General features: G+C 45.3%; 1 protein-coding gene across 1 annotated transcript; it reads left to right on the forward strand.

Annotated features, from left to right (window-relative positions):
- Nucleotides 1-16211: 16211 nt before the first annotated feature.
- LOC136587366 (deoxynucleoside triphosphate triphosphohydrolase SAMHD1-like) lies at nucleotides 16212-120524 on the forward strand. Its single transcript, XM_066585936.1, has 16 exons — nucleotides 16212-16219; nucleotides 16324-16402; nucleotides 16612-16680; nucleotides 21987-22147; nucleotides 36645-36760; nucleotides 44799-44869; nucleotides 56598-56765; nucleotides 57570-57670; nucleotides 75412-75520; nucleotides 82580-82671; nucleotides 85157-85272; nucleotides 94340-94470; nucleotides 99802-99870; nucleotides 105805-105909; nucleotides 118697-118835; nucleotides 119377-120524. Exons 1-16 carry the CDS (start codon nucleotides 16212-16214, stop codon nucleotides 119391-119393), a joined length of 1551 nt encoding a protein of 516 aa, XP_066442033.1. The 3' UTR covers nucleotides 119394-120524.
- The last annotated feature ends 3702 nt before the right edge of the window (nucleotides 120525-124226 follow it).

Genomic DNA, 124226 nt, shown 5'->3' on the forward strand with positions numbered 1-124226 from the left:
TGGATCTCTCCCGCGATCTGTTTACACCCAGGACCACGACGGTAACAAGAGGACAGCCGCTACGATTAGAGGAAAGTAGGTTTCCTCACCAACATAGAAGGGGATTCTTTACTGTAAGAGCAGTGAGACTATGGAACTCTCTACCGGAGGAAGTGGTGATGGCAAAATCCACAGAGGCGTTTAAAAGGGGACTTGAGGACTTTCTGGAGAAGAAGGATATTACAGGATATAAATATTAGGTGAAGTGTCAATCCGGGTATATAGGCAGGAAGGAACTATTAGGGGTTGATCCAGGGAACAGTCTGATTGCCATTAGGGAGTCGGGAAGGTATTTTTCCCCCAAAAGGGCTAATTGGTTTCTGGCCTTGGTTTTTTTTGCCTTCCTCTGGATCAACAAAGTAGGATAGACAGGCTGGACTAGATGGACAATGTCTTCATTCAGCCTTACATACTATGTTACTATGTTATGTTACCGGAGTCCAGTAGAGCCTCCATAGAATGGTGGTTTACACTTATGCGACACAGTTGTGGCTCAGTCTCTAGTCTCTGTGAGGCATTGCAACTAGGCCTTGCGAACAAGGACCGGTGCCAAGCACCGTCACACTCCATAGGCTCATTGGTCATAGGGCACTGAGCCAACACATGCCCGAGCCCCTGGCATCTCCAGCACCTCAAAGGCCCTGGTTTCCTTGGCATAGAAGACTGGTTGGGGCTATCAGCACCTTTTAACTCAAACGGTGCCCCTTCCGGTGGCCAGACCTCCTTCCCGCCATGCAACAGGTTTCCCCTGGTATCTAGTAGTCTCTTACCCCGTGCAGGCCTGGAACTTGTAGCGGGGGTCTTGACGGAATGGACGTCCCGGAGGTAGTTCTCAGTCGCAGTGTAGCTGTCGACCAGATCTACCAGCTGGTTAGCATCCTTGGGTCCTCCATGGCTGACCCAGCATTGCAGATCTGCTGGCAGGGCACAGATATACCGATCCACCACGACCCGATCGACCATCTGGGCGGGTGTGCACACGTCCGGTTCCAGCCATTTCTTTACAATATGGTACAGGTCAAACATCTGCGACCTGGCTGATTGGTCGGACCTGTAGCTCCAATTATACACTTAGAGCCTGGACTGCCGCCATAACACCCAGACGGGCCAGATCTCTGCTTTTAACCTGGCGTAGTTGGTTACCTCGTGAGCACGGAGGTCGTGGTATGCCTTCTGTGGTTCCGCAGTGAGGAACGGTGCCAGAACCTCGACCCACTCAGCCTTGGGGAGTTTCTCTCATTCGGCGGTTCTCTCAAACACCGTCAGATAGGCCTCAACATTGTCATCAGGCGTCATCTTTTGCAAAAATTTTTACACAGTCTCTCTGGGCCTGGCTGTAGTCGGAGCTCCGTCCTTCCTCAAGGCAGGATGTTTTAGGAGGACACCAGTCAGCCGGTCTATCCGCGCCAACAGCTCCTCCATAGCTGTAAAAACTTACTTCAGTCTTTATTTTAACGTACGCTTCCAGGCAACAAAACAGAAACACAAAAGTCCATGCAATATAACATATGCAATGCTGCACCAAGCAGGGTGCGCTGAGGTTTCTCCAGGTCCTGCTGTAAAGTGGTATTCCCACCTCAGGCTGTCAGACACTGACTACTTGGGAGCTGCAGCCTTTTATGCCTCAGTAACGGGGTCAGTGCCTACAGCTGAGCTTCCTAAGGACTAGTGTGAAGTTGTGGACTGGACCACCACCCTGTCCAGACTAAGGGAGATATACTCCATCCACAACTTCACCCTTCAACTGCCTACACTATGTAAATATGCTCGCTGGTAGTGATATTTGGGTTGATTTTTCCATTTGAAGCAAAATGATTAAGTGCTACAACTTGGGCTGTTGCTGCCAAAATATTCTAGTCTTGGCTAACACAATCTGACTGAGAATTTTGTGTATGTAAAATATCAGTACACATCAGTATCTAGTTTATGAACCTTTGCGGAGTTTACATGATATTTCTCATAGGTGGATGCTTATAATAGGTAGCACACGTTTGTCAATTATATTGTTTTGAAGGAACAACATGTTTTAACTTGATTTCCCTAAGGAGCAGCTGAACCTTCCAGCCCATAGTCACAAGATCGCACTGCCTGGCGTTGTCAGATGTAAATCATCTGATAAGACAATAGACTATTTCTTTAAAGGGCCACTCCAGTGATTTCCTTGTTAATTCATTATGTAGCTATCCTTCCAGTATGTCAGCTAGTTATTTCTTTCTTTCTCACAGTCTCTTTTTCCTTATGGGTTCATTTTCTAGCAAACCTTCTCAGTTTGTGTAATGCTGTTACATAGATCTGCTACATAAATGTTGCAGAGGGGGGCCCAGACACTCCTATGAGAGTTACTGATAATGATCACACAGCTGCTGTCACACAGGTATAACAGAGGAGATAATAGCTCATCCTCCTGACTGTATACTTATGGTTTGCAGCTTAATTGGTTGAACATGGAAGGTAATGATAAACTGTCTTCCCCCTACAGGCAAAAATGGTACAGCCTTAACTTAAAGGGGTTGTCCCGCGCCAAAACGGTTTTTTTTTTTTTTCAACCCCCCCCCCCCGTTCGGCGCGAGACAACCCCGATGCAGGGACGTACAGAAAGCTTACCGGAGCGCTTACCTTAATCCCCGCGCTCTGGTGACTTCTATACTTACCTGTGAAGATGGCCGCCGGAATCCTCTTCCTCCGTGGACCACAGCTCTTCTGTGCGGTCCATTGCCGATTCCAGCCTCCTGATTGGCTGGAATCGGCACGTGACGGGGCGGAGCTACATGGAGCCTGCATTCTGCACGAGCGGCTCCATTGAAGAGAGCAGAAGACCAGGACTGCGCAAGCGCGGCTAATTTGGCCATCGGAGGGCGAAAATTAGTCGGCACCATGGAGACGAGGACGCCAGCAACGGAGCAGGTAAGTAAAAAACTTTTTATAACTTCTGTATGGCTCATAATTAATGCACAATGTATATTACAAAGTGCATTATTATGGCCATACAGAAGTGTATAGACCCACTTGCTGCCACGGGACAACCCCTTTAATCTAGGCTGATACATTGTGGGATTGATTGAAAGTAAAAGAAAAAAAAATCACCATTATGATGCTATCCAATAAGGATCAGACAAGGGGCTGCATTGCATGGAAGTGGATGCAATTCACAGAAGAGACCTCCAGAGTGTGACAGGCAATGAGGTGAGGGGGCCATGTATGGCAACATGTGTAGACCTTTGACTGAAATTTGTTGGCTACTGGATTATCAATCTTTATAATTATCATTGTCTATAAAAAATACGGAAACTCTAAGAAATATGAAGATTTATGTGCGCAAATTTGAAAAAAAATCCAGTTTCCTAATTGTCACCTCAAATAAAACCTGACTTTGGCTATCACAGGAAGAGGGTATCCAATACAGATAAAAATCAATCCTTAGGCTGCCTGTCCACGGACGATGTTGCACCGCTTTACTTGCGGCGATAATCCGTCCGGGGGTAACACAGTACATGCTTTCCATAGAAAGCGTAGCCCTCTGTCCTCTATCAGATAGGCTCACCTCGGAGAGCTGACAGTTCTCCCGCCTCCTCCCCTGCTGCGGAATATCGCTAGCTATATTCTGCCACGGCTGTGGACAGGGGGCCTTACAGAGGTTTTCTCGCTATATTCAGGATAGGTCATCAATAACAGATGAGTGGGGATCAGCTGATTCTCCGGCCTGCTGTCACTGCAGTAAGGCCAAACGTCTACCATTGGTGGTCAGACCTGGAAGTATAATGGAAGGAAATGCTTCCATTGATTTAAATGGGAGTGAAGCTGTCTATCATACTTGTGGCCCTGATCACTGATTCAGATGTCCAGCCCTGCTGCACTTAGAGGGCTGGAGGATCAGCTGATCGGCAGGGATCCTTATCCAACTTCTTATGTGCGACCACCGCTCTATTCAATCTGATGTCACTGCAGGTGGGTACAGTTAGCTTGCAGTGAGGATAAGACAGGATCATGGAGCACCCATTCTCTGGATCAGTGGGGATGTCAGGAGTGAGACCTCTACCATTCAGACTTTTATCACCTATCCTGTGAATAGATTAGAAAAGGTTATTCTTGTACAACTCCATTAAGGGATTAATTGCCTGATTTTGTCAGGGGACACTGCAGGAATGGGGGATCAGATAAGTATGAAAAGAGTCTCCCCGGACTCCACCTCACCTAAAGTATAAGAACTATAACTAGGGTTATGCTGCTTATGTAGTCAATGACAGGTTCCCTTAAAGTCACTATGCCCACCTATCCAGTCTTCTGCTGCGACTTTCTCTGGACTTACTGCATACGTTTTCTGCCAATGGATGGACATACTGTAAAGCCCCTTTCACACGGGACGAGTGTTGGGCGCTGAAGTGTCCCACTGCTGTCTCAGTGATGATCGCTCCTCTGATTTTGCACAGGAGGATTATTGCTTAGTAAATGGAGGAGCAGCCCTGGGATCTTTCCGGACCACCTGCCTTCATTTCCAGTAAACAGGACGTTGTTCGTAGATGAAAGACGACCTGTTTAAATTGAGCGATGCAGCAGCAGACCAACGATGATTTTATGGCTTACATGAAAGATCTGACCGGTCTTTCCCTGCTTGCATACCGCTCAATCTAACGGGCGATTTGCATGATAATTGTACCATGTAAAAGGAGCTTAAAGGGGTTGTCTCGAGGCAACAGTGATTTTTTTTTCATTGCCCAGTCCCCCTTCTTAAGCATACATTACTATGCAGCAGTGTAAACGGCTTTTAAAGTCGGTTTCTATTCACAGTTCTGGTGTTTCATCAACTTATAAAACGGTTCCCAAAGATGGCCGCCGGTTCTTTTCCCAAGGTGCACCGCGGTTTTCTCCCATGGTGCACCACGCTTGCTGTAGCCCGATGTGCGCGCTCCCGAGACGCTACCAGCTGTGTCTCCCTGACAACCAGACGCCCCGCAGCCGCCGACCGGACCCACCGCGGCCGCCGACCAGACCCCACACCCACCGACCGGGCCTCGGGATTGAACGCGGCCGACCACGGGCCACAGTCACCCACCGCCAGGCAGCAGGTAACCGGCGCTAGGCCCCGGCTCCCCCGCGCTAGGCCCCTGGTCCCAGCGGCAGTCCCCTTACAACAGACGAAGGCCCCGGGGCCACAGCGGTAGGCTCCGGGGCAACAGCGGTAGGCTTCAAGGCCACAGCGGTAGGCTCCGGGGCCACAGCGGTAGGCTCCGGGGCCACAGCGGTACAGTCCCCCCTGCGCACACATCACCCCCGACCCCTCACTTACATGGGCGGCTGGGCGGCTTCACGGCAGGGCTGCTGGGCTGCTCAAGTTTCTGCACCCCTCTCTGAGAGGATGGTAGCAGAATGGCCGCTCCAGCGCGCTCCCGAGAAGCTACAGCTCGTCTGCGCATGCGCAGAAGAGCTGTAGTGGCGAGCACGCTGAAGCGGCTCGTGCTCAGAGCAGAAGACCGGACTGCGCAAGCGCGTCTAAAAAAGCAAGAAGCCAGCGAAATTAGACGGAGCCATGGAGACGAGGACGCTAGCAACGGAGCAGGTAAGTGAATAACTTCTGTATGGCTCATATTTAATGCACGATGTATATTACAAAGTGCATTGATATGGCCATACAGAAGTGTATAACCCCACTTGGTTTCGCGAGACCACCCCTTTAAGGCAGAGTTCACATACTGCAGATCTGTTGTAGAAGTTTTGAATAGGACTTGCAGAAATCCATGCACAGCTTGCAGAAACAACCCTATTGATAGGTAAGTAACCTTTTTTACAGTTGTACAAATCCCTACAACAGACCTGCGGTGAGTTCACTTCGCTGTAGTTTTTCAACTAATTGGTTAGGTAATTGTTCTTGAAAAATGCCTCTGTGCGGTGATGTCACCATGACAAAGTTCTGTTTGATCGCTGCCAAGTCAAGCAACAATAACTACCAGCTGTGTTTGTAACCAGCATATGCAAAAAGCTAGCTCCACCAAGAATAAACATTGCTTGTATACCTGTACTGCTGCTTTATGCTGGATGTCCAAACAATATTTTCACAGCACTGAAAAGCCGCGGGAGAGCCGCAGCTTCAAAACCCGCAGCATTTCACCGCAGGTTTTGGAGTGGTTCAACCACTGGTATTCCGTTGCAGCTTTCTCTCCCCATAGAGAGGAGTGAGGCTGCAGTTGTCAATTCCGCACCGCATCACCAGTTCCACCCAGCTTTGCCGTGACAGATTAGCCGCCCCGCGTGGATGAGATTTTTGCAAAATCTCGTCCACATGGCTGGCTAATCCTGGGTTCAGGAGCCGCAGCCGGATTTGCTGCACGGAATTTCCGCGGCAAATCCATCCCGTGTCAACCTAGCTTTAATTTCTGCAGAAAAATTAATTCTGCAAAACTTTACGCAGAGCACAGTCTGCAGTTAGAAATACAACAAAATTTACATGCCTTTACAAAAACCACAACTGCTTTGTATTGCAGAACAATTCTATCCCGTGTGAAAGGTTCCTTCTAGGGGCTTATTTGGAGGAAAAAATGGTCCGAAACAGAAAAAAAAACATGAAATTCTTGGCTTTAAAAAAAGCTAGAAAAACTTGCCTTAAAGGGCGTGGCTTGGAGAGTGACCGAGACGGCCGTGTCTGCATAGACTCCGCTCGGTAGCGACCTTCAGCGACTAACAAAAGCGACGGAGGGCTTTCTTGCCTTACCACACTGACAGGGGAAGCTTCACAGCACATGGCGGCATCCAGGAGGAGGACTTCCAAAGCCATCCCGGCGCGTTTGGAGGAGTTTTTCGCTCCGCGCGCTCCTCTCCCTGTAATGGCGGCGGACGAAGCAGCAGCGCCTGAAGCCGGCGGTCCGGTAAGGAGTCCCCGCAAATCCCCTGTCCCGCTCCCTGGGTGTAGCGCGGAGGAAGGCAGCGTGCGGGAAGAGGCAGGAGGATCGGGCCAAGGGGAAAGAGAGACAGAGGGAGAGGGCAAGAAGAAATCAGGTGCCCCCCCCTGGCCGCAGTATAAAAAACAAAATGGCGGCGGCCACGCTGCAGAGTGACCAGCCAGCTTCTGCCTCTAATAGCCCAGCCAAACAACGGCAGAAAATGTCTGTAGTAACAGAGGGCGATAATCCCGAGGAGAATGTCCCCAGTGAGACTAAAGAAAGAGAAATAGATAACTTAGTAGCCACAGAAAGACCAGCTTCCGAACTTTATATCAAAGAGGCCATAATGGCCTTAAGAAATACGATCCAGGCAGATCTGAAAAGCATAACACAACATGTGGACACCTCTGTCCTAGAGGTTAATAATAGACTGAACAGCACAGAAAACAAAATGGAGGAGCTTGTAAAATCTCATAACAAGCTTATAGATGCGCACTATGATTTGGAGAATACTGTTACCAAGCTGCAGAATAAAATAGCGGACCTTGAGGATAGAAATAGGCACAATAATATTAAAATAAGAGGCGTTCCTGAGAAGATTACCAACACAGAAATTCACGACTAGGTTATTCGCCTAATTCAGAAAATCCTTCCTAACATTCCTGAACATGAGCTCAAAATAGATAGAGCGCACAGGCTACCTCTACCAAAATTTTTGAAAGAAAATAGTCCAAGAGACATTATAGTGTGTATACATTATTATAGCACAAAAGAGGCTCTTATGAACGCCGCACGGAAATTGAAAGTTTTGCCGAGCCCCTATTCGGAGATACGTTTGTTTATCGATCTGTCTCAAGCCACCATGGAGGCGAGACGCAACTTTGCGGACATTACATTAGCCTTGAGAGAGGCGAAGATCCCATACAGGTGGGGTTTTCCCACAAAAATTATTGCTACAAGGGAGAACTCCTTACACATCTTCCATGACCCAGCCTCAGCTAAAGCTACTATGAAAGTGTGGGGCATCAAGATAAACGACTCTTCATCCACTCGAGCAGAAGGCCGCCCTGGAAGAACCCGGGAGAGAGACTCTTAACCGTCCTATTCCACGCGAACATTCAGGATTTATACACTTCCCCATGAAGCCGTTCCATATTATGGTCCCGCAGGTGTGAAGGTCGCACACGCACACACTCCTGCGAACTTTTATCCCCCTAAATGAGTCAGCAAGCAGTCGCTTGCCCAGCCTATTCCAGTATGTTTTGCTGTTTTCATTCCACATGCAGCGTGTTCTTGCATCTCAAATGCTCTCTTCTCAGCTGCATGTGTTTATGCATAACCAAAATTTGCTTTTTCTGTTTTGTTTGTAGTTTTGTTTCAACAGGCATTGCTTACTACTTGGATTTCCCTGCTCCTAGCTCCGCCATGCCGTTTCAATGGAAATGGCGTTGAAAATACTATCGCTGAATGCCAATGGGGTGAACTCCCAACACAAGAGAAGCTCCGTATGGAAGGAGGCCCTCCGATGCAGCGCAGATGTCGTATGTATCCAAGAGACACACCTACTCGACACAGATTGTTCACGCATGACACATAAGTGTTTCCCCCATGTTGCATACGCGTGCGCCCAAAAAAACCAGGCGGGCGTTTTGGTTGCAGTCAGGGAGTCCATTACGTTCAACGTTGAGAAACAATTATGCGATTCCAAGGGTCGTTATATAGTTCTGGTGGGCTCTCTGAATGGAACACAGATTACATTAATTAATGTTTATGTCCCGAACGCAAAACAAATACACTTCCTGAACAGGCTCCTGAAGAAGATTTCTAAAATAGCAAAAGGTCCGTTGATCTTTTGCGGGGACTTTAATTTGATACCAGAGGGTAGCATAGACACCACCCACCAACCCATGAGGAGGGCCGCTTCTCTGGGCCATTGGCTCTGGAGAAATGCTCTCCTGGATTCGTTCCGCTGTCTTAACGCATTGTCAAGGGAGTATACATTTTACTCACCACGACACAAAACGTTCTCGCGTATTGATTTGTGCTTAGTCGACAAACAACTAATTACCGCGGTGACAAAAGCGGAAATCGGTACGGCCACATGGTCGGACCATGCCCCGATAATGACAACATTTGCCCTGGGTAACCCCCGCCAATCCGCCAAATCGTGGAAAAACAACACATACCTAATGAAAATCCCAGAATATAAGAAAGAAATAAAGGACAACCTGGAAGAATTCTTTGCGCTAAATGACACTCCAGGCATGGACCCAAGTGTTCTATGGAACGCCCACAAGGCTTTTATGCGTGGAGTCCTTATAAAATTGGGCGCCAGGTATAAACGAAAGAAACTCAAAAAAACAGCTCTTAGTGGCTAATATCCAATTCTTAGAGAATGAAATGCAGACAACACCGTCTACGCTCACTCACGATAAACTAATTAAAGCACGACTTGATCTACGGAATATCTTACAGAGTGATTTCGATAAAGAAATCACTGCACGGAGGGCTAATATTTATTCCTCGCTAAACAAACCATCAAAGTGGATGGCCAACCTAGTAAAAAAAAGAATAATTAGAGCTAACATTCCCTTCGTGTGGAACTGCAAAAAGAAAGAGTTTAAAATATCCCACCCCAAACAAATTGCAGAAAAATTTCGGTTGTACTATAGTGACTTGTACAATTTGAAGGACGACCCCTCCACAGTCCATCCAAGAAGCGCCGTGATAGAGGAATTTTTAAGCAAACTAAACTTACCAAAAATTTCCTCCTCCCAAGCGGAAGAACTTCATAAGGAGATGTCGGAGGCGGAGGTCGCAGATACAATTCTAGCTATGAAAAATCAAAAAGCTCCGGGCCCCGACGGTTTTTCGGCCGAATATTATAAATAGAGATGAGCGAACGTACTCGTAATGAGTACTTACGCACCCGAGTACCGCCATTTTCGAGTACTTCAGTACTCACGCGTAAAGATTCTGGGGGCGCCGGGGAGAGGCGCGGCGGTGCGGGCGGTAGCAGCGGGGAACAGGGGGGAGCCCTCTCTCTCTCCCTCTCCCCCCCACTCCCCGCTGCAACCCCCCGCGCCGCCACGGCGCCCCCCGAATTTTTTCGCCCGAGTATGGAAGTACTCGAAAATCGCGGTATTCGGGCGAAAAAGGGGCGGGGCCGAGCACGTTCGCTCATCTCTAATTATAAATTATTCCAGAGCCCACTAGCCCCACACTTAGTAAAGAACTTCAATATAGCTATGCGACGCGGCTCATTTCCGGTGGAATCCCTTCAACTATAGTAGTTTTACCTAAACAAGGCAAATCTCCTGACGATCCCTCAAATTTTAGACCCATATCATTATTAAATACTGACGTTAAGATATACTCCAAAACCCTTGCAGGAAGACTCTTGAAAATCCTCCCAGAAATCATCCACTCCGACCAGGTCGGCTTCGTGAAGGGGAGACAGGCCTCAGACGGCACGCGTAGGATAATAAACCTCCTGCACTCCCTGAAGTCCTCCCGCTCCCGCGGTGATGCTCGCACTTGACGCCGAAAAGGCATTTGATCGTGTCCATTGGGAATATGCATTTAAGACCTTGGAGAAATTTGGCATGGGGGAGGGGCTGGTGCGGGCAGTTCGTGCTCTGTATTCTGCCCCATCTGCCAGGACGCTGGTAGATGGAATTTTATCAGAACCCTTTGTAATAACGAATGGCACTAGGCAGGGCTGCCCGTTGTCCCCTATCCTGTATGTCCTCACGATCGAGCCGCTGGCAGAATTAATTAGATTATTGTCCGAAGTTAGAGGGATCCCATTAAACTCTCGCCAGCACAAAATCGGTCTCTTCGCGGATGACGTAATTCTTGCCTTGTCACATCCGCTAAGTTCACTGAGAGCCGCCCAGCAAATCCTACAAGACTTTAGTGAGGTTTCACAATACAAACTAAACATTAGCAAATCCATGATCTTGGGAGTGAATGTGCCAAAGGATTTGAGAGAAGCGATTAAAAAAGAGTTCCCATTTGAGTGGAGAAAAAACAATCTCCCATATCTAGGTATTCACCTATCTCCCAATACGAATGATCTAGAAAAAATTAACTTCCCTCCACTGATAGACTCCATACAAAAAGAGAGAGAGCGTCTGGCTAAGCTCAACTTAACATGGTACGGCAGAATTATGACATACAAAATGAAACTCCTTCCCAAAATTTTATACTTATTTAGAGTCCTGCCGATCATTGTCTCGGGAGCTACGCTACTGAAAATTCAAAAACAAATGTCAGGCTACGTGTGGGGGGGGAAGAAGTCTCGCTTGGCATTGTCTATTTTGGCGATGAGGCGGTCTGGGGGTGGAGCGGATATTCCGGACATAACAAAATACTTTAAGGCTTCTCTCCTGAACCAAACTAGGAACTGGCTCCTACAGGAGGAGAAGATGGGTTGGGTGGGTATGGAGCGTAGCATAGCGAGGCTTGATTCTTGCAGGCCAATCCTCTTGGCGGCGTCTTTGGAGGCCATGTCGGGTCCCCCAGACTCAAAATCAAAACTGACAGTGGACACAAGTGACCTTTCACTCACCATGATTGCTTCTTTCGAGATGTGGAGGGAACTAAGAAAGTAGCATTATATGATACGCTGCAAATCCCTCAAATTCCCCTAGAGACTATATGTATGTTCTTACAGGATTTGGATCTGAGAGAATGGAAAAGAAAAGGTGTACTAAACGTGACTGACTTAATGTCAGGAATCACGGCAAAAACTTTTAACGACTTCCGGTCTTTTTATAATTTGCGACAAGGAGACGTATACAAATTCTCGAGGATACAACATTTCCTGTCTAAAACTCAACTACACACAATAAAAATACCTCGGGATATTATGAATAGGATCTCTTCCTTACCTAAGGTGGAGAAATCCGAAACGAGGGTCTACTACGACATATTGACAGGTAATAACATCCCGACCAAAAAAGTGCATATGTTAAATTGGGAAAAAGAGTTAGAAACAGATATCACGATCGAGTACTGGACAAATGCCTTTAAATTAGCTGGAAAAGCCACTAAAGGGATGGGAATACTAGAAGTGCAAGTAAAAATCAATATGAGGTGGTACTACACTCCAGCGCTTCTTTGCAACAGGTTTCAGAGAGGAGATGGTGGGTGCTGGAGGGAATGCGGAAGAAGGGGCACTCTCTCCCATATCTTTTGGTCCTGCCCTAAACTGTACGCCTATTGGAACAATATTCTAAACCTATTAGACAGAGTCCTACAGATTCACGTACAAAGAAACGCAAAACAGGTCTTGTTGTTGGTGGGCCTGGAGGGTCTCCCCCCCCCCCCCCCCCAACTAGGTTTTTGGTAGGGCATGCCTTGATGTCTGCAAAGACCTTGATTGCAAGACACTGGAGAGACTCAGCCCCCCCATTATTCCAAGAATTTACAACCCTAATGGCGGAGCAGAGAGTATACGAGAGATGGTTGGCATTCAGGGAAAATACTATGCCTAAACACGAGGAGATGTGGAGCTTGTGGAGGGAATCTACATAAATTGTTTGCATTTGAATGCCTAGTGTTGCCTTGGTTCTCGTTTTGTTTTGTATAATGTCTCTTTTATTCTAGTACTTTTATGTTATGCTCTGGTTTGGATCTATATGACTAACCTTTGTGAGTAACCGGTAGCTCGTTACAAAATAACAAAGAGAGTGTTTACAAAGTTTTCTAAATCAGCACACTTTGTTGATCGTGTATCACATGTAATATCCGGTTGTATATCATTTTCTTTTCCTCAATAAAAAAAACCGAATGTTTAAAAAAAAACAAAAAACTTGCCTTAAAAACTGTGTGAAGAAAGCCTTGTTTTTAGGGTGACTACCCACTGGCGTTTTTTTTTCACTGCGAAATTCGCGTTTTTTTTTTCTGCAGGGGGTCTATGGGACTTGTAATGTTAAAATCACGATCGCGCAAAATTGCGATTTACCGCGAAATCGCGATTTTGCGCTATCGCGATTTTCGCTTTACAAGTCCCATAGCCCAAAGACCACTGCAGAAAACAAACCCGCGAATTCCGCAGTAAAAAAACGTTAGTGGGTAGTCACCCTTATACTGAAGGATGTTCTGGGAGTTATCATTTTTGGTTGATGCTGCATACTATGCCAAAGAAAACAAATTCCAGAAATAAGCTAAATGCTTTTAATTTTTTTTATTTTTTTCAGAAAACTATGTCTTTTCTTAATAAATGCTGTTATACCTCAGGAGGGATGAAAGTGTTACAGCCAGATAGAGTTGCAGAAAATTTATGAAACTTGGATCAAAATCTCTCGATATGAAGGGTACTGGATAATTACAAATTGGCCGAAGTGCGTATATTGGTATGCAAACTACGGACTTTGTTACACAAAATGCTACATTGCTTTAGTTTCCAAGCCATAAAGTGTGTCATGTAACAAGGTCCATTTGTGTCCACAGATTTTCGCTGATCAGGTATGACAAATTGTGGAATTTGATTTCGGTACACACAATTGTCTGAGAGAGATCAGAGGTTTCAGCAATCTCAAAGAAAAGGAAAAAATGGTGAAAGGTGAACAACCTGTGAGGGAGGATGGTACGGGCAATTTTCTGTAAGCACGTGGCTTGGTGCGCAGTTTCTGTGAGATTACGTATTAGGAATAACAGCTGGTTGGCACTTATTAACCCAATAATGCTAAAAGACATAAGTTTATGTCCTGGCGGGGTGCTATACAATGCAACAGAATGTAAACTTGTGTGAGTGAGGGCTCTCACTGCAGCAGTGGGGATCGATAAGAACAGTGATCCCCGCTGTTAATCCACTATATGCCGCGATCTATGTAGATGGCGAGATGTAAAGGTTTCACAAATGTAATCGTGGATGGCCGATGGATTGCCATGGGAATTGAACACCAGATACTGGTGTCCCGTCTTGCCATTGCCTATGATCTCTACTGTAAGTGATAACGCATTGCAGTATAGAAGTCAGGGATATTAACCCCTTAACGACCGGGCCATAGTGTTTTTACGTCCTGCAGCTGCAGGACGTGTATGGAGGGAGGTAGCGCCGCTATCTTCCTCCATACAGCGCGGGCATCAGCTGTTTATTACAGCTGACACCCGCGGGCAATAGCCGCGCTCGGCCGTTCGCGGCTATTAACCCTTTAAATGCCGCTGTCAATTCTGACAGCGGCATTTAAATCCCCCGAACGCTGTTTGGGGGTCCCGCACGGCCACCCCCCCCGCGGTGAGATCGGGGGATCCGTGCAGGTGTAATGGCAGCAGGGGGCCTAATGAATGGCCCCAGGGCTGCCTTAGCAGACTGCCTATCAAGCCATCCACACAGGGTGGCTTGAAAGACTGCCTGTAAAAAAGCAGTATGACGTAATGCTATAGCATTACGTCATACTGCAGGAGCGATCAAAGCATCGCATGTTAAAGTCCCCCAGGGGTACTTCAAAGTAAAGATAAAAAAAAGATCAATAAAGTTTTTTAAATTGTAAAAAAAAAAAAAAGTTATAAAAGTTTAAATCACCCCCCTTTTGCCAAATCTATTATTAAAAAATCTAAATCCTAAAATAAAAATATGTATTTGATATCACCGCGTCCGTAAAAGTCCGATCTATCAAAGTAGTGCATTATTTTTTCTGCACGGTGAACGTCGCCCGAAAAAAAAAAAAAAAGAACGCCAGAAATACATTTTTTTAGTTACCCTGTCTCCCAGAAAAAACGCAATAAAAAGCAATCAAAAAGTCGTATGTATTCCAAATTGATACTATCGGAAACTACAGGACAGCCCGCAAAAAATGAGCCCTTGCTCAACTACATCGACGTAAAAATAAAAAAGTTATTGCGCGCACAAAATGACGGCAGAAAATAATTGAAAAAAATTAAATATCTTAAAAAAAATACAAGTACTACAGCAAAAACAATACTATATAAGTTTGGTATCGTAGTGATCGTACTGACCCATAGAATAAAAATATCAGGTCGTTTTTCTTGCAGTCTGTGCGTCGTAGAAACAGGACGCACGGAAAGATGGTGGAATGTCGTTTTTTTTCCATTTCTCTCCGCTAAGAATTTTTAAAAAGTTTTTCAGTAAATTATATGGTACAATAAATAGCACCATTGAAAAATACAACTCGTCCCGCAAAAAACAAGCCCTCATACAGCGACGTTGATGGATAAATAAAGGAGCTACGATTTTTTAAAAGAGAGTAGGAAAAAACAAAAATGGAAAAAAGCAAAAAAGCCCGGTCACTAAGGGGTTAAATGGTGGTTAAAAAAAAAAAAGCCTTTGCACACTTTCCCCATTTATATGGAAAAAAGTGGGTTTTTTTGTTTGTTTTTTTTTAATCCTACATATTCGGTATTCTATCCTTAATGACCTGTACAATAAATTGAACACACTATTTATGCTGCACGGCAAAAAACGTAAAAACTTCCCCCGTAAAAAACAGGGGCAAAAATGCTTATTTTGTTTACTTTGCCTCCCAAAGAAATGCAATAAATTATCAAAGCCCTGCGCACCCCAAAATGGTACCAACGAAAATAAGCCCTCACAGACCTCTGCCTATGGAAAAATAAAAAGGTTATGGGAGTTTGAATGCAACAATGCAGAAAAAAAGGGTTTTATTGTGCAAAAGTGAAACAACCTAAAAAAAAAATATTTAATTTTGGTATCGTAATTGTACCGACCTGCAGAAAAAAATGTATTGTGTCATTTAGGCCTCGTTCAGACGAGCGTGTATTTGTGCGCACATAACCATGCGTCTATGAGAACCATTGTTTTCCTATGGTATGTGTTCACATGTCTGTGTTTTAGAGGCGTGCAAATTCGCGCACCTGCAAAAGATAGGAAATCCGCATGTCGGGAAGATCCGTGCTGCGTGTACAAGACGCTCCTTTCAAGGTGTCACCACCATGGATTAGCCCGCATGGTCCTAGATTTATCCCCAGCAGAGCATGTCTGGGACGCCATACATAAATTATTTGTATAAATCATGGAGGATGGAGAGACATACCCCAACAAGATAGCTGAATACGTATTGATTCAATGCCTACAAGGATCCAAGAGTGTAGAGGTGCTCATGGTGGGCACACGTCTTACTGACTCCTCTACCGATAATAATCATTCCAATTTGCTGTCATTTATTTTGGGTATGACTCTGTACATATCTACCATGTATCATGAAATCCCCCCCCCCCCCCCCTTCCCGCTGGGAGTAACACTTTCAATTTCCACCAGTGTGTAATTAAACAGGTTGATACCAGAAGCAAGTAAACTAACGTTCTCGGAACATGGCTTGGTACTTTAACCTGTGCTTTGCAAAATAAAAGTTAAGAACAAGGGTGGAGTTGAAAATCTTTGTTTATTGACAAACATTACGTCATACTGGTTATATATATTCAGCTCTCGGCAGAATAATATTCATAGAGCTTCTATTGCCGCTACACAAACATTTCCTCGTTTCAGTATCTTGTTTACACTGGTAAGTATCAAGGCAACTCTCATAAAGGGAGCAGTACGGGACTAATATCAACAAGATTCACAGGTATGTGCTATGTAGTCTGACTATGGGCCCCCTGCAACTTTAGCATCTATTGGTTGATTATAAGAACACCATAAGAACTGATCAATACAGAAGGGTTTGTTAGTGCAATCCTGTTCTTAATTAAATATATATATTTTCTCATTCAGTTTTGTAGCATCAGCTTTGGAATCCCTCTACAGATACAAATGGCAGGCGGAGATCCCCCAATGTCCAAGGTATGTCTCATTACTACCCCTTCTTGATATGCTGCTGTCCTCCAATTTACGACATGTGTGCAGAGCAGGTGATAGATTTTGCTCCGCTTCATTTTTGCCACCTTTTCATGTCCAGTCAACCACTTCATTACTGATGGGGTTTATTCCCCCTTCCTTACTAAGCCTAGTTGTTTTTCCATCTTTTTTGTGATTGAGTTTGAGAGCACTGTACATCTTCTATTTTTCAGCGGACGCAGCTGTATGAGGGCTTGTTTTTTCTCCAGAATGAACTGTATTTTTCAATGGCTCCATTTCGGGGTAGATATAACCAATTATTAACTGTTTTTTATAGGGGAATGGAAAAAACCAAACTGGTCACTTTTGGAGTTTTTCATTTACAGTGTACATATGGCATCGAAAATGTTAGCTTGATTCTATGAGTCGGTATGAATATGGTAATATCGTGTGTAAAATAGGTAAAGAGGTTTTTTTATGTTTGGATTTTGGTTGAACATTTTTGAAAATTGTGCAGAAATAACTTTGGGATCCACCATAACGACATCCGTGGAAAGGGAACGCAAGAAGAGGGTAGGGAGAGATGTCACAACTATAACAACCGTGAAGATTCATCAAAAACAAAAGTTCCCATGGCTACCAGGAAATACATGCATGTATACTGTGCCAACAGTAACTAAAGAATGTAATAAGTACAAAGTACCAATGCAGGAGTGACAGGAGAATGCAGATTATGTAGCAATATCACTTTCATGTGACTAAAAGAAAAACACCAGTGACATGTTATTTAGCTACACCCTACCGTGTGCCCCATGAACGGGGGGAGGCACAAGAGATGGAATATGGCAATAAATCTTCAATCCGACAGTTCTACCGGGAATTTTCTTTCTTTTCTTTTCTTTCTTTCTTGAAGATTTCCAGGATCTGGCCATTAAAAGTCAGCAAGGATTAATATGGTTTATGGAAATATGTAGAGTGGATAGAATATCTGATAGCCCAATGAAGCCTAACGCAAAGGCTGGGGAAGGAGATAAATTGAAATTAGAGATGGTATGAATTAGGGATAATGTAGCTTTCCAGAAGTTATACACGAGGGCACAGTTCCCCCATGCGTGCAGGTAGTTACCGACCGAGTTGAACCCTCTTCAACAGAGGTGAGAAGGCAGGGTTAATTTTTTTTCAGTCTGGAAAGGGTTTTTATTAGAGAAGAGCGAGCAGACTCGCTAAGGGCAATTACTTGATCGAGCATTGCTCTTAGCGAGTACCTGTCCGCTCGGAAGAAAAGGTTCGGCTGCCGGCGGTGGGCGGGGAGCGGCGGGGGAGAGCGGGGAGGAACAGAGGGGAGATCTCTCTCTCCCTCTTTTCCCCCCGCTCCCCCCTGCTCACTGCCGCAACTCACCTCTCACCTGCGCCGGCAGCCGAAACTTTTCTTCCGAGCGGGCAGGTACTCGCTAAGGACAATGCTCGATCGAGTAATTGTTCTTAGCGAGTATGCTCGCTCAGCTCTAGTTTTTAAGTTTTGATACATTTGCATAATAATAGCGTGTTTTATAGGCAAAAATAACTTTTAAGTTGTCACATGCCAATGGCTACAACGTCATTTTTCCATTGATGTAGCTGAATGTTATTGCAGGGGAACCATATTTTTAATAGAACCACATTGAGTACATAGAAATTATAGATTTAACTTTTATTATTTTTGCCAGAAAGGAGAATAGGAAAAAAGGAATTCGGCCTTCATTTTTCTTATTTACAGAATTCAAATAATAGTTAAATCTCCTAACAGTCACATTTAAATTGGGAAAACCTTCCTGAAAATGTAAATTTTTTAATTGTAGTTTTTGAGCTTATGTCTCGCGCAAATATATTAGGCAGACACTGCCGTTATCTTAAAGGGGTTGTCCCGCGAAACAAAGTGGGGTTATACACTTCTGTAGGGCCATATTAATGCACTTTGTAATGTACATTGTGCATTAATTATGAGCCATACAGAAGTTATTCACTTACCTGTTCCGTTGCTAGCGTCCTCGTCTCCATGGTGCCGTCTAATTTTCAGCGTCTAATCGCCCGATTAGACGCGCTTGCGCAGTCCGGTCTTCTTTCTTCTGAATGGGGCCGCTCGTGCCGGAGAGCGGCTCCTCGTAGCTCCGCCCCGTCACGTGTGCCGATTCCAGCCAATCAGGAGGCTGGAATCGGCAATGGACCGCACAGAAGACCTGCGGTCCACCGAGGGTGAAGATCCCGGCGGCCATCTTCGCAAGGTAAGTAAGAAGTCACCGGAGCGCGGGGATTCGGGTAAGTACTATCCATTTTTTTTTTTTAAACCCCTGCATCGGGTTTGTCTCGCGCCGAACGGGGGGGCTATTGAAAAAAAAACAACCCGTTTCGGCGCGGGACAACCCCTTTAAATCCATTTTAAGCCTTTAGTGACATAACTAATTTTAGTCTTAGGAACCAGTAAATTGTTTCCATTTTACACTCCAGTGGTTATAACTGTTTTTATTTTTTTTGTCACTGTGGTTATATGAAACCTTGTATTTTGCAGAATGAGTTCTACTTTTAACCAGAACCAGTTGTAGGTACAGTTAATGTTTTGAATAACTTAACTTTTTTTTTTCAAACTTCCAAAAAATAATACATTTCATTTATTTTGGGGATTTAAAGGGGTTGTCCCGCGCCGAAACGGTTTTTGTTTTTTTTTCAACCCCCCCCACCCGTTCGGCGCGAGACAACCCCGATGCAGGGACTTAAAAAAAAAACTGCACACCACTTACCTGAATCCCCGCGCTCCGGTGACTTCTTACTTACCTGATGAAGATGGCCGCGGGGATCTTCTCACTCGGTGGACCGCAGGGCTTCTGTGCGGTCCATTGCCGATTCCAGCCTCCTGATTGGCTGGAATCGGCACGTGACGGGGCGGAGCTATACGGAGCCGGCATCCAGCACGAGCAGCCCCATTGAAAAAAGAAGAAGACCGGGACTGCGCAAGCGCGGCTAATTTGGCCATTAGACGGCGAAAATTAGTCGGCTCCATGGAAACGAGGACGCTAGCAACGGAGCAGGTAAGTGAAAAACTTTTTATAACTTCTGTATGGCTCATAATTAATGCACAATGTACATTACAAAGTGCATTAATATGGCCATACAGAAGTGTATAGACCCACTTGCTGCCGCGGGACAACCCCTTTAATTTTACAACATTCTTCATGTGTTCTAAATATCAACACTGTTTTACGGATCATTATGATTATGACATCAGCAAATTTATATAAGATTTGTTATGTTTTACGATTTTTGCACAATATAAAACACTTTTATTTAAAAAAAAAAAAAAAAAGACTTGTGGCACCACATTTCAAGACCATTGACATTTTTGTTTTTCTATTGACAAAGCTGTATGAGGGATTGTTTTTTGCAGGATGACTTTTTTTGGTACCATTTTGAGGTGCATGCTACTTTTTGAATCATTTTTATTAATTGTAGCAGACTTCACTATTTCTTCCTGTCTTTTTTTTTTTTAAAAAAAGGAAACCTAATGGAAGAAAGGCAAACTGAAAGCTTTTTTTTCGAAAACCCATTGAAATCATTGGGAAATGCTTCTCAGGTCCCAAAACGCAACAGAGATCGAAATATGACTGAAAGTCATGATGCAGGTGTGAACCTACCTTTTGAATTTTCCCCATGGGCCATAATTGTGGCAAAACAATGTGTATCCTTTAACACTTTTTTACAAGATAATCTACCCTTTTTTCATAAACTTTAGGAAATTATTTCTTGTAGTCACACTAGGAAACTTCATTGTGATGTCTTGAAGCCTTGATTATACAATGAGCTTTTGGAACTCTGCTGATTTATGTGTTGTGCTATTTAGTTAATAAGCAAATCAATGTAGCGATTAAAGAGCTTATGGGCTCAAATTAGCTGACCTGCTGAGTCCGGGGTTGTATATTTTATACTTGCCTTCCTAGCCCGTGTAAGTGCTAAAACTGGACATTGCAGTACATTATGTAGCGCTCTAAGTAGTTCTCACTTTCTAAACTTGGCAAATATACAAATAGGTTTATAATATGAAGAGCATGAGATAACACTTACAAAGTGTCAGTGTATATAAAGATTGTGCAACCAATAAACAATATGACATCCAAGGCATAGTACAAAATCCACTTCTAAAAAAGCAGAATGGCATGTATGGAATAGACATGGCTACCAGATGGACCACATGTAGAATCCAAAACATGAGAGGGAGCGAGCAATGTGCAGGGTACAAAACAATGCCATGTATGTTGCTACCTAAGTAGCTTAATCAAGGGAAAAAAAAGAGGAATTCTGTATGCGGCACAAGATCCCCACTATTATATACCAATCCTTAAGTGGACACAAATGTTTCACACAATTAGGCTGATCTAACAGCCTGTGTGTACCATCACACTTGTATTATGCTTGCATTTAAATTGTTTTGTTTCACCACTGAAAATCAAGTTTGCATTGTCAGCCACTAGGTGTCTCCCCTTCAAGCAATCCACTGACTGTCATTAGGCATTTGGCTTCTCTAGTAACAGGGACAAGGGGTCATTGCTAGTTACTACATGCAACAGAGGAGCGGGCATTCAGAGGCTGCCTTGCAGCTGACTGGAGCAGGGCTAGGTAAGGCAGCATGGGAAGTACGGGAGAGGAAGTCCCAACCAGTACAGTAATGCTAGAATGGCTGCTTAGGACACCCCCACCTGTAGGTGGCATGCAAGCAGCAGGGCAGCAGAAAAATAGGACAATCTACACGGACAACTGAACTGATGAGCTCAAACTGGGTGCAAACTGCAACCTGTGAAGACTTGGGTTGCTTTTGAAAATTTTCTGAAAACTCAGGTATGTAATGGCAGTGGGAGTCCATTATAGTTACCTGACATCAGAAGCCAGAGGGAGGATACACATAACTGCGCAGGTATCAAGAATGAAATTGAGTCTTGAAAGGCATATACAATAGTGCATGTGGATAGTGATAAGTGCATATCAACCAGAGGTGACGAGGATCTAACTATATTACGGAATGCATTATAAGAGCTGTCAAACCGATCCATCCTTAAGAGCCACAAGAAAGGCAGTGGCTACAAATAGCTGTGATAAATGACATACACACAAATGCTTCATAGCCATACATTCTGAACTGGTTGCACTAGGCAAATGCATGGCTCACCGAGAGGATAAGATGGAAGAATTTACTGATGCACTACAGTCTCATTGATGCCCACAATGAAGCCGAGGATGATATTGTCTGTTGGGAATTCTGACTTTGTATCTTTTTGTTTTCACATTAGATCTTCAATGATCCAGTACACGGCCATATTGAATTACACCCCTTGTTAGTCTCCATTATTGACACTCCTCAGTTCCAGCGCCTGCGAAATATTAAACAGCTAAGTGCCAAGTATTATGTTTTTCCAGGAGCTTCCCACAACAGATTTGAGCACTCCATTGGGTACGTGAATATTTCAGTTTCTTCATTTTATATTTTCTATAGTACTGTATGCCACTATAAAACTAACTCCTACATTCAACTACATAACTATTCAAGTAATTGCTTTATTTCCAGGCATCATTAAAACAATTTTTTATAACATACCAATACGTAATCCTATCTTCCTAATCCCTGCCAACCCACAACCCACCACTGCTCTGGATTTAAATAAAAGAATATATATACTGTAAAATTAAAATAAATCATTTTAGGGTAAGATCTTGAGTCAATATCCCTCTCTTATGAAAAATAAGTTTTACCACATCTGCTAAAGCTTTCAGTTGGGGCCACCAGATTCTATGTGGCAGCATATTTTCTTGATAGAACATTTAATATTAATATTAATGATTCTTTCCCATTTGGAGAGGGAGCCTTTTTTGACAATTTCATTAAAATTATAATGTCTATTTATGCACATTAAATCGAGTTCTCAGAACCGCTATCCTAGAATCTTTACTTTTTGATATTTTGGACATGTCATCTAGGATACATAAAGTCAAATGAAAAGGAATATTCAGATGGATAAACTTAAAGGTTTTTTTTAACTATTTAAAATGGCTTCACAAGCACTATGTACTTCCTGGTTGCTGCTGATCAGGACCTGTGACTGCTGCAGCCAATCATCAGCCACAGTAGTGGCCTGATATGGCCAGTAATTGGATGCAGTAGTTACATGTTCTGGTCAGCAGCAACCAGGAAGGACAGAGTGCTTGTGAAACAATTTTAAGCTGTGATAAAGTGGGAAAACTTCTTTAATGTAACCAGTTAGTCACCCAATAGTACTTTAATTGTGGAGATCTCCGAAATAGATGTATTAAGCTCCCTTTGTGAATCTTGCATTTTTTACATAATTTTGTCATTTCATTAAAAAAAAACACGATGGATTATAATTAGAGATGAGCGAGCACCAAAATGCTCGAGTGCTCGTTACTCGAGTCGAACTTTCAGTGATGCTCGAGAGTTCGTTTCGAGTAACGAACCCCATTGAAGTCAATGGGCGACTCGAGCATTTTTGTATATGACTGGTGCTCCGCTAAGGTTTTCATTTGTGAAAATCTTAGCAAATCACCAAAGTCATGTAAAAAACACAGAAATGGATAGGGCAGGCGAGGAGCAACATGCAGGGCTGCATTTCGGGCTCCGAGCTCTCACTATTAAGCCACAATAGTGCCGAGAGTGAGACCCCGCCCCCCCACTGTCAGCATAACGATCGTTCTCCTCTGCCACAGCTGTAACAGCTGTGGCAGAGAAGGACGATGTTAGCCCATTGAATTCAATGGAGCCGGCAATACAGCCGGCCCCATTGAAAGCAATGGGCTGCCGGCGAGCGCGGGATGAATTTTCGGGAAGGGCTTAAAAAAATTAAGCCCTTACCTGAAAAAGAAAGATTTTAGTGCAAAAAAGAATAAAAATGCAGGCATTCTCTTCAATGGAGCCGCTGCTGCTACCGGCGACTCCATTGAAGACAATGGTCCACTGGCACACCTAAATTCTTTTTCAGGGAAGGGCTTTACATATAAGCCATTCCCTGGAAATGAATTAAAAGTCATTTAAAAAACAAAAAAAAATAGATACTCACCTCCCTTCAGCTGCCGGGGCACAGCCGCGTCTTCTCCTGCTGTCCCGTGCACTGTGGTGCTGAACTGCTGTCATTCAGTTGAGAGCTGCGCTGAGCCAATCAGAGGCAGTATTCACTCACCCATTCATGAATTCATGAATGGGTGTGGGTGAGATCTGCCTCTGATTGGTCAGGCTGTGACCAATCAGAGGCAGCTCATTCAGCAGGCGGGGATTTTAAATCCCCAGCTGCTGAATACTACAGAGAGCAGTTCAGGAGAACTGCCAGCTGGCCGCAGCTGAACTCCGTCTGCCGGGAGCAGGTGAGTATATATATTTTTTTTATTTTTACACATTTCTGGATGAATTGCAGGGAAGGGCTTATATATTTAAGCCCTTCCCGAAAATTCATTGTGCGATCGCCGGCAGCCCATTGCTTTCAATGGAGCCGGCTGTATTGCCGGCTCCATTGAATTCAATGGGCTAAAATTGTTCTGCCGGGACAAGGTGAGTATATGTATTTTTTTTATTTTCACACATTTCTGGATGAATTGCAGGGAAGGGCTGTTATATTTAAGCCCTTCCCGACAATTCATGCCGCGCTCGCCGGCATCGCATTGCTTTCAATGGAGCCGGCTGTATTGCCGGCTCCATTGAATTCAATGGGCTAACATCGTTCTGCCGGGACAAGGTGAGTATATATATTTTTTTTTTTACTTTTTACACATTTTAGGATGATTTTCAGGTAAGGGCTTATATTTTTAAGCCCTTCCCGAAAATTCATCCCGCGCTAGCCGGCAGCCCATTGCTTTCAATGGAGCCGGCTGTATTGCCGGCTCCATTGAATTCAATGGTCAGTGCTCGTTTAATCGAGACGAGCACCGCGTGGTACTCGTCTCAAGTAACGAGCATCTCGAGCACCCTAATACTCGAACGAGCATCAAGCTCGGACGAGTATGCTCGCTCATCTCTACTTATAATATAGTCTATTTAAATGAAAGAATAGTTATATGATGAGCTACAAACATTTTCCCATTGAATTGGATACAATTCCAACAGCCTCATTACTTTTAAATTCAGACTTGACTACATTGTTTCAGAAGTGATGAATACAGTTTAGAAATGATACCTTTTTTCCTTCGCACTCACATAAAATATTAAAAATATCCGTGTCTCTTCCTTCAGTGTGATTTTTTTTCTTTTTATGTGCATACTTAAATTGATGATAGAGATGCAAACATTCTTCTTTTAACCAATATGTGTATTGAAGAAATTTAAATTCATAAAGATGACATCTGTCAATCACAGGTATAATTAATCACCCAACTTTCCTCCCCCCCAAAATCTATGGACTAACTTAAAGAGGTCGTCTGAGACCAAAGCCAAGCTTCAAAATACTCAGAAATCACCACACAATACTACAGTAATTCCATCCATTAGTTTTCCTCTTGATTTTCTGCTCTTCATTCTGAGGAAGCCACTGTACATCATTTACATCCTGCTCACAGATTTCCTGTCTGCTGCTTCTACTACATTTCCCATAATCCAGTAGGCTGCATCTCAGACTGTACATATTCTCCCACATCTCATGGCTACTAAACTCCGATGCTACTCAGATGATCAGCCTGCTGTCCACTCTGATTCCACTGTAGTATGATAGTGCTGACAGCTGCAGTCCTGTTAGTAGGATTGTTCTATGCTGCAAAGACAAACTCCCAGTGTGAAATACATGTGGCACTCTTCCAGCCCTGGCTGTGATTGGCCTTGGATTAACCAATCAGTGCAATCTCTTGCCTGAGGCGGGGTCTTCAAACCCTGTCACTAGCAAAAGATCCTCTGACAAGTGCCTGGAGCTCCGGAAAGCAGCGCCAGTACAGCGTGAGCATTGGTGAGTATAACTTTTCTTTCTTTGGTAGTGCAGCTAGCAGTGCCTGAAATGCAGCACCAAGTTGTGCCACATTTTCAGCAGCACTGCTAACATTGCCCATTCATTCGAAAAGGGCGACGCAAAGCTGAAAACGGCCAAAGATAGGACATGTATCGCTGTTGAGGATGCTGTGTTTTAACGCTTGTGTGAACAGCCCTATTGAAATGAGTGGGACCCTTGTACATCGTTGAGCGCTGTGCTGAAAAGGAAGCACTAAACTCTGTAAAAACATCTGTGTGAGGGAGGCCTGAGGATGCAACGATTTTTGGGGGATTTTCATTTCCACTTTTCAAGAGCCATAACTTTTTTTATTTCTCCGTCGACACGGCCGTATGAGGGCTTGTTTTTTGTGTGGTGAACGTTTAGTGATACAATTTTTGGGTGCAAGCAATCTATTGTAAAATTTTTATTTTATTTTTTTTGAGAGCAGGGAGAGAAAACCATCAATTCTGCCATTGTGTTTTAGGGTTATTTAATTTATTTTTTTAACTAATTTAATTTAAAGTTTAATTCTCAAAAAGAGCAGTGCTTATTTACAGAAAAATACAAAAATGATGTTGCAGGATAATCGGCAAGAGACATACATATGATATTACAGACAGTAAAATAACAGGCATTAAAGTAAGAGTGTTACCATTCTTTTGTGTGGAGTCTCGCACAGACAAATCGGACAGTCCTCACGTATGTGACCTCCAAGAGGCTTACCCTGTCATTGTTTTTTAATTTTTTTTTCTACAGTGTCAATTCAACAGCATAAATGACACAATACATTTTTTCTGCAGGTCAGTACGATTACGATTCCAAAATACGTTATAATTTTTTTTAGGTTTTTCCACTTTTGCACAATAAACCCCCTTTTTTTTGGAAATCATAATTATATTTGCATCGTTGCATTCAAAGTCGCATAACTGTTTTATTTTTCTATGAATGGAGCTCTGTTAGTCTTTGGGTTTTTTTTGCGTCACAAGCTGTAGTTTTTATTTGTACCATTTTGGGGTACATATGGCTTTTTTGATCGCTTTTATTCCGCTTTTTGGGAGGTAAAATTAAAATAAGCATTTTGCCTCTGTTTTTTTCCAGTTTTTGCTGCGCAGGATAATTAGTGCCCTCAAATTATAGTACAGGTTGTTACAGACACAATGATTACACATATGTGGGGTTTTTCTTAAATGTTTAATATTTTCCTATAAATAGGGGGAAATGAGTAAACGAGTTTTTTTTTTTTTTTTGTGCTTTACAGTATTTCTTTTGTATTTTTACACTGTATATGTCTCTGAAGGGGACCTTAACCATATCAGCTATGATTGCTATAGTAAGGCATTGCAGGACATCCGTCCTGCAATGCCTTATTTCTGGTTATAACGATCATAGGCAATGGCAAAGCAAGATGCCTGTATCTGACGTCCTGTTGCCATAGCAACCCGTTGGCCCTCCGCAATTGCATTGCAGGGGTCTGATGACGTCAGAGGGAGCGCCCTGCCCCTGTGAACCCTCTACACATCGCAATCTACATAGATTGCGGTATGTAAGAGGTTAACAGAGGTGGTTGCTGTCCTCATGCACCCCCGCTGTTGCAGCGGGAGAGCGGGAGTCCGGCTATCTGTGACTACCAGATGCCGCGGGATCTTTTCTGATCTTGCAGCATCCCCATGACCTAAGGTTGCATTATTTTGCACTAAGTCCCCCGCTGACATGACGTAACCTTACGTCATTTTGCAGGAAGGGGTTAATCAATCATATATTTCTACAAAGTGTTTTTTTTTTTAGTAAATCTCTCAATAACCTGAATTGTACATGTGCCTTCACACTATTAGGCCTGCTTTGCAGACTTGCCTGCCTCCTGTTATTTCCAGCAGATGTAGGTGTCATCCTGTTTTCACAGGTAACCTGAATTGTTGTATACTTCTTTCCAGCAATGCGGGGGTTACTCCTTTCAGTGTTCCAGTTCAGCTGCAAGGCATCAGTAATTGCCTTCCTATTTAGCTGAGCTGGGAGCTCAGTCTCATTGTCTTAGTGCTGATGTATGTTGCTTCAGCCTGGTTCTTGTTTCCACGTTCCTACTTGCTCTACGTCTTCTCCTGTGTGCATTTTCCTTGGTTCCTTCCTGTCTTTGTATTGCCTTCATCTCTGTGGCAAGTCTCTACTGTTTGTGTTTATTGTACTCTGTGGTGTTTCTGGTTTTTAGTTCATTTTTTCTGTGTCCTGTGAGGGATAGACAGACCCCAGGTGAAGACAGCGGGGTCGTTCTTGTCAGAACGATCGCCCTGCTTCTGTTTAGTTTAGGGTGAGATCTCCATTTCACATTGCCTTTTAGAGGACATCTCATAATCCAAAATAAAAGTTGATCCAGCAGCACAAACAATACCACCAAATATGGGGAGCCTTGTTGGGTGCATGCTCACAAGTTGATCTGGACTTCTCAGACCATCAGACTTGTATACTAAAAGAGAAGAATGGAGCAGCACAGGGTAGTTTTCAATATAAAATCTCCAGCATCAGATGATGCTTCCTTAATTGCATCTCCAACAACAGAAAAAGTGACGTTTCGGCCATATCCTGGCCTTTGTCAAGCTTGACAAAGGCCAGAATATGGCCAAAATGTCATTTTTTTTTATGCTGTACTCCCAGATGTTGAATGCTTCATTGAACAGATGTCATCCAGGAGATACACTATTGAGATTTCCTTTTCATTCTCCAATGGCATTCAGACAGATTTTTTCTAATTACTTCTAAGTTTTCACAGATCAAAGATGTTAATGAATTTTCCAGGTACAATAGATCATTCATTATCCATTAATGAATGTAACTTGAAACCCTCCTCTAATCTTCTCTAATCCAACCAAAAGTTCAGTCCTAAAGATAAAAAACAAGGGTGAAACGGGACAACCTGTCTCATCCCTCTGTTAAGACTATAGTAAATCTGTACAGTAAATACACCATTAACATCGACTCAAGCTATACGATTTTAGGGATTTCATCCAACTTATAAATAAATGACCAAAAACAAGTCTAAATAGTGTTTCCAAAAGGAATGACCATGCCGTGCAACTGAACGCTTTATCTGCATGCAATCCAAGAACTGCCCTATTGCCTGCTTAACTCCTTGCTAAATACATATTTTTGTGTAGGCTTCTAATGTTAAATCAGGGCCGTCATGAATCCAGATGGACAATTATTCATAATTGGTTTGATCACTTTATTCAATTTCGTGGTTAGCACTTTTGCCAAAATTTTAATTTCAAAGGTCAAAAGAGAAATTTGATGATATGAATCCAAAATATTTGGATCTTTTTTTCTATTTTAACATTAGAATGACTATCATCTTGTTCATAGATGCTGCTAGTTGTGTATTCTCCAAATAAACTTTAAAGACTGTAAGCATTTGATTAAGTAAGTTGACAGATAATTTTTTGCATAGTTGAAAGAGTATAATTTTGGCCCCTGAAGGCTTGCCAGTAGAAAAAGGAAAAAGGCCTCTTCTAAAGTGGTGGTCTGCCCTTTTTTCCTCTGGATTTTCCTCTGGATAGGATATGTGTATTTGATGAACGGGGGTCCGCTGCTTGCGACCCATGTCCATCAGCTGATCGTCCCGCCCACTGTCCAGTGCCGCGGGCTGGATGTTGTCATGAACGGACAACAGCACTTGTTGCTTCTTGGCTCGTCAGGAGTGGATGTGATATCCTGACCAGCAGAGGAGGAGGAAGTGCTGCGGCAGAGCAGCTCTCAAATTGACATCAAAGCTTTGCTCGTCAGTAGAGATGAGCAAACGTACTCGTCCGAGCTTGATACTCGTTCGAGTATTAGCGTGTTCGAGATGCTCGTTACTCGTAACGAGTACCACGCGATGTTCGGGTTACTTTCACTTTCATCTCTGAGACGTTAGCGCGCTTTTCTGGCCAATAGAAAGACAGGGAAGGCATTACAACTTCCCCCTGCGACGTTCAAGCCCTATACCACCCCCCTGCAGTGAGTGGCTGGCGAGATCAGGTGTCACCCGAGTATAAAAATCGGCCCCTCCCGCGGCTCACCACAGATGCGTTCTGACATAATTTAGGGAAAGTGCTATCTTGGTGGAGCTGCTATAGGGAGAGTGTTAGGAGTATTTTAGGCTTCAAGAACCCCAACGGTCCTTCTTAGGGCCACATCTAACCGTGTGCAGTACTGTGGAGGCTGCTTTTTGCAGTGTTGCACATTTTTTTGGGGGGGTATATCGGCCGTGCAGAGCATTGCGCCCTGCAGTAATACTCCAGGGCCAGAAGCGCTTAGGCAGGGACAGAAGACATATTGATTGAATATAGGCAGTGGGCCTTTGCAAAAACATTTGGGGAAAAAAATCTATTTGGGCTGCCTGTGAGTGTCCTCAGTGTTCTGGGTCTCTGCTGGGTGTAGTAGTTCTCCAAATTCATACGCAGCCAGCTAAGTGTTACAGCAGGCTTGTGCAAAATTATTTCCTGGCTCTGTCTGGGCTGTTAAATCACCGCTGTATTGCAGTCCACAGTGCAACACTCTGCAGTTCTTTGACAAACTCCAGGGCCAGAAGCGCTTAGGCAGGGACAGAAGACATATTGATTGAATATAGGCAGTGGGCCTTTTGCAAAAACATTTGGGGAAAAAAATCTATTTGGGCTGCCTGTGAGTGTCCTCAGTGTTCTCGGTCTCTGCTGGGTGTAGTAGTTCTCCAAATTCATACGCAGCCAGCTAAGTGTTACAGCAGGCTTGCGCAAAATTATTTCCTGGCGTTCCGTAAGCGAAGTCAGCCTCCAACCACAGGCCAATAAGCGGCACATTTAATTACAGCGTTCTGTTTTTGCATTACTGGTAATACAGCATGCTGAGGGGTAGGGGTAGGCCTAGAGGACGTGGACGCGGCCGAGGACGCGGAGGCCCAAGTCAGGGTGTGGGCACAGGCCGAGCTCCTGATCCAGGTGTATCGCAGCCAACTGCTGCAGGATTAGGAGAGAGGCACGTTTCTGGCGTCCCCACATTCATTGCACAATTAATGGGTCCACGCGGTAGACCTTTATTAGAAAATGAGCAGTGTGAGCAGGTCCTGTCGTGGATGGCAGAAAGTGCATCCAGCAATCTATCGTCCACCCACAGTTCTGCGCCGTCCACTGCTGCAACTCAGAATCCTCTGGCTGCTGCTCCTCCTTCCTCCCAGCCTCCTCACTCCATTACAATGACACATTCTGAGGAGCGGGCAGACTCCCAGGAACTGTTCTCGGGCCCCTGCTCAGATTGGGCAGCAGTGGTTCCTCTCCCACCAGAGGAGTTTATCGTGACTGATGCCCAACCATTGGAAAGTTCCCGGGGTCCGGGGGATGAGGCTGGGGACTTCCGCCAACTGTCTCAAGACCTTTCAGTGGGTGAGGAGGACGATGACGATGAGACACAGTTGTCTATCAGTGAGGTAGTAGTAAGGGCAGTAAGTCCGAGGGAGGAGCGCACAGAGGATTCGGAGGAAGAGCAGCAGGACAATGAGGTGACTGACCCCACCTGGTTTGCTACGCCTACTGAGGACAGGTCTTCAGAGGGGGAGGCAAGGGCAGCAGCAGGGCAGGTTGCAAGAGGCAGTGCGGTGTCCAGGGGTAGAGGCAGGGCCAGACTGAATAATCCACCAACTGTTTCCCAAAGCGCCCCCTCGCGCCATGCCACCCTGCAGGACCGACGTGCTCAAAGGTCTGGCAGTTTTTCACTGAGAGTGCAGACGACCGACGAACAGTGGTGTGCAACCTTTGTCGCGCCAAGATCAGCCAGGGAGCCACCACCACCAGCCTCACCACCACCAGCATGCGCAGACATATGATGGCCAAGCACGCCACAAGGTGGGACGAAGGCCGTTCACCGCCTCCGGTTTGCACCACTGCCTCTCCCCCTGTGCCCCAACCTGCCACTAAAATCCAACCCCCCCTCTGAGGACACAGGCACTACCGTCTCCTGACCTGCACCCACACCCTCACCTCCGCTGTCCTCGGCCCCATCCACCAATGTCTGTCAGCACACCGTCCAGCCGTCGCTAGCACAAGTGTTGAAGCGCAAGCGCAAGTACGCCGCCACGCACCCGCACGCTCAAGCGTTAAACGTGCACATTGCCAAATTTATCAGCCTGGAGATGCTGCCGTATAGGGTTGTGGAAACGGAGTCTTTCAAAAATATGATGGCGGCGGCGGCCCTGCGCTACTCAGTTCCCAGTCGCCACTACTTTTCCTGATGTGCCGTCCCAGCCCTGCACGACCACGTCTCCCGCAACATTGTACGCGCCCTCACCCACGCGGTTACTGCCAAGGTCCACTTAACAACGGACACGTGGACAAGCACAGGCGGGCAGGGCCACTATATCTCCCTGACGGCACATTGGGTGAATTTAGTGGAGGCTGGGACCGAGTCAGAGCCTGGGACCGCTCACGTCCTACCCACCCCCAGAATTGCGGGCCCCAGCTCGGTGGTGGTATCTGCGGCGGTGTATGCTTCCTCCACTAAACCACCCTCCTCCTCCTCCAACACAACCTCTGTCTCGCAATCAAGATGTGTCAGCAGCAGCAGCACGTCGCCAGCAGTCGGTGTCGCGTGGCGTGGCATCACAGCGGTGGGCAAGCGTCAGCAGGCCGTGCTGAAACTACTCAGCTTAGGAGATAAGAGGCACACGGCCCACGAACTGCTGCAGGGTCTGACAGAGCAGACCGACCGCTGGCTTGCGCCGCTGAGCCTCCAACCGGGCATGGTCGTGTGTGACAACAGCCGTAACCTGGTGGTGGCTCTGCAGCTCGGCAGCCTCACGCACGTGCCATGCCTGGCCCACGTCTTTAATTTGGTGGTTCAGCGCTTTCTGAAAAGCTACCCACGCTTCGCAGACCTGCTCGGAAAGGTGCGCCGGCTCTGCGCACATTTCCGCAAGTCCCACACGGACGCTGCCACCCTGCGCACCCTGCAACACCGGTTTAATCTGCCAGTGCACCGACTGCTGTGCGACGTGCCCACACGGTGGAACTCTACGCTCCACATGTTGGCCAGGCTCTATGAGCAGCATAGAGCTATAGTGGAATACCAACTCCAACATGGGCGGCGCAGTAGGAGTCGGCCTCCTCAATTCTTTTCAGAAGAGTGGGCCTGGTTGGCAGACATCTGCCAGGTCCTTGGAAACTTTGAGGAGTCTACCCAGGTGGTGAGCGGCGATGCTGCAATCATTAGCGTCACCATTCCTCTGCTATGCCTCTTGAGAAGTTCCCTGCAAAGCATAAAGGCAGACGCTTTGCGCTCGGAAACAGAGCCGGGGGAAGACAGTATGTCGCTGGATAGTCAGAGCACCCTCCTGTCTATATTTCAGCGCGGTGAGGAGGAGGAGGAGGAGGAGCATGAGGAGGAGGGGGAAGAGACAGCTTGGCCCACTGCTGAGGGTACACATGCTGCTTGCCTGTTATCCTTTCAGCGTGTATGGCCTGAGGAGGAGGATCCTGAAAGTGATCTTCCTAGTGAGGACAGCCATGTGTTGCGTACAGGTACCCTGGCACACATGGCTGACTTCATGTTAGGATGCCTTTCTCGTGACCCTCGCGTTACACGCATTCTGGCCACTACGGATTACTGGGTGTACACACTGCTTGACCCACGGTATAAGGAGAACCTTTCCACTCTCATTCCCGAAGAGGAAAGGGGTTCGAGAGTGATGCTATACCACAGGACCCTGGCGGACAAACTGATGGTAAAATTCCCATCCGACAGCTAGTGGCCGAAGGCGCAGTTCCGAGGGCCAGGTAGCAGGGGAGGCGCGGAGATCAGGCAGCATGTACAGCACAGGCAGGGGAACACTCTCTAAGGCCCTGGACAGCTTTATGGCTCCCCAGCAAGACTGTGTCACCGCTCACCAGTCAAGGCTGAGTCGGCGGGAGCACTGTAAAAGGATGGTGAGGGAGTACGTAGCCGATCGCACGACCGTCCTCCAAGACGCCTCTGCCCCCTACAACTACTGGGTGTCGAAGCTGGACACGTGGCCTGAACTCGCGCTGTATGCCCTGGAGGTGCTTGCTTGTCCTGCGGCTAGCGTCTTGTCAGAGAGGGTGTTTAGTGCGGCTGGGGGAATCATCACGGATAAGCGTACCCGCCTGTCAACCGACAGTGCCGACAGGCTTACACTCATCAAGATGAAAAAAGCCTGGATTTCCCCAGACTTCTCTTCTCCACCAGCGGACAGCAGCGATACCTAAGCAATACGTAGGCTGCACCCGCGGATGGAAGCATCGTTCTCTATCCCCATCAAAAACGGGGACCTTTTTGCTTCATCAATCTGTGTATAATATTCCTCCTCCTCCTCCTGCTCCTCCTCCTGAAACCTCACATAATCACGCCGAACGGGCAATTTTTCTTAGGCCCACAAGGCTCAGTCATATAATTTTTCTAAACAATTTTTATACGTTTCAATGCTCATTAAAGCGTTGAAACTTTCACCTCAACCAATTTTTATTTTAACTGGGCTGCCTCCAGGCCTAGTTACCAATTAAGCCAAATTAACCAAAGCGATTAATGGATTTCACCTGCCCTCTTGGTTGGGCATGGGCAATTTTTCTCAGGTACATTAGTACTGTTGGTACACCAATTTTTGGGGGCCCTCGCCTACAATGTAATCAAATGAATTTTTAGCCCACCTGCATTACAGCTGACGTTACATCAGCTGTGTTGGGCACTGCAATGGGATATATTTATGTACCGCTGGTGGCTTCCTGGCACCCACCCATGCTGTCGGTCCACAGGGAGTTGTAACTGCATGTGTCCACTTCTAAAGAACCCCAGTCTGACTGGGGCATGCAGTGTGGGCCGAAGCCCACCTGCATTAAGCACGACATTACCTCAGCTGTGATGGGCAATGCAATGGGATACATTTATGTACAGCCGGTGGGTTCCAGGGAGCCACCCATGCCGTGGGTCCACAGGGAGTTGTAACTGCATGTGTCCACTTCTAAAGAACCCCAGTCTGACTGGGGCATGCAGTGTGGGCCGAAGCCCACCTGCATTTAATCGGACGTTACCTCAGCTGTGATGGGCACTGCAATGGGATACATTTATGTACAGCCGGTGGGTTCCAGGGAGCCACCCATGCTGTGGGTGCACACGGAATTCCCATTGCGGGGTTGTACCTGCCTGTGACTATTTATAAAAAACCGCGGTCTGATTGGGGCATGCAGACACCTTGACAGAATGAATAGTGTGTGGCACATAGGTTCCCCATTGCTATGCCCACGTGTGCAGCTCCTGATGGAGGTGGCACAGGATTGGATTTCTCATTGCTTCTGTACAGCATTGTGGGCTATTGCCCCGCCCCTTTTAAAGAGGGTCGCTGCCTAGCCGTGCCAACCCTCTGCAGTGTGTGCCTGCGGTTCCTCCTCATGGCAGACGCACTTATAAATAGACATGAGGGTGGCGTGGCATGAGTGCAGCTGAAGGCTGGGCAGGGACAGTTTGGTGTGCGCTGTGGACACTAGGTCGTGGGGGTGGGCAGCATGTAACCCAGGAGAAGTGGCAGCAGAGTGTCATGCAGGCAGTGATTGTGCTTGGTTGGAGGTAGTGTGGTGCTTAGCTAAGGTATGCATTGCTAATGAGGGCTTTTCAGAAGTAAAAGTTGTTGGGAGGGGGGGGGGGCACTCTTGCCGCTATTGTGGCTTAATAGTGGGACCTGGGAACTTGAGATGCAGCCCAACATGTAGCCCCTCGCCTGCCCTATCCGTTGCTGTGTCGTTCCCATCACTTTCTTGAATTGCCCAGATTTTCACAAATGAAAACCTTAGCGAGCATCGGCGATATACAAAAATGCTCGGGTCGCCCATTGACTTCAACGAACAACATTGAATTAACGAACCCTTAAGCATCTCGAAAAGTTCGTCCCGAGTAACGAGCACCCGAACATTTTGGTGCTTGCTCATCTCTACTCGTCAGTCTAAAACATTGGTTCTGCTGGATTTTAAAAAGAAAGTTGCTTTTTGGTGTACAATTTTTTCCAGCATATTCAGCATATTGTAAGACAAATTATTGTAGTCTTTTTTTTTCTTTTCTTTTAACATCCTGCAATTTAAGACTTTTCAACTGAATCTCTGCTAAAACATCCTTAAATTTCATAAAATTGCTGCCACTATATGAAACATTAGTGAATGTCCTAGATTTCTTCAAAATAGTATCTCTATCCTCAAAAGGGGTGTACCAGAAATACAAGTTACCCCCTACCACAGGGTAGGGAATAACTTGCTGATAGGTGGGTGTTTCACTGCCGAGACCCCTACAGATCCTGAGAATGGTGGTCCTCTGTCCACATTTTCTCATCATGTTGGTGATGCTTCTTCCACCCCCAGTGATGCTGCATTAAATGTATCACTGTCTGAGCACGCAGCTGGCAATCCATTCATGTCAATTTAGCTGACGGAAATACTCAAGCACTTGCTACACAGCTATCTCTAGAAGTTCCACTGAAAGCGAATAGAATGGCAACTTACTTGCACAACCAGCACTTCAGTCAATCTCCTCCTCACTGCTTGAGGGTGCAGTAAGCCCAAAGTCAAGAGGATGGAGGCCATAGATCACTCGTTATTGTGATAAGTAGGGTCTTAGTAGTGAAACCCCCATCAATCAGCAAGCACTTCTTCTCCTTACAACTCCAACTATGGATGTTCATAGTGGTCAATAGTAGAAAATCATAGACTCCAACGTGTTATTGTAAAGTGGGGTTGCTCCTATCAGGGCAGCGACTCCTCAGGTAGGAGATTAAAAGTAGGGCAGTATAGGGCCAGATAGGCTCAGCCCTCCGTTACTGAGTGAAAAAAGTGTTGGTTAATCATTTTAGATATTTATTAAGGTTAAATTTTATGGGAAGATTATTTTGCAGTGACTTACAGTTTTCATGTGGCAAGCTTTATTACAGTAATTATTATTGATTTGCAAAAAAACTCTTCTAAAGAGGCCATGTATTTTAACCATTTGATTTCAATTTCATAGTGTGGCTTACCTGGCAGGATGCCTTGTAAAGGAGTTACAGAAGAGGCAAAGAGACCTGAATATAGATGAACGGGATGTTTTGTGTGTCCAGATTGCAGGCCTGTGCCATGACATGGGTATGTATGATATTATATAGTGAATATAGGAATGTATATACACACAAAGTTATCAATTTGCTAATAGCAACAAAGCCCTAATTACCCACAGCCACCATTAGGACTCAAAGTGGTTTTATGGGCTATTTTTATTGATAATCTTTATTTATACAGTATAGCGTCAACGTATTCCACAGCGTTTGTAAGACAGGGGAAATAAAAACAAGACCACGGTTACGTGAAGTGATCAACAGTAGGGGTGAGGGTCCTGCTCCAACGAGCTTACATACTACAGATAGTGGGGGGATACAGAAGGTAAAGGGGCTGGAGATGATGTGCACGGTATGGTGAGGTGAAGATTGAGGGATGCTATACACATAGACAATGGTCAGGCCGTATAGTGGCTGAATCAGTATGACTGAAGGTGCCGGTTGATTATGGCTATCAGGAACTGCAGTCGGTAGGACAAGGAGCATGTTACCAGGTGGAGTACAGGGGGGTTTGGTTTAGAAGATGTGGTATGCCTCCCTGAAGAGGTGCATTTTTAGAACTTGCCAGAAGTTTTGTGTGTCAGGGATTGCCCGGATAGCTTTTTATAGCGCATTCCAGAGGACTGGTGCTGCTCTAGCAAAGTCTTGGTGGCGGCAATGAGAGGTTCAAATTAAAGGAGCACTTCGTCTGATTTCATTACCTGTGCCAGTGCAGTGACTTGCACAGGGCAGAGGCATCCGAAAAGCGGTTAGGCAGGAAGATGAGCCTGGCTGCCGCATTTAGTATGGATTGGAGAGGGGAGAGTCTAGCGCAGGGGAGGCCTATCAGCAGCGAGTTGCAATAACCAGAATGGATTAGGGCAACAGTAAGCGTTTTTAGATGAATTTTCCTCAGGATATGACATCAATACATGATTGGCTGGGGTACCGAGTGGCAGAACCCAGATAATCAACTATTGATGATCTATCTTGATCAGCTGTTCGGGCGCCCGCTGTCAGTGTCAAAACAAAGCATACGGAGTGGAAGCAAATATCTCCAACCCATGTAATAGCCGTGGCTGGTAAATGCAGGTGTAGCTCTCATAAAAATTAGCTATTACTTCTCAGTTGACTAATGGTTCTTTTAGGCCTCATGTCCACGGGGAAAATCAGGCCCGCTCCGGATTCTCCATGTAGAATCTGCAGCGGGTCCCTCCTGCCCCGCGGACATGAGCGCTTAAAATAGGAATAAATCAGAATTAACTTACCTCTCACACACTCCGGATACTTCCTTCGCTGCGGCGTCATCTTCTCTCGTTGCGGCCGGATCTTCTTTCTTCGGCTCGGCGGATGTGCATGATGACGTCGGTGACGTGCCCCGCGCATGCGCCGGGCCGAAGCAAAATGATCCGGCCACGACTGAGAGAAGATGGCGCCGCGGCGAAGAGAAGAACCGGAGCGTGTGAGTAAAATCTGATTTTTGTGTCCCGCGGATCCGGACGGCTTCAATAGAAGCCCGCGGGAGACCCGCATGAAAATGGAGCATGGTCCAGATTTTTTCATGCTCCATTTTTTTTAAAATCACTTTTATTGACGATCCGCGGGTATTTATCTACCCCGCGGGTGGTCAATGCATCCCTATGGGATGCGGATCCGCGGGCGGGAGAAGAGTTAAAATCCGCTGCGGATTTTAATTCTTATTTTGCCCGTGGACATGAGCCCTTAGATGGGATGAGCTGTCGGGCAAACTATGCCCGACAGCTCGTCCCAGTGATGCTTACTCCTGTGCTGTTACACATGAACGAATATCGTCGGCATCGCTCACAGTGCTGTCGGAATGGAGGTGGAGCGTTCTTCCCCCACCCCCCCTCCATTCACAGTAAGCAGACAGTTATTCAGAAGTGAACAACTGCTGTTTACACTGAATGGCAAGTTGTACAGTATTCTGCATGCAGAAACTGAACGACTGAACAATTCTCATTGAGTCGCTCATGAATTTACATGGGACGATTATCGTTTAAACTCCCTGAAAAATTCTGAGCGATAATTATCCCATGTGAAAGGACAATTAGCTGTATGAGGGCTTGTTTTCTGAGGGACAAGTTGTATTTTGTAATGGTACCATTTAATCTACCATATAATATACTGAAAAAGTTGTAAAAAATTTTAACAAGGGTGAAATGGAAAAAAATTTGCGCGATCATTCTTTGAGTTTCATTTTTGCAGAATTGCAGAGGTGAGAGAAAAAATGTTTAAAGACATAACTTACAGAAAATGCACCTTCTGATAAACTGCAGGGCATGTTCAATCACCATAGACCCTTGTACTATGGAGAGAGCCAGATTGCAATATGAGTGAGCTAAATATTCAGTGCAAACTAATAAGCAGGCACCCAACTCAACCCAGCCCAGATTGGGGCTGGGTTTTAATAAGCAGCATTCATGGTGCATGAAAAATAACTGGTTAACAAGCGCCATTACAGCAATACCAAATTTATATAGTATGTAGAGATGAGCGAGTATACTCGCTAAGGCACATTACTCGAGCGAGTAGTGCCTTAGCCGAGTATCTCCCCGCTCGTCTCTAAAGATTCAGGGGCCAGTGCCGGTGACAGGTGAGTTGCTGCGGGGAGCGGGGGGAAGAGAGGGAGAGAGAGATCTCCCCTCCGTTCCTCCCCGCTCTCCTCCGCCGCCCCCGAATCTTTAGAGACGAGCGGGGAGATACTTGGCTAAGGCACTACTCGCTCCAGTAATGTGCCTTAGCGAGTATACTCGCTCATGTCTAATAGTATGTTTTAATATTTTTAAGAAATAAAAAAAAAAATTGAGACAAAATTGTTTTCTGTTGATATATTCTGAGCCCCATAACTTAAATTTTCGGTCGATGCGGTTGTGTAAGTACTTATTCTTTATGTGGCTAGCTATAATTTATATTGGTACTGTTATGGGGTCCCTGCAACTTTTTGATCACTTTTATTCAATTTTTTTTTTGGAGAGGCAGTGTGAAAGTAACAGCAATTCTGGCATTGTATATTTTTTTATTTTTATACCATTCACTGTCTGGGATTAATAATTAAAGATTTTAATGTTTCAAAGTCTTATGTGTGTGGTGATGCCAACAGTGACTTGTTTTATTCCTTAGATTTTTTTAATATTTAAAAAAAATGTCATTAAACTTATTTCTACTATTATAGGGCAATTGAACTTGCTGTACTTTGATTGCTTCTGTATTGCAGTATATTGTACTTTTAACGTTTGCCTATCAAGTCCTGCTACAGAATGGGCTTAAAGGGGTTCTGACATGAATAATTTTTTTATGCTTTAGCAGCCATTGACCCCTGGTGTGCCTAATGGACCCAGGGAACCCATGGGTTAATGGCTGCTAAAGCATAAAAATATAACACTTACCTTGTCTTCTGTTGTTGTTGACATCGGGGGGTCAGCTCCCGGCAGGCAGTCTTCTTCCTCCAGCAGCCGCGCCGCTCCGGGATCGCGCGCATGCGCAGTAGAGAGGTGCCCTCTGACAGGAGTCAGGACGGGCTGCGTCTCCACTGCGCATGCGCAGCACTCCGGAGTTCAGCCGGACGGACGGGCCGCCCACAGCAAGCACTGCTTGTGACGTGCTTGCTGTGAGCGGTCCGTCCGTTGACCTCGGAAGTGCCTGACGGACGGAGCAGAGCCAGGAAGCGGTCTTTTTGACCGCTCCTGCTCTGCTTTAAAGGCACAGAAGATGATGCCGGCTGGAGGGGACATGCCTGGCGATCGGGCCAGGCCAGGCAAGGTGAGTACAATTTTTTTTTCTTCATGTCAGAACCCCTTTAATAACTAGATTTTTATAAGAACTTAACTAAAATCTCTTTCTCGATATGTTCATTGGGGGATACAGCTTTGACCTTGGGTATATAGCAATTGCTGATTGGAGGCTGATACTAAGCAGACAAACGAGTTGGCTCCTCCCGCTTGCTATAGAACCAATGCAGGTACTCAGCTAATCAGTTTTTTTGCTTAGTGTTTGTAGGAGGTAGACCTCTTTAATCAAGATCTTCAGGACTAATCAGTTTTGTATGCAAGCAGTAGGAGCGTCCCAAAGGGGCTTGTTACAAAATGATAGTCCTTAAAATAACTTAGGAGGGCGCCAGTGCGACCATAAACAAACAAAAAAAGGTGTTACCCTGACCAGGGGAAGAAGGCAAAGCACAATGCGAAAATCAAAAAAGAACCCCTATCGGGTGGGTGTTGTGTCTCCCAACAAACATGACGAGAAAGAGATTTTACGGTAAGTTCTTACAAAAATCCAGTTTTCTCGTCTGTATCATTGGGGGACACAGCATGACCCTGGGACGTTTCAGAGCAGTACCCAACAGGTGGGAAAATATAAGAAGCTGTATGTGTAAAGAAGTGTAATCAGCTCTTTAACCACGACTAGCGCTAATGGGTGTCTAGGCATCCAGCATGCCTAGAGAAGGAGCATAAAGGGGCCTGAGAAATGGTCCCATCGCCCCACCGGGAAAAAAAGCTCCTGACAAGGAGCATCCAACGAAGCACCCACTGCCCGAGAAATATGTGCCATAACACAGCCTGAACATAGATGTCTCTGGCACGGTAACTCTGCACTCCCGCAAAGTGGCACCAGTGTGAGGAACCCACCTCGGAACCCGAAGTTTCACTAGTGTTGTTGGGAGCACCAGCAGAGAGCCATGGCACCTGAAGAATGCCACTAGAGAGAGGTAAGTTTGCGAATTATGACTGAGCCCATTTGTGACTGACTCGTCCCATGGGACTAGTCTTCATTAACGCGTGGCCAAAATACCACATGCAGTGAGATAACATGCAACAGGACGATGATGACCTTCTTTTGATGACAAAGAAACTTCCGCCTGATAGCGCCCCCCACTTAGAAGAGAGAAGAGTAGACCGGGCAAGCTGGACATAATATCAGCACCATTAGAAAGAGGGGTGGAACTTAAAAGAGCTGGGGCCCTCTAGCAGGCGACCTAGTTGTACGTTGAGGTCTGCTGGAATCCAGACTGTAAACACCTGTCTAGGTAGGTTGTCGAACGACAGCACCGCTGTTGAAGAGTTAATAGGAAGCACCCCAGGTGAATGCATGGGAGCTACCACTACCAGTGGGAATGGGAGATGGAGGCACAAGGCTCCAAAATACCATTAGTATCAGCCTTCTGAGACTGTGACAATGGCCACAGCCTCCACCTTCTGCATGATGCCCATGGATCCTGAAAAAGTCTAGGACTAGAAAAAAGGCACTGCCAGTGCATGACTCCAACCAGGCACCATAAAACGTGGCATAACTGCCAAATTACTCCTGGTCATAAGTCTCACTGGTCCCTATGTGGAACCCTCCGGAGTCAGGAGGGAGAGCGCTAAGAATTAAAATCAGTATTAGTGTGGTGCTCTTACCTGATTAGGAAGGCTACATGGAGAAACGCTGTAGCAGAGATGTCATAGGATCATAGAATGGTAGAGTTGGAAGGAACCTCCAGGGTCATCAGGTCCAACCCCCTGCTCACTGCAGGATTCACTAAATCATCCCAGATATTTGTCCAGCCTTTGTTTGAACACTATCCTTCAGATATTTGTAGACGGCTATTAAGTCTCCTCTCAGCCTTCTTTTTTGCAGGCTAAACATTCCCAGATCCTTTAACTGTTCCCTATAGGACATGATTTGCCGACCGCTCACCATCCTGGTAGCTCTTCTCTGAACTTGCTCCAGTTTATCAATGTGTTTTTAAAGTGGGGTGCCCAGAACTGGACACAGTATTCCAGATGAGGTCTGACTAAGGAACAGTAGAGGGGGATAATTACCTCATGTGATCTAGACTCAATGCTTCTCTTAATACATCTCAGAATTGTGTTTGCCTTTCTGGCTACTGCATCACATTGTTGACTCATGTTCTGTCTATGATCTATTAGTATACACAAATCTTTTATCGCATGTGCTGCTGCTTAGCCCAATTCCTCCCATTCTGTATGTGTCTGTATAAGTCGTAGACTACTCGAACTAAAGAATACTCCTAACGGCAGCAGTCCAGACATCTCTAATAGGGAAGAATGCGAGGCCCTTTCTGTCGCCAAATTTAGGGTCAGCAGCGAACTCCTCCTCAGCAGGATCATACATGCATCACTGACGACATGAGTGACCCACGTCCACATGGACACGGCTGGCAGAGCTAGCAGCACAGTCTTGCTAGAAAGCACTAGTTGTTGGCTTGGTTCCAAGGCCACCTCGAGAAGGATCAGACCCATAGCGGTTCAGCATATCCGAGCTGACCGAAGGGGAGCTAGTAAATGGAGAAGAGGAGCAATATGTACGTGGACTTTCTGTTCACAGTATTCCTTCCAGATGGAGTACTGCTGATAACCAGGTTGAACATGGCTGAATGCGATCTCGTTACTGCATCGAGAGCGCACATAACACGTGTCTCTCGCCTGTCATCCAGGACACAGACACTGCACTAAGGCCGCTTGCAGAGAACTGCAGGTGGCACCACTTAGTGGGCTAGCAATTAGGCAAAGATCAATCCGGTCTGTAACAGACATGAGGAGCTATGAGTCCAGAGACTCCCTGTGTGAGTACTTTATCCAAATGAAGGGTACCACAGGTCTCAGCAAGGCCGGAGCCTTGCTGGCAACTAGTTCGAACACTGTCATTTGTAAAACAAGATATTCTCTGGCTGGGTGTAAATCTTGTACCGCACATAGTCCCACATAATCCCTGTGCAAATACTCTACCCAGTATGGGAGGTACCACAGGTCTCAGTAGGTCCAGAATCACAGTAAGGTTGATTGGGCAGCAACGTCTGGCCATTCGCCCCTCTGTGTAGGAGTAGATCGGAGAGTAATGCTGCTCCATCAACCTGCAGGAGGAGGTGGAGCTGTGGTGCCTAGGAATGGGGCACATAGCCATTGGGGGTGGGTGAGCACAAGCTTTGCAAGGAGGGGAACGCAGACCTCCCATCTTCCAACCACAGCCCCTGATATACAGGACCCTTTGCGCACAAAAACACCTGCTGCCTCAGCGCAGCAGCCTCTTGTCAAGCGGTCTGGCAGGCAGCCAATGAACACAATACAATTCTCGGCGGCCAATACATACATGCCCATGATGGCATAAACCAAGCCGTGTGACCCCATGCAGAACACGCAGGGTGGTGGCAATTAGTTTCTCCTGGATACATCAGACACCAGGAGAATGACTCTGTTCACACAGACTTTGGGGATTGGCTGACTGAAGCACCACACCCAGCCAGCACAATCAACCACACCTATGAAGTTGAGCTGCTAAGAAAACTTGTAAAACAACCGATCCCAGCAGCAAGTTCTGACACGAACCCAAGGCAGCTAATGTAGGCATAACCCAAGATGCAAGGCAGTGAAGGCAACAGCACGCTACTCTAAAGGACACGCTGCACCATGGCAGAGCCACGCTGCTAGGCGACAACAGACCCAGCATGGCGCCACACACCACATGGTGACAAATACACCCTCTGCATGCGTAAACTACACAGCCTGTCAGGCAGCGTGACACAGGAGGGAATTCCTGTATAGGGGCAGGGCAGCAAGGGAAGCCCTATTTACTTACCTACTCCTTTTTACTCGCCTATCTTTTCTTTCTTCCCTGCCTCCAGCAGGGTTCCCTGGCCAGCTCCCCATACCCTGCAGGGAGGGGAGAGACCGATCCCTCGGGGAGCCTATGGCTGGCAGGCGTCAAACTGGACCCCAGCCGTGCCACCTTTTCTTCTTCAGATAGAGTAGACAATGGACAGCAATGTCTGGTCGTTCGCCCTCCTGTGTAGTGATAGATCAGAAAGTAATACTGCTCCGTTGACCTGCAATCACTTCTTGGAGGACAGACACTTGCCGTCCGCCCATCTCGCGCTTCGCTGCTGGCCTCAGTCTATAAATCCCCCCCGCACCAAAAGGTGTATATGTATGACATGTATGTCCTCTTATCTGAAGGGGTTTATGGGGAATACAAGTATTAACTAAATAGACATGTCGAGAGAGCTAACAGATACTCTTTGTAAACTATGTTTTTCAAAAGGTTATATTTATATTTCTATTGATTTTTTTCAGGCCATGGACCATTTTCTCATTTGTTTGATGGAAGATTTATGCCTCAAGCAGCTCTAAAGAAAAATTTTAAGGTGTGGCTTCAAATGTGATATCTACATGTACGGAGTAGAAATACAAGAGAAAAATAATAAAACTCTCTGTGTATGTTCACACATGTAAGATCCGCTTCTGGAGGGTCCTGTTTAACTTAAAAGGGTTGAATGGTCGGCTAAAATTTATAGATGGATATGTGTATGGACAGTAGAGACCCTTTTAGACTCAATGATTTTTGCTCAAAAATTGCTCAAAACCAGCTTTTGAGCGATAATCGTTGTGTCTAACTGCACTGGCATCGTGCCGTTTTCATTAAGCCGTCGCTGATCTTTCAGCATGCTGAAAGATCAGCGATGAGTTATCAGGAATTCACAGCGGGGTACAGCTGATACTATTGTTTCAGCTCTATCCCGCTCCCTGATGACAGCTGGGTATGAAGAACAGAGCGGTCCAGCTGTGTTCTCCATACTCTGGTCGGAGAGCTTGGCTGTATAACAGCTTGGCCGTGTGAGCAGGGAACAGCTGGATGCAGAAGACAAGCGGGGCCACCCCGCTTGTCTTCTGCATCCTTCGCTCAGAGCGCAAGGTGATCGTTCAGCGTTTGAGCGATCACCTTGCGATTAGAACACAACGATTATCGCTCAAAAGATTTTTTGAGCGATAATCGTTGTGTCTAAACCAGCCTTAGTACATTTTTGGATGTCACCTTAGAGAGGCTAATTGTCTAAAGTAGAGTGATTATATCCCCCTACTCCAAACCCACAGCCATCAACTCTATTCTTATGATTAAGTCCTGTTATTCACACAGTGTCATCAAGCATATACCTGTCGGAAACTTAATCAGAATGAGACGAAATTGCAGAACTAGATAAATACAACACTAAGGCCAATGTCCTTAAAAGAAAGCTCTTGCAAGGAGGTTGTCCATGCTGGTCTTTAAACAGAGCCAGTAAGATAGTCCTTATGACGCAGCCCTTTTATTTATCTATTAACATAGCTGTCTGAGGGCTTGTTGCTGCAGGACGAGTTGCATTTTTCAATGGTACTATCTTCTGATGACGTTCACCGTGCGGTGTAAATAATGCTTTACGTTGATAGATCAGACTTTTTTGGATGCAGTTGTACTAAAAGATGCATTTTTTAAATTTGAAATATGGCAAAGTTGTTTTTCAAAAAAAACAACTTATCTTTTTCTCTTAAAATGGTTAACAAAACATTTTCTTACTCCATCTTTACAATTTTTTTTTTTTAGTCCTCATAGGGGACTTGAACTTGTGATCATGCCATAGTATTACATTATACCAAGATCTGACTAAACCAAGCAGTTCACCAAACCACGCCACAGTAATAGCTTCATAGGTAATCTGCAATGACAACCCTGTCATGGCAACCAAATGGCACCACACGATCTCCAATCAAGACATTTAAATGCCGCTGTCAGAACTGACTGTGGCCGTTAACCCTTTAAATGCCACAATCAGTGGTCATGCTGATCGCAGCTGTTGTATAAAGTGGGATCAACCCCGATCCCGCTCCATAATAACCCTGAACCTCCATGACGTAACTGTAAGCCATGGAGCATTAAGAGGTTAAATAAATGAATCAATCAGCAACCAACATACATGAGAGGCTGTTTTCTGATTTATATGATTCACTAAGAAAGTGGGTAAATATATAAAATATAACTTTTATTTAAATACTTTAAAAGAACCCGTGCACTAGGTACTATACAACGAATAATAGCATTCTCCCCTAGATATTTCCAACCAGTATCGCATCAGCAAAAATCTGAGAAAATGGGCACTATATTGCGACTTTGGACACAAAAAGCCCCGTAGATAGATGTCACTGGAAATACCCTGAAAATGGTATAAACTGTCCAAGTCTCATCAGGGTTCTATGTTCAGAAAACACTTTATTTATGATGTTTTTTAGGAGGTTGGTATACAAGTATTTGTTTCTAAATGTTTCAAAGAGCTGCCAGTTGCACCTGAAAAGGTGTTAGTGCTGCTGTAGGCAGTTAGAAAGCCAGGGACATGTTTAATGTTTGTAGTTAGGAGTGTAGATAGGATGTGCTATATGTACTCTAAAGGCTCATTTAAATAGAACGATTATCATTTAAAATTTGCTCAAAAGCCATCTTTTGAGCGATTATAATCATTGTGTCTAAATGTGCCCATCTTTCAGTTTTCTGCCGAACGACGGTTTTCTGTTCTGCTTAAAAACCATGGTTTGGCAAAACAGCTGATAAGCAGGACCGCAGGCTGTCTGCTCTCCATGGTGCTGAGTTCTCCACGAGGAGCTAGAGATTACATTGTTTTCTCTTAGCAGCCCATAGCTGAACAATGGAGCTAATTACAGAGCTCAGACCTCTTGCTGAGTTCTGCAACAGCTCCCAGCAGCTCATTTGCATGCAAATGAAGCTGATAAAGTACGAATAGCAATTAGTGCCTATTAGTACTTTATGCAAAATGATTGCTAATCTTTCAATCTTTTGAAAGATCATCTGTGTGTGTAAGTGGGCCTTTATGCGAGCCCTACATTAGTGATTGAACTGTAGAAAGCTACTACAAAGATGAATGGGAGTAATGTGCTGCTGAGATGTTGGCGCACACTGAATAAATGGTGACAAGCTATTGAAGGTTATCAGCTCCCTTCATGTTATGGGAGGTTAATTAACAAGTAGACCACTGACTTTTGATTGCAGGCAGTGATTTATGTAGCTGGTGACAGATAGCATAGGGGCTTTATTTTCCTCTATAACTGGAGGGGGGCCATTATAAATCTGTATACTGCACTACCAGACAGTGATTGTGAGGGTTATGAACATATTAATTTATATATGTATGTATCTTTGATATACGTTTCCGGAGGCTGTAGGCCTAAATTGTACATTCTATTCTGTGTCCTATGAAAAGCTCTGCTAAATGAAGTAGACGTGTAATCTTAAGTGTCCATCATGTCTCCAAGATCTCGTTTAGCTTTTGTTTACAAAGGTTGTGAGGAATGCTTTGATCATTGTCTGCTGTCTAGGTCCAGACACGATGTCTAAATACAAACAAATAAAGCATTGTTTATAGAGAAGACAAAATTATGTACCAGTAAAACAGGTCGACCTCTGTAAAGCAGTTCAACCTCTGATACGCCTACTATTTTTTGTATAAGAAAGACAATGTACACAATAAAACTCAGATTGCTCTAAGACACGACCGTGATGCCTGTGTCTATTGCTTTCTCATGGTGGCTGCCATAACCACCTTTGATTTGGAGCCCCACAGCATATTAACGTAACATGGAAAAATCCCTATCAGTAATTGGCGCCCGATCGCGGGGCTTGATGGAACAAGAGGACCACCTACACCTCGAACCCCCCCGGACCCAGATGGGATAAGGAGCCACTCGGAACCACGGATTGACAAAAACTGCGCAGTAAGGTAAGGTTTTATCTTGCCACAATCTATCCGTGCTTCCTGGCTGCTCCTTTCCTGTCCGAGGGGTAAGAAGTGCATGCCTCTTATAAATCTTCAAGCTTTTTTAAGAATTCATATGGTGGGCTGAATATGCTGTGCGGGTGTTTAACTGTTATTGTCTTTATTTGTTACTTTGCATGGTCAGTGTACAGAATATGATACCCTATTGCCAATCTCTGGAAGGCATGGTATAACTTATACCAGGGAAGCCTAAAATTTTCAGGGGATAAAACCCCTGATGGGATCCTCTTATTAACATAAGAGAAGTAGTAGAGATGAGGTAAAATATGCAGGGTGAGGAAGTACAGAATATGAAACCCGCTTGCCGATCTCGGGAAGGCATGGTATAAATTGTACCAGGGAAGCCTAAAATTTTCAGGGGATAAAATCCCTGAATGGGAGCCTCTTATAGGTATAAGAGAAGTAGTTGAGACGGGGGGAAATAAGCAGGGTTGGGAAGTACCGACACTTTTAGACAAGTGAGGAAGTACTGACACTTAAAAAAAGTACTGACACTTTAGTAACTGACATGCAAATGTTTTTGTCTTTATGTGTGTGTATAAATGGAAGGACCTGTATGAGAGTTAGACTGTGTTATATGGTGTATACTGTCCGGTAACCAGAAACGAAATGAAGCAAAAATGACCAAATGCTGAGCCAGACCACAGGGGGTGGAGCTAGGTGATGTAAGGAGATGGGAGGGAAGAACAATAGGAACAGGTCTTGCTCCACCCTACACACAGTCCAGCCTAGGTGAAAAGTGTGTCTCCATTTTAAGTGGATGTTGGTGTATATATATGTATATTGTGGTAATGTATAGAGTGAAGGTCACTCTTAGACTCCATGTTAAGTCTCTCACTTGAACAAATGGAGTGACCAAAGGAGGGGCATCTAATTTTATTCCTGAGACTAGTTGTGTGAGATAATAGCCCAGGATTACCACAGTGTATATATGTATATACAGATTCGTGGAATATGTGGAATTCAAAAATATTGGGTTGTGTTAATTTGAATATTATTGAATTAAGATATTAATATGAGATAATTGTGTACTTGAAACACCTGATAAGTACTTTAGTCAAATTAATAGCAAAAGTTCTATTTAAAGTGTATCCCATTTCCAATTAACAACAGTATTTTATTTGAAGAGTGTATAAAGAAAATAATAATAATAATAATAAGCCTCTTGGTATACATAAACCGCCAGCCATTGTCCATACTGCTGGTAAAGAGGATAAGGTATGGAAGACTGCATAAGAAAATAGTGAAACAAATAATTGTTTTATGTGTGTGAAAGAATAAAAATTATAAGCCTCTTGGTGTACATAAACCGCCAGCCATTGTCCATACTGCTGGTAAAGAGGATAAGGTGCGGAAGATAGCTAAAGAAATTGGCAAATGAATATTGGTCCCCATCCCACTTATTAGGGTCCCAATCAACTACAGTATGAACCTTTTATAGTGTCTAACTCTCTATAAGGCGTAATTTGAACTAAGTCTTGCTCCTTGCAGCAATACATAAATGGCGCTGTGAACAGGATTACGCAGAGAGTAATACACTAGTTTGTTTTAAAGGAAAATTTTGATAAACTGATAGTTGAAGAATTTCTTGTGATAATCGGGCATAGTGTGAAAATGTCGCCTTTTAAGAAAATCCGCAATAGTACGAAAATGTCGGTAGCTAAGAACAAAGAAGTGTCCGATGAATTGTTAATTATGCCAGGGTGGAATAAAGCCCCCTATAATATATTGGCCGCTGAGTGGTCACAGTGTGGTGAATATCAGTATGTGGGTAGAAATGGGCATAAGTTGTATTGTGTTTGTCATTGGGTAGCCTATTCTGAACGAATTGTGTAAAAACCGCGGTACTAAGAGTTTTTCTTATCTATACATAATTCGCTCATTATTGGAAGTCTGGTGTACAGTAAATACAATCCCAATTTCTACTTCACATATTATCAGTCCGTATAGGAATGAATAAAACCCCCCTTAGTGAGTGTGAATTTGCAGTTTTTGTAAGGTGGGGGCAAGTGTATTACATTCTGGGTTAATCTTAAATAGACAGCCCAGGAAGATAGTCACAGGCAGTGGAACCAGTTATACAGCTATCTGTCTGGACAAGTTTCTGTGTTCTATAGAAGATAAGATAAATTTCAAAGGGTGGGGAGTACTGGGCTTTAGAAGACCTACTTGTCTTTGCAAAGAAATCTGAATTAAGAATTGGTTATATTTGGCTATACAGGAAGTATGTTGTATTATATATATATATACTGTTCAGTAGCTGAAAATGAAATGAGAAAAGAATTCAAAGATGTTCTCTCATTGTCGGGTTAGTTCCCTCTTCCATCTTCACCCCCTCCTTCATCTCAATTCCAACCGTCTCCTCCCCACCCTATGCCAAGTCATCCACTCCAAGGTCAAACATTGGACTGGAGGGATGGACCTGCTGGCATTGTGGACAACAGAACCCGGATTGGAGAGAGAGCTGCCCTGCTTGCGGAGCTCCTCGGTGCAAACCGGTTATGCCTATGCTCACTAGATCCTAGGCTAGTGAGTGGAAGCATGAGGACAAGAAAGAGATGCAGGGAGCGGAGGGTGGAATAGGAGTATATGTAAAACAGGGAAGGCAGTGGGAACGATAATCTAAAATTATGTGAAAAACTATTGTGGCACAGATTAGGATTAAATTAATCATAGAGAATTGAGAAGTGGTAAAATATTTTTAACATTGGGAAAAAGAAAAACAAAAATTTGAGAGAATCCTCCTTGTCTCTTTCTAATATCACACAAAGAGAAGGAAGAAAGTGTAAAACAATTCTATGCCCGCCTTCAACAACATTAGTCAGATCAGGGGTATAGGGGCATAGAAAAGATGGGCAAACATGTACTTAGTATGGCCTTTGTAGAAGGTCTATTGGAATCCCTAAGGTCATAGATAATAAGCCAGAGTGGAGACAGTCTGAATCTCCGGCCCTTTTTCAGACAAAAGGGCATTTATGTAACTGTCCTGCAGGCTTGGACTCCGCCTGAGGGGACTGTGCTGTTGCAATATGTTAATGACTTTCCAGCTTTGTGTTGAGGATCTGAAACATGTCAATCTGCATCTATTTCTCTTCTAAAAATTTTTTTTAGCAGAAAATGGCTGCAAGGCTTAAAAAGGAAAAATTACAGCTTTGTAAACAAAAGGTTGTTGTCTAGCTCAAGAAGGCAGACATCTCACAGAACAACGCAGGGCTGCAGTTCAAGCCATTTCTGTATCTTCTTCTGCTGCCAAAGCTTCGCACCTTTTTGGGACTTGTCTCATACTGCCGTCCCTGGCCTTTCATGCGACAGCAGTATTGACGCAAAAACATGGAGGACGTCCACGGCCACTTGGGTATTACTCCATGAGATTGGATCCGATAGCCTGAGGAGCCCCCTCCTGTGTCCGTGCGGTAGCAGCAGTACAAGCAATGGTTGACAAGTCTTCTGAGTTGGTCCTGGACTACCCCCTAGTGGTTCTCACCCCTCATGACATCCAGAGTATACTCACTCAAGTACAACCTAAACACCTGTCTCTAGCTCGTCAAATAAGGTTGCAATGTGCTTTGCTCATGCCCCCCCTTTTAATATTTATTTTCAATGGTGAACCCGGCTACTCTTCTTCCAATCGAGTATCCTGTTTCAAATGGGGGAGGGGGAGGCATAGGTGATCAAATGGGGGAGGGGGATGCATAGGTGATCTATGTATTACAGATCAGCTATTTTTAAAAATTTTTGCAAATAAGAACGTGATCTATTTGGAATAGAATATCAGCATGATTGTCTAGCATTGATGCAACAAGAAAGTTTAAGTTTTAAAGAGTTATTGAAACCCCTTGTTAATACATATTTTGAGTTGTATTTTATAGATGGTACCAGGGTGATTGACGACTCCACACCAGATGTTCACACAACAAGATCTCTAAAAGCAGAATGCCTCCGCATGTCTCGGTACAAGAAGCGGAACTGAAGGCCCTCACTGAGGCGTGTAGAGTGACAGAAGGTAACCATTTACACTGACTCCTGGTATGTATTCGGCATAGATCATGGTTACGGCCCAATATGGAAGGCCAGACATTTCTAAACTTCTGTAGGACAACCCATTGAGAATGGTGTAGCAGTACAGAACCTTATGAAAGCCCTACTCCTACCAGACAAAGTAGCAATCCTGAAGGTGAAAACTCATACTAAAGCCAACAGTGCAGAAGCAAAAGGCAATGCCCTAGCAGACTTCAGCGCAGACAGCGGCCCTCAAGCCGTGGAAGAAAGAAGAAAAGAAGATACTGACCGCACAAGTCAGAGACTATGATTTGGACTTTGATAAAAATTTGAACATTAATGTACTAAAGACATTACAGTCACAAGCCAGCAAAGAAGAAAAAGATAAATGGACTAATATGGGAGCAGTAGAACAGGGTGGCGTATGGCAAACGGTCAGTAACTTGCCTACCACGATCCCTGTACCCCATGATGGCCCAGCTGATCCATGGAAAGACTCACCTATCGAAGGCAGCTATGTTACCTACGCTTGAGAGAGAAAGGGTTGCCCCCTGGGTTCTTTGTAGCTGCTACATCATTTGTCCAGTTTTGCATGAGCTATGCCGTAAGCAACAGGGTAGAAGTAAATTGACCACAAAGGCACTTGCCAGGACCACTCTACCCATTTCAGGGATTGCAAATTGACGACATTCAGCTCCCACGTGTTGGGAAGTATGAATATGTGCTTGTTGATGATGTTTTTCAGGTTGGAGGCGTACCCTGTTACAAAAGTAAATGAGCAGGTAACCGAAAAGAAGCTCATGAATAAGGTAATCTGCAGATACGGGGTACCAGAGGTAATCGAGTCAGATAGAGGTACACATTTCACAGGTGAAATAATGCAACACTTCATGTCTGCCCTGGGTAACTCCCAGGCATTTGACACCCCTTATCATCCACAAAGAGCCAGAAAACCATATTGCATTATAATATTTCTCTTCAGGCAATGAAACCCTGCACCAGAGGAAAACGAAAATGGTATGATACCCTATTAGGGGGAATTGGTACAGGTGTAGGGGTTCTAAACTCTATAGATTTAGAGGTGATGAAGAATAAAATGGCTGGGGTAGGACAGGATGTTTCTAGATTGATAAATGTTCAGGCACAATGCATGCCTTCCTTGTTCCTCCCCCGATGTCTTGCATTAGGATATGATAAGGATGTATTAACGCTTTTTAATCTGGTTTTGCGGTTTAAAAGGATTTGTTTGTAAATATGAGTAAATTCATGAACTATACACAATGTAGCCTGCAATATGTATATATGATTCACGAGAGGGACAAAGCAGTCAGATGTGATGACAAATAATGAAAAATTGTGGAGAAATATTTTCAAGAATGTAATTCCAGTAGCATCCTGGATACGGCCCCGGGCTGATGGTGTAGAATGCTCTGATGAGTATAGCACTGGGGAAATGACTTTATGATGTAAAGGACACAAGCCTGATGTGTAAGTCTGTAGTACTACCTGTGGTGTTCGGACCGCCTCTATATGCTTTACAATATTGGTTGCCCAAGTTCACAGGTATGATGATTTATAGTGAAAGTAAAACCCATGGTATAGAGAACTGTGAAGAAACACTGGATGGCCTAGCATGCGGACGGAGTACAGCCGCATATGAGCCATGTTTCCAGCAGCCTTCAATCAGCATATGTGATTGGACGGTGTTACCTGCTTCATCTATATGCTGATAGAAGTTGGCCCCCAATATGTATATATTCTTTGTTGCCAACCGAACTGGAACCACCAGTATGTATAATCTCACCACTCCATTGTCTGGATGTATACAGAACATATCGGTGATACATTGATTTACAGAAACTTACACATTTTTGTCAGATGCTGAAGCAACATTAAGGTACTACTGGCACCCAGATGCTATCCCTATGACAACTCTGACTGTATCCTTGGGTAGAATTGTAAGACTAATGATAGATACTGAACACCTTTAAAAGCATCTGGATGTTACTAACCTCTCCCTTATGGAATTAGAAAAAATGTATGGGTAGGAGATAAGCTAGTCAGCCTAGGTACTAAGATCCAGGTAGACACAGAGTATAACTGGTATGATATTTTTACTGAATGGTCACCTACAGCAGGAAAGATGATGGATTTTATGTTTCACCCTTTACTAATACTGTTTCTTTTGTTCATTCTTTTGAGTGTTTGCAATTTATGGACATTCTGTGGGATACGGAGACAAGCAAATTATCTGGAATCGCTCCCTCTACGATATCGTTAAAACAGTCATACGTAAAAGAGCAACAACAGTGGGGATCCGGCGAAGAGGATAGAAAGACCGGCGGGGGTGGCTTAGCACCCTTGATAGTACCACTACAAAGGCTCTTTTCAAGATGGACTGTTTCAAAATGGGGGATTGTGAGGGTTATGAACATATTAATTTATATATGTATGTATCTTTGATATACGTTTCCGGAGGCTGTAGGCCTAAATTGTACATTCTATTCTGTGTCCTATGAAAAGCTCTGCTAAATGAAGTAGACGTGTAATCTTAAGTGTCCATCATGTCTCCAAGATCTCGTTTAGCTTTTGTTTACAAAGGTTGTGAGGAATGCTTTGATCATTGTCTGCTGTCTAGGTCCAGACACGATGTCTAAATACAAACAAATAAAGCATTGTTTATAGAGAAGACAAAATTATGTACCAGTAAAACAGGTCGACCTCTGTAAAGCAGTTCAACCTCTGATACGCCTACTATTTTTTGTATAAGAAAGACAATGTACACAATAAAACTCAGATTGCTCTAAGACACGACCGTGATGCCTGTGTCTATTGCTTTCTCATGGTGGCTGCCATAACCACCTTTGATTTGGAGCCCCACAGCATATTAACGTAACATGGAAAAATCCCTATCAGTGATCTAGGCCATTTGCAAGCAGAAGGGGTAGTGGATAAAATGACACATTAAATAGTGGTCTCGCTTGATTTGAGGGATCGCTTGATCCACTAAATACCCTAAGAATCCTGTTATGTGCGAATGTTTTTAGAACGACAGGGATAGTGCAATCTCTTTGAAACATTCATAAACAAATATATGCCTACCTCTTTTATAAAGATCATAAATAAAGTGTTTTATATAAACCAAATTCTTTGCAGAGCCCCTAGCAACTAGCCTCTCCTATGTTTGTCGCTTCACCCGTGGGGCACATGTTAAATTAATATATTGTGTATAAAATCTGGGATTCTTATGCATCATAAAACCGCCTCTCGTGTGTCAGTTGCTGAGTAACACATTCATTGAGTTGGGACTTACTTTAGAGATATCCTGTTTGTTGGCTGCACTTCCTGCCCTCTCAAAACTGGAATTAAAAGTCCCCTCTGTGATGTTAAAATGAGAATCTCTACCATTTCCAAACGCTTCCATGAAGTACACGGAGAAGATGTAAGCGCGTTTAAGTTCTTAGGCTTCATGCCCACGGCCGGGTCAGAGTCCGACTGCGAAATCTTGCAGCAGAATCAGACCCGGTGTCGGCCAGAGACCCTATACCTGCTTGGATCCGCGGCAAGTGCCTCGTCTGGCAAGTTGGCGTGCATGCGCAGTGCAGGGCATGATGCTGCCATCTTGCCGGCGATTACGCGGATCCATGGCGACTCACCCTGGGACGGACGGCTTTCATTGAGTGCAATGGAAGCCGTATGTGCGATTTTCCCGCACACGGAAAATTGCAGTTGATTTCTGCTCATGGGCAGGGAAGAATCTTTTAACATGGCAGGTCTATGGACAGACATAGCTGCAGAATTCGTGGCGGGCATCTGGCTGTGAATTCTGCAGTGATAATCTGTCCGTGGGCATTGGGCCTTAGATATTGAGAGAGTGCTGCAATCACAGAGGGGCGACGATTACAGAGGAAACCTTCTAAATACAGAAACAAAATGGATTTTCACCATTGCACATCACTGGGGTTAAATGTGAGGCAGGATGTACTTTTGCGCTCTTGATGTTGTTTCTCTCGGGGAAGAATGGACACCTGGCTTTATGATTGTTGGGGGACCCAGCAGTTGGACTAACAACAATCAGACACTTATCACCTAGCCTGTGGATAGGTAATAGGCTGTAATTCTGGGAATTCAGCTTTACTGATAAACTGTCGTATTATTAAAAATGACATTAAGATTTCCTTATAACCTAGAAGTGATTTCACAATTGTGTTTATAATTATTGTATTTTGAAACACAAATCAATGTGAATCTGTTACTAATACAAATGTATTTTCAGCATGAGGAAACTTCCGTAAAAATGTTTGAACATCTTGTATCCAACGGTCTGCGTGAGAAAATGGAGAAATACGGCTTGATTGATGAGGATTCTAAATTTATCAAGGAGATGATAGTAGGGCCTCCTGAAAGTGAGATAATGGGTGGGCCTCCTGAAAGCGGGAACCTAGTAAGTTACAAATCATCATCATCAGTAATTGAAACCTGTACTTCCATTCTATATTTCTCAAGTAGAGTGACATTCATCTTAAAAGAACAGTAACTGTGACCTCCTTGTTCTCAAAATCACAGTGAGCCCAAAAGGGTTAGCTTTTTTCAAAACACACACTACAATTAGAACTTAACCAATAATTTTAACTTCCTGTGAATTTCCACCCACTACATAAAGTTCAGTTAAGGCAGTTAAGGCCCTTTTACACAGGACGAGTGTTGGGCAAACGATGCCCGACACTTGTCCCCATGTATACTCGCTCCCGTGCTTATTACACAGGAGGGAGTATCGCTGGATCGCTCACAGCAGGGAGGCTGGAGGAGAGTTCTCTTCCCGCTCTCCCTCCGCCCCTCTACATTCACTTTAAGCAGCGGCCGTTCAGTGTTGAACAGCTTTTGTTCGGCTCTCAGGCATGCTGAAACTGAATGACTGGACAACTCTCGCTCAGTTGTTCAGCCTCTGCATGCATTTATACGGGACGACTATCGTTAAAAATCCTGCGGGAGTGCTTGGTTTTGAACAACCACCAACGATAATCGTCCCGTGTAAAAGGGCCTTTAGATTGTTATCCAAGTCACAATTATAGACAACCGAATCAGACCACATTTTATTGGTAATCGATGTAGAAATTCAGGTAATTTCAAAACCTCATTTCCTTTTTCTCGCAACAGTAAAGAGCAGTTTTGTTTCTGCACTTTTGATTTGACGATGCAGGTAAACAATCTAAAGCCATTTGTAATGAGCAGTTTTCTCATTTTGCAGTGGAAATATGAAGGACGGACAGAAGAGAAAAGCTTTCTTTATGAGATTGTGGCCAACAAGCAAAATGGTGTTGATGTAGACAAAATGGACTACTTTGCCAGGTAAAGAAAAAGTTCATATACTTGCTGCGGTGGCTGCTTCCCACATGTATGTCTGCTCCTGAACAATCCTTTAACTTCAGCCAGGTGAGAGACCGACTTCACCGCCCAGGCCCAAGCGGCAGCATAATAGTACCATAAAATATCTCCTTTGGGTACGTCATCGGAGCGGGGTGCTTCCCACAAAATGTCGTACCCTTAGGTCATGGGGATAGCGCGAGATCATAGCAGATCTCGCGCAATCCCGCAGAGGGAGCCGGCTGTCACTAGTAGCCGGCGTCCCGCTGCAACTGCGGGGGGCATCAGAGATGTTCCCCTCCGCTGTTAACCCCTTTCCTGCCGCGATCTAAGTAGATGGCGGCAGGAAAAGGATTCACAGAGGGAGCACGCTCTCTCTGTGTCTCCAGCTGGCTCTCGCGATGTTATCGCAAGAGCGCGGTTGGTTGCTTTGCAACAGGATGCCAGATACCAGCGTCCTGTATTGCTATAACCTGTGATAGCTATAGTAAGTGATAAGGCGTGGCAGGGAAGAAGTCCTGCCATGCCTTATCGCAGCGATCTGCAATGCTACAGTAAAAGTCCCCCAGAGGGACACAGACTGTGTAAAAAAAAGAGAAAAATAAAGTACAAAAAATAAAAATGTAAAAAAAAAATGTTAAACCCTTTTTTTAAGTTTTTCTGTTATTAGCGTAAAAAAATTAAAAATCCCACATATTTGGTATTGACGCGTTCGGAACGACGCATACAATACATTAAACATGCTTTCGTTAAACAAAAAGTGCTAAAAAACTGAAGCAAAATGCTAATTTTCAGCATTTTGCCTCCCAAAAAACGCAATAAAAGTGATGAAAAAACATGTGTACCCCAAAATGGTACCAAGAAAAACTACAGCTCGTCTCGCACAAAATAAGCCCTCATAGAGCTCCGTCCATGGAAAAATAAAAAAATTATAGCATTTTGAATGCAGTGAGTTTAGAAAAAAATAATAATTTAAAAAAAAAGGGTTTTTATTGTGGAAAAGTGGAAAAACCTAAAAAAAAATATAAGAATTTTGGTATTGTTGTAACCGTACCGACCCACAGAAAAAAATGCAGTGTATCATTTATGCTGCATTATTAACGCTTTAAAAAAAAAAATCTATGGCAGAATTGATGCGTTATCTCTCCCTACGATCATAAAAAAAATAATAAAAGTTTTACAATGTAGTCCTATGTACCAATAAAAACTACAGTTCGCCACGCAAAAAACAAGCCCTTATATAGCCACGTTGACGGAAAAATAAAAAAGTTATGGCTTTTGAAAAATGGAGATGAAAAAATACCAAAAATCGTTTGCTCCTCAACGCCAAAATAGGCCATGTCATTAAGGGGTTAAATAAACTCTGCCATTATATATCCCACTTAAAAAGAAAAAGTTGGAGGACGCATTTCAACTCGTAACGCCGAGCCTTGGTCACCAAAGGACTACCGGCTCCGTTTTCCTTTTGGAGATATTTTCTGTTACTTTGCCAGGTACCTGTTATCTACTGCACGCACTTCATTCATTACTTTCTCTTAGGCTGAGTTCACTTATACATATTGTGTCTAGGCAGCTGCTTTATGCCTGTTGGCTGTCTTTACTTTATGCTTGTGCACTGTCCATAGACACACACCGCATGCAACATTTTTCAACGAAATGTCCAATACATCAATGTCCAATGTATTTTTTGGGCAATGTCCAGAGTCCAACTGATACAACAGATGCCACAACGGCTCCCATAGCAAAGTATGTTCAGCATCATTTTCCCTCTGTACTGCTATTTGTGTTACTTAATTATTATTTGGGGGGCACAATTGGGCAGATATACTATCAACAATACACAATTGTTTTGTCACAGAGAACTGCCTTGTGTGCTGTGCACCATATTTATGTGGTTTAGACACTTTTTTTCTGGGTCTGATAACGGGGCATGATTTTGCAGGAAGGGAGTGTGGCTTCATGGTGAAGGGCGCATGGCCTAAATGTGACATTGTGTGCCATAATTTTGTTGCAAAATCTAGCTTAAACAAAGGGCCCTTTTACAAGAAATGATTATTATTCAGTTAACTGCTGGATCTAGAGATGAGCGAACGTACTCTTCCGAGCTTGATACTCGTTCGAGTATTAGCGTGTTCGAGATGCTCGTTACTCGTAACGAGCACCACGCGATGTTCGGGTTACTTTCACTTTCATCTCTGAGACGTTAGCGCGCTTTTCTGGCCAATAGAAAGACAGGGAAGGCATTACAACTTCCCCCTGCGACGTTCAAGCCCTATACCACCCCCCTGCAGTGAGTGGCTGGCGAGATCAGGTGTCACCCGAGTATATAAATCGGCCCCTCCCGCGGCTCGCCACAGATGCATTCTGACATAGTTCAGGGACAGTGCTGCTGGTGCCGGAGCTGCTATAGGGAGAGTGTTAGGAGTTATTTTAGGCTTCAAAAACCCCAACGGTCCTTCTTAGGGCCACATCTAACCATGTGCAGTACTGTGGAGGCTGCTTTTTGTAGTGTTGCACATTTTTTTTTTTTGTATATCGGCCGTGCAGAGCATTGTACCCTGCAGTAATTAGACATAGTGCAGGGCCAGTAGTGGTGAGGCAGGGACAGAATACATATATTGTGAGGCAGGGACAGAACACATATATTGTGAGGCAGGGACAGAAGACATATATTTATTGAATATAGGCAGTGGGCCTTTGCAAAAACATTTGGGAAAAAAAATCTATTTGGGCTGCCTGTGACTGTCCTCAGTGTTCTGGGTCTGTGCTGGGTGTAGTAGTCCTCCTAATTCATACGCAGCCAGCTAAGTGTTACAGCAGGCTTGCGCAAAATTATTTCCTGGCGTTGTGTTGGCTGTTAAATCACCGCTGTATTGCAGTCCACAGTACAACACTCTGCAGTTATTTGACATACTCCAGGGCCAGTAGCGGTGACGCAGAGAGAGAAGACATATACAGTGTATATAGGCAGTGGGCCTTTGCAAAAACATTTGGGGAAAAAAATCTATTTGGGCTGCCTGTGACTGTCCTCAGTGTTCTGGGTCTGTGCTGGGTGTAGTAGTCCTCCTAATTCATACGCAGCCAGCTAAGTGTTACAGCAGGCTTGCGCAAAATTATTTCCTGGCGTTCCGTAAGCGAAGTCAGCCTCCAACCACAGGCCAATAAGCGGCACATTTAATTACAGCGTTCTGTTTCTGCACTACTGGTAATACACCATGCTGAGGGGTAGGGGTAGGCCTATAGGACGTGGACGCGGGCGAGGACGCGGAGGCCCAAGTCAGGGTGTGGGCACAGGCCGAGCCAGTGCGGTGACCAGGGGTAGAGGCAGGGCCAGACCGAATAATCCACCAAATGTTTCCCAAAGCGCCCCCTAGCGCCATGCCACCCTGCAGAGGTCAAGGTGCTCAACGGTGTGGCAGCTTTTCACAGAGACGCCTGACGACCGACGAACAGTGGTGTGCAACCTTTGTCGCGCCAAGATCAGCTGGGGAGCCACCACCACCAGCATGCGCAGGCATATGATGGCCAAGCACCCCACAAGGTGGGACGAAGGCCGTTCACCGCCTCCGGTTTGCACCACTGCCTCTCCCCCTGTGCCCCAACCTGCCACTGAGATCCAACCCCCCTCTGAGGACACAGGCACTACCGTCTCCTGGCCTGCACCCACACCCTCACCTCCGCTGTCCTCGGCCCCATCCAGCAATGTCTCTCAGCGCAGCGTCCAGACGTCGCTAGCGCCACTGTTTGAGCGCGAGCGCAAGTACACCGCCACGCACCCGCACGCTCAAGCGTTAAACGTGCACATTGCCAAATTGCTCAGCCTGGAGATGCTGCCGTATAGGCTTGTGGAAACGGAGGCTTTCAAAAGCATGATGGCGGCGGCGGCCCCGCGCTACTCGGTTCCCAGTCGCCACTACTTTTCCCGATGTGCCGTCCCAGCCCTGCACGACCACGTCTCCCGCAACATTGTACGCGCCCTCACCAACGCGGTTACTGCCAAGGTCCACTTAACAACGGACACGTGGACAAGCACAGGCGGGCAGGGCCACTATATCTCCCTGACGGCACATTGGGTGAATTTAGTGGAGGCTGGGACAGAGTCAGAGCCTGGGACCGCTCACGTCCTACCCACCCCCCGAATTGCGTGCCCCAGCTCGGTGGTGGTATCTGCGGCGGTGTATGCTTCCTCTACTAAACCACCCTCCTCCTCCTCCTCCTACGCAACCTCTGTCTCGCAATCAAGATGTGTCAGCAGCAGCACGTCGCCAGCAGTCGGTGTCGCGCGGCATGGCAGCGCAGCGGTGGGCAAGCGTCAGCAGGCCGTGCTGAAACTACTCAGCTTAGGAGAGAAGAGGCACATGGCCCACGAACTGCTGCAGGGTCTGACAGAGCAGACTGACCGCTGGCTTGCGCCGCTGAGCCTCCAACCGGGCATGGTCGTGTGTGACAACGGCCGTAACCTGGTGGCAGCTCTGCAGCTCGGCAGCCTCACGCACGTGCCATGCCTGGCCCACGTCTTTAATTTGGTAGTTCAGCGCTTTCTGAAAAGCTACCCACACTTGTCATACCTGCTCGGAAAGGTGCACCGGGTCAGCGCACAACTCCGCAACTCCAAGACGGACACTGCCACCCTGCGGACCCTGCAACATCGGTTTCATCTGCCAGTGCACGATTGCTGTGCGACGTGCCCACACAGTGGAACTCTACGCTCCACATGTTGGCCAGGCTCTATGAGCAGCGTAGAGCTATAGTGGAATACCAACTCCAACATGGGCGGCGTAGTGGAAGTCAGCCTCCTCAATTATTTACAGAAGAGTGGGCCTGGTTGGCAGACATCTGCCAGGTCCTTGGAAACTTTGAGGAGTCTACCCAGATGCTGAGCGGGGATGCTGCAATCATTAGCGTCACCATTCCTCTGTTATGCCTCTTGAGAAGTTCCCTGCAAAGTATAAAGGCAGATGCTTTGCACTTGGAAACGGAGGCGGGGGAAGACAGTATGTCGCTGGATAGTCAGAGCACCCTCATGTCTATATCTCAGCGCGTTGAGGAGGAGGAGGAGTAGGAGGGGGAGGAGCATGAGGAGGAGGGGGAAGAGACAGCTTGGCCCACTGCTGAGGGTACACATGCTGCTTGCCTGTCATCCTTTTAGCGTGTATGGCCAGAGGAGGAGGAAGAGGAGGAGGATCCTGAAAGTGATCTTCCTAGTGAGGACAGCCATGTGTTGTGTACAGGTACCCTGGCACACATGGCTGACTTCATGTTAGGATGCCTTTCTCGTGACCCTCGCGTTACACGCATTCTGGCCACTACGGATTACTGGGTGTACACACTGCTCGACCCACGGTATAAGGAGAACCTTTCCACTCTCATTCCCGAAGAGGACAGGAGTTCCAGAATGATGCTATACCACAGGGCGCTGGTGGACAAACTGATGGTAAACTTCCCATCCGACAGCGCTAGTGGCCGAAGGCGCAGTTCCGAGGGCCAGGTAGCAGGGGAGGCGCGGAGATCAGGCAGCATGTACAGCGCAGGAAGGGGACCATTATCCAAGGCCTTTGCCAGCTTTCTGGCTCCCCAGCAAAACTGTGTCACCGCTCCCCAGTCAAGGCTGAGTTGGCGGGAGCACTGTAAAAGGATGGTGAGGGAGTACGTAGCCGATCGCACGACCGTCCTCGGTGACGCCTCTGCCCCCTACAACTACTGGGTGTCGAAGCTGGACACGTGGCCTGAACTCGCGCTGTATGCCCTGGAGGTGCTTGCTTGTCCTGCGGCTAGCGTCTTGTCAGAGAGTGTGTTTAGTGTGGCTGGGGGAATCATCATGGATAAGCGTACCCACCTGTCAACCGACAGTGCCGACAGGCTTACACTCATCAAGATGAACCAAGTCTGGATTTCCCCAGACTTCTCTTCTTCACCAGCGGACAGCAGCGATACCTAAGCAATACGTAGGCTGCACCCGCGGATGGAAGCATCGTTCTCTATCACCATCAAAAACGGGGACCTTTTTGCTTCATCAATCTGTGTATAATATTCCTCCTCCTCCTCCTGCTCCTCCTCCTGAAACCTCACATAATCACGCCGAACGGGCAATTTTTCTTAGGCCCACAAGGCTCAGTCATATAATTTTTCTAAACAATTTTTATACGTTTCAATGCTCATTAAAGCGTTGAAACTTTCACCTCAACCAATTTTTATTTTAACTGGCCTGCCTCCAGGCCTAGTTACCAATTAAGCCACATTAACCAAAGCGATTAATGGGTTTCACCTGCCCTCTTGGTTGGGCATGGGCAATTTTTCTGAGCTACATTAGTACTGTTGGTACACCAATTTTTTGGGGGCCCTCGCCTACAGTGTAATCCAATTAATTTTTAGCCCACCTGCATTACAGCTGACGTTACATCAGCTGTGTTGGGCACTGCAATGGGATATATTTATGTACCGCCGGTGGGTTCCAGGGAGCCACCCATGCCGTGGGTCCACAGGGAGTTGTAACTGCATGTGTCCACTTCTAAAGAACCCCAGTCTGACTGGGGCATGCAGTGTGGGCCGAAGCCCACCTGCATTAAGCACGACATTACCTCAGCTGTGTTGGGCACTGCAATGGGATATATTTATGTACCGCCGGTGGGTTCCAGGGAGCCACCCATGCCGTGGGTCCACAGGGAGTTGTAACTGCATGTGTCCACTTCTAAAGAACCCCAGTCTAACTCTGGCATGCAGTGTGGGCCGAAGCCCACCTGCATTAAGCACGACATTACCTCAGCTGTGTTGGGCAATGCAATGGGATATATTTATGTACCGCCGGTGGGTTCCAGGGAGCCACCCATGCCGTGGGTCCACAGGGAGTTGTAACTGCATGTGTCCACTTCTAAAGAACCCCAGTCTGACTGGGGCATGCAGTGTGGGCCGAAGCCCACCTGCATTAAACACGACATTACCTCAGCTGTGATGGGCAATGCAATGGGATACATTTATGTACCGCCGGTGGGTTCCAGGGAGCCACCCATGCTGTGGGTGCACACGGAATTCCCATTGCGGAGTTGTACCTGCCTGTGACTATTTATAAAAAACCGCGGTCTGACTGGGGCATGCAGACACCTTGACAGAATGAATAGTGTGTGGCACATAGGTTCCCCATTGCTATGCCCACATGTGCAGCTCTAGATGGAGGTGGCACAGGATTGGATTTCTCATTGCTTCTGTACAGCATTGTGGACTATCGCCCCGCCCCCTTTAAAGAGGGTCGCTGCCTAGCCGTGCCAACCCTCTGCAGTGTGTGCCTGCGGTTCCTCCTCATGGCAGACGCACTTATAAATAGACATGAGTGTGGCGTGGCATGAGGGCAGCTGAAGGCTGGGCAGGGACAGTTTGGTGTGTGCTGTGGACACTGGGTCGTGCGGGGGTGGGGGTGTGTGGTTGGTCAGCATGTAACCCAGGAGAAGTGGCAGCGGAGTGTCATGCAGGCAGTGATTGTGCTTTGTTGGAGGTAGTGTGGTGCTTAGCAAAGGTATGCCATGCTAATGAGGGCTTTTCAGAAGTAAAAATTGTTGGGAGGTGGGGGGGCCACTCTTGCCGCTATTGTGGCTTAATAGTGGAACCTGGCAACTTGAGATGCAGCCCAACATGTAGCCCCTCACCTGCCCTATCCGTTGCTGTGTCGTTCCCATCACTTTCTTGAATTGCCCCGATTTTCACAAATGAAAACCTTAGCGAGCATCGGCGATATACAAAAATGCTCAGGTCGCCCATTGACTTCAATGGGGTTCGTTACTCAAAACGAATCCCCGAGCATCGCGATAATTTCGTCCCGAGTAACGAGCACCCGAGCATTTTGGTGCTCGCTCATCTCTAGCTGGATCGTGTGAAACTGAACAATTATCCATAAAACATGCTGTAACTGAACGACTAGCAATAAATAATTCGCTTACCTTTCTTTTGCAGTTTATGCAGGCATAAAAATCAAACAATGTTTTACCTGAGTAAACAGGCAGTTCTTCATCTATGAATGACTGCCTGTTTACTGTTAATGGAGGCGGGAGCCTGGAAGTAATCACCAGCCTGCTCTGCCTCCATCACTATATTGTAACCTCAAATTCCCTCCTGGTCGAATTCTCTAAGGTTTGTGAACACCCATTGAGGGTTATTTTTACTTGTGGTTAAACTTTGATGTGGTCATAAAATAGTTTAGAAGTTAGTTCAGGAGAAGGGATGGAGACTAAGCTCACCAGCAGATTTCACTGTGAAAGGCATTCTGCAGCTTGCTATATTGTGATATATGGAAGCTTCAGAAGACAGACGGTGACATTTTTAAAATAAAAAACGCAGAGTACCTGTTCATGTCAATGGGTTCGTTCTCAGTAATGAATTTCGTGCGTGTGCAAAATAGTAGAACATGCTCTATTTTCCTGTGTATTTACGCACCAAAGGTCCCCATAGAAGACCTCATTAGGCTAAATAGCCTTTTAAATTAGGGTAGGAGTGTGTTGCGCGCACATATGAACAGGGCATGCGTGCACAAAAAAGTACAGTATAATGTGCTGATACGTGCAGAAATCAATCTTGTTCACTCTGAAATTGCATTGCGCTGAGGCGAGTGTATTTGCGCATAAACTTGTTTAAAGGAGCCACACCAGGCTTGGGCAGACAATAGCTGCACCACGTCTCTGACTACCTGTGCATCAGTATGCATCACTACACCTGCTTTAATTAGCAGTGCTGGCTAGTAGAATCATAGAATAGTAGAGTTGGAAGGGACCTCCAGGGTCATCGGGTCCAACCCTCTGCTCAGTGCAGGATTTACTAAATCATCCCTGACAGATATTTGTCCAGCCTTTGTTTGAACATTTCCATTGAAGGAGAACTCACCACCTCCCGTGGTAACATCTTCCACTCATTGATCCCCCTCATAGTCAGAAAGTTTTTTCTAATATCTAATTTGTGTCTCCTCCTTTTCAGTTTCATCCCATTGCTTCTAGTCTTTCCTTGTACAAATGAGAATAGGGCTGATCCCTTTGCACTGTGACTGCCCTTCAGAGATTTGTAGACATTTGTAGATATTTAAATCTCCTCTGAGCCTTCTTTTTTGCAAGCTAAACATTCCCAGATCCTTTAACCACAATAGTTCAGACAGCGCCAACGGATATTAAACAGGCTCCCAATGTGCTTTTCTCCTATCCCCCGTGAAGGAGGAGAGCTGCAATGACATTAAGGGGGGACTCTCACCAGGAGAGTGAACCCCCAATAAAAACAAACAGTAGGGTTTCAGTAAAAAAGCGATGCGCTCACGAAGAAAGCAGACAGGTCAAGCGGAGTGGATATTTTATACACTCCGCTTGACCTGTCTGCTTTCTTCGTGAGCGCATAGCTTTTTTACTGAAACCCTACAGATCCTTTAACCGTTCTTCATAGGATATGATTTGCAAACCACTTACCATCTTGGTAACTCTTCTCTGAACTTGCTCCAGTTTGTCTCTCTTTTTTAAAGTGTGGTGCCCAGAACTGGACACAGTATTCCAAATGAGGTCTGACTAAGGAACATTAAAGGGGGATAATGACCTTGCGTGATCTAGACTATATGCTTCTCTTAATACATCCCAGAATTGTGTCTGCCTTTTTGGCATCACATTGTTGACTCATGTTCAGTCTGTGATCTATTAGTATACCCAAGTCTTTTTCACACGTGCTGCTGCTTAGCTCAATTCCTCCCATTTTGTATGTTTTTTTTCATTTTTCTTGCCCAGATGTAGGACTTTGCATTTCTCCTTGTTAAATACCATTCTGCTAGTGGCTGCCCACTGTGCAAGCTTTTCTAGATCTTTTTGAATACTCTCTCTTCCCTAGTGTTAGCTATCCCTCCTAGCTTTGTGTCATCAGTAAATTTGATCAGTTTCCCAGCAATTCCCTTCTCCATTTATAAAAATGTTGAACAACACTGGGCCTAGGGCAGAGCCTTGTGGTACCCCACTTGATACATTCTTCCACTTGGATGTGCAGCCATTTATGACCACTCTTTGAGTACGATCACTCAGCCAGTTGTGAATCCACCTAACAGTTGCCTTGTCAATCCCATATTTGGTCATTTTCTTAATAAGTATAGTATGAGATACTTTGTCAAATACTTTACTAAGGTCAAGAAAAACTATATTTCCCTGATCAACCCAGTCAGTGATACTATCATAGAAGGAAATTAGATTTGTCTGGCATGACTTGTTTGTTACAAATCCATGCTGGCTCTGATTAATTACTCAATTTTTATCCAAGTACTTGCATACATGCTGTTTAATAATTTGTTCAAAGATCTTTCCCGGTATAGAAGTCAGGATCACGGGCCTGTAGTTTCCTGAATCCACCTTCTTCCCTTTTTTAAAGATAGGGACAACACTTGCCCTTTTCCAATCTTCTGGGACTTCTGTTCTCCAGGAATTTTCAAAAATTATGGCGAGTGGTTCAGCAATTACCTTCGCTGCTTCCTTTAGTATCTTAGGATGTAATTCATCTGGAACTTGAGACTTGAATTCATTTAAGTGTTCCCTCACAGTCTCTCTGCTTACAGATAGCCTGCATTCTTTTATTCCCCCAATAGCACAGGGAAGATTAGTTGATGTTCCATCTACTTTCTGAGAGAAAGCAGATACAAAATAAGAATTTAAAAGTTCGGCCTTCTCAACATCCTTATTAACCAATTCACCATTTTCATCTTGTAAGCATCCAATTGCATCTTTGACTTTTCTTTTGCTTTTGACATACCCCCAAATCCTTTTTTATTGCTTTTGGCCTCTGTTGCAAGCCTGAATTCATTATTAGCTTTAGCTTTTCTGACACTTGCCCTACAGTTTCTGCAGACTACATTATATTCTTCTTTAGATATTTCCCCCTCTTTCCATTTGATAAACATATTTTTCTTTGTTTTTAACATGTGTGCAAGTTCTGTGTTCATCCATCCTGGTCTCTTTAAATGCTTCCCATTTTTCCTTCTTTTAGGGATTGTTAACGATTGTGCTTTGAGAATCTCATTTCACGATATTTCCCAACCTTCTTGGGCAATTCCATCCTTAAGAACATCCAGCCATTGGATTCTTCCTACCCTCTTTCTGAGTTCCTTGAAATCTGCCTTTCTGAAATCCAACCTTGAGGTCTAAGTTTTCTCAGGTCTTCCTCCCCTTTTTAGTCATTAATCCTGGTTTTTCCAGGAGGATCCAGAGCGATGTTTCCATGAGGAAATACATCAGGTGGTGCTCGGAGTTAGGGAGAGGTGCGTCCGATAACCAATGGCGGAGATATCTCACCTGTCCCGCCAGGTAATAGAGTTTAAAATCTGGTAGCGCCATTCCCGCCATCTCCTTAGGGCACTGTAGAGTGTCTAAGCGGAGCTTGGCTCTAGAATTTCCCCATATGAATGATGTTATTAAGGAGTTAGTTTTTTTGAAGAATTTCTGTGGTATAGTTATTTCTGCGTGTTCTAGGCAGTATAGATGTTTGGGGAGTATTATCATTTTTATGAGGTTTATCCTGCCCGCTACAGATAGTGGCAGGGAGCTCCAACTTTTTAATTTTTGCTGCAGAGTCGCCAGCAGGGGAGTAATGTTTAACTCGAAGCTCTGGGTATGGTCCCTGGTGATATGTATGCCAAGGTATTTAAATCCGGGGGTGATTTGTAGGTTACAGAATACTTCTCCCATCCGCCATCCCTCTGGTCTTAGAGGCATAAAAGCGGATTTCTGCCAATTGATACATAGGCCTGAAAAATTCCCAAATTTATCTATGAGAGAAATGGCTAGCGGTAGGGTATTTTTAGGGTCTGACATATATAATATTATGTCATCTGCGTATAGTCCTATTCTGTCCTCTCTAGGTCCTATCTGGATGCCTTTATATGAGGTGTGTTGTCGGACTCTCAGGGCTAGGGGTTCAATTGCGATTGCAAATAGGAGGGGGGAAAGTGGGCACCCTTGTCGGGTCCCCCTGTGGAGTGGAAAGGAGGTAGAGGCCAGACCATTTACTACTACCCTAGCAGTCGGTGCTTTATATAGAATAGAGATCCATTTTATGAATGTGTCTCCGAATCCGAATTTCCGTAGAACTTCTATCAGATATAGCCACTCGACTGAGTCGAATGCCTTAGCTGCATCTAATGAGGCCAGGGCCCAGTCTGACCTCCACCTCCACCCCACCTGTGTGATTGCCTGCGTCCTTCTAATATTGTCTGATGTTGATTTTCCAGGGATAAAGCCAGATTGGTCGGGGTGTATGATCTCCTTTATGATTTGGTTTAGGCGGGAAGCCAGTATTTTAGTAAGGATTTTGTAGTCTGTATTTAATAAGGAAATAGGCCGCATTCCTCTGGATTTTTGTCCGGCTTTAGGATGAAAACTATGTTGGCCTCCAGCATCGACTCTGAGAGATGACTTTTATCGAATGTGTTTATATAGGGAGAACAAGTGTGGTATTATTTCTTTTTTGTAGTGTTGGTATATTTCCACCGGTTGCCCGTCTGGACCCGGGGTTTTATTTTTTGCCATTTTTTTATTGCCTCTTCAATCTCTTCCTTTGTAATGGGGGAGTCTAATAGGGACTTGTAGTTATCTTGCAGTTCTGGGAATATTATGTCGGCTAGATAAGTCTCCAGTTCTGCAGGTGAGTAGTTGGTTCGTGATTGATATAGGTCATCGTAGAATTGTTGAAATCTATTTAGTATTTCCTTTGGGTCCGTATGCACTACTCCTCCGTCTGATTTAATTCTCAGTATGGATGGGGGGGGCGGTTTCCTGTCGCGCCATATAGGCAAGTAATTTGCTGGACTGGTTTCCCAGTTCAAAAAAGGATTGTTGGGTAAAGAAAAGATTCCTCTGGGCTTTCTCTTTTAGATATAGTAAGTAGTCTCTACCTATCTGGAGCCATCTGTTTCTTTTTGTGTCTGTGGGGTCTGCAACAAATTCTCTCTCTAATTGTTGGCATTGCTCTGCTAGAAGTTCCCCTTCTCGTGCCGTGGCTCTTTTAACGAAGGAGATTGAGGATCTAAAACAGCCTCTAAGATAGGGTTTAAATGCCTCCCATACTAGCATTGCATCTGTGTGTCTCTCATGCGCCTCGTAGTATATTTGGATCTGATCCGGTATGCGGTTGTTAGGGCCAAATAGCGAGAGCCAGAATGGGTGTACTCTTGGTCTCTTAATTGTAACCGGGCCTGGGTTTTTGAGGGCCATTCGTATTGGCGTATGATCCGAGACCCCCGGGGGGAGGAACTCTATAGTGTCGATTTTAGGGAATAGTGAAGGGGATCCAAATATGTAGTCTATTCGACTGAGTGCGTGATTATGGGCTGCATGGCAGGTGTATTCCTTTTGTTGTGGGTGAAACACTCGCCACAGATCCAACCATCCCGTCACCGAGATGATAGAGGCCAGGCTCTCTGTCGAAACAGTATTCGTGGCGTACATATATTAGGGGGAACCTACATAACATAGCTTAATTCCAAGCTATACTTGAGGTATTGAGTTGTTGGATCAATTGTAAAGACCGGCATTAGCCTGGCGAGTATTAGTTGTGTGGGCCCCTTTTGGGATGGGGGGGGGAGAGGGGGAGATTTTCCTCCTTCAGGCATTTCTAATCTGCCTTTCTTCGTATGGGTTTTGGCTCACGTTCAGGGTGGTGGAGGGGGGGGGGGGATTTGGTAGGGGAGGGGGGGAAGGGAAGGGTCCATTGGTGCCATGAGAGAGGAGGGCTTGCCGCCGTCTCCCAGAAAAGGTAGCCACATGCCTGCCACAGTTAGTAAAAGTCTCAGTTCTGTCTCTCAGGTTCAGGTATGTTTGTGGCATGTTTAAAGCATAGTCTCTGGTATGCTGTTGGTAACTTTAAGGGAAGTGTTGGCGCTTACACGGGTATCTCGATACCTAGGGGGAGAGAGAAAAGTGGTTAGGTATACATTACGACCCTTCTGGTCGTCTGGTGGCTAGCCAATTTCCTGCTTCGGCTGGTGAAGAGAAGAAACGGGTGCGATCTCCGTCGATCACTCGCAGTCGCGCCGGGTACACCATGGAGTACGGGAGCTGCAGGTCTCTTAGTTGCTTCTTGATTCCGAAGAATGATGCTCGTTGTTTTTGGAGGTCTGCTGAGAAATCCGGGAAAATGGATACGGTAGCATTGTCATATCGCAGAGGTCCTCCTTTTCTGGCCGCTTGCAGGATTATGTCCCTGTCGCGGGAGTTGAGTAATTTTGCTAGCAAAGGTCTGGGTGGGGCTCCTGGTATTGGCGGCTTCATGGGCACTCTGTGGGCTCGTTCAATTACAAAGACTTGTGATAGTCCAGCATTAGGAAAGAGTTCACGGAGCCAGCGTTCTATAAATTCTTCAGGTCTTTGCCCTTCAGCTCGCTCTGGTAGACCCACTATGCGTAAATTATTCCTTCGTGAACGGTTTTCAAGATCGTCCGCTTTTTGTCTCCAATACTCAGCTTTCTGTGTGAGATCTCGTATTGCGTCTGTCATTGGATTCACAGTATCATCTACAGTGGAGATTCTGTTTTCTGTGTTGGCAACACGTTCTCTTAGGTTTTGGAGATCTTGTCTTAGTAGGCTCACATCCATTTTTACTTCATCAATTTTGCTGGTAAGGGTAGTCGTGGATGTTTGTATTGCGGACAGAAGCTGTTCAGATAGTTGTTGTAGTGTTTGGACAGTGCCCTCAGTTGGATCTGGGCTGTTGTTCTTTGTCGTTGACGATCCCGCCACGACGGGCACCGTGGGTTCAGGGCTGGACTCTTTCCGGGTTTCTCCTCTTGCGAACGCTTTAAGTTTGTCTACGGATGAACTTTGCCTAGTGGGGCCTATGGTGCGCTTGTTTGGTTTTTCACTATGGAGGTTGAGTTCTCTGCGAGGAGTCCGCAGGTGCCCCGGTTCTGTTATATATCTTCTATGTGCTTTGTGGTACTTTTCTCAGTGCCTCTGTGCCCTAGATTCCTCAGTATTTTGCTTCGGTGTGTGACCTTCACACCAGCCAACACGCAGCTCTGGGGTTTCCCTCTCTCCTGTTCCACCAAACTGTTTGTAGCCTCCTCGGGGGGGTTCTTTGCTGGTTATGGCGGGGGGGGGGGGGGGGGGGTCCCAGCGCTCTTGACCCCCGGGCTGTATAAGGTTTAGCCCTCTTATTTCTCTCCTCATGCACTTTTGCCGTTCTCTTTTGGGGAGAGGGGGGTCTTCCCTTATGTCTCCTCTGGTTACTTTTTTCCCCCCACGTGGCTTGCCGGCGGTATCTGCAAGACGGCGGCAGCAGTCATGGCGCCGCCGGTCTGACGGCGGCACTATCTCCACCGTCTGTGTCGCGGGTGCTTTGCTGGCGGCTCTGCCTTCTCCTCTTTCCAGTCGGGGGTGTTGTGCTGGGTTTAGGAGCGGTGCTGTGTTGGATCTGGGAGCAGCGCTGTTCTAGGTCTGGGAGCGGGGCTGCGCTGTGCCCAGGAGCCCGTCTGCCTGCCGGCGCAGCTCGTAGGATGGCTGCAGTAGCTGCGGTCTCGTGGGTCTGCCGTCGGCAGTGTCTACAGTATCGGCGCCACAAGGACGCCGCTGGAAGTTGTCTCCTCGCTCCCCACTTTGTCCGGCGCTGTGCTGGGCTCAGAGTCCCCTCAGGCATTCGGCGTCTGCTACAATATGGTGGCGGCTGCCGCGGCTCTCCGTTCCCGCCGATAGTATTACCTCCGCTGTGGCCATCCGGGAGCGCTGTCAATGGTTTGGCTCTCCCTCCTCTCTCTCCAGTGGTGTAGTACGGGGTCTGGGGGCCCTCAGGATGCCTGCAGGATGTTAATTTTGCCGGTGTACGGAGGAGCTCTCTCTACACGTGGCCGGTTAGCTCGGCTGCTTGGCCAGGCCCGCTTCCTCCCCCTTTTATCCAAAATTCAAGGATAGCATGATCACTGCCTCCTAAGGTTCAAACTACCCTTATTCCCTCAACCATTTCCTCCCTGTTGGTAAGAATTAGGTCCAAGATAGCAGATCCCCTTGTTTTCTCTTTGACCTTTTGGAAGATAAAATTGTCAGCAAGAGTGGATAAGAATTTGTTGGATCCATTCCTTTTACCTGAGAGAGATTCCCAACAAATGTCTGGATAGTTAAAATCTCCCATGATCATTATGTTATGCTTTTTGGAGAGCTTGGCTATCTGATGTAGAAAGAGTTCATCAATATCTTCTGCTTGTCCAGGTGGCCTATAGTAAATGCCTACAATGGTGTCCTTTCTGTTGTTCTCTCCTTGTATTCTTAGTAAGAGCAGCATTTAGTGTCTTAAGGTGCTTTTTGATGTAAAGATTATAATTATCGTTCCAAACAATCATGCAAACGGTCAAAACACTAGCCAATCACTGATCGATGAATGAGAATCGTTCACTTTTTGATTGTTCATTTTATGCAGGGACAAAAATCATTGTTGGCTTGTTCACTTATCGTTCATTTTAAACTGCACTCGTTCAGTCCCTCTCAGTCATTTATACAGCAAATGTGAAAGACTGAACGATTCTCATTTAAACGAGCCAACGATGTACCTACCTGTCTAAACAGATTGCACGAGCGTGAACAAGCTAGCGGTGACTTTACCCACTCGTTCAAATGATAAATCGGCTCATCTGAAAGGACCCTAAGGTCTAATTCCCACAGGCGGATTTCTGCCGCTTTTTACGCGGCAGAAATCCGTGGCGTTATCCCGCAGCTATTAGGTTTTATTGAACCTATTAGCTCAATGTTCACGCTGCGGAATTCTACCACAGAATTCTGTAGCGTGAAAGAAACCGTGGCATGCTCTAATTGCCGCAGGAAAACATGCGCCAGGCTTCCACTGTAGTTAATGTAAGCCGTCCACCACATGAAACTTCCGCTGTGAGCACTGCGGAAGAATCGCGTGATTACATGTCACCGCCCACCGCATCAGCCCCCACTGCTGGCGCGTCATGTGCTACATTGCGTATGCGCACTGGCTCGCCAGACAGGACTAGCACAGCGGATCCGGAGAGGTCAGTATGGGGTCTTTGGGAGGCACCATGACGGACTCTGCTGTGATATTCCACAGGTGAACCACGACAAGGCCCTGTGCATGAGGCCTTAGACTACCAATGCATACTAATGCACAGTGTACCTCAGGCAGTCAGAAGTGGTCTGGCCATCCTTGTTTGTCTAGGCCTGGAAATTCGCTGAAAGGCGATGAAGCATATGGAGGTTACTCCAAACAGCATAAATCATATATAAAATAATCTCACAAAGTAGAAGAAAATATACCGTCATACTTATGTGCCCCCATGTATAATTTGAATTCAATTTGACAACAAGCAAGTACAACCACAAGAAATGCAAAGGTCCCTTTTAAACGGGCTGATAAATAGCGGGAATCTGAACAGTTGTCCTTCAGTGTAAATGCATGCACTGACTGATCGACGAATGAGAATTAGTTTGCTTCTCGATTATCGTTCAGCTTCTGCATGCAAAAAACTGAACAACGGATCAGCCCATGTAAACAGGCAGTCATTCACAAATAAATGACTGTGAATGGAGTCAGACAGGCTAGAATGATCCCCGGTCAGCTCCGTCTCCATTCACTCAGTGATGCTTGTTCCTACGTAAAGACTTTTATGCAGTTTGAAATAAAATGTACATCCCCTGCATAGGACTTCGTACAAACAATGACATTGTAGTGACATGTAAATTATGTTGTTGTCAGGTCTAAACTTTTGTTAATTTTTCTCTTTAATATAGAGATTGCCATCACCTGGGTATGCAAAATAACTTTGATTTTAAGCGATTTCTCGCATTTGCTAGAGTCTGTGAATATGACAATAAGAGGCACATTTGTACCAGAGACAAGGTAAGTGCTTTACATCAGAAAATATATTCAGACAGCAGGAAATGTTACTGCAGCCTTAATCCCCGGTATTTCCAACACAGACATGTATAGCATATTAACAGGATATGCCAAAAATGTCTAATAAATGTAGGTCCAACCTCCAAGGACTGAAGCTACATGGAGAATGGGGGCCCCCTAACCAGCCTGTTCCTTTAGAGTCATAGAATCGTAGAGTTGGAAGGGACCTTCAGTGTTATCTGGTCTGACCCCATGCTCAGTGCAGGATCCACTAAATCATCCCAGAAAGATGTCTGTCCAGTCTGTGCTTAAAGAATTTAATAGAAGGAGAACTCCCCACCTCCTGTAGTAACCTGTTCCACTCATTGATCACCTCACTGTCAGATAGTTTTTTCTAATATCTAATTTGTGTCTCCTCCCTTTTAAATAAGGGAGATGGAATAATGCCTCTACAGTGCAACCTAATTCATCCCTTTCAGTTTCATCCAATTGCTTCTAGTCTTTCCTTTTGCAAATGAGAATAGGGCTGATCCCTCTGCACTGTGACAGCCCTTCATATATTTGTAGACCGCTATTAAGTCTCCTCTCAGCCTTCTTTTTTGCAAGCTAAATACTCTCAGATCTTTAACCGTTCTTCATAGGACATTGTTGGCAGACCACTCACCAATTTCATGCTTAGAACCTACAACCTTGCCCTCCACCACGCCAAACAAGTCTATTTCACCTCTCTAGTCTCCTCACTATCCCACAACCCTAAAAGGCTCTTTGATACTTTTCACTCCCTTCTCAGCCCTAAACCACAGCCCCCGGTGACGGATCTCAGTACCGAAGAGCTGGCTGCTTACTTCAAAAAGAAAATTGATGACATCCGTCAGGAAATAACTTCCCAACCCCAGACTAGCCCTGACCCTAGTCTTGTCAGCATTGCATCTAGCTCCTTCTCACTGTCTGTACTCAGACCAGCGACAGAGGAAGAAGTCTCCAAATTGCTCTTCTCTGCTCGCCCCATCACCTGCGCTAACGACCCCCTCCCCTCACACCTCCTCCGTTCCTTCTCCCCAGTGGTCATCTCCCATCTCACCACTATATTCAACCTCTTTCTGACCTCTGGCATCTTTCCCTCTTCTTTCAAACACTCCATCATATCCCCACTGCTAAAGAAGCCGACTCTGGACGCGACTGATGCTGCCAACTACCGACCCATCTCAAACCTCCCCTTCATCTCCAAACTACTAGAACAGCTGGTTTACTCCCGCCTTGTAAGCTACCTATCAGAGCACTCTCTCCTAGACCCCCTACAGTCTGGCTTTCGACCTCAACACTCGACAGAAACTGCCCTTACTAGGGTATCCAATGACCTACTAACAGCTAAATCGAGGGGCGATTACTCCCTACTGATCCTCCTCGACCTCTCCGCAGCATTTGACACTGTTGAACACAAACTCCTCCTCAGTTTGCTACGCTCCATTGGCCTAAAGGATACTGCCCTCTCCTGGTTCTCTTCCTACCTATCTGACCGCTCTTTCAGTGTCTCCTTTGCTGGCTCTACCTCCCCTCCTCTTCCCCTTGCTGTTGGGGTCCCCCAGGGCTCTGTCCTCGGCCCCCTTCTTTTCTCTATCTACACGGCCCCTATTGGACAAACCATCAGGAGATTTGGCCTCCAATACCACCTCTACGCTGATGACACCCAGCTATACACCTCTTCCCGTGACATCTCTGCACCTTTACTCCAAAATATCACTAACTGTCTGTCCGCTGTCTCTAACACCATGTCCTCTCTCTACCTAAAACTAAACCTCTCTAAAATTGACCTGCTGGTATTTCCACCCTCCACTAACCGACCTCCTCCTGACATCTCCATCTCAGTGTGTGGCGCCACCATAACTCCTAGACAACATGCCCGCTGCCTTGGAGTCATATTTGATTCTGATCTCTCTTTTACCCCCTACATCCAATCTCTGGCCCAAACATGTCAGCTGCACCTCAAGAACATCGCAAGAATCCACTCTTTTCTCACTGTGGACACGCTAAAAACGCTTACTGTCGCCCTCATCCACTCCCGGCTCGATTATTGCAACTCATTGCTGATCGGCCTCCCCTGCACCAGACTCTACCCTCTCCAATCCATCCTGAATGCGGCAGCCAGGCTCATCTTCCTGTCCAGCCGCTACTCGGACGCCTCTGCCCTGTGCCAGTCACTGCACTGGCTGCCCGTTAAATACAGAATTCAATTTAAACTCGCCACCGTCATTCACAAAGCCCTCCACAGTGCAGCGCCCCCCTATATCGCCTCCCTCATCTCAATCCATCAACCAGCCCGGGCTCTCCGCTCTGCTAACGAAACCAGACTGAGCGCCCCTTTAATTCGAACTTCTCATTCCCGCCTCCAAGACTTCTCCAGAGCAGCACCTGTCCTCTGGAACGCACTACCAAAGGCTACCCGAGCAATCCAGGACTCGCAGAACTTCAGGCGTGCTCTAAAAACGCACCTCTTCAGGGAGGCATACCGAATTCCCTAAACAAACCCCTCTGTACTCCGCCTGATAACATGCTCCCTGACCTACTGACTGCAATCCCTGCTAGCCATCTTAAACCGCTCCTGCAGTCATACTGTTTCTGCCGTCACACGGCTAAATGTCTGACCATTGTCTGTGTATAGCATCCCTCACTCTCCACCTCGCCATGCCGTGCACACTGCCAGTCCCTTTACCTTCTGTATCACCCCATTACTTGTAGTATGTAAGCTCGTTGGAGCAGGACCCGCACCCCTATTGTTTCCATCAATTGATTACTATGTAACCGTGGTTCTGTAATGTTTGTACTTTTGTCTTTCTGTATGCCCCGTCTATGTAAGCGCTGCGGAATATGATGGCGCTATACAAATAAAGATTATTATTATTATTATCATCTTGGTAACTCTCCCCTGAACTTACTCCAGTTTGTTGATGTCTTTTAAAAATGTAGGTGCCCAGAACTGGACACAGTATTTCAGACGAGATCTGACTAAGGAAGAGTATAGGGGGGTATTTAACTCATGTGATCTAGACTCTATGCTTTTCTTTATACATCCCAGAATCGTGTTTGCCTTTTTGGCTGCTGCATCACATTGTTAACTCATGTTCAGTTTATGATCTATTAGTATATTGATCATATGATCTATTAGTATACCCAAGTCTATGTGTTGCTGCTTAGCTCAATTCCTCCCATTCTGTATATGCCTTTTTTCATTTTCTTGACCATATTTAGTATTTTGCATTTTTCCTTGTTAAATATTATTCTGTTAGTCACCACCTCTCTCTTCTCTAGTGTTAGCCATACTTCCTAGATTTGTGTCATCAGCAAACTTGATAGGTTTCCCTTCAATTCCCTTTTCTAGATCATTTATAAAAATGTTGAACAACACTGGGCCTAGGACAGAGACTTATGGTACCCCACTTGAGACATTCTTCCAATTGGATATGTAGCAATTTCTTCAATAAGGATGGTATAAGATACTTTACAAATGCTATGAACATTAGATTTGTCTGCATTGACTTGCTTTTTACAAACCAATATGGACTCTAGTTAATTATTCCATTCTCATCCAAGTACTTGCATATATGCTGTTTAATAATTTGTTCAAAGATCTTTCCAGGTATAGAAGTCAGGCTCACAGGCCTGTAGTTTCCTGGGTCCACCTTCTTCTCTTTTTTGAAGATTGAAAACGGGCAAATGTTGTCTCTATCTTCTGGGACTTCTCCTGTTCTCCAGGAATTTCAAAGATTACGTCGAGTGGTTCAGCAATTACCTCTGCTGCTTCCTTTAGTATCCTAGGATGTAATTCATCTGGACCTGGAGACTTGAATTTATTTAAGTTACCTAAGTATTCCCTCACTATCTCTATATTTATTGACAGCCGGCATTCTTTTATTTCTCCAATAGCACAAAGAAGATCAGCTGATGTTACATTTACTTTCTGAGAAAAAAACAAAATAGGAATTTTTAAAAGCCCAGTCTTCTTAACATCATTTTTAACCAATTCACTATTTTCACACTTGACTTACAGTTTCTGCAGACTGCATATATAATTCTTAAGATTTGCCCTCCTCTTTCCATTTGTTCAATATATTTCTCTTCCTTTTCAGCATATGGGTAAGGGCCCATTTAGACACAACGATTATCACTCAAAAGATGATAATCATTGTGTCTAAATGTGCCAATCTTTCAGTTTTCAGCCAAACAACGGTTTTCAGTTCTGCTTGAAAAACAGCTGATAAGCAAGACAGAACGCTGTGTTCTGCCCGGGGAGAGATGTTTACAGCTGATAACATTGTATTAGCTGTTCTCAGCTGTCAGCCCCAGTGGCAGAACAGCTGATAAGCAGGACCACATGCTGTGTGTGCTGTCTATGGTGCTGAATTCTCCACGGGGAGCTAGAGATTACATTGTTTTGTCTTAGCAGCCCCTGGCTGAACAACCTCCTGCTGAGTTTTGCAAGGGCTTCCAGAAGCTTATCTGCATAAAAATGAAGCTGATAAAGTACTAATAGCAATTAGCGCCTATTAGTACTTTATGCAAAACGATAGCTGATCTTTCAATCTTTTGAAAGATCTGTGTGTGTAAATGGGCCTTAAGTTCTGTCTATTTAAATGCTTCCTATTCCTCCTTCTTTTAGAGATTGTCAATGATTCTGCTTTGAGAATCTCATTTTGCAATATTTCACAACCACCTTATACATTTCTGTCCTTAAGGACATCCAGTCATTGGATCCTTCCTACCTCTTTCTGAGTTCATAAAAATCTGCCTTTCTGAAATCCAACCTTGAGGTCTGATTTTTTTCAGGTCTTCCACCCCTTTAATATCGAAAATTCAATGATAGCATGATCGCTGCCTGCTAAGGTCCAAACTACCCCTACTTCCTCAACCATTTTCTCCGTGTTGGTAAGAATTAGGTCCAAGATAGCAGATCCCCTTGTTTTCTCTTCTACCTTTTTGAAAGATTAAGTTGTCACAAGCGGATAAGAATTTGTTGGATCCATTACTTTTTGCTAAGAGTGATTCCCAACAAATGTGTGGATAGTTAAAATAACCCATGATCACTGTGTTGTACTTTTTTGAGAACTTGGCCATCTAATGTAGAAAGATTATCACGGACAGGAGTACGGCTTATGTGAGAATTCTTCCTGCTTTATTTATTAAACATGTGCAAATTCACAGATAATGGAGTACGTGTTTCGGTTCTATTAGAACCTTGCTCACCTCTAACTCACAAATATCTCAGAGTCCTTAAAAACCTTATCCTTAATTAAACAGACTTAATTCAATTAAAAAACAACTGTGATTTAACCCCTGGTTATTGATTAGTGCTAGGCGTTCCTAGTCAGTATCCTTTCTTTGTAAGGTGCAACCCATCTGTAGCAAGGAGTCCATCAAATAGGTAATTTCCATGGTCTAGAAATCCAAATCTTTGCTGACGACACCATCAGCGTAGCCAGTTGTTCACCTCTAGAATCCCGTTTCATCTTATTCCATGGCCATCCACTGGAAGGATGGATGAGAAGATCACCTGTGCTCGTAGTTCCTTCATCTTCTGTCTGAGGTCTTCAAAGTCTCTGCAGATAGTTGCAAGGTCCTTTTTTGCAGTGTCATTTGTCCCTACATCTATTAGTAGGAATCGCTGGTGTTCTGTAGGACTGAAGAGTCTTGACAGTCTATCAGACACATTTTTTCTTTGTGCACCTGGAAGACAGAACACCTCTCGTAAGGTTATGTCAGATATGCATACAGCGGCCTCTGTTCTTCTCAATAAGGAATCCCCTCCAACCACCACTGTCCGTTTCTTCACAACAACACTTCTTTTTTCTCCATCCAAGAGGATTCTGAGTGCTTATTAGATTGTTCTTTGTGGGCAAAGTAATTTCTTGATTAACCTCTTCGTTGTTCTCCTGCATGAGAACCTGGTACCAGTTCTCGAGTAGTATGGGTGTTGACTGACTCCTCATCCTCTTACTTCTTAGGGTCACATGCTTCCATTCCTGATTTTATCGCAAGAAGGTTAAGCCCTACCCCTAAAATAAGCCCTAGCTGCATTCCCTGAAAAAAAAAAGGAATACTTATCTAAAAGGCTCAGCCCAGGTCCTCCCACTGCTCTCTGGGTGTCTTGCAGTCCTCGTTCGCCCACAGTAGATCACTTCCTGCTTGCGGGATTTAAGAATCCTGCCTCCAGGAAATGATGGCTCTGATTGGTTCATCCAGCGCTACTCAGCCAATCAATGTAGCGCTTGATGAACCAATGCGAGAACTGTGATTGGTTCATCCAGCTCTGCATTGATTGGCTGAGCAGAGTTTGAAGAACTAATCACGTTGTGAAGGCAGATTTATGGATTGGCTGTGCCACGGCATTGATTGGCTAATTCATAAATCCCACAACATAGCATCAGAACAAAAAAATGCTAATGTGAAGGAACCCATTGGAAAGCATGGGCTTTACATAAATGCGATTTATAGCACTGTCGCATCGCGAGAAAATCACGCGATTTTTGTCATCTGTGTGAAAGCAGCCTTAGGCTGCATTGCAACTGTTAAGCACAACTTACATTGAACAGTACACAGACACCTCCTTTATGTGCTGTCCCATGTGTGGCATATATTATACTAAGATTGGGGTTTGAAATGCTGATCTTGGTAAATTTTCCCCATAGTGTGAAGACTGTAGTCAGAGGTGGAGAGGGTTGACAGAGTTTCAATGCAGGAAAGACAGAGCAGGGAAACAGAAGATGGAGTATCCCCTTTGGTACTAGTGGAGCACACAGTTTTCAGAACTGGCATGCGTAAATGAGGGTTCCGCTAAGACAATCGGAAGATATATATAAAAAAAAAAAGACAAAAATGACAAGAATGGACACAGGAAATTCGCGAATCTACATTCCTGTCAGACAGGTTTTATTTATTTATTTTTTTTAGAAAGTCTGATACCAATTAAGAGTTATGAGCCAATATTATTGCATAACTTAATATATAAGTATATCAGTTACTTATTAGAATAATCAAACTGTAATTCTCTCTGTTTCCACCATTATTTAGGAGGTCTGGAATATGTACGATTTCTTCTACACACGGTACAGTCTGCATCAACGAGTATACCAGCATAAAACTGCCAACGCCATTGAAATAATGTAAGTTCCTTTGTAAGAACTAGAAAATAACCTATGTGAACTTTGGTCTGCAGGTTGCATCATTATGTGTACGCCAAAACGAGGAACAGAACATAGACTCTGATGGTGGAAGGTATAAGTGGCAAATATTTGGACATTCTGAAAACCAAAGCTTTGTTATTTTCCTGGTGATGTAGCCATATGGGGGATTTTTTTTAATGGCACGATTGTAAGGTACATATAATGCACTGACAAAAAAAGAAGGTTTCATAAAATTATTAAAATATTTAATACATTGTGAGGCCTTAGTCAGATGGGCTTTTTTTCTCGCGATTTGCGCATGCGTCCGGCGATTTTTTTAAAACAATTGCTTTGCAATGGTATCGGACACATGAGCGCTTTTTATGCGCTCGTCCGATAAATTATAGAACAGAAATCGCAGATCGCACCGATCTGCGATTCCTGTTCTCTTCTCTATATGCGCTCAATGGGGCCGGCGGCAGCAGCGCCGACCCCATTGAGAACATATAGAAGACAAATCATTCTTCTCTGCCACAGCTGTAACAGCTGTGGCAGAGAAGAACGATGTTTGCCCATTGAATTCAATGGAGCCGGCAATACAGCTGGCTCCATTGAAAGCAATGGGCTGCCGGTGATCGCGGGATGAATTGTCAGGAAGGGCTTAAATATATAAGCCCTTCCCTGCAATTCATCCAGAAATGTGTAAAAAAAAATAAAAAAATATATATATATACACATACACTCACCTTGTCCCGGCAGACGGAGTTCAGCACGGCCGGCCTGCAGTGGGTGTGAAGGGGGTGTGAGTCAGACCTGCCCCTGATTGGCTCAGCGCTGAGCTAATCAGAGGCAGGTCTCACTCACACCCATTCATGAATTCATGAGTGGGTGTGAGTGAGACCTGCCTCTGATTGGCTCAGCGCTGAGCCAGTCAGGGGCAGGTCTGACTCACACCCCCTTCACACCCACTGCAGGCCGGCCACGCTGAACTCCGTCTGCCGGGACAAGGTGAGTATATATATATATATTTTTTTTTTTTTTACACATTTCTGGATGAATTGCAGGGAAGGGCTTATATATTTAAGCCCTTCCTAACAATTCATCCCGCGCTCGCCCGCAGCGCATTGCTTTCAATGGAGCTGGCTGTATTGCCGGCTCCATTGAATTCAATGCGCTGGACAGCTCCGGCCCGTTTCTAATGAAACGCGGCTAGGAGCAGATTTTTCGGGCGATTTTTGGGCCCCGGTCACGCGATTTGCGGATGCGCATCCGTGATGCGATCCGCAAATCGCGTGAAAAAACGCCCGTGTGACTAAGGCCTTTAGGGATATTCCAGGGACCCCAAATGATATGTTGCTGAATTCCAAATTATTATTGTATAACCGGCCGGAAGGAATCAATGAGATACAGACAGTTTTCTGTATAACAAAGAATTCTACCATTTATTATTACAGACAAGAGTTTTTATCAAGAAAAAGGAAAAAATAAAAGGAAAGGAGTTTACATGGCTTTATGCCAAAGCTTCACATAAGGTCTCGTGTGAAAATATTAACTCACGTGAACACATTCTCATGTGAAACTAACATACAAGTACATATCCACAAAAACTTGTAACATTTTCTACTGTGGAATGTTGATAACTGAAAAAACTATATTTTATAAGAGATGCTGAAAGAACAAAGGAATAGCTATACACTCAGATAAATCCTCATCTAAGGTGAAAAACAGAATTGAGCTAAAGTTCATAGTTCGTGTTGTATGAGACAAGACAACATGGAGTTTAACAGAGTTTCAGTCATAACACAAATAAAAAAATTAAGTTCAAGAACCCCCCTTTACCCATTCATTATCTAAACAGTCAGACCTATCAAACACTTACCACCAATTATGTGGATAGGTGATAAACCGTAATCCTAAAGGTTCACATACTTTTCCCACTGACAGACATGTGCTATTGGATCATTTTCTCAATAAGTAAATGATTAAGTCTAATATTTTTGACTCGTTTGATTTGGTTCTTTTTATCTACTTTTAGGACTTATGCTGTAGTTTCAGGTCAAACACTGTATAAGCAGAAATATGGAAAATTCTTAATGGCTCACAAACTTTCAAATGTCACTGATACACCAGTTCCTCGCAGTTTTTTTTTCTATTTCTTTAGGCCACTCTCGCATGTTTTTTTTTTTTAACAGTGTTTAGCAGGCGTTTTGTAAGGCTGAAAACGCTGTACTGAGCCTCCATTCATTTCATTGCGGCTTCTCTGACAAGTGTTTTAGCGAATCATTTCTAATGCACGGTAAAACGGAAGCTGCAGTTCTATTTTCATGCGTTCACCGTGTTTTTAACACACCACCCATTGTAATGATGGTGTGCATTAAAAACACTGTCAAACAAGGTCACAAACGTCGTTCTAAAACCCTGTAAAATGCCAGGTTTAAAACCACCTGTGTGAGAGTGGCCTTAAGCCTTTCTTTTCATGATCTAGGATTACAGATGCTTTCTTGAAAGCTGATCCACATATAAAGATAAAAGGATCCAATGGGAAGGACTATACAATCTCTGGCTCGGTGGTTGACATGGTTGCCTACACCAAGCTCACAGGTGAGTTTATGTGAAGATTGGTGATAGATTTCCGTTGGAAGCTTTTTGTGGTATTACAGACATGTGGCAGAGTTTGAACTGATCCTACTTATTGCCCTTTTACACACAACGAGAAATGCACAATTCTCATTTGCTCAAGTGAATGAGCTGGTGGCATCATCACCATCCCATTCACACTCGTACAGCCTGTTTAGATAGGCAGATCATTGTTGAGAATCATTCTGTTCTCGTTCAGGGTTTCCCATTCCTATGTAAACACTGAGTGAGGACTGTTTGAACACAATGAGAAGGTCCCCATCACTTGTTTGAAGTCTTCTGTCATTGCTTTCTGGATAGGGGGTTAAAAAAAAATGCTGGCTGTGAATAGTTCTTGAGCCCTATGGCTCGGCCAATCAGAGCCAGCGCTCGATCAACCAATCACAGCCATTCAATGCAATAAGCAATGGCTGTGATTGGTTCATCGAGCGCTGGCTCTAACTGGTTCTCGAGCTCTGCAACACAGCCAATCACAGCCAGCACTTCCTGGAAGCGGGGATTTTGAACCTTCAATCCAGGAAGCGATGACAGAAAACTTCAAACAAGTGCTGGGGACCTGTGAGGAGAAATATGGAGGACCTGACAACGGCTGTTAGGTGATGTTTTTTTTTTTTAATGCAGCTAAGGCATATTTTAGGGCTTTTACAGTAGGACTTCCTACTGTAAAAGTTGCATCGCACCACACAAAAAATGTGCTGCAATATATAGGAAGGCTCCATAGGAAAACATGGGCTACAAAACCTCACAAATCGAGGCAATATTTAGAAACCCGCAATTTTTTTTCTTCTCCCAATGTAGCAGCCTACAAAACATCACTAATGTGAAAGAACCCACTGGAAAGCATGGGCTTCACATACATGCAATTTGTAGCGCTGTCACATCGCGAGAAAATCTCGTGATTTTGTTGCCCGTGTGAAACCGACCTAATTTATGATTGACGGTGAGGGAAGTTGGGGGCAGTTGTAGACTGTAGTATTACATAATACTACACTAGTGCCTGGAAATAGAATTACTATATGAACAGCAGTGAATTCCGGTAATGGATGCAGAAAAACTTGTTGCTATTTCTGGTGTTGTAGTATTACATGGCAGCCATTCCAGTGAATGGCTTTCCATATAAGGTCTCAGTGAGACATCCCTTTTAAGGTTACTGCCCTGGTGCTTGCAGAGGCCTTAAAGGGAAGCAATCCCCTCTCCTGACATTTGTTTTAGTGAATACTTGCATTCCATATGAAATAATAATGCTTGAATCTTTTCTTAGAACTTTATATTGTTCCATTCCTCTGTTATTTCTCCTAGAAATGCATGAATAAATTGAAAACTGGGCGTTACTTTGGTCAATGGGCCTACAGTCTGAATCAGTATCAGACTGTAGAAGCAAAACCTCTTGGCAAGGGGAATGGTAATACCCAGTTGTCAAACAGAGGTGTCAAAATAGGACAAGTCCTTTTTACATAAGCCACCATATTCTAATGACAAATCCATTTTAATTGTAGTCTGAATTGCGCTTCATATAAGGGCCTTGTATATGGTCCAATAAATGTTCAGATTCTTACTGGATCAGGGGAATCTGAACAATTCATTCACTGTAAATGCATGCAGTGACTGAAAGATGAACGATAATTCGTTATTCACTTTTCTGCAGGCATAAAAATCAAAAGGTGATTGGCTTGAGTAAATAGGCAGCCATTCATCTATAAAAGACTAAAGACTGCCTGTTTAGGTCCTATTTAGACGGGACAACAGTCATCTAAATCAGTGGTTCTCAACATGGGCGTTATTGCCCCCTAGGGGGCATTTTAACTTTTCAAGGGGGCGGTGAAACAAAAAGGGGTGGCAGGGGGGCGTTCTGTGTTTGCTTTGTTGATTTTTTTTTTCCATCTAGTAACTACATTTTGCTAAAAATTAGCAGTGATACCTCGTTTTTCTTCGATAATCCGTCCGAAAACAATCGGTGAAATCCGAAACTGACGAAAACCGAGGCAATTATTTCTATATGAATCACTTACATGTAATGGGAGTTGTGTGCAGCCTGCGCGCCTCTATCATATAATGTGGGACTTTTATAACTCCATGACTCCGCTACAGATCAATCACACTTCATAACGCTGGATAATCTACAGTACAACCTAACCCGATGTATTCCATATTGCTGCTGATTGGCTGGAACTGCTTCAAACTTTCACTTGCGTGGGTCTCTGGGAGTTGTATTCTTAGTGACCCCAAGTGTCTTTTCAGAACACTGATATAAATTACAACTTCCAGTGACCCACACAATTGAAAGTTCCAGCCAGTCAGCAGCATTATGGAATATACTGTGTTAGGTTGTTCTTTTGGTTATCCAGTGTACCTGATCTGTAGAGTTATAAAAGTCATACATCATTATATGATAGAGCGACATAAGCAGTGCATTCTTGAAGCATACTTTATAAAAATGGCTGAGAAGAAGAAATGCCGTCAATATTCAAATGAATACTTGAAATACGGATTCATCCCTTCTCCTACAAGCGGACAGCTTCCTTCGTGCGTCGTTTGTGAAAAGGCATTTTCGAATGAAACTATAAAGCCTTCGAGACTGAGAGATCACTTTGCAAAAATGCATTCAGACAAAGCGGGTAAGCCTATTTCATTTTTCCAAGGTTTAATGTCAAAGTTTGAGAACTGCAGCACTATAGGCAAGCTATTTGGAAAATCTTCTCTCAATGCTGACAAAGGCCTTCTTACTTCCTATAAAGTCTCTTTATTAATAGCGCAATGTGGCAAATCACATAGTATTGGGGAAACACTTGTGTTACCTGCAGTTAAAGAGATTGTCAGTACTATGCTGGGGCCTGACACGTGTGCCATTGTGAAATTGATTCCTTTGAGTAATGACATTGTTTCAAGAAGAATTGACAAGATGGCTACTGATGTGGAAGAAACGCTTTTGGACGTGTTCAGGCCCATTTACACTGAAAGATGATCGCTCAAAATTTGCTCAAATGGCAGTTTGAGTGACAGTTTTGAGCGATCACTTTGCATAAACTCCAAGTAGCTAATTAGCTACTTAAGAGTTTATTAGCATGCAAATGAAGGCTCCTGCTGAATGCAGATGACAGCAAGTGTACTCTTGTCTGCAAACAGCTGCTTTGTTCTCGGAGCTGTCAGTGGTATCCCGCTGAGGACTCAGAACAGCATACCAGCTGAAAGAAGAATATCTTTCATGATAATGAGAACTCAGCATGCGGCGCTGATAAGGCTCATCACTGTCTTGAAGTCAGAGATGAACGAATAGTGCACGAAAAGTGCACAATTGGCAGGCGATTAGACACAGCGATTATCGCTCAAGACATGGCTTTTGAGCAAATTTTGAGCGATAATCGTTGTGTCTAAATGGGCCCCTAAAGAACACAGAATTTGTAATGCAAATTGACGAGTCAACGGTTAGAGACCATGAATTATTGCTGCTAGCTTACGTTCGTTTCATTAACCGAAATGAAGAGGTAGTGGAGGAACAAAAAAATGAATGAATAGGGGGTAAAAAAGCAATATCTGTTTCCCAGCCAGAGCTCCGTCCTCAGATGTCCGTTGGCAATCGGCAAAGCTTCATAAGAATAACTGTAGATATGGAGGAGGGCTTCAACCATTAAAAATAGTAACTTTATTAATTAAAAGGCATACATGTAACAGGTAAACGCTGAACGCTTTTCGGCCAGACAGTGGCCTTTGTCAACAGCTGAAAAATGTTGTTAACACATAACTTTTATAGCAAGATACAAATCTATGCCCCTGATTAAAAGAAACAGAGTACCTGTGTTAGTCAGCCCAGTGGAGTGAATGAGTCGCTGAGGGGGTGTGTTCAGAGTATAATACTAACACCTGTTAAGTCATGAGAGCTGGGCGTAAATTTAGGGGGTTAATAGAAAACAAAAGGTAGGGAGGAAAGCCAGGCATAGGAAAAAATAAAGATAACAATGATCATGTGTATAAGGATGTAAAAAAACATAGAAATAGTTTACCTGAGCATATATAATATATGCAATATACATACTCTAAGTAGGGAACTTCGATGTCAGATAACAAACATAATTCTATACACAAAGTATCACTGGATCAGATCTATAACATATATATAAGTTTCAATATGGTGTTTGTAATTCTCTATATTGCAAATTGTGGATATCTAGTGTCCAATTCCAGAATCCAAAAAGCCTCCCTACGGAAGATATCTCACATTTCTACCTTCTACTTTCTATTTCTACACACTCTTTCAATGCCAAAGCATGCAAATCCTTCCACCTTACCATCATGTGCTTTAATAAAGTGGTTAGCAAACCCCGATTTGCCTACATATCCCTTCTGAATATCTCTGAGATGCTCCGCCATTCTGATCTGGAATTTTCTAGACGTGCATCCTACATAAAGTAGATTGCAATGTGTACATAGAATAATGTGAATATTTGTTGACTTACAGTTAATAAAGCTTTTTACTTTAAAAAAGTATGAGATGATAAGCTTCATTAACTGTAAGTCCACAAATATTATTTACATTATTACATTAGGTAGAAATGCGAGATATCTTCCGTAGGGAGGCTTTTTGGATTCTGGAATTAGACACTAGATATCCACAGGGGATGAACTATAGAACTGATTTATTTTGTATTGATTAGTTTTATTTGTATTATTTAGGGGAAAAAAATTCTTTGCTATTCCATTTATTCTACCCTATGCTTATTTTTTCCAGCTAATTCTGTGTTCAGTTTCTATGACCTAAAAGGCATTAATTTTTCAATTTGCAATATAGATTTACAAACACCATATTGCAACTTATATATATGTTATAGATCTGATCCAGTGATACTCTGTGTATAGAATTATGTTTGTTATCTGACATCGGAGTTCCCTACTTAGGGTATGTATATTGCATATATTATATATGCTCATGTATACTAACTCTATGTTTTTTTTCATTACATCCTTCTATACATGATTACTGCTATCTTTATTTTTTCCTATGTCTGGCTTTCCTCCCTACCTTTTGTCTTATATTAACCCCCTAAATTCACCCCCAGCTCTCATGACTTAACAGGTGTTAGTATTATACTCTGAACACACCCACTCAGCGACTCATTCACTCCACTGGGCTGACTAACACAGGTACTCTGTTTCTTTTAATCAGGGGCATAGATTTGTATCTTGCTATAAATGTTATGAGTAACTACATTTTTCAGCTGTTGACAAAGGCCACTGTCTGGCCGAAACGCGTTCAGCGTTTACCTGTTACATGTATGCCTTTTAATTAATAAAGTTACTATTTTTAATGGTTGAAGCCCTCCTCCAGATCTACAGTTTCTCTCATGTAGTGGAGGAACTGTTGTTTAGCAGAAATGTAACCGACATGAAAAGCTCCTCTATATACAAAAGAGTGGAAGAACTTTCCTTTTAACAAATGTACTTGCTTGTGGAACCTGGCGGAGCTGCATCCATGATTGGTCGATATCGCAGATTTGTAGCCCATTTAAAATCTGCTATACCTGGCATAATGGCAATCCACTGTGTGATCCATCGGCAGAACATTGTTGCTAAACATTTATGTGAGAGATTGCATGATTCTCTGTGCTATGTAATTAAGTAATCCAAGACTTCCCCAGAGCAGCATCGGTCATGGAACGCACTACCAAAGGCTACCCGAGCAATCCAGGACTCGCAGAACTTCAGGCGTGCTCTAAAAACGCACCTCTTCAGGGTGGCATACCGCATTCCCTAAACAAACCCCTCTGTACTCCGCCTGATAACATGCTCCCTGGCCTACTGACTGCAATCCCTGCTAGCCATCATAAACCGCTTCTAACGATTCTGCCGTCACACAGTCAAATGTCTGACGATTGTCTATGTGTATAGAATCCCTCACTCTCCACCTCGCCATACCGTACACATCTCCAGCCCTTTACCCTCAGTATCACCCCATTACTTGTAGTATGTAAGCTCGTTGGAGCAGGACCCTCATGCCTATTGTTTCCATCAACTGATTACTATGTAACCGTGGTTCTGTAATTTTTGTATTTTTTTGTCTTTCTGTATTCCCCCTGTCTATGTAAGCGCTGCGGAATATGTTGGCACTATACAAATAAAGATTATTATTAATGCTGTTAACAAGATAAAAGAGCACTCTTTGAATGAACGTCTTTTCCGCAAGCTTTCTCAAGACCACGACGAAGAATACGAATGTCTACTCCTACACATCGAAGTGAGGTGGCTGTCAAGAAGAAAGTGCTTACGACACTTCTACAAGCCTTGTGAAACAGTAGTCGAGTTTCTTTGGCCGATTGACCCAAGCCTTTGTGATTCAATTATAGATGAGCGAGTATACTCGCTAAAGGCAATTGCTCGAGCGAGCATTGCCTTTAGCGAGTATCTCCCCCGCTCGAGACTGAAGGTTCGGGTGCCGGTAGCGGGCACGGAGCTGCGGGGGAGAGCGGGGCAGAACGGAGGGGAGATCTCTCTCTCCCTCTCTCCCCCCCGCTCCCCCTTGCTGACAGCCGCAACTTACCGGCCGGCACCCGAACCTTCAGTCTCGCTCGAGCAATTGCCTTTAGCGAGTATACTCGCTCATCTCTAGATGCAATTGAACTACGATGTCTTGACGCTGCCTATCTCGTAGACACATTTGACAAACTCAACGAGGTCAACACAAAGCTACAAGGAGACAAAATGAATTTCATTAAGGCTAAAGGTATAATCTCTTCCTTCATTGCCAAACTTGTCCTTCATATCAATAACCTGAGTCGATGCAAGCTCTGTCAGTTTCCTAGTCTTCAAGAAATTGCACGTGAAGACTGAGACAAACTTCGAGATGCAGACTTAGACGTTTTTTGCTCACACCTCAAACAAGCCAAAGAAGACATGCAAACTAGGCTTCATGATTTATGTATCCTTGAAATACCAACTCGGGTACTCAATCCATTTTCAGCAGATGCAGGAGAATTTCATCCCAGATCACAAGAGGAGTTGATTGACTTGAAACACGATAGCGAAGCCCAAGCACTTTTCCAAAAATGTGGCTATGAATGTTTTTGGGTGAAAGTGAAGAATTCCTATCCTATCTTGTGGCAGGAAGTAAAGTTGCTCGTGTTAGCTTTTCCATCTACATACTTAGTGGAGAGGAGCTTCAGCGTGGTTCAGCAGCTCCTCACAAAAGTGAAAAACAAACTTCAGATATGTGTAGGGGGCGACTTGAGACTGCGGTTGACGAAGATAGAACCAGATATCGTGAGATTAGCGTCCGCTTATTAGGCCCAAGGCAGCCACTGATGACACAGATTGATTGTGGAAAACATTATTAGTCGAATTTTTTATTGTTTTTGCATTTTAATGGTCTTCTGACCATTAAGGAATGAGGTGTATCTTTCATTTTCTTTATATGTTTCTATTGAATGGTAATTAAAGATGGTATAATTATTAGAGATGAGCGAGCCCAAAAATGCTCGGGTGCTCGTTATTTGAGTCGGGCTTTTTGTAATATTCGAGAGCTCTATTTGAGTAACGAACCCCATGGAAGTCAATGGGAGACCCGAGCATTTTTGCAATTCACCCGCCAGTTGTCAAGCTTTTTTCTCTCTCTATCTCTCTCAGCAGGAAGTAGTAATGCGGGGAGGGGTCAAACACGGCGTGGTACTCGCTCGAGTAACGAGCACCATAGAGTATGCTAATACTCGAACAAGCATGTTCGCTCAACTCTAATAATAATGCTTGCTTCTCCAAAAAAATTATCTTCTCCAATGAAACCTACTTATCATTGTATCAACAATTAACCTGTTTTTAAATATTTAGCTGACTAAAATACTTTTTTGGTAATTTTTAGACATGTTTTCACAATTAATGCTACTTTTTGGAAAAGTTTGATATTCAGTATTTTAATTTGTACTTTTAACTTAGTAAACAAGGTGAACTTTGACTGGGTTTAAACTAGTAAGGTTTGGGGGGTGCTGGCCACCATCCAAATACCTAAAGGGGGCGCTGGGCTGAAAAAGGTTGAGTACCACTGATCTAAATGACTGCACAAGCGCTGACTTCAACGCTAGGTTCTTAGCGCTTGTGCAGAGCGTTAAGACAAGCGGATCACCACTGGCTTCTCCCGCAGTGCTTCACATTCTATGTGGTGAGCATTTACACTCAGCAAGAAGCCAGCGATGATTTTCATGCTGGTTGAAAGTGAGTGACCAACGAACTGTAAATGAATAGTGTACGATAGCTGGGCATTTAGACACGACAATTATCACACAAATGCGTTTGTTTGAATGCATTTTGCACAATAATCGTCCAGTGTAAATGTCCCTTTACTGTAAATGAAGGTGGGCAGGTCAGCACAATCCTTGGCCCACTTCGCCTCCAGTCACTGAGCGATGAGCACTCTCGTGTAGAAGCGCAGAAGTAACTATTGCTAGGACGACTGTTAGGTACATGGGCGAAAAACAATGGTTCCATGTAAAAGGGCCCTAGGCCCACTGCTACAATCCATTATTGGAGAATACCCAAGTGATCAGATTATGTTGACACCATGTTCAGAACATGTAGGTAGCTCCATTAATGTGATGTGAGCAGAGATTTAAAGCGTACCTGAGTTTTCAACAAGTTTTCTAAAATACACCAGGTTCTCCATACCCACTAATTTACTGCTGTTTGCACCCTGTTTCATGTTTGTAAGTTCTGATTTTCAGGTACTCTTCCACATTTTTCTATTGCCCTGCTCCTCCAGAGGAGCTGGAAGGGAGACACTCTAGTGGCAGCCACTTCAAATGGGATTTACACTGGTGAAACAACAGCATTTTTAATGCAAGAATATTACAGAAATGATGAGACTAAGACAAGCTAGTAGATGAGCAGACGTGGTCTGAAAATTAGTGCCCCTTTGACTGCCCGAGGAAGAGAAATTAAGATTGTGGATCAATACAGTGGATCCATGTCTAATGTTAATAATGTGGATCTACAGGGGCAGGTCCAGCCAAATGTAATATTTTCTGTCACAATCTTCAACCCTCTCTCTCCATACTAGATAATATCTTTCTTCAGATTCTACACAAGGGGCGTGAAGGTGCAGAAATACTGGAACAGATAGAACGCAGAGAACTGTATACACTCATAGGACAGACACAGCCAATTAAAGAGCAAGCGTTGATTGAAATGGTAAGTTGGATGAATATTTTTCTTTTTCTGAGCTTATATACCAGTGTTTAACCTTAAAAGTAAATGGAGAAGCCTTAAGGCCTCTTTCACACGGGCTACACAATCTCCATACAAAATCATCGCTATAAAACACATGTATGTGAATCCAATGGTTTCCAATGGGTTCTTTCAGGCTACAAAACATCTCTCATGTGAAAGAACCATTTGGTAACCATAGGCTTCACATTGTAGCGATGATTTTGTATCCCGTGTGAAAGAGGCCTAAAATTGAGATGGCAAATCTGACTTGGCTCAGAATTTTTAATTGCTACAATTAGAGATGAGTGAGCATACTCACTAGGGACAATTACTCGAGCGAGTATTGTCCTTAGCGAGTATCTCCCCGCTCTAAAGAAAAGATTCGGCTGCCGGCGCGGGTGACAGGTGAGTTGTGGGGGTGAGCAGATGGGAAGCGGGGGGAGAGAGCGAGAGAGAGATCTCCCCTCCGTTCCTCCCCGCTCTCCCCGCCCGCCGCCGGCAGCCGAATCTTTTCTTCCGAGCGGGCAGGTACTCGCTAAGATGGGGGGGTGGGGAGAAAGAGAGGGAAAGAGATCTCTCTCACTCTCCCCCGCCGCCCCCCGAATCTTTTTGAGCGAGTAGGCAGTTACTCAAAAAAAGCGATGCTCACTCGAGTAATTGCCTTAACCGAGCATGCTCGCTCATCTCTAGATGTGAGGTTTACCATTAAAAACAATGGGAAACACTTGCCGGAGTATCGCTACTTCCCTGAAGTGATGCATCCAGAGAAAATCGCACATTACCGAGCGTGATATCGGGCCTAATTTCATGTCCAATTAGCTTTAAGGACACAGGAATGAGTGTTTTTTGTTTGTTTTTTCAATCTGCACTTTTTAAAAACCAGTTTATCTTTCCGTCGACATAGTTATATGAGGGCTTATTTGTTGCAAAAAACAGTAATTCTATTTTTTTTTTTTTAGTTTTTACAGTATTCTCCGTGCAGTGTAAATAAAAGGTTGACTTTATTTTATAGGTTATTGTGATTTTAGAGGCGCAAAATTGATATGGTTTGTTTTTTTAACTATATACTTATTTTAGATTTTTTTTAAACTACTTTTGTCAAATAAAACAGATCGGTGCTGCTCCATATCTCAAAGTGCAAAATGGTAATGGCCCTTTTACACATGACGATTAGGGATGAGCGAACGTGTCCGTTACGGACACATCCGCACCCGGACACCGGCTTTGCCGAACACTGCAGTGTTCGCGCGTAAGTGTCCGGGTGCCGCCGGGGGGCGGGGAGATGCGCGGCGGCGCGGGCGGCAGTAGCGGGGAACAGGGGGGAGCCCTCTCTCTCTCCCTCTCCCCCCCACTCCCCGCCGCACCCCCCCGCGCTGCCACGGCGGCCCCCGAACTTTTTCGCCAAAAACACTGAAGTGTTCGCAAAGTTCGGTGTTCGGGCGAAAAAGGGGCGGAGCCGAACGTGTTCGCTCATCTCTAATGACGATTATCATTTAGAATCATTTACATTGCTGTAGTCCCGTCTTTGATTTTAATGCTAATCATCCCATGTAAATGCATGCAGCGACTGAACGAGAATTGCAACGAGCCGTTCAGTGTAAACGGCAGTCGTTCATTTCTGAATGACTATCTGCTTACTGTGAATGGAGGTGAATGTGGGAAGAACGCTCCCCGGCCCGCTGCACCTCCATGCCGGCAGCGCTGTTAGCGATGCAATGCCAGCGATACAGTACAGGAGCGAGTATCACTGGAGGAACTGTCAGGCATACTTATCAGAAACCTCACCCAAGAGAACAAAGTTATCAGTCACTTACCTTGGAGCAAACAATGTTTATTAGTTCTATTGATAAAGCAGCAGTACAATGGAGAAGTTCCAGGATCTTCAAAACCAGCTAATCATTCTAATTAAGAAGACCAGAAAACGCCCCTAGGGAAATACTGCAGAAAGTGAACACTGCATGCACGTTTGTATTAGGCTGCATTCAGACGAACGTATATCGGCTCGGTTTTCACGCCGAGCTGATATACGTCGTCCTCATCTGCGGGGGGGGGGGGGGGGGATGGAAGAGCCAGGAGCTGGAACTGAGCTCCCGCCCCCTCTCTGCCTCTCTGCACTATTTGCAATGAAAGGAGGCGGAACAGGGGTGGGGCTAAGTGCCGGGAATTAGCCCCGCCACCGTCCCGCCTGTCTTTCCAAATCCATAAAACCTGCTTGATAAAGACCAGCAATGGTTGAAACGTCGCTGCCTGTACCTTCTATTTTTATGGATTTGGAATAAAAGGAATACTATTTTTACATCATCTCTTTGCCTGCTGCGGATCTCCTTCATTTTTCAAGTTGGTAATATATAAAGGTTGGTCCACCTTTGCTGATCGGCTGTGCAGAGAATTCTTCCCCATGTTTGGGTATTGAGAACAGTGCTGCGGGATTCCTCTTTACATGTTGTAACCGTCCCGCCTCTCCCCATTACAAATAGTGCAGGGGGGTGGAGAGGAGGCAGAGAGGGGGCGGGAGCTCAGTTTCTGCCCCTGGCTCTTCCATCCTCCCCCCCCTGCAGATGAGGACGACGTATATCGGCTCGGCGTGAAAACCGAGCCGATATACGTTCGTGTGAATGCAGCCTTACACTCACAAAAGGTTAAAAACTGCAGATTGTCTGACACAAGTTTCGCCATGTTTGAGCTTCTCCCGGCGCTAGAACAAGCATGTAATGAGTGGCAAAGTAGCAATCATATATCGTTCGCTTGACATGTATTTACACTGATTAATAAGTGGTCAATTGATGAGGGTCTATCAAATAAATAGACCTGATCACCCCACTACATCCACATCCATGCTTGATAATTGTATAAATGGCCATTTACACGGGACCAGGGGCGTAACTATAGAGGGTTCAGGGGAAGCGGTTGCCTCTCCTCTCCATATAGAGAGCCCAGTACTATGAATAAAGCATTATAGTTGGGGGCCCTATTACAGGTTTTGCATTGGGGCCCAGAAGCTTCAAGTTATGCCTCTGTGCAGCATGGTTTAGGTATGGGTACGGGTACAGATACAGATAGAGGGGAGGCCCCAGCTCACCATTTGCATCATGGCCCCTGAGCCTTTACTTACGCCCCTGCACGGGACAATTATCGTGCAAAATTTGTTCGAACTAACAGAAATGCATGATAATTGTTACGTCTAAATGCAAAGCCACTGTTTTCTATTGGTTTACTTTTTATTGGTCGCTCGCTTTCAACCAGCATAAAAATCATGGCTTGTTTACTCACCTCTCGCTGCGCGTAAACGTTCCTGGCTTCACATAGAATGTGAAGCGCTGAGCGAGAAGTCCGTGATACTCAGCGCTAATCTGCCTGTCCAAACACTCTGAATGAGCGCTAACAGCTAGCGGTGACATCACCCGCTCATGCAGTCGTATAGCCAACTTTCGCCTCGTGTAAATGAAGCATTAAAGGCCCTTTGTGAGCAGGGTTTGCTCCAAGATATGTGGCTGATAAGAGCTTTATTTACTTCGCTGGGGTTTCTGATAATTCTGTTACCACTTTGGTCTTTGAGTGGATCTGTTTTAGTTGACTTTTGGACTAGAGCCTCTCCACCTCCTGTCAGTTCCTCCTGCACTGCTGAAAGTGGCTGTTTTATTTGACCAAATTTTAGGACTCTTGAATTCTTCTGTTTTCCTACGTTTGCAGAATTCATTTTTTACTAAATAATTTATCACATCGCAGAATTTTAAGACCTAAAATATTTTCTGTTGACAAAGCTAAACGAGGGTTTGTTTTTTGTGGGAGGATTCATAGTTTTATTTTGTAGCATTTTAGGGTACACAGGACTTTTTGATTACTCTTTATCAGGAGGCTGGATGAAAAGAACTCAGATATTTTGGCTCTGGAAAGGTTTTTAATCTTTCTTACTCACCGTGTGAGTTAAAATACACTTTTCTTATGTGATTTTAAAGTGGGGGTCATTATAGATGCTGTATTATCATTAAAGTGGTATTCCGGGACCTTACTATTAATGAACTAACCTCAGGAGTAGTCATTAGAAGTTGATCCTCAGTGGCAGTACCCCACCAGCTGATCTAATGGCCTGCTGTTAGTGTAGAAAGCCAGGTGTCCACAACGGGGGTCAGAGCTGGAAGTGTAATGGAAGGCACCACTCTCACTGACTTCAATGAGGGCAAAGCCTTCCATAACACTTCTGACTCTGACCTTGGTGTAGATGCAGATATCCAGCTAGGCTGCACTGAGTTTAGGTCACTAATAGTAACTTCCTGGAAAACCCCTTTAACCCTCGTGTGGTACCAGATTCAAAGTGCGATAAATAAGACCCCATTTACACTGAAAGATGAATGCTCAAACATCGTGCAAACGACAGTTTGAGTGACCGTTTTGAGCGATTATCTTTGCATAGTCTATAGTAGCTAATTAGCTACTAAAGAGCTATGCAGGTGGAGTGGGACATTACTGCAATCACTACGAAAACAATACAGCTGTTTTGCTTAAGCAAACAGCTACATTGTTCTGCTCGCTTACAGCTTGTGTCCCGCTGTGAACTACCAGTGAGACACGAACTGAAAGAATCTTATCAGTGCTGCTGACTGTGATAACAGCCTGCACCACTGATGAGAGTTGAGCACTCAATTCTAGCAAACTAGAATTGAGCGAGGAATGAATCATGCATGAAAACTGCACGAGGTCCGTGCATTTAGATGCAATGGTTATCGCTCAAAAGATGGCTTTTAGCTAATTTTGAGCGATAATCATTGTCTAAATGGGCCTTAAGCCTGGGGTCAAATAGACCCCATGGTACCACATGAGGGTTAAATATAACAAAACACTTAACAAACATTTTCCATAGTAAAACAATTGTTTTGGTTTTTTATTGTTTTTCTTTACATTTAAATGTTAAAAAATATATTTTTTTTCTAATGATCTTGTAGACAATATGATAATTTGATTGCTTCAATATAACAATGAAGTACTTCTATATTGTAATGTATTATGCCTGTCTCTCATACATGGTAGACCTGAGGGTATTTGTTAAGCGTTCAACTGCCATGACGTCTCACTGACACCTTGCAATTGTGTTGAGGGGTTTAGAGAGGAAGCTCACTCCCTCTCTAAAACCCCTTAGGGGCTGTGATCAGTATTGACCACGACACCTGAGGGGCCAATCCTAGCAGTTACAGATACCAGCCAATGTGGATGGAATGGGCACAACGTATTTTTACAGTGCTGTGCAGAAACTGCATCCTGCCATAAATGTATAGTGAGGTGCAGGAAGATGTGTTAATAATCTATGGTATATTACAGGATTATTGGAAACCTGAAGAATTGGCCAATCACAGTCTAATTTGCAAGCCAGAAGATTTTAGAGTGGATGTAAGCCCTCACTTTTTACAGTCTGATAAATGGAACAGTTGACATGACTTTGCTCTTTACCTCTAGGTTTGTGTATACACTGATTGTCAAAAACAATCCCTCCCCTAGAAAGAGTTGTCAGAATGGAATAAAACTTTCTCTTTGTGATTGTAACGTTGATATAAATAATTACAATATCAGAGCAAAAGGATAATTTGTGGAAAACTGACCCCTTGAAGGGAGGCTCTAGTACCCTGTTGTACCGCCTTTAGCTTGGATACAAGATGTGATACAGGCGGGCATGGAGGCTCTAGTACCCAGTTGTACCGCCTCTAGCTTGGATACAAGATGTGATACTGGCGGGCATGGAGGCTCTAGTACCCAGTTGTACCGCCTCTAGCTTGGATACAAGATGTGATACTGGCGGGCATGGAGGCTCTAGTACCCTGTTGTACCATCTCTAGCTTGGATACAAGATGTGATACTGGCAGGCATGCAGGTATACAGATTCCGTATGGTATCCTCTGGTATATCGGTCCATATTTTCTGTAACAGACTCTAGATCATGCAATCTCGTAGGCTGTCAAAGCTGGCATCCCAGATGGTTCTATAAATGTTCTATTGGTGATAAATCTGGTGATCGGAGAAGCCACAGAAGTGTGACAATGTTGTGAAGGCTTCCTATGACCCCCTTGCCGTGTGCGGCTGAACATTATCCTGCTCAAAAATGCCTCTTGGAAGCCGCCATGAGAGGACCACAGGTGGCTGCAGGATGTCCTGAACATATCGCCGAGCTGTCATTGTCCTTTGTACCACTACTATGGGTGACCGACTGTCATATGCGATGCCCCCCAGACCATCACACCAGCAGTGGGGGCAGTGTGCTGCTCCATAGCAAAGGCAGGATTGGGGCGCTCACCCCTAGGTCTCCTGACACGAACATGGCTACTCTCAGCGCCTAGACTAAACCTGGATTCATTGCTGAAGACAACCTGGTTCCACTCCATAGCAGTCCAGTTTCATCAATGACACCATTGCAAATGCAGGCAATGGTTGGTGGATGACAAAGGCAGTACACATAATGGGCAAAGTGAGGCCAAATGTCCTATAGTGAAACACCTGGAAATGTTTCAGGCACACACAGGGGCCTGTAACGATGGCGCTACCTGTCTCTGGATGGGGACAACAAAACAACTGGAGCTGCTTGTGCTTGTCGAATGATTAGATAATCCTCTCTACTGGTGGCCTGTTGAGGGTATTTTGAGCCTTGTGCCCTCATGCATCCAGTGGTCCTAACACATCCGAAGAGTCAGGTAAGAATGGCACAGGTGGTGACAAGTCATTGATACGACCATCTAGCTTCTCGCATTCCAATAATGTGCCCTCTCTAACTCTGTTAAGTGGGCGGAATGTCTTTGAGTGCGTCGTAGAGGGATATGTTTCCCTCATCCATTGCTCCACTCCATCTGCATTTGATTGTTCCGCCTTCCTTCCACTAAATCTGCTGTGATACCTTTGAATTTGTCATAATCTGTGTGCAATGGTATGTCCCATTGCTTCATATATATTGAATTGACTCTTTGTACTAGATGTATTTTCCTCATCACCTCCCCCAAATAGCTTTCTCGCTGTCTCATCTTAGTGTTGCTGGACACAGTTTGTTTTTGTAAGAGGGCAATAAAGCGCCTCCCCCCCCCATATCTTGTTCATTAGCCATCTAAAGGTGGGTCAGCTGGTTGACTAGTGAAATGTAACAAGCCACTCCCAGCTGAAGTCCTGTAGTCAGAACTTTAAAGCCAGTTCTACCCTCCATGCCTCACCAGAGGCTACCTCACCTGATGTCTCCAGCACCAAGTGTCCAGCAACAAGTGTTTGATGCTGTTGAATGATGCAGTTATACAGCGCAGTTCGACAGAGCAGGAGACAGGTATCATGCACAACTGTCCACAGCCTGGAGGAAAATACTCTCCTCTTTGCACTAATCTCCTTCACTATCCTCTTTTCAAGCCTTAACACTTTCTTCCAATGCCCGGCCCCAACACACTCCATCCACATCAGCCCTTCCCTCCTCTCCTCACCTATGTATGGCTCCCATGCACTGTTCAACTTCCTAAGATGCCTTCAACCCCCCAATAATGCAAAGAAACACCACAGCCACCCACACAAATCACCTAGCCATGCACTCACCCTTGTTACCCTGCTACTCCTAGCTGCAGGGGACATATCCCCCAACCCAGGCCCACCCCGTACTGTTCTCTACCCAACTGCCCCCCCTGCCCCATTCAAATGTGCCCTATGGAACTCCCAATCTGCGTGTAACAAACTCCCAACTATCCATGACCTTTTCACCAGTAAACGCTTGAACTTGCTCGCCCTCACGGAAACCTGGATACAGCAGTCCGATTCCACCTCCCCCGCTGCATTGTCCTATGATGGCCTGCAGTTCTCCCACACCCCCAGATCGGATGACCGACGCGGCGGCGGAGAAGGCATCATCCTCTCCCCAAACTGTACCTTCCAGGTCATTCCCTCAGCTCCCTCGCTTACCTTCCACTTCTTCGAAGTCTAAACACCCTGCGACTCTTCCGCCCACTGCCTCTGCGTGTCGCAGTTATTTACCGCCCCCCAGGTCCCACCCGCCTGTTCCTAGACCACTTTGCTGCCTGGCTTCCCCACTTCCTATCCTGTGAAATCCCAACCCTCATCCTTGGTGATTTCAACATCCCTACTAACGACTCTAGTTCCTCATCTGCCTCCCAGCTTTTAACACTTACCTCCTCCCTTGGCTTATCGCTAATCTCTGACTCCCCCACTCATAGAGATGGTAACACTCTCGATTTAGTTTTCCTCCGTCTCTGCTCTGCTTCTCACTTTACTAACTCCCCACTTCCACTCTCAGATCACAACCTTCTCTCTTTCTCCATCAGGCACCCTAGCATCTCTCCTGACCCTCCTATCTATCGCACCTCTAGGAATCTCCAGTCTGTCCGTACTAAACAGTTTGCCGAAACTATTCAGTCCTCCCTATCGCCTATCTCTCGCCTCCCCTGCCCTAACCTGGCAGCCGAATACTACACCACCCTCAGCCGTGCCCTGGATCAAGTGGCACCACTCGTGACGCGAGCCGTCAAACGCAGACCACGGCAACCCTGGCTCACGTCCCAAACGCGCTTCATCCGGCGGTGCTCCAGGTACGCCGAGCGGCTGTGGAGAAAGTCAAAGCTGCCGGCAGACTTCCTCCACTTCAAATTCATGCTTAAAACTTATAACCTAGCCCTTCACCATGCCAAACAAGTTTATTTCACCTCCCTTGTCTCCTCACTATCCCACAACCCCAAACAACTCTTTGAGACCTTTCACTCCCTCCTCAGCCCCAAAGAACAGGCCCCTGCGACAGACCTGACTGCTGGAGAACTAGCTACCTATTTCAAAGAAAAAATCGACAACATTCGAAAAGAAATCTCCGAAAGCTGCATGGTTAGCCCCGATCCCAGTTTCATCAGCACTGCACCCAGCACCTACTCACTATCTACGCTAGAACCAATGACAGAGGAAGAAGTCTCCAGGCTCCTTTCCGCTGCCCGCCCCACCACCTGTGCTAGCGACCCTCTCCCCTCTCACCTCCTCCGGTCCCTTTCCCCAGCTCTCATTACTCACCTCACTACAATCTGCAACCTCTCCCTAACCTCTGGCACTTTCCCCTCCTCATTCAAACACTCCATTATATCCCCTCTGCTTAAAAAACCAACTCTGGACCTGACTGATGCTGCCAACTACCGACCCGTCTCAAACCTCCCCTTCATCTCCAAATTACTGGAACGCCTGGTCTACTCCCGGCTTACTCGCTTTCTCTCTGACAACTCGCTCCTCGACCCCCTCCAGTCTGGTTTCCGCTCTCTACACTCGACCGAAACTGCCCTTACAAAAGTAACAAATGACCTGATGACTGCAAAGTCGAGAGGTGATTACTCCCTACTAATCCTCCTTGACCTGTCTGCTGCATTTGACACTGTCGACCATAATCTCCTTCTCACTATGCTCCACTCTATTGGTCTAAAGGATACTGCTCTCTCCTGGTTCTCTTCCTACCTCTCTGACCGCTCTTTCCGTGTTTCCTTTGCTGGTTCTATCTCTGCTCCACTTCCTCTCGATGTTGGGGTACCCCAGGGCTCGGTCCTTGGTCCCCTTCTCTATCTATACTGCCCCAGTTGGACAAACCATCCACAAATTTGGCCTCCAATACCATCTCTACGCTGACGACACCCAACTATACACCTCCTCTTGTGAGATCTCTGGACCATTCCTCCAAAATATCACCGACTGTCTGTCCGCTGTCTCTAACACTATGTCCTCCCTTTTTCTCAAACTAAACCTCTCTAAAACTGACCACCTTGTCTTTCCACCTTCTAACCGACCTCCCCTCAACATCTCCATTCCAGTGTCTGGCACCATCATAACCCCCAGACGACATGCCCGATGCCTTGGGGTCACAATGGACTCTGACCTCTCCTTTGCCCCCCATATCCAAACTCTGGCCCAAACATGCCACATGCACCTCAGAAATATTGCTAAAATACGTCCGTTCCTAACCACGGACACGCTAAAGACGCTCGTGGTTGCCCTCATCCACTCCCGGCTTGACTACTGCAACTCACTACTCATTGGCCTCCCCCGCACTAGACTTGCTCCACTCCCATCCATACTAAATGCAGCAGCTAGACTAATTTTTCTATCCAGTCGTTATTCAGACGCCTCTGCATTATGCCAGTCGCTGCATTGGCTGCCCATCCACTGCAGAACTAAATTTAAACTCCTCTAGCTCACTCGCAAAGCTCTGCATGGCGCTGCGCCACCATACATCGCCTCCCTACTGTCAGTACACCACCCAGCCCGCTCACTCCAATCGGCTAACACCCTCAGACTAAACACCCCTGTAATACGAACCTCTCATGCTCGCCTACAGGACTTCACCAGAGCAGCACCCATCCTCTGGAATGCTCTACCCCAAGGCATCCGGACAATTCCCGATGCACGAAATTTCAGGCGTGCCTTAAAAACCCACCTCTTCAAGGAAGCGTACTAAATCCCCTGACCTAGTCCCTCTCCCCTCCTTATGGTGCCCCACCCTGTTTGCCTTCTAATAAATGATCTGTACATGAAATTTCCTATTGCCTGTGTTCCCCAACCCCTGCACCTCCTGTACCACCCTCAACCCTTTTGTGTCTAACCCAATGTATCTCACATTGTAATTGTTGCAATTGTTGTATTGTTTTGCATTTATCCATGCCTGAAAGCGCTGCGGAATAGGTTGGCGCTATACAAATAAAGATTATTATTATTATTATTATTATATATTATCTAGTGGTCAACAAACTATACAGAAGCGGAAAGTGACTACTACTTGACACATCTAGCCTTTGAGAGACTTTTTATAGGTCAAGGGTGGAATCACTTTTAGGGCCTCAGGTGGCAAGACCGTTAATCTATTGACACCACAATGCTAAATATTTGCATATCTACCTGAGATGTATCTACAGGCCGTGTTTTGTAGCAAAATGACAACTCTTTCTAGGGGCTCAATTTTTTTTGACAAAGCGTGTACTTGTGTAATGGTGTAAAGTGTTAAGATTAGGGATGAGCGAGCACGCTCGTTTAAGGCTGCTACTCGATCGAGTAGCAGTTTATCGAGTAACTGTGTACTCGCCTAAGCAGCATGCGGGGGAGGGGGGCACGGCGGGGGCCAGAGAGAGATCTCTCGATCGAGTAGCAGCCTTAAACGAGCGTGCTCGCTCATCTCTAGTTAAGATCATATCAAGTTTTGTAATTCCTTTGGTTTTCTTGCTTAGATGCAGTGCAAGGATTACAAAGTTCATGAAAATACTATAAATAATATCTGTGCACAACAGCTGTGAATTCTAGGGTACATGGTTATTTTTGTGCCCCCTGTCAATACAGATCGTGCGTATGGATTATGGAAAGCGAGGGGAGAATCCAGTTGACGCTTTGCGGTTTTACCGGAAGTCAGATCCTGACACGGCTGAACAAATCTCAAAAGACGAGGTAGGACAATAGTTCTTATGTGGCACTTTCATTTTTGCTCAAAAATACAGTATAACCTATCACTGATTTAGTATTTTAACCCCTTAAGGCGAAGTCAGATGAGCGTTTTTTTGCACGTGCCTATGTGCACAAAAAAGAAGTGTGTCTAATACAATCATTGGTTCGCTATGCAGTGTTCACATGTCGGTTTTTTACAGGCGCAAAAGATAGGACATGCGTGCATCGCACAGGTCTGTGTTGCGCATAAAGATTCTCCGTGGGGAGTCCCCTCATCACTAAACACTGTCACAGCACTGTCACTGTCAGTGCTGTCACAGTGTTCAGTGTTGAGGGGACTCCCCACGGGACGAAAGAATCCCGTCACAGCTGTGGCAGAAGATCGCAATGTTCTCCCATTGCTTTCAATTGGGCCGATGCTGCTGCCGGCCCCATTTCAGACATGTGGAAACTCCTGGATGCGACAGCTTCACATCCCTGTGGAGCTGAAGGAGTCCGCTGCTGCAGCTGTCACAGCTGCGGCAGAGGATCGAGATGTTCTCCTATTGAAAACAATGTGCAGTATCGCAAAAAGAAAGGAAATGGTGTGATTTTTTTCTTTCACGCAGCATCACAGGAGTGAAAACATCACAAATTAGAATGACACCATTGAAAATCATTGGCGATATTCTCGCCAGCATGAAGGTGCCCTAAAAAGACCTTTAGAGACACAATCTCACTAGCCTGCTACCTACTGCAGATCAGAATAAAAGAGCAATGGAGTAATAATACAGAAGCTATCTATAGGTGCCGTTCATTATATTTTCCAAGTTGAGCAATTACATTCGGGTCCCGATGATTTCTTTTCAGTGTTGGCACAGACACTTCGGAACACGTTGACTAACATTGGTCTGCCGTTATGTCATTACAGTGTAGCATATACTGTATGGCACACAACGTCAGTGTCAGCTTGATAGATCAGGTATAGGGCATAAACAGCTGGCTCTACAAAGCTGAAAAATGGCATAATTACATTGCTACATATAACCAACCTGCTCTACTCATCACTGCCCAAATGCTTCACTATGCTCGTCAGGCAAGGCGTGCACACCCATGCAGACAAGGATTTGGATGATTATGTTGTTATGACAGAACTGAGCACAAAACATGAGGTGTTGTCAGAAACCACTGATATTAATGCAACAAGTTGCCCCACCTCAGGGGAGAGATTAAAAACAACACTCACATTGTTCTGGTATATTAACCCCTCAGTGACGAAGCCTGTTTGCGCCTTAGTGACGGACCCAAATTTTGGAAATCTGACATGCGTCGTTCAACGTAGCATAACTCCGTAAGGCTTTACATATCCAAGTGATTCTGACATTGTTTTTTCGCCACATGTTGTACTTCATTTTGGTTGTACAAAGAGACCGATATAATTTGTGTATATTTATTAAAAGTACCAATATTAGAAAAATTTTGAAAAAATTGTCATTTTTTTCACATTTTCAATTTTAATATCTCAAATATGTCCAAACATACTGTACAAATTTTTGATAAGATATATATTTCCATCTGTTTACTTTATTCTGAATGCACGTTTGAAAAACTTTTGTGTTTGTTTTTGTTTTTTTTTAAACTCGTTTTATTGAAAATTAACAGCATGCCAAATCTTTTGTTCTACAAAATCACATATGGATATTAGAGACCCATAAAAACAAAGAAATAAAGAAGGAGAAGGGATAGGGGGAGGGAAGAGAAAGGGGAAAGTTTCCCCTTGTCGTTATAGTGTATAGCCCTTGCAGTGTACTCCAGGGGTGTGAGAAGGGGAGGAAGGATGGAGGGAGAGATGCAGGGTGAACTTATGTAAAGAATGGACATGTCATAACAGAGGCAGTACTAGACCATCCAGGTAATTGCCCACCCGTCGCTGTGGTCTGACATGACAAGGTAGGTCCCGGATCCCCTCGCCCGTCTCCAGCATCTGTTGATTACTGAGGTCCCCTTCGCAGAGTTGATATAACCGAGGAGAGCAGTCGCGGAGCGAACAGGGTGAGCGAGGAATCACACCATCGACCCCATACCTTCTGGAATTTTTCTGGGCATTTGCGAGCCTTATAGACTAAGTTGTTGAAGGGAATGGTTGTGTTAGTGATCTTTCTCCACATCGCCAGGGTAGGGCCCCTTGGGTCCATCCACCTCAGTGCAATTACTTTCCTAGCCAGGAACAGGACCTCTCGGAGAAAAATTCTATCATGGTGCTGCCAATGCTCCTCGTCCAGAATGCCGAAGAGGCAGACCTCTGGGGTGGCGGGAATCGGAATATTAAGGATCTCAGCTAGCAAATTTATGACCTCACTCCAGTACGACTGGACCGTCGGGCAGTCCCAAATCATGTGCCAAAAATCGGCAAAGGTGCATGTACAACGGATACAATGTGTTGTCAGGTTCCTGCCCATCCTTTGCAGCCGCGCCGGGGTGAGGTAGCACTGATGCACTATGTACATCTGGATCATTCTATTATTTACTGAAGGGGAGACGAATAAGGGAGATTCTAATAGATCTTGGAAAGTGTCATCAGTTAGCGCCGGGATCAGAGACCTCCATTTAGATAAGATGGGGGGAACCACCCGGGTGGCCTTTGAGCTTATTAAATGTGAGTATATTGTTGATATAAGTCCCTGGGACCGCAGAATTCCTATTAGGGGATAGCAGGATATGTTGTTACTTGCCGGAGGGAATTGCGTCTGCAAGGCGTGTCTAATCTGGAGGTACTTATAAAAGTGCGATCTAGGTAATTGGAACTGATCTTGCAGTTGCTCAAAAGATAGGAATATATTCGAGTCGTAAAGGTCGCCCAGACACCTTACACCACCCTGCTCCCATGTCGCGAGGTCGGCCAGTGACACTAGCTCCCGCAGTCCAGGGGTTCTCCACAGCGGGATCTCTGCTACTATGTCAGTGAATCCGCCAGCTACCTTGGCCAGACGCCAAACCTGCGTCGCCAGCCTGTGGATGGGTAGCATCTTTCGTGATATTGTTGCAGAGAACTCCAGCACTGACCAGAGACTCTGAATATCAAGGGCCTGTGCCAGGTGGGCCTCAGAATTAGGTAGCGGGCTGTCTCCCAACCAACATTTTAAGTGGGTCAATTGACTGGCTATATAATACAGACATAGGTCTGGGAGTGCCGCCCCGGCGGCTGTCTTTGGTCTCTGAAGGGTGGAAATCTTGAGTTTCGGGCGGGAACTCCCCCATATAAAAGAGGACATGAGAGAGTCCATGGTCCGAAAAAACTTTATCGGGACTGGCACTGAGGTATGTTGTAGGGTGTAGAGGCATTTGGGCAGGACAATCATTTTAATTAAGTTGGCTCGACCTGCCACTGATAATGGTAGCGATCCCCAAACCCGGAATTTGGACCTAAACAAATCTACCAGGGGGTATACATTCAGGTCCAGAGCCCGGCCTACGGAGTTAGTGATCTGAATACCTAGATATTTAAAATCCTTAACAATTTGGAGGCCGCAGTAGAGGTCCATGGGCTGCGAGGGGCTCCGCTCCGACACTGGCATTAGGGCCGATTTGGACCAATTAATGTGTAATCCTGAGTAGGACCCAAAATTGTTGATGATATCCATGGCCCGGGGCAGGGAGTCTATCGTGTTGGACATGAATAACATTAGGTCATCTGCATACAGCGTCACGCGGTCCTCCCTATCCCCTATCACAATCCCCCTGTACGTTGGGCTCGTTTGGAGCATGAGAGCCAATGGCTCCACTGCTAGGGCGAAGAGGAGTGGGGAGAGGGGGCACCCCTGTCTCGTGCCTCTACGTAAAGGGAAATATGTAGAGCAGGACCCATTCACCAATACAGCGACCAAGGGAGTTCTGTACATTAGAGAGACCCATCGAATAAATCCATCTCCGAACCCGAATCTCTTCAGGACCTGGAGAAGAAATGGCCACTTGATAGAGTCGAAGGCTTTGGTGGCATCTAGGGATGCCAGGGCCCACTCCATCTCCCCGGCTGAGCCGATCTGAGTTACTACCTGGACCCGTCGTAGATTGTCACTTGTAGATTTACCCGGCATAAACCCGGTTTGGTCGGGATGTATTAGGTCCAGGATGACGGTGTTAAGTCGTCTGGCCAACATCTTAGTTAGATGCTTATAATCTGAGTTTAACAGGGAGATGGGCCTGTAAGAGCCACAGTCTAGAGCATCCTTTCCTGGTTTTAGAATCAGGACTATTGTGGCCTCATAAAAGGAGGAGGGCAGGGAACCGTTATTATATGCTGCGTTGTATGCGTCTAGTAGTGTGGGAAGAAGGGTCTCTTGGTATTTTGAATATACCTCAATCGGCAGGCCATCGGGTCCTGGGGCCTTGCCGCTGGACATTTCCGCGAGAACCTCTGCCAATTCCGTCAGTGTGAAAGGGGCATCTATCAGATTCTGCTGGTTGGGAGTAAGCACAGGAAAATTAATACCAGAAAGCTAGTCTACAAGTTCTTGTTGGGTGGCCTGTAATTTGGTTTCGTACAGCTCGCTGTAATATCGCTGAAACCGCTCCCCTATTGTTTTCTTTTCATGCAGGATCTCTCCGGTTTCGGATCTGATACGAAGTATCGATGGGGATGCAGAATTTTGGTGCACCAGGTGTGCTAGCAGACTACTGGATTGGTTGCCCAGTTCATAGAAACGCTGCTTTGCAAAAAAGGATGCTCTACGGGCTTTCTCTTGCAGAAATATTAAATATTGCCTTCCCTGCCCCAGCCATCGTTCCCTATTTTCGTCCGACGGGTCTGCCACGTAAGCTGTCTCTAGTCGCACGTACTGGGATGTCATTTCTTGTTCAAGTAGGGAAGATTCCCTCTTGATGTATGAAATGGTGGATTTTAAGGCGCCCCGTAAAAAGGCTTTCATTGTCTCCCACACCATTATTGGGTCAGCCTCTGGTTGATTCAGCTCTAGGAAACTAGTAAGCTGATCAGGGATCCTATCGTTCGAACCAATCAGGCTTAGCCAGAATGGGTGCACACGCCAGCTATGCCTATGGTCTCGTACGTCCGGAGTTGTAATTTCAACCCATAGGGGGGAGTGATCCGATACGCCCCTAGGGAGGTATTCAATGCGGGCGATGGCTGTACAGAGTCTAGTATTTCCCAGACAATGGTCTATCCGCGAGAGGGCATTCCTTCCGGCGGAGTGACACGAGAACTCACACGTTGATGGGTACCGGACTCTCCAGACATCTCTCCAACCAACCTCTTGCATAAATTGGGCCAGGGGAGACGGAGGGGCCCGAACCAGGGGAGCGTGTAGTGTACTGAACCTATCAAGCTGGGGGTCCAGGACCATATTTAGATCGCCCATACACAGGATGGAAGCGTTGGGATACTGAGTGGCAAATTGAGCCGCCTGGTGGAGAATTGCAATATTGGCTGGTGGGGGGAGATAATTTCCTATAAGTACATAAGGAAGGGATTCTATCCACGCCTGTATGAAAATGAATCTACCTTCTGGGTCTCTGACAGTGCGCCCTGGCTCCCATCTAAGTCGCTTATGGATCAAAATTGACACCCCTCTGGAGTAGGATGTGTGTGTAGAATGTAGGGCCCATTGGACCCATGCCTTCTGCAGTAGCCTCGTTTTTTCTGGGATCAGGTGTGTCTCTTGGAGACATACGATGTGTGGGTTGTGGCCTCTAATGTACGAAAAAACCATAGATCGCTTCCCAGGGGTTCCCATCCCGCGTACGTTCCAGGAAACTACCGTTATATTAGCCATTGACATAAAAAGTGCTATCCGTGTATAGGAGGACTCCCCGTTTCGGGGTGGATATGCCCTGCGTATGGCACTCTGTCAGACTCCTCTGCATTTTAGTCTGCCTCTGTATCTCTCGATTGTAACTTATGGTAACTCTGTGCGATGTTCTGTAGAAACGTGTCCATATGTTTATATTTGTAATTGTGATAGTAATGGCTTGCATAAACACTAACTTAATAACCCTTAACTTAACCATGAACTTATATGTGGTAACGGGGTTGACTGTGCACCTAAGCTTCGGTGACTAATGCGGGCACAGTCAGACAGATCAAGTCCGTCTCTTGAGCTCTAGGGCTCCATTCGTTCAATTATTTATAGTTTGTCTGCCCACCTGAGTAACTATATCTTCGTTCGGGGCGACAGGATTATTATAACCAAGGTTCAACTGCTCCCGACCGCCCTCCCCCCACCGACCGATAGGACAGGTATGTAGAGAGGATGGGAGGTGGAGTAGGGGGGGGGGGGGGGTGTGATTAGAGAAAGGAAGAGGAAGCAAGCAGCGAATAGCATAAACAGTTACGCAACATGAGATTCTCTGCCGCATGGAACCACGGCTGGCAGTCGACATTGTTCTGGCGATTTACTGCTGCATAAGTGTTCATTGGGGGATTACTGGCGTCTAGGTGATCTTGGTATACGGCTGAGCCATTCTTCGGCCTCTTCCGGGGTGGAAAAGAAGGAGGTGCGCTCATTATGGACCACACGTAGTCGGGCTGGATATACCATGGAATACGGTATGGATGCGTCCCTCAGTCTACGCTTGACAGCCACGAAGGTCGCTTTAGTTTTCTGGAGGGCGGCGGAAAAGTCCGGAAAAATAGAAATATTTGCGTTCTGGTACTGGAGGACTTGCTTGCGTCTTGCTGCTTGGAGGGCGATGTCCCTGTCTTTACTGCTGAGGAGTCTTGCTAACATTGGTCTTGGAGGTGCGCCGGGAGGTGGGGGGCGGGCCGGAACCCTATGAGCTCTTTCTATCGCAAAGGCTGTGGAGAAGTTGGCATCCGGCAGGAGCTCCTTCAGCCATGATTCCATAAACGAACAGGGGTCGTGGCCCTCTGCTCGTTCTGGCAGGCCCAGGATTCGGAGGTTGTTTCTGCGTAGCCTATTATCTAGGTCGTCCGCTCGTTGCGCCCAGGCGTTTGCTGCCTTGTCTAGTTCTGCGAGTTTACCCGGCACGGGAGCAGCAGCGTCCTCTAGTTGGGATATACGCGTTTCCACCTCTCCAACTCGTCCTTTGAGATTATGCATGTCCTGCCTCAGTAGACCCACATCAATTTTGACCTCCTCTATCTTTCCCGTCAAGGATGTGGTGCTGGAGTGTATGGCCTCTAGGAGTTGGGCTGTAACTTGCCGCAGTGTGGGTTCCTGCTCCTCGGCAGGGGAAGAGACGGAACTAGGGGTTTTAGCGGATTCTCTGTCTGGACTGGGAGTTCGTCGTGAGGTGCCAGCCGTTGGCTCAAGTGCATAAGCTTTTAGGCGTTCCGAGATTGGTGGGGGAGTCTTGCCGCTCATCTTTGAAAGCCTGCAGTTGCCCCGCTTACGGGAGAACGACGGCGGTGGTATGTTGGCGGCCTATTTGCGTTGAGGGGACTGCGGAAGGTGCGTAGGTAGTGAGTTAAGATAATAGACTCTGTACAATACTGGAGGAGTAGGGAGTCCTAGATTGCAAAGGGTCAATAGTTCAGTCCAGCGGTTTAATATTCAGGATGGTGGCCGATGCCCTATCGCCGCACCAATGCCGTTCAATTTCCGTGTGACAATATATCTGGAGTTTAACTGTGCGGGAGGCTTTATTTGCAAAGGGTCAGTAGCTCAGTCCAACGGTTTAGTATTCAGGATGGTGGCCAATGTCCTGTCGCTGCGACAATAACGCCCAATTTCCGTTTGATAATGTATCTGAGGTTTAACTGTGCGGGAGGCTTTACTTGCAAAGGGTCAGTAGCTCAGTCCAGCGGTTTAGTATTCAGGATGGTGGTCAACGCTCTGTCGCAGTGACAATACCGCTTAATTTCCGTTTGATAATGTATCTCGGGTTTAACTGTACAGGAGATTTATATTGCAAAGGGTCAATAGCTCAGTCCAGTAGTTTGCACTTCTAGGGGCTAGTTGGTGTATATATAATGCCTACAGGTCCGGTGGGGAGGCCACCTCCAGTATCCACCCTAGGTTGTTTTAGCTATTGGTGTAGGAGAGCGTCCCTGGATGTAAAGGGTTAACCCTTCGGGCTTGCGTTTCTGTCTCTCGGGGCTTGGTTGCTATCAAGCGCAGTCGGTGATGCAGTCGTGTATATGGGAAGCAGCTCCTGGTGTTTGTCTGCTGGGGAGCTGGACTGTAGCGTTGGGAGCCTGGGATTGGAGGGGTTAATACCCTTTTTCCCCTTTCCTGGTTTGTCAGTCGGGTTGGTGGCCTTGGTTTAGTTCCTGCTATTGGGGGGCAGAGGGGGGAGGGAGTATCACCTACAAGGGGGTCAGCCCCATCCTCCCCTGGAGCAGATCTGTTAATCTGTGGCCGTTGTGAAATGGCTGCTTCCTATCCGCCACGTGGCTGTCTGGAAGCGTTAGAGTGGGGGAATTGCCGTTATTGGCCGCTGCGCTGCCTTTCACACAGTTCCCAGGGCAGGGGGGGTCTCCCTGATGGACTAAGCGGAGTGATATTGGGGGGGTCACACCGGGTGCACGGTGCCGGCCAGTGGGGCTGCGCTAAGTATATCTCCCCCCCTGAGGTAGCCTCACCGCTCTTCTCTGGTCCTCCGCTCGAGCTCCTAAGGGGTTCAGCCGGGGGTGCTGGGTCTGCGATGTCTCGCCGATACGGTGGATCCCGGCGCAGGCTCTTCCTCCTCCGTGCGTCTCTTCTCTCCTCCGCTGCAACAGGTCTCCCTGGGTGGTCGGGGTCCGGCCGCTGCGCGCTCAGGAGCTCTCTGCGGCTCGTCGCTGCCCTCCTGTCAGGCTCTTCTTCCAGGCGTTCGCAGCTGTCTCAGTGCTGCTGGCTCCAGAGCCGGCGGATCGTAGATGCCTTTCTCTCCTTCCCCCTACCCGGAAGTGGCGGCCGGTGTGTTCAGCGGGAGCGGGCTCCAAGCTGGGAGCGATGTATTCACCGGTGCTTTCTCACCAGAGCCCTCGCAGAGTCCCCTCAGAGCAGCCAGATGTATTCCCCGTCGGGTAGGTGCTTCTTTTCGCGCTGCTGGAGGGTTAGGCAGACAGGATGATTGCAGGATATTCGGGGTCACCACGGAGCTCAAGTTCTATGTGTCTTCACAGCATGGCTGCTGGACACGCCCCCCTTGTGTTTTTTTTTAACCATTTATAGGACGTACAAATTTAACATTACTTTTCAGCATTTTGAGGAACACTTTGTTTTCCTGCACCAAGCCAAGTTTGCAAAGGCTCATGAGTGTCACAATAATAGATACCCCCCCAAATGACCCCATTTTAAAAACTACACCCCTTAATGTATTCACTGAGGGGTGTCATGAGTATTTTGACCCCACCAGTTTTGTTCAGGAATTAATTCAGTTTAGAGGAGAAAAAATAAAATTTCATATTTTTGCAAATATGTCATTTTAAAGACATATTGTTTTCCTATAGTGCCAATGAAAATGAGGATTTACACCCCAAAATGGATACCCCCGTTTCTCCCGTGTTCAGAAACATACCCATTGTAGCCCTAATCTTATGTCTGGATGCACAACGGGACCCAAAATGTAGTCGGTGGCTTTCAGAACATAAATTTTGCTTAAAGGCGTTTTAGGCCCATAGCACTTTTGTAGAGCTCTTGAGCGGCCAAAACCAAAGAGAACCCCCACAAATGACTCCATTTTGAAAACTAGACGCCTTAACGAATTTATCTAGGGGTATACTGCCCATTTTGACCCCACAGTTTTTGAATGAATTTAAGCAAAGCAAAAAAATGTGATTTTTGTTTTTTTGGCAATTCTGTCATTTTAAAAACTGCTTCCTTTGTACAGCACACACATGAATGAAGACTTGCACCCCAAAATGAATACCCCTGTTTGTCCCGTATTCAGAGACCGGGGACCGCTCAATGAGGCCACCCGTCACTGCTCCAGGCTCTCGGCAACCGTTGGTCGCTGGGAGCAAGGAGATTTTAAATTTCCTGTGCTCCCCGACTCCTGCGCATGTGTCCGGTGTTTTGCCGGCGGTCGCATGCGCAGGATCCAGGAAAGTTCACGGAGGAAGATCGCGTCGGGGTGCAAATACGGAAGCCTCCGGTAAAAAGTTTCATCTCATCTCACCGATCGCATCAGTGAGGGGAGATGAAACTTCACCTTTTTTTTACGTGATCGCCATTATCCATTGGATAACGGCGAACACGTGACGAGGAACCGCTCACCGCGGCCCCCCGTGAAATCTCCAGGCTCTCGGCTAAGTTTTGTAGCCAGGAGCAGGGAGACTTTAAATTATCCTGGCAGTCAACGGCTTTTTCGCATGCGCCTGCCATTTCGGCGACGGGCGCGTGCGCAGAAGCTGGGGTAAGGTCCACGGATAAATCCGTGGGCCTTAGGTACGTCATTTCATCCTCCCTCACAGATATGATCCGTGGGGGGAGATGAAACGCAAGCTTTTTTAACTTTTAAAAAACTTTTTAAAACTTTTTTGAAACTTTTTTTTTTACTTTTACCCTTTTTTTTCACTTTTTACACTTTTTTTAAACTTTACATGATCACTGCTATCCATTGCATAACAGTGATCATCTCCCCGGTATAATCTCTCTGCTCCTGGCTACACATGGCAGCCAGGAGCAGAGGGATTTTAAATTTCCCGGGGCTCGAGCCCCTCTGTGCACGCGCCCGATTTCAATCATCGGGCGCGCATGCGCAGACGGGGATTCGGGTCCCGGGACATCGGGGAGGACTTAGGTGAGTATTTTCACCTCCCCTCATGAATCTGATCCATGAGGGGAGGTAAAACTGACTTTTTAAAAAACTTTTTTTAACTTTTTCGCGATCGCCACTATCCAATGGATAGCGGCGATTGCGTGCCCGGGGACCGCTCACAGCAGTCCCCGGTAACACCTCCTGGTTCCCGGCTACCTTCAGGAGCCAGGAGATTTCAAATTTGCCGGGGGCTCCCGGGCTTTTGCGCATGCGTCTGACGTCGTCGTCTGGCGCGCATGCGCAGAAGACCGCCGGCGGGTCCAGGAGGACCCGATCTCCGGGGGACACCGTGGACAAGCCGCGTGAGTATTTTCAGCTGCCCTGATGGATCCGATCCATCAGGGCAGCTGAATCTTTACTTTTTTGCGATCGGCGCTATCCATTGGATAGCGCCGATCGCAATGCCGGGGGGGGGACTGCCCGCATCCTGGGATGACAGCTCCATGCTGTCGGCTACCTGCGGGCACCGACAGCATGGAGCTGTCACGTCCTCAGGCAGGTGGGCATTAATCCAAAGAGGATGCATAAAACTACGTCCTCTAGGATTAAAGCCCACTTTCTGAGAACGTAATTTACCGATGGGGCAGTCGTTAAGGGGTGTAAGGGCAGTTAAAGAGATTTTCCAACCACTCTTTTTCTTACTTAGGCCTCTTTTCCACGAGCGTATATCAGCTGGCCATTTTCCCGGCCGGACGATATATGCTACGTTGGTTAGAGATAAAACTGGTGAACGGGCGCACAAATCAAATGTTTGTGCGCCTGTTCAGACGGCATGGGTCCCAGCGCATATACACAAAGACTACCATGCCGTGGCCCCTTTTCGCTTCCTCCCCATCACAGGCTCACCTCTCTTCTCCTCCCTGCTCGTTCTATGCAATAGGAGGGGGCAGAGCTAAGCGCCGTCCCGTCCTGCCTCCTCCCATTGATGGCTATGCACAAGGGGTGGGGAGAGGGCGGGAGCTTAGCCCCGCCCCTCCCATTGCAAAGAATGACCGGGGAGGAAAGCAGAGGTGAGCCTGAATGGGCGGGGGGTGTGGAGCAGGAGAAAGAGGGAGGGAGTTTAAACTCTCTCCCACCTGCAGCCGCTGCCATGGGCTCCCGTAGGAGCCCATGCAGCGGCCAACATATTCCATCTCAAAAGATAGTTCCAAGACTATCTTTTCGGCCCGACGTAAAAACGCCCGGCGCTATATTGGCCGGCTCGGCGCTTTTACATTTCAGGAATACAGCCATGTGATCTGATGCATTGGAATCCAATGCATCAGATCACAACGTATATCAGCCGGCCGTGAAAACAGCCAACCGATCTACGCTCGTGGGAAAGAGCCCTTAAGCTGCTCATGGTAAAAAAAATAAGAGGCTATGTTCACCTGTTCTGCGTCCCTACAGCTCCAGCGCCACATGTCCGTTCTCCCTATGGGGTCTGTTTACACGCTGCATCAGAATGTAATAGCCTGTGTGGTCAATGACAGTGGACTGCTGAGGTGTGTGATTGTCTACAGCAGCCTTTATACAGAATGTCACAGCCTGTGCGGGCAATCACAGTGGACTGCTGAGGTGTGTGATTGGCTACAGCAGCCTTTATATAGAATGTCACAGCCTGTGCAGGTAATCACAGTGGACTGCTGAGGTGTGTGATTGGCTGCAGCAGCCTTTATACAGAAGGTCACAGCCTGTGCGGACAATCACAGTGGACTGCTGAGGTGTGTGATTGGCTGCAGCAGCCTTTATATAGAAGGTCACAGCCTGTGCGGACAATCACAGTGGACTGCTGAGGTGTGTGATTTGGCTACAGCAGCCTTTATATAGAATATCACAGCCTGTGCAGGTAATCACAGTGGACTGCTGAGGTGTGTGATTGGCTGAAGCAGGGTTAATACATAATGTCACAGCCTGTGCGGACAAACACAGTGGACTGCTGAGGTGTATAATTGGCTGTAGCAGCCTTTATACAGAAAGTCACAGCCTGTGCAACATCCCTGGTCATGAAAGGGTAAATATATTTTCCCTATCAAAGCCTGAGATAACATATAAACATTATGCAATGACATAAGTCAGGATATTTATATATACACATTTGTATTCACAGGTTTCAGTAATTCTCCCAAAGGCATTTGCAGAACAAATCATCCGCGTTTACTGTACAAAAACTGATCAAGAGAGCCTGAAAGATGCTGAACTGGCTTTTCAGAAGTTGTGCAAGAAAAACCACTCATGTATGTATGTAGGTATGTGGAAAACAAACTAGGGTTGGAGTTTGGGTGTTCAAACCTGGGATTGGATCTCAAAGAAGAAAAAGTTTCCTTTCTAATACAAAGCTCCAAATCCTCTGCATAAGCCTAGCTTGAAAAGGTCACTGATGAAAACACACTTTCCATCCCTGCCCTTCTCACTTGATTGCCTGTAACACTCATGAGCTCTCCTCTGTACATCGCAGTCACTACTTTGCAGTGCAGCCTCCTCTCTGATGCTTATCAGGCACCATCTTGATTTTTGCTTTCACATTAATTCCTTTATGAATTAGCACAGCATTACATGATCAGATACATCTTAGAATGTGTGGATAAATAAAAAAAAAAATGTAAAACTAAAGAGAGCTTTCTGGTCTTGAAGGAGTAAATATTAGCAGGATATATCTCTGGGAAACCCATGCATCACACATTAACTATATGCATAACCTGTGTGTTGTGACTTGTGTAGATTTCTATTGTATAATAAGTATGACAACGTAGTCTTCCTATAAATAAAGTCTGTAAATTTCTGTTTCAGAACTGTGCGAGGATTGAGATTTTAAAAACTGCTCTACTTCACAAGGATTGCCTGAAGACAACCGCAACGTACCATTGTCATCACTCATTCAATTCTGCATTAAGTTATTCTGTACCTGTAAACAATAATCATAGAATAGTAGAGTTGGAAGGGACTTCCAGGGTCATAGGGTCCAACCCCCTGCTCAATGCAGGATTCACTAAATCATCCCAGACAGATATTTGTCCAGCCTTTGTTTGAACACTTCCATTGAAGGAGAACTCACCACCCCCCATGGCAACCTGTTCCACTCATTGATCACCCTCACTGTCAGAAAGTGTCTTCTAATATCTAATCAGTCTCCCCTCCCTTGAGTTCCCTTCCAACTCTACCATTCTATGACTCATGTTAAGCAAGAAGCAAACCATTTAGATACATTCAGCCACAATTACTTAAAAAGATGTGATAAAACACTATGATCTAAGAAACCGTTTACCTGAATACGCCCCAGGTAAAATAGAAGATAGTGTGGATTTTAAAAGGGAAAAAAAAGGGGTCGTACCACAAATAAACATAACATTACTCCAGTAGATCACACAAAACATAAGTTTTCAAATGAAAACTTTAAAAAACCCTCCTCGGTGTGTAGCTTTTACTGTGACATACTTGTTGCGGTGCCCTCTGGTGGTCTCTTGATTCTCTATCAGAACGTCCACCCAAGGTGTCCAGTGCCTGTGGTCACGTATGTTCAGCAAGACCCCCTGGATCCTCTTGAACAGAAACAAAAGGAGTGATCCTTATTCCTGTGCAGGCTTGCAAAACCACTTGGTATACTAGAAGCGCTTTCTCCCCAGCTCTGGACACATTAGGGGGATGGTCCGAAAGGGAATCATAAGAACAGGGGGCACCATATCACGTATACAAACAGCAATAACTAACAGCATTTTTAATGACTCCAAACTGAAAACTGCTTATGCTTTGCTTCAACAGCATAAATATGTAATCATAAAACATTTTCCTGCTTCTTGTTTCCCATCTTGTGTTTACGGAGAATATAAACGCATAGACTGCTTGTATAGTCAGCCTTCGCTCTTCCGCTAGCCGTATATACATGACATTATTTAATCTAAGATTTCTGATTTTGAAAGTAGCAAATAAAGCGTGAAATCATCGTATCAAGTAATGGTGGTTGCAGTTATTGTGTCCTCCACTACTAGATGGGCTACTACGGGTCTGTGGGCTGTCAATGTGCCAATTCACATAAGAAACCCCCCCACATCATGGGATATTCTGATCTGATTTGTGGATGAAAATTGCCTATTCCAGTAAATGAGGATGAAAAAGGGAGAAAAAAACCTGCACTCATACGCCATGTGTGTTCTCTCCGTATTTCATGAATCTGTTGCCAAGAATTGCAAGGAAAATAAAGATCCCAGTGTCACCTACAGAAGAGGTCCCAACCTACGAGATATGCCAATACAAAGTCACTTCTCACCACATGTAAAAGGGTCTGATCATAGTGTGAACCCACAAGTGGGCTCTTACCCTAGTGGTAATTGTACATTTTGCTCTCATGTTATGAAATCCACTGCATTTACCAACCTGGTGGATGATACGACATATACCATAGGACAGTATATTAACTGTAGCAGTAGAGGGGTTGTACATGGAGGAAAATACCCTTGTCCGAAGATTTACATGAGGAAAACTGTACAACAATTAAGATGACCCATATCTAAACATCTTGGCTCGGTAAGAACAAGAGCTGACACTCCAGTAGATAGGCATATTAATAACATGCATAATAGCAATACTGAGTCCTTAAAATTTTGGGGACTCTGTCTTGTGCAACTTGTGCCATAAGGTAGGAATTTAGATTCCAAATTCATGAGAGAAGAGGATAACAGGATTTTTGTTACCGTAAAATCGCTTTTTCATCACGTTCAATGGGGGACACAGAAGACATTGGGGTATACTGCTGCCACTAGGAGGCAACACTAAGCAAAGAAAAAGGTAGTCCCTCCTACCAGCTATACCCCTTCTGCAGGCACTGAGCTAACTCAGTTTGTATGAAAGCGGTAGAAGAAAACAGAATAACCTGAAGTCGAACCATACAGGCTATAAGTGGAATGATAGTTCTAGAAAAAAATGTCAGGCCAGATTGAGGAATGCCTATGAGAAAAGGTCCGTGCCAGGAAAATAAACAACTGGGTGGGTGTTGTGCCCCCCAATGAATGTGACTGCAGCGTCCAAGGAGCAGGCCCTCAGCCGAGGAGACAGCGGGGTAGAGAAATAACCTTATCATGGGGCTCTACCGTATCATCACAACAGGTAGCTAGAAACTCGACCTCATTACCACAGGGTAAGACCAAAAATTAGCAATCGAGGTTACCTTAAGTCCTGTTTTGTCACCGTGACGCCAACGTTCCATCTTCTACGGCGGATAACTCCGATAGAAAAAGTAGTCCACAAACAGAGTATTTTGTGAACGAGAACCGGGAATGTTCGATCCTTTACCTAAACTCTTCGGGCAGTAACAATAAACAGTTCTTGCACAACAATTTGCATAATTTTGAAGCAGTGACAGTTCCCAGGGCATTATGCATCCACAGTCCTAGTTATCTGTAGGATTTTTCCTCCCAGTTAAACTCTCCCTCTCTCTACTGCGAAGCACTCACTTTTTCTCGCACACTTGCCGTTTCTCTCTTTTTCTGTTTACATGCTTTTTTTGCGCTATACTCCCATGCATTTCCACCATGTCTGGGCTTTCATACCCCCTAAGGGCAGTTTCTAGAAGGAGGGTTCTTGGTATGGCTGGGCTCTGGCATGAACGGCAGACCATCTCTCCGCTTCCTCCATCTCTCCTCTCCAACTCACTTCTCTCTAACTTTCTTCTCACCTCTAACCAACTAACTAATTTACTACTGGCGCCTCTCAATCAAACCATCACATCACATGGACACAGACCAATCAACAGCTAGATGGATAGATACATTTTCCAGACAACATCAGATATGAACACACATTAACCCTTTCATGCCTGCAAAATCCAATACACATAAATCTGATGCATTTCACATTTAAGACAGTAATACAAGACAAACATAAGACGTGTATTTTGAGGTGCTGGAGGGGACCCCAAAACTCTGGGCTACTACCTGACGAGAAAGGGATTTTATGTCAAGTAACAAAAATCTTGTTTTCTTGTCTGTATCGTTAGGGGACACAGAAGACCTTTGGACATTCCAGAGCAGTACCTTAGGGGGAGGGACAAGAAAAAGATTTTGTAACTAGCCTATTCCCAGTGGACGCTAATAAGCGACAGATCCATCGACTGCTATCCTTTGTAGCACATAAAGATAATGAAGGCTGAAAATGTTTCTGTTACTAAGAAGGAAGCAATTGTCGACAGTCTAGAAAAATCTATTGCAAATTAGTAGGGGGGAGAGACTTGATCCCTATAGGAGCTAAAGAACAGGCAAAAAAAAAATCAAGATGAAAGAGTGTGCATTGTAGTTTGTGACCGCCAAGTAAAGGCAAACTACTGACCTGAGTAATCTGATGAAGAGAAAACAAGTTCCGGTCTGGACTGGGCTGTTCTCGACAAAAAACACCTGCATCCAACAGCAGGCAGCTGTAGGGCCAAAGTTAAAGGGGTTGTCTCGCGAAAGCAAGTGGGGTTAAGCACTTCTGTATGGCCATATTAATGCACTTTGTAATATACATCGTGCATTAAATATGAGCCATACAGAAGTTATTCACTTACCTTCCCTGCGCTGGTGTCCCCGTCTCCATGGCTCCGTCTAATTTCAGCGTCTAATCTCCCGATTAGACGCGCTTGCGCAGAAGGGTCTTCTGCCTTCGGGTCTGTCCGGCAGCAGCGGCATTCTGGCTCCGCCCCCTTCTACGCTTCATCACGTAGCTCCGCCCCATCACGTGTGCCGACTCCAGCCTCCTGATTGGCTGGAATCGGCACACGTGACGGGGCGGAGCTACGCGATGACGCGTAGAAGGGGGCGGAGCCAGAACGCCGCCCGTGCCAGACCGAGCCGAAGGCAGAAGACCCTTCTACACAAGCGCGTCTAATCGGGCGATTAGACGCTGAAGTTAGACGGAGCCATGGAGACAGGGACGCCAGCGCAGGGAAGGTAAGTGAATAACTTCTGTATGGCTCATATTTAATGCACGATTTACATTACAAAGTGCATTAATATGGCCATACAGAAGTGCTTAACCCCACTTGCTTTCGCGAGACAACCCCTTTAAGAAGGCTGTAACGTGGAATTAAGGTCAGCACCGCATAGTGCGAGTGGCATATAACAGGGCTAATTAAGGAGGTCTGATGTCTGAAAAACAAAACAACTAATATGATAATTCGAAGGCAGGATACTTGCGGAAACTGCCCGGAATGTTAGGAGCAGGAGTGCCCTGGAGGGCGAGGCGTGCTGGAGAAGAACGAGGTTCAGGATGCTACTAGTGTATATGCTATAGTCCATCTAGTTGGAATGGCTCCCAGAAGAATGGGGATGCCTGAAGGCTGAAGTACTATGATTCACCTACCAAATGGACAATTACTATCATTAATTTATTTATTTTTAAATCATCATTGTAAAGGAGGATATAGAACATTGTTGTCACTCACCACGCAGATGAAAATCGGACCCTATACTTGTAAGGGAAAAGAAATACGTGGAAATGTACTCATTATATGTACCCAGTAATGTACTAGCCCTAGATATTACTGATGGTAACGGACTATATACACTGTTTCATTGAAAGGCTCGTTGTAGAGTCCAAGGCTAGAGCAGGCCACCTAGGGTGGTTTCATGCTGTGTTGCAAGTGGGTTCAGACCTTACTAGGCCAATACTAA

The sequence above is a fragment of the Eleutherodactylus coqui genome, chromosome 13 (assembly GCF_035609145.1).
Source record: "Eleutherodactylus coqui strain aEleCoq1 chromosome 13, aEleCoq1.hap1, whole genome shotgun sequence".
NCBI classification, from domain to species: Eukaryota; Metazoa; Chordata; class Amphibia; order Anura; family Eleutherodactylidae; genus Eleutherodactylus; species Eleutherodactylus coqui.

Bases quoted from the DNA above. Each gene is read 5' to 3' on its own strand.
- LOC136587366 (XM_066585936.1), top strand. The intron at 44,870-56,597 runs GTGTGGCTTCAA...ATGTATTTTCAG, and splicing joins CTCTAAAGAAAAATTTTAAG to CATGAGGAAACTTCCGTAAA. The intron at 99,871-105,804 runs GTAAGCCCTCAC...CTGTCAATACAG, and splicing joins CAGAAGATTTTAGAGTGGAT to ATCGTGCGTATGGATTATGG.